Genomic DNA, 117,817 nt, shown 5'->3' with positions numbered 1-117,817 from the left:
AACAAACAAACAAACCCCCCCCCCTGAACCCAGAGGGCCTCTGTAATAATCAATAATCGTACTTTGGTTACATAACTGATGCAACGGATCTTATTCCCTTCTCTGTTCACACTCGGATTGTCTTTTAGACAGAGAACTATTGCAAATGTAAACTTAAATGTTGCTTGCATTTGTTATAGTCAGCCTTGAACAAGTGTGAAAAATCGGGTAGCTGGAAGCTGGTCCAACATTTGCAAAAAAAATTTTTTGTTACTCTTTTTATACAACTGTGACCTGTATCATGATTACAATGACGGAAATATTTCCATCAAACACTCGTAGAAAATGTTGAAACCATTGATAATTGGAATCCTCAAGCCTTAATATAACATTCGATCCAGCAGGTGAGATATATAAAGACTGGTGCAAAGGGAAATGGCGTAGCTAACCAGGTTAGAAGCCTATCAGATGTTTTGGCAGCATCCGTTTTTTTTTTTCGTCATCAGTTTTGATACATCTCCTCTGTGTCATTACAAGGTGACCATTTTCACATGGTGCATATTTTGCATCTGATTTAGAAGTCAAAAACAGATTTGACTTGATATTACAAATGCAAAATGGTTCTTTATAGAGGTATTCCCATCTTTAGAAGTTATCACCTATTCACAAGAAAGGTTACGACTTGCTGATCAGTGGGGGCCTGACCATTAGAAGCTCCCACTGGTCCTGTGAACATGGCCCTGTCTGAATGGAGAAGTGGCCGGACACGTGCACCTCCGCTCCATCCATTCTCTGTGGCCGCCAGGTAGCGGTTTACAGCTGAGTGGTGCACACACTCGAAGCATTCCAGAGCCCTGTGTTTTGGGGGGATGAGCAGTGGGTCCCAGAGGATGGACCCTTCCCTCTCCTCCCACTGATCAGCAAGTTACCGTCTGTCCAAAGGGAAGGTGAGAACTTGTAAAGATGGGAATAACCCTTTATTTTAAGTTGATTTGTCTTGAAAGCAGATGATGCCTGAATGCCAAAGGATACTGAGAAATGAAAATTCACCTCTGCTGAAATCTGTCAATAACTTGCAGTGACGCCTCTGCTACACACTGCAGATAGAAAGAAATAAAAAATGTAACTAGGTAGAAAACTAGAAGAAAAAAACTGATACCTGCGGTCTCTATTTTTTAATTAGTAACAAATTATGCTTCTGAATATTAATGAACGATTGATTTTTTTATTTTTTTTTTTATTTATGTAATAAAAAAAATTTCCCACTAAAGAATTGTCTGAAATATTTTTTTTACACCACTGTACCGAACTACTCCAAACTTGTTGACCGTCAGGTTTAGGTTTCGGTTGCCCATAAGGAGTTTTGTTACTATCGATGAGGCCAAATGTAGTAGCTGGTGTCCGGTTTGTGGTTTTGGGTGCAAAAATCAATCCACATTGCATGCAGAATTACCATTACTTAGGAAGGCTCCGCAAACACTGACCGTATGTGACCCCACGTGTGGTTCTCCCTAGCAGGAATAACATACGTCCGCTTCAGTCAGTATATGAAGAGACTGGTCTGCTTTCAATGCGTTGGCATCATTGGGCTGCCATGGCACAAAGAACAGCGGGGCACAGCCAGCACGAGCAGCACTGTAGACTCTGGTTTAGGTCACCGGACCCCAGGTACAGCGTACCCCATATACTCATGGATGGTGGAACCGTAATTAATGTTATTCAAGCCACACATCATATCATCCTGCTGCTTAGGCAAAGCTCAGACTGAAATGATAGAATACAAAGTGGGCACCCACGTAAGGAGACAAAGCCTGACTGTTCTCAGGAGGAGCTGCACGGTTTCGGCAGCTTTCTGTAGGTGTCATAACATTTTACTTAGCGGTGGAAGAAATGCCTGAAGGTCCGCACAGACACAGAGCTTAGCATACAGTATGTGTCTGGTTAATTGAGCTGGCGTGAGGCAGAGAGTGGTCTCTGAGAAGGCTCTTCAGCCGCGGTGCTTATACCTTCCGATCTGATATTTTCACCCAATGCGGCCGGCAGTGTCTGAGATACAGTCCTGATCCATCACGTTACTGAAATAGCTTTTATTAAATCTGGAGCTCATCAATCTGCTCGGCTTTTACTGAAAGACACGGCTGCAGATGGCAACGGCCGTTCTGTCTCTCGTATTGGATTATCGAAAGTTGTGGCTTTTCTTACTTTGCTGTTTTGTGGATAAATCACTAGTGACAGAGGCGCTGAGACTAACTGCAGGGAGTGCGGGCATCTCTCAGGCTTCCTCCGGTGTCCGTGCATCATTGCTACGTTAATGTGACCATGATTGTCCTGATTCTTTGACTCCAAGTCCCTCTCCTTATTTGTATGGGAATTTAGTGCCAAATTCATCAAAATGGTGCATGTGATTCACGAATTTAGTGTAAATGCAAACATGGGCTGTTTTTTTTCCCCCCCCTATCGAGAACTGTTTTTGTGACTACAAAAATTTGCACCACAATTTTGACATAGCCAAAATTGCACTGGGTGGGAGGAGACTAGCGTGAAATAGAACCAAGTTTTTCAACATTAAAAAAAAGTCACATTTGATGAATTAGGCATTCATCTAGAATCATTATCTTCCACTTGCAAAGGAAAAAAGTGAGCACAGACTTCAAAAAAGGATGCAGAAAGAATAAAGTGGGTGCAACAGAATATAAGGGCACAAAGGGAATGATGAATCGGGGACCTATGACATCTCTGCAGCAATGGTCATTGTAGAAAAATGAAAACAAAAAAACATGGACAGCCGATCTAATTCTCTTGTTAATGCTACAATTGGCACAGAAATTGCACAGTCTACTACTCTTAAGTGTTTGTCTCAGTAGGTATAGACACCCAAAATGACGCATGGCAGAACGCACTGTTACTCGGCTAATGCATACAGGCCAGAAAATGAGGCACGGCAGAGCACACTGTTGCTGTGGGCGCATACACGCCCAAATCCTGTTTTGCAGTAGGTTTGGATGTAAGCCCCAACAGGACCCATGACCTGAATGCCATGTAAATAAGGATATGGCTGCAAAAAAAATAAATTGAAACTTGGATCTAACATGATTCTGCAGTCGTTATTAAACTTTTATTGAAAAGTCAGTTAACTGTTAAAGGGAACCTGTCATCTGAATTTGGCGTGACCAGTTTTTGGTCATATGGGCAGAGTTTTCGAGTGTTTGATTCACACTTTCCTTACCCGCTGGCTGCATGCTGGCCGCAATATTGCATTGAAGTTCATTCTCTGTCCTCCGTAGTAAACGCCTGCGCAAGGCAATCTTGCCTTGCGCACGCACAGTATGCTTTGCCCAACTGTGGGCAAAGCCGAAAAGCATTAGTGCGCATGCACCGGCGCACTATGTCCTGGAACACAGCGAAATACTTCCGGGACATAGTGCGCCGGCGCATGCGCACTAATGCTTTTCGGCTTTGCCCGCAGTTGGGCAAAGCATACTGTGCGTGCGCAAGGCAAGATTGCCTTGTGCAGGCGTGTACTACGGAGGACATAGAATGAACTTCAATCCAATATTGCGGCCAGCGGGTAAGGAAAGGGTGAATCAAACACCCGAAAACTCCGCCTATATGACTGAAAACCGGTCCCACCAAATTCAGGTGACAGGTTCCATTTAACCCCCTCCCTCCTTCTTAGTTCCAGGGTGCTCTATAGATAGAAGAGGTGTCCCACAGCAAAGATCAGAATTCTCTGCCCCATTATGGAATTTTGCACCGCAACATTGCAGTTGTGGAAGACAAGATAATCAGGACAGAATACATTACTATAACATCTCAAGTAAAGTCCTCTGCCTAAATAAAAAAACAAAAAAAACAACTTTTTCTTGTATTGATACTCCAGGTTTTTCTACTATTTATAACATTGCAGTTGTGCCTGAGAGAGAAGTCATGGACAAGTTATCACCAGGCAGTAACAGGGGCATGGGGACCAGCTTGGGTCTCCGCTTTGAAGGGGACAATAATAGGTCAAAAATTTCCATGGACTTAAAGTGAATCTGAGAGCAGCATAATGTAGGAGCAGAGACCCTGATTCCAGTGGTGTCACTAGTCTGTGTTTTGCGGTTTCAATACAATCAGATTTATCAGCAGGAGATTATCATAAGAGGACAAGCTGCCTCTTTCCTCCTGGTCCAACTTGCCACCCACCAATATGCATTGTACATAGAAAGCAGCTAATCAGTGGTGTGGGCAAGGTTATACAGGGCTCCGCACTCTGAGCTCTGCTGGTACTGCAGCACAGAATACTGTGATTCTATAACTACTGCTGCACCCAGTAGTTGAAGAGAAACATGACTGTAAATAGGGTCTCTGCCCCTACACTCTGCTGACCTCGGATTACATAGAGCATCCGTGAGCAGGTTTTGCCAACGTGATTAACAATTTTTAGATTTAATTGTAAAGGCCATTTTATTTTTCCAAAAGTGACAATGGGAAATGCAGCTATATTAGTCCTTCCTCTCATTTTTAGCCAGTGTAGTTTATCTAATAGGTATGGGTTGTCAGATACAGATTTCCTGACTGGGTATAAGCGCCGTTTGCACAATGGATCTATAAATGCAAAAAATGCACCCATGATCATGAACAATTTTTTTTCATTACTACCAAATTACATAAAATTTAGTTGCTGATAAATGATCGAGGATCAGAAGAAAGACGCAAAACAGCTTTGTCTTTACATCTTTATTTACTTTGTGTTCCTTTACAGACGTGACAAATAAATAAGGAGGCGACCATACATTCTTAAGACAAAGTAAGGCACATTTCTTTCATAATAGAACAGGAGTACAGGCTAGTGATAGATTTGGCTTATATGTTCCCGTCAGGACCAGCCCTGGTTACTTGTGGCAGTGTTTCATGGCATAATGACTGCCGGAAAGTCTCCAGTCCTTACAAGATCTCACATTGATGAACCCTCAACACAACATTTATAATCCTGCGTGAAAATTCTAGAAATAAAGTGTATAAATGTGATTTACTCTTTTGTGTTTCTCATAATGCGACATTGCTGCAAAGCAGCAGAAATCAGCAGTAATAAAATTCTTACAGCGCCCCACCAGGGTAAATGGAGCATTACATAAAATCAATGAGCTGTCTATAGGATGCACGGACATTTTGGGAGGTTCTTAATTTTTTTTTTAACCAATTATTGAGGGGCCACATTCAAAGATTGAGGTTCCCTACTAGTTTAGCACTGCAGAATGGGGTACTTCAAAATGGGTTGTCCATCAAAGAACCCTTTAGAAAATGAATAAAATCACAAAAAAAACAGTAAAGCCTTGTTTAGACTTTTTTTTTTTTTTACACACAAGAAAAAAAGTTTTTTTTCATCAGCATGATGAACACAATTTTTTTTTTATTTTTTGGTCCGTGTATTTTTACCATGCGTGTGGCATCAGTTTTTCTTAAATGAAGAAATATTGAAATGTGAAAGCTTTCACTTGGTAAACAGCAAAAAGTGTACAGTACTCGGGTAATTTCCTTGTGCAGTCCATTTTTTATTTTTTTATGGACATTAAATGGGTGAGTTTGATATGTTACTATAATAAACCATGGACATATCTTTGTGGGTTTTTTAGCATCATATGTCTTGCAAATAAAAAAAAAAACCTGACGTGTACGACAGACTATATTGAATGGGTGTGCCATCCGTGGATAACAAGGACAGGAGATGGAAAACGTGATGTCTGAATGAGGACTTACTGCATATAACATTATAGCACTACCTGAGCTAATTGTGTGCTGAACATAGAAACGTCTTTATAAAGACAAACCTTTCCTTCATCGCTCAAAATTGGATTCATCAAATACAATAACCTGATCTTCTACTGACAAAGACGGAAACCAGACTAGGACATCATTTCACATGGACCCTGGTCATGCAAAATCTGATAAAAAAAAAAAAAGACATCAACACTGCAGAATGCTGCCTATAATAATACATTGGGCCATATTCTGCACCCTCGAAGTTCTATAGCGCGGGATCTAATACATAACAAGCAATATGGATCGGTAATTGTACAAATGTGCTCAAAAATAAGTTCTGTACTGAGTGCCATGTTTCGCCCAATAGTGTGCAAAGGCTTCAGCATATGCCCTTAGTTATTCCTCTACATACGGACTAGAACGCATCTATTTTTAAACAAAATCAACAAGGAAACTAAAATCATAAATTATGGGACATTTTTGAAAACAAAGGAATGATAGACTGAACATTTACAAGCCAAACTTTACTCATCAGACATCGCTGGACTAAGGGGCCTCATACACAATAGATGGATGCTGGCTGTACCATGGTTCTGCCAGCGTCTGTCTCTCCCGACTACTCCATACGCAAGAACGATCACTGCCAAGCCCTCGTGTTCTCTATGAAAGAGCCGCTGCCAGACTCTTCTGGCGCTGGCTTATATCACTGAGAACAGTCCAAAATCAGACATCATCTGTTGGAAGAGCTGGAAGGCCACCATACATATTAGACTGGCAGCCGAGCTTGCCTAAGTCGGAGGGTCTGTCTGATATTAGTAGAATAGGTATGGGAGCCATAAGTATAAATCTTCTGTACAGGTCATTTGGGAAAAATTAGGGTTCTACCATTGTTCCCCTCTGGAGGCTGATAAACAAGTGAGTGTGTGCGTATGAAGACACGGCTATGCCCCAGTGGCCGGCACTATCCCAGGAACATTATACAGATCCAAATCATGATCAACTTCAGTGAACAGATACAGAGATATAGTGGAGAACCTAAACCAATAGTGGATTACTGCAGTGATCTAGAAACATTGAAAGGACTTATGGTCGGACAGATCAAAATCTGATCTTTCAACAGGGAAAGAGGAGAATCCTGCTGACATACACCAGTATCAGGCGATGAAATTCCAAATGCCCAATAATTCTATCCCCCGGCATCGTATGTTGGAGAGGCTCATGGACACATTCATCTGGTTTGGCGGACTTTCATCTATCTGTGTATGGAGACCCAGGAGGCACCCGGTTTTCTAACCTATGTTATTATTCACACCATATACCTGGATGTACCCCAAAACGGAGTAAGCTTTGGGTCTAGAGACTAGAATTTTACCAAATAATTGCAGAAATAAAATATACAAGGAAGTCTATTATAGGTCATGTTCACATCACATTTTATGCAAACGTATCTATAGGCTACCACCTACTCAACACATGCCAAAACAGTGCCCATTTGGTAGACATTCGTGGCAATTCTTTTTTTTTTTTTAACACGTGTCATGTGGTATAAGTTTCTTTAATACATGAGCTCTTGGAAAATACTGTATATGCAACTCTATGGTCTACAGTTACAGTATATTTCAGGCTTTTATGCAGACAGTATTATTTTAATGAAAACTGATATCTAGGCTTGCTCATACTTGAGGTTTCAAGATCCCTTGATTTCTGTAAAAACACTTTTTTTTTCTTTTCCCCCTTCCTTCATCTTCATGCACATACTTTGTATTTTTGCAAAAAAAAATCAAGGGATCCTGAAACATCAAGTGCCAGCAAATACAAATATCAGTTTTCATTAACACTAACATTATATATATATATATATATATATATATATATATATATATATATATATATATATATATATATATATATATATTTTTTTTTTTTTTATTAATTTAGGAGTTTCTTTTCCATCTTCTGGGATCTATTTGTTTCATTGGAAAACAGAACTTGGAGATATATATGTGCTGGAATCCTCAGTATTACATAACCCAGCTTTATAATGCCAAGGAAATATTCATATACTTAAAAATAAATACAAAAATACTCAGACTCATATTGTTCAGTATGCCAAGCAATTAATGCCTAGCTACTTCCATACCACTCCATGATAATTCAAAAAGGAGAAACATAGGAGTTTTGGTAAAAAAAAATCTTGCAACAACCTTTATTGAAAACAAACCATCAAACATGTATCGACAGACAAAATTTAAAAGATGTGATAAAAAAGGACACCAACACTGCCTGCACTTAGTGCCATATGTAATACTAGTCCCACAGACTTAAATCAACATAATATTTCAGGGACCCCATCTACTACAATGTCCATCCACCTGCTCCCAAGCGTTAATGGAGGTAGGTCATTAATCAGTATAGCCCAGTGGCTGCTGTAAGATCATCTCTAGGGATCCCTCTCCCATACCACCACCTAAATACATATGGTCATAATATCCAATTATATTAAGTTGAATAAAGGGTCATCTTACCCAGACTGAGGCAGACCGCTGGACGCACCCCGACGCGCGTTTCGCCGCTTTACAGCCTTGCTTTCTCAAGGGGAGGTGATTTAAGTCTTTGGGACTAGTATTACATTTGTCGGTCGATACATGTTTGGTTTGTTTTCAATAAAGGTTGTTACAAGACTACTCAACAAAAATAAGTATGAAAGTATTGTGCCTCTCCTCCGATAATAAGCAAACGTTGAAATTTTACCAATTGCACAAAATTCATTTGAAGCCGTATACGAGGACAAAACTACAGAAAAAAAAAGCATCAAAGTCAAATGCACATGGCTAGGCTCATGGTAAATTATTTTTCCAATTCTCAAAATAAGCAGTTTTCTATATCAAAAGACTTTAACTTGCATAGCGTTAGTCACAAAAGCAATGCGGCAGGAGACAGGCACTAGTGGCGCTCCAGCTACTGTCGAAAATTAAGTCCCAGAATGCGCTGGATTGTGCCATTGGTCGCCTACAATAAAAATGTCTATTAAAAATGTATACACAAGTCTTCTGCAGTTCTTCGTCCATAGTTTACAAATTTCCATATGTAGGGAGTGTGAATCTTAGATCACTTTTTTCCCAAGCTTGGCCATTCTAATTCTCAATGCTGCGAGAATGGAGAAAAGAAGGAAAAAAAAAAATCAGGAATAATTACAAAGTTTTTCACATATACCTTTTTGGGAGAGAGGTGTAGAGCAGGACTGCCAACCCGCCAGTATATATTTTATGGGGAATACACCGATGCCCAACACTTTGTATGATCATCAATATTTACATGGTGTATGGTTTTTGTATTTTCAAAATGAGGAGTTATAGCATTGTTACTAGTGATGAGCGAGTGTACTAGTTGCTCGGGTGGTCTCCGAGTATTTGTTAGTGCTCAGAGATTTAGTTTTCATCACCGCAGCTGAATGATTTACAGCTACTAGCCAGGCTGAGTACATGTGGGGGTTGCCTGGTTGATAGAGAATCCCCACATGTGTTCAAGCTGTCTACAAGCTGTAAATCATTCAGCTGCCAAGATGAAAACTTAATTTCCGAGCAGTTACAAATACTCGGAGACCACCCGAGCGTGCTGGGGAAAACCCGAGCAACGAGAACACACACTGATCACTAATTGTTACCATGAGCCTGGAAATACTGCGATTATTGAATGAGCCAAATATATTCCATAATAAAAAGGAGCCGGGATTTGGATACAAAAACTCCCTTAAGAGCACATTTGGGCAATCTGTAGGAACTTAGGTTCCAGTTTACAGATTCACCATAAATTGGCTTTACTGTTAAGAATGAATGAAATTTTTTTTTTTAAATTACATTTCTGAAATTCACAAAAATTTGGACCGATTTCCACTTTAAATGAATAAATCGGAAAAAAAAAATTATATCTTAATTGACTTCCATAGTACGGACTACTAGTATGGGCAGATAATAGTTGGCAGCCATGCTAAACCGGCAAGGGAGAATGCAGAACAACATACCTCAGCATTATTTCCAGTGGCGAAAGCAGAAGTTTACAGACAATTAGAAATGAGGCAGACTGGTGAAATCAAATCCACAAATCAGAGAAATACATTTCCAAATGTTAATTACATTATTTCTGTAATTGAGAGTGATGCAACCATTACTGAGCTTTTCAGGGGGGCAGCATTTTTCATTTAGTTTTGAAGAGAAATCTCCAATTATTTAGCCAAAATCCATCATTCCACTAGTAACTCACTAAGAAAGGATGACTTCTCCAACAAGGCACCACATAGAATGAGCTGCAATGTCCAGTCTGGAGCATCCAGAAAATATGAATATGTTATGGATTGTTAGAAATTCTCCATTTTGAGCAAAGGGAGATGCCTCAGTAACCAGTCATCTATTTCCCACACATATAAAGGCTACGTCCATATCTGCAACCATTATTTGTTGGCCCGATGCATCAAATAAGCAAAAAGGTGCAACTCTGCAAATAGTTTTCAAGCGGTTATCTGTCGCAGCTCACTTTCACATGGGGAAACAAGCAGTGCCAATGACTTCAGGTCTCCTGCTGGGACAAATGCATGATTTCTGCCTATCCTGCACACTTCCTGGCAGGTATGTAATTTGGAGAGGTCATAGATGTGACCCATCTGGCATGAGGACGTCGTGCTCACCCCACCGGGCATGAGAATGTGATGCTCACCCTACTGGGCATGAGGATGTGCCGCTCACCCCACCGGGCATGAGGACATGACACTTGCCCCACCTGGTATGAGGACGTGATGCTCACCCCACTGGGCATGAGGATGTGACGCTCACCCCACCGGGCATGAGGACATCATGCTCACCCCACCGGGCATGAGGATGTGATGCTCACCCCACTGGGCATGAGGATGTGATGCTCATCCCACCGGGCATGAGGACGTGATGCTCACCCCACCGGGCATGAGGACGTGACGCTCACCCCACCGGGCATGAGGATGTGATGCTCATCCCACCGAGCATGAGGACGTGATGCTCACCCCACCGGGCATGAGGACGTGACGCTCACCCCACCGGGCATGAGGACGTGATGCTCACCCCACTGGGCATGAGGACGTGAAGCTCACCCCACCCGGCATGAGGATGTGAAGCTCACCCCACTGGGCTTGAGGACGTGACGCTCACCCCACCGGGCATGAGGACGTGACGCTCACCCCACCGGGAATGAGGATGTGATGCTCATCCCACCGGGCATGAGGACGTGACGCTCACCCCACCGGGCATGAGGACGTGACGCTCACCCCACCGGGAATGAGGATGTGATGCTCATCCCACCGGGCATGAGGACGTGACGCTCACCCCACCGGGCATGAGGACGTGACGCTCACCCCACCGGGCATGAGGATGTGATGCTCATCCCACCGGGCATGAGGATGTGACGCTCACCCCACCGGGCATGAAGATGTGACGCTCACCCCACCGGGCTTGAGGACGTGACGCTCAACCCACCGGGCATGAGGACGTGCCGTCGTCTCACCAAGCATGAGTATCTGAAGTCTTAATCACCTTTCTTTTCCAGATACAAGAGTGAGCGGTACCAGATATCCCTCTTAAAAATGTTGTGTTTACAGAGCCTCAGACAGTAAACCTGCAGTCATACTTCAATCTCGCTTCTAATTTTTGCTAACTTTATAGGAAAGCAACAAGTAGGAGAAGGTAGAAAAAGGGAACGTTGCAGGACCAGATTTTGCAAAGGGATCGTTTGTCGGTTGTCAGGACATATAGGTTTGTAAGGAACTGCAAGCACAAAATTGTAGGAATTTTTAAGTGTTGCTTGGTAGCAAAAAAAAATATTGTTAATGATCCTTAAAAAATGAACCTACTAATTTGTTTTTCAAATCAGTTTAGATTGAGCTATTTTTGACCCACTTCTACATTCATTGTGGCACAAGCTGTATTGGCACATGATTGAGTGACATGGCTGTCTGCTTCAATTCCATAGCCAAATCGGACCCCTTCTTTGTCTCTAAATCAGCCATGATGGAGAAGGGGGCTGGCTTAGCTACTGAACAAAGACAGAGAGAAAGCTCAATTTACCAAGTGCCAACATCGCCTGAACTGGAATGAATGCAGAAGTAGAGCTGCCAGGACAATCCAACCAGATTTGATAATTAAAGCGCAACCATAGTTAATTTTACTTTACCAAATCAATAGTACACATGAATATAGCTATCTCATTGCGTTCTTGTCTCGTTTTTCCTGTGTTTTTTAATTAAACAAACCTCGCAGGCAGGGTATTACTGTACCAGCAAAGTACTTTATGCAGCATTTTTTATGCCAAGAGACACATTTGTGGTGCAAGAAATATCTGCTACAAAAATTTAACCTGTTCATGTATTCTTCCTGTACTTCATAGAACTTTATGAGCACCAACTGTCATATCTCAGTATTCAATGAAGACAGATTTTACCCATGAATTGAGAATTTAAAAAAAAGGAAAGATCAGGAAGAGAAAGAAGCAGATTTCTGTAATAGTATGTGCACTATCATAAAGTTTCTTATTTTCACATGTACTATTGATTTGTGGGAAAAATTAAAATAACGGTTACTCTTTAAAGAATATTAATAAGTTAGATATTTTACAATTTGTATACAATAAACTCCTCTTTTCTCCTTAATTGAGGACTATTTGCAAATGTTGCATGCATTGGATCAGTAAAGCAAGATAGATTCTAACAGCACAGCCTTTAACCAAAAATTTACGTAAAGTAGAATGAAGGATTTTGGAAGAATCGTAACATTGGGCATCCATTAATTCCATTGATGAAACAATTGTAGAAATGCAGATTTATATGGAGATTTTTTTGGCATGAAACATGGCAGAATGGCGTTCCTGTGCATGTTTGCTATTACACTATTAAGGAAAAATTCATGTCTATGTTTCATGCCTCCTGCTGCTGTTGAAAAAGAAACTTCAAATATTAGAGGAGTCACAGAATGAGGAGCTTATTACAGCAGAAGCATTCGGCAGAGATTCATACTGGCATGCGATGATCATCTTCAAAGGGGTTCTCACCACTTACCTATGGATGCACCATACATGATCGTGTGGTGATGCAATAAACTGAAGGGTAGAAGACTTCTGACATTACAAATGAAGTCGCCCCAGCCCCCCCAGGTCATGTATAAATAGGGAATTGTAGATAAAATTGTTACAGGGAATGTATAAGAATTACAAAAACCTAAACATTTCTTAATTCAGTAGACAGTGGTGCTAAATTCACAGTAATGCAGCATGGACTGGAGCCACCATCATGGACCAGATCCACCATCATGGACCAGATCCACCATCATGGACCAGAGCTGCCATCATGGACCAAGTGTGCGTTAAAACATTACATGACAGAACAGCATTTGCACTTGCTGACAGGCTTCTCACCTGTTAGGGAAGGGTCCTCAGTACCATCATCTATGCTCTGATTGGAGGCAGGGAGATAGTTATGGGGTCCCAAAGTTGCGTCTTGTTCTCTTAAGGATATGGAGTTCTTGTATGGCTGAGGACTGTGCAATGCAATATTGTGTATCGGTACTTTTTGTACAGTATTGGTCGAGATGGAAGGATTAGAAATATGAAGCGGTTGAGTTTCAGGCACATTAGTTAGTTTGTTAACTCTTTTTTCGTCTTCCTTATTATTCTCCTCGTCATCATCAATAACAACTAATTCTGCCCTGATCACCCCTTCGTAATCGGTCAGCGGCCTGCTATCATTTTCATCAGCTTGCTTGTACCCCATAAAGATCATGGTAACTGGCTCGTTGTCATCTACATAACAGGGAGCAGCATGAACAATGTTGTAGTGGACGTTATCTTCCCATTCAACCGGTTGGTATTTAGTGATGTCATCTGGCGAGTTCCTGAAGGTTGCTTCATGGCATGCCTCCTTTACTTGGAATTCAACATTAGTTGCTTGTCCATTCTGCGTCATGACTCTTGGCCGAGAAGACATAGGATTTCCTGGAACGGGTGAGTGAACTATGGGCATCTCTTCTGTAAAAGTCGAATTATGACCATTTTGATGTTCCATCGTCACCGGGGAGCTGTGACCATTTATGCTGGGGGAGACTTGGCCCTTGTGGGTGACAGAATTGTGAAAGGGATTTGAAAATACCGGTTCGTGATACTCTGTGGGAGACTGTGTACTTCTTTCCGTAGCTTTACGCAAAAGGTCCTCCACTTCTATGGGGGCAAGACTATCTATACCATTTTTTACCATCTTGCCTTCAGAGCTTAATGCATACACAGACTTTCTGCCATCATCGTAGACTTTCACTCCTGCATCTTTTATCTCATCAGATGGCACTGGGATTGATGATATTACCGTGTTTTTTCCAGTCTTCATATCTTTCTCGACTTTAATCTCCATGGCAAATAATGCTAAATAAACAGATATATCATTACTATAATAGATTGCGTTTAACATACTTTGTATGATTAAATAAGGCTCTGTTCACATTGGGGCCGGTTCATTAATGCATTTGGGTCTTGTGTCTAGTTTTTGTTGTTTCTTGCCTGTTTTTCATTTGTGCTTTATTTTTCTAATTTGTGTCTTTAAGTCAACATCTGTTCACCTGTGTGGGTTTTTTCACTTTGTATTTTTATGTTTGTCACTGAGGGAATATGCCCTCAATTGATTCGTCAATTGTGTGTTTTTAGAGCATTTTTTTTATTTTGTGCAAATGTCATGAACCATGTGTACCATTTTGAAAAATTTGGTACTAAAAAGTCAATGAATACCATTAGCCAAAAAAGAAGATGTAGAAGATGACTTGGACCCAGTGTGTTGTTGTAGTAGATTAGCGCATCATTCAGAAAAGTACTCCAATGCTTATGACTAGAGTTGAGCGAATTTTTCAATATTTGGTTCGGATAACGATTGCCGGCGAATATGGTATTTGTAATATTAGCAAACGCAGTCTATAGGAGTAGAAATGAGTTAATACAGCTCTGGCAAAAATTAAGGGACCACCACATCAAAACCCTGTCATGGGCAGCCCAATCCCCACACCTGAACCCCATTGAAAACCTCTGGAATGGAGGGGATGATGGATAGTCACAAGCCATCAAACAAAGAACTTCTTAAATTTTTGCCAAATATCAAGGTAGGCGATCCAGCTCCTAAAACAATTTCTTTATTCTTCCAAACATTAAAACATGACAGACGGCAGAGCTGTGACAAAGATCCACACTAGGATCGAAACGCGTTGCTTGGCCGCCAGTGCCTGGTGTGCCTATCCACATGTAAAGAGGACACTGCCGTCTGTCATGTTTTAATGTTTGGAAGAATAAAGAAAATGTTTTAGGAGCTGGAACGCCTACCTTCGTATTTTGCTGATCCACGTCAGATCCTGATGGAGTTCCGTGCACCTGGGGCAGTCGGTGAGCTGGTTAGGGCGTCAAGCCCAAATGTTATTTTTTAAACAATTACAGTTTTGCGCCAGAACCAGTGTGAAAGACTGGTGGAAAGCATGCCAAGACGCATGAAAGCTGTGATTAAAAATCATGGTTATTCCCCAAAATATTGATTTTTAAACTCTTCCCGAGTTAAAGCATTACTATTGTTGTCTCTAAATGATTATTAACTTGTTTTCTTTGCATTATTTGAGGTCTGAAAGCAATGGGTTGTCTTTGGTTTTTTTTTTAAATTTTGACCATTTTTCTTTTTCAGAAAAAAATACAAAACTTGTTGCTTGGAAATTCAGAGACATGTTGTCAGAAGTTTATAGAATAAAATAACAATTTACATTTTACTCCAAAATATACCTATAAAGAGAAAAATCAGACAAACTGAACATTTTGCAGTAGTCTCTTAATTTTTGCCAGAGCTGTATGTGCGGAACCGATCATCAAACATAAATTCGGCATGAGTAGGGTACCAATATGGCACGAATATGGCAAATTCAAATTCGGCGATCGTTTCTGAACATATTCGCTCAAGTCTACTTATCACAAATGTATCCATAGAGCCACTTGACAAGTGTCTTTTTGGCATAAGGATGCACATGGCAATTTCTTTTTTCACTGGAGGAACATTTCAACAATAATGGGGCACAATTTGTAGCTTTTTTCGGAGGTATATAATGTGAAATCCGCCTTGACATATAATGTGGACGTAGAGTAAACTTATAGACTGTACTCTATAAACGGTATGGTACAATATACTATAGACACATTATATGGTATTTGTTCACCATCTCCTAATGCCTAAAGTTATTACTACTCTACTAAACATAGTAATTGGGGGGAAAAGCGATCTCTGAGCCCATAAAACACCGCTTCCCATCATATCATTCGTTGTGCAATGGTTTTGGTACCGTTCATACCTTTCCTTGCCTCCTCCCCATTCTCAGTTTGGGCACTTTCCATTCTTCTGATAAATGAGGGTTTATACGATGGCGGTAAATCAGGGATGCCTGCGTAGATATCCTTTACTGGTTCTGGATCTAGCATAAACAAACATCAAAACACCTATTGTAACTTATGAATTATATAAACCGTAAATGTAAAATAAAAAAAAAAATCTTTATAATATAGTCAATGTATTGTAATAATCTATGTGGCAAAAAAAATGTATTACAAAAACATTTAAAAAGTACATAACAGCACAAAGCTAAAGACAAGACCTATAAAAACACCATGGTAAGTGTCAAAATAACCCCTCTCATCATACCATACAACTGCATATAACATACTATGTAAAGTGCCCTAAACAAGGGCTAAAAGTTCATCAAAAACATAATGGATCCAATTCATTATTTGCAATTTTTTTTTCCTTGTGGTATTGACTTTTTTGTGTCTTTCAAAATGCTTCATGTGGTTGATGAAATTTGAAAAAAAAAAATCAAAACTGATCTAAAAAGACACAATTGATGAATCAGTCGAAAATATCTAGAAACCCCAAACTTGTCCCACAATGCTGAACATAAAAAAAAACAGTAGAACATATAAATCTATAAATATATATGATGAGAGAAGGGGTATTTTTGCCCCCAAAAATTATCCTGCTGTTTTGGTAGATTTTATCTTTAGCTTTATGCTGTTATGCACTTTTTAATACAATTTTTTGCCACATGGATTATTTGTTCCGATTCCCCTAATAAACTATATGAATTGATATTCAATGACCCGCTTTTTTTTCTTTATGTGTTGCTGTGCTGGCTTTCTTTGCTATATGCGTTTGTAGCACCTATCTTTTCCATTCTTCATGGGTGGGTGCCCGCTCCTCATGATTTTCTAGTGACACCAGGTATGTCAGTGTTATTGAAAGTTTGCACAAGACTAAAACCATTGGCTGCAACATGGACTAGGAGAAATTCAACTCAAGTTTTCAAACATTAAAAGGAAGAAAAAGTCTATGTTGCAACGTCACCATTTATTTCTGAAAGCATAACTATAGGGGGATGCAGAGATATATTACACCCAGGCCCTAAAAGGGTTCCCAAGCAAGCATTCTGATGAGCTATTGGATTACAAAGGGCCCATATATTGCTCTTGCACAGGGCCCTCTCCTGTCCGTGTCCCCCAGTGTTCCCAAGGTAGCCCCAAAATACAAAATTATTTTCCAACTTTATAAAAGTTACGGTACATTAGTTTGGTATCTAATATAAAAAGAATGCTTTCCTTTAGGATGAAGCAAACAGAGTACTTAGAATACCAATACATACCTTCTTGCACTTCAGCTTTCACAGCCTGAAAGAACAAAAAGATTAGAATTTGTATTGTTCGAAGCAAAGAGAAATATAGTAGCTGAACTATTAATTATTTCCCTAAATGTATTATCATATTTTACTTCAACCTATATGACAAGACTGTTTTTTTCTCGCAGACTTGAGAGGTGAAGTTCTGGCACGACTCTCACTTATTGGAATATTGGGGTTGTATGCCTGGTCCTATGGAGTCTAAAAGGGAATGTAAGGTTTGTCCTGGTGGAGAGCAGCAATTTGGTGTAAGGAGACTTATAGGTCATTCAATGCTTCCTATTGAAATAAAATATGATTTTACAGAGAGAAAAAGGACACCAGTGCCACCTATTGGAAATAACAATCCAAAAAGTCAATATCAGAATAAGAAGCCAACTTGGAACTCTCCACAAGAAGAATCTTTACCAGTTAAGCCTCCTGTCAGAGGCTTCTCACTCAGCCAAACCAGTTTTCCTGCTTTTGTACTGATGAGTGGTCAAACACCCTGAAATGTATGTATGCAAATGGAGTTTCTGATTTGGCTTCTGATCCTAAGTCATAGGGTAAGACCCATTAAAGAGTTATTATTGACTTTTAGGCTTCCTACTTGTAATCGGGGGCACTAGAAACCCTGCGCTCTTCTTTTGCATATTTGCCAGGCCTATTAGTCTCCCTGCACTAACTTGGAGCCCTGTTGAAGGAAAAACTTTACCCTTTGGACTTCCAGTCAGAGGCCTCTCACCCAGCCAACCAGTTCTCTTGCTTTGCACCGCGGAGAAAATCCAAGATTCCAAGGCACCAGAAAAAATGGGGATAAAACATAGCCTTTATTCCATCTTTAAAAAACACATGGTGAAATACCATTGAGGTAGAAGAGTCAAGCAATGTTTGGGCCCAAAAGGGACTTTTTAAGCCAGAAGTACAATAAAATTTACAGCCATCAAGTATTTTTGTTATTGTACTTCTTGCTTGAAAAAGGCCTTTTTTGGGCCGAAACGTTGCTTCACTCATCTACCTCGATTGTATTTCACCATGTGTTTTTACCGAGCAGAGGGAATACTAGTAAGTTACAGTGTAGTGTGCACTGTGCTCGGTGCAATTTCGGATTTGGAAATATGGAGCTCAATAAGCAGAACTGATGTCTTCAGGAGTGCCGTCCTTGAATTAGCAATTTACCTCTCAAATCTGCTATGCAGTTAATGGATTTATGTCCTAGGATAAATCTTCTATATTGAGCCCCATTGTATCGGCCTTCTCATACCTTTATTATATCTTCATTCGTTCGCTCCACGGACTTCAGCTTCTGTAGCACGCGCATTTCTTTAGCAGACAGTTGGGTTTCTTGCTTCTCTAGATCTTCGATTTCTTGTTCAAGCCTGAAATGAGAACACATTCCTGTGATTAAGAGCCGGACGTCCAATATACTTGAGTACACTCCTGTAATCTGCATAGTACGGCATTTCTGTACTGGACAAGCTTATTTCATTCATAGGTATTTTTAACTAAGTTGTTTGATATTTAATGCTCTTACATTCCTTCCATTTTGGACTTGGGCCCAAAGAAATCTGCAGTTAACGCAGCACTGAAAGAATCTGGAATACTTATCACTGAATAATCCACTCATGGACTCTTATGTGCTGTCGGAAAATGTAAGAGAAAATCCCATATATTGTGCCTGATAGCTATTTTCCAGTAACTCCATGTAATGTAGCATCCAGCAATTAGAAGCTGTTGGTATGTATATGTGGAGAAAAAAAGAATAATAACTACTTGTAAAATTCTGGGAAAAATTTATTAAATCACTTTGTCCTGCTTCTTTGGCTCAGAAAAGTTGCAAATCTTGCTGAACATCACTACTTTTCTTGCTTGTCACCCATTTTAAAAAGTGGCACAAATTGGGCAGAGTTAAACGGGAGAGTGCGTGGTCATCAATTTTCCAACAGATTTATTATTACTAAAGACAGAAAATCTGTCCAGATTTTAATAAATTGGAACACATTACTTCCAACTTTTGCTTAAAAAGAGGTTTTACCAAGATAAGTTATCCCATTTCCACAAGAAGCATGTACCAACAAGAAGCTCGTTACCAACCATGCGCAACTAAGCCTCATTCATTGTCTATGGGACTACTGGAAAAAGAAGAGTTCTGCACTTGGCTATCTCCAGCAAAGAAAATGCTTAAGCTCGCCTCCAGTGATCTTGGGGAAAGTACTCTTGAGAGGTAGGCAGGCAGCATGAATCAAAGCTTGGCTTCACCATAAGACAAGGATAAATACAATACAATATGTACCCCAACAATCAGCTTAAATTGGAGGTAAATGCAATACTGGGAAAACCAGAGGGAAACATCTGTCCCTAACAAGCGTTTCGCATTAGCCTTCTCCAGGGGGCATTTAAAGAGAGGCAGAAAAAGCGGTTTTAACTGATTACTCCAAATGAAGGGAAAAGAGGATGGCACAATCCAATGTTAATAAACGTGGGCAATTCTGTACAATAAAGCAATCCTGGATTGCCATTAAATTGTTTAACATTAACATTTCCTCTCCATCAATATTTTATTCCATATATCTACTATTACTTTACAAAGAGGAATGAATGCCTCTTATGGACTCTCATACACATTAGACAACTCTTGGTGGATATACAGGAACGCTTGGCTTGCTGAGAGCTACCTGCGTTCTTCGTGAGAGTGCTGACCGTCTGCTCTGGCACATTGTAAATCCAAAATGTCAGATCCTTCCCTCCCCTGACATCATCTGTGAGTGGAGAAAATTTTGGCCGACCTCCCCGATATGAGCAAGTTCGGCAGACATTAGTCTAATGTGTATGGATACCATTGATACAGAAGGCGGCAAAAAAATGTACTGATAGTAAATAGTTTGTAAAACAAAGTCTGATAATATCACTGTCAAGTGTTTGGGCTCAAAACAGGCATGACCCTAGAAATCAATTCCCTGAAAATAAAAAAAATGAATTTCAGGGTGGGCTCCAGATGGTGTACATTTCTGGCTAACAATCACAAACTAAGTCCTAAACATGTTATATGAGATAAGAAGATAGGATGTAATGCCAAAGTCTATGGGCAAGAGTGGTGGCGCAGTTTTTTTTTTTTTTTTTTTTTTAATACCGTGGTCGTGTTAACGACACTTCTTTATTGTCAACTCTGGTATATTATAAGCTGATACATTGGAAGGGAGCAGAACTACATGTCGTGGGAAGAAAAAATTTCTATAAATTGTCATGGTTTCAAATGCTGGGGGCATACGAGGTTCTGGGGACAAATATCCATTAAATGATGCATGTTGGCATATGCAGTGTTAGAAGCAAATGTCCAACAAGGATGGTACGATGAAGAACAAGTATGAGATTGTTATCACACGTTTTTCTAGATCATTGTTACAGAAAGACAGGAGGTCCAATGTTATTAGGAAGACCAGCATGATGTCCTCCTAACAAGACCAGACAAACCTTACATTAAAATCAAGATAATTGTTGTCACAACAAACAACTCATTACAAAACAACCACCATAATTACGTCTTGATGATATGCCCGCAACTACTGTTTGACCATGGCTTTTTCCATTCTGTATCCAACCTGCATCTCATTTCAGACAATTGTGCTCATCTTATTTTCCATTAAGGATTCTTATGAAAGGTAATGAATAACCTTCTCCTCGAGCCTCTCACATTGGCAAACAGTCTAACCACTCTCATCGATGAGTTCTCCTACCGCAGCCTCCTACGTGGCACCATCAGAGCCTGAACTACCATCATACTGACTTAGAAAGTGAGTGGTAATTCCATAATTTGGCCCCAAATTGCAGGCTATGAACAAGGCAAGTGAAAGAACTGAGATGCAATTTGGGGCTTCTTGTGTCAGTACAAAAAAAAAACAAAAAACTTGACTGTATCCATGTACAAGTATAGAATGGATGGTAATGGATTTTGAAGGAAGTCTTTCAGTTGATTTATGCCTACTATCCATCAACAGAATCAGGTACAGGAAACATGCCTGTTTGGCCATAGATAGAATTTGTATTGTAATTGAATAGAAAATCGACTTTGTATAAATGAGCCGCCCTGCTCAGAGATCCTGGCAAGTTCCCCTGATATACTCATGAAGCCCTTTTAGCATAGGCAATGGAAAAAACAAATGAGTTGATTCCGCGCTGCCATAGGATGAAGAATGACGGATGCCAATCTAAATAGTAAGTTGTTTATTTGTCAACGCGTTTCGAAGCATATAGCTTCTTCATCAGGACAACCATGATCATGGTAAACGAACATACTCAAATGCTGACCAGTCTAGTAGGCATCAAATGGATTGCAACCAGAGAGCCTCCATCCAGCACGTGACTACAGGTCCGCTTACACACTTAACAATGTTCACTGAATGATCTGTAACAGATTGTTCAATGCACATAGGCTGCCAATGTTCTCGGCAGCACAGGTCCTGTTTACACAGGATGTGCTGCCGGGAACAATTAATTTTTGCTCAGCACAAAAGATAATTTAAAGAGATTCTCCTGAAATGAGTGATCCTAGGAATCTAGCAGTATAAATGCACCTTCAAAGTAACCATCTTCAGCTCTACTTACATTGAAGTGAAGGGGGACGAAAATGTAAATGGTGTGAAAAAAATATATATAATCATTCGCATCTATTTAACAATATCACTTACATATGACTGAATTTTACATTTTCAGGATTCTTTAAAACGGTTTATGACAAGAATGTGCCCCAATGGGGACAGTGATGCTAATGTGTGCAAAGTGCTGCAGAATATGGAATGTGGAATTCTATATAAGCACAAGAAATAAATGCATTTCACACTGTAAAAGAAATAATCTTCCCTAAAAGCGTAGATAAATCACAACTTTATTACAGTATTTCCAAATCTAGAGAGCTGAACCTTCACACAATGAACCTAACACCAAACCAAATGCTTCACCTTTCAGGTAGTGTTCATTTTACAAAAGAACTATTGTCTATAAGAACACAGTCCGCCAACGCAGGGAATCATTAATAATGGAAATGTTTATTGCTCTACGCCACTTTTATACCAGTTCCAACAATAACCCTTCCTTTGATCCATCCTGCTCCATCTGTAACGGCTTTGAAGGACATGTTAGAAAATGCGATCAGGAAAAGGTAGAAATTCTAGCTTCATTAACTTTTAAAAAAAATCAATACCGTATATCTTCTTTATTAGTGGATAATATTAATCCAGTGACAAATAGTTAAAATTCCAACTTCATAAACACGACTACAGGATCCATGGAGAAGGCATAATATAGATCTATGAGTTTCAGGTGTGTAACACCCTTAGTCATGATAATAACTGGTGCATTTATATAGTGGTTAGACCCGGTCTGCACAGCGACAGCCCAATGACTCAGAAGTAGTGATGAGCGAAAGTGCTCAGATAAGATGTTATCTGAGCATGCTCGGGTGCTAACTGAGTGTCTTTGGCACGCTCGAAAATTATGTTCTAGTCCCCGTGACTGCATGTCTCGCAGATGTTTGACAGCCGCAACACATTTCCTGTTTGTTAGGCAATGCTTGCATGTGTTCCAGCTGTCGAACATTCACAAGACATACAGGAGCATGGAACAAAGTCCCAAATTCCCCAAATTTACAAAGCATCACATTAAAGAACATAAGAGATAAGGGCAAAAGCAAGAAAGTATTTCAGACTTGATCCTATGTATCCAGTTACGGCAGGTGGCATATAGGAAGATCTTCATGGTGTAGGCGCCTACTGAGTCTGGGTTTAGTGTTCATTGGCCTCTGTATAACTCACATTTCAATCAGCCCTGGTGCCATCGCAATTTCACTTCTCTATGCAAATTGTATCCACAAAGGATATTTGCATATTTGTTAGCAAAAAATTACAATAACCTGACCTTTCATACATTATAGGGATTGATCCAATGTGTCAGATAACACGTGCATCATTTCCATATTAACGATCTACTGCACATTGGAAAATCAGGCAGGCAGGGAAGACCAGCTCAGAAAGTATGTGCACCCTTAGGAAATGTTCATGTTTTGAAGGACACAGAAGTTCAGCACATTTGATTAAGGTTTTTCCAATCATAAACAGATATAAAATCTTGTAAAAAGAAAACACACAAGCGCTAATCGAATAGAAAATACCCTTAGCAGCTGGAATCAAGGCAGGTAGACGCCAACCCTGTCATAAAAAATACAAATAGGAAAAAAACTGAAACCGCGCATAAGGAGATAAAAGGTTAAAAACACGTAAAAATACCAAAACATATGATGAATATGGTTTGTGTAATGAAACCCCTAGAAGCAATATTACCACTCTCGGACGGTGAGTAGTGATACAAACAGGCCTACTTGGAGGTAATAATGCACATTAGTGCATGATGAGCAATAGTACAAAGGCCCACTCAGGGTTAATAGTGCACGTACCTGTTAGGTCATGTAGGCCACATAAAGAGACTGTCAGTATGGTGGTGGGTAGTGACATAAGAAGCCGGGGTCCAGATGCAGCGATACCAGGTATGAAGCTGTACGAAGGGTCCTGCAGTGTGGTGCCCGGCGTCTGGTGTATGAATGGGAATACGGAAATGCTGCAGCACAGTGGCGCTGCGAGGAGGCTGGGTTGAGCCAGGGAGAGCCCCGGCCGGTGGCGTCCCTGGATACCAGCAAGGGGGAAGATGGCCGACATGGAACCGAGCGTGTGACATCACAGCTACAGAGCGGTACTGGGACCAGATTGCTTACCAAAGCGTTTCAAAGGAACTGCGTCCTTCGTCAGGGTTACCAGTCCCTAGGTGCTCGAGAGAATTTACGCTAGTAACCTGTCAGTCAACCCCAAAGATGCCCGCCCATATGCCTGGTTACATGAATGGCTTGTACATACTAATAGTGGGCCCTGTAAGGGACCCTAGTGATATATATCCAGACTTATGGAACGATAGCCAATAAAAATGTATTGTCTACAAAAACAGGATTTTGTATAGAATAAGGAGGAAATATGGTAAATAACAAAAATGACAGATGGCAATATGTGCAAAAAAGGAAAAATAAAAATGACAATAATAATAACTACAAGTGCGTTATATGAATACAACACATGTTGGGTAAATAGATACGAATACGCAAATAAATAATATGTAAATTTATGTGAATCATAAAAACAACTTTTAATAATTTATTCGTTAAAAGGTAAATAAATGATAATAATAACATGACAATAAAGGTGAGAATTAAAATTAACACTATCCAGCTTTTAATCTTAATCTAAAATTAGTCTATGGACCTGCGCGGTACAGGTTAAATGTGCGCGCATGTACAGGTCGTCCACTGGCAAAACCTAAATGGACTTTCATACCTGCATGTGAGTCCAGACCTGAATCCCGTAGAACACCTGTGGAGAGATCTAAAAATGGCAGTTTGGAGAAGGCACCCTTCAAATATCAGGGACCTGGAGCAGTTTGCCAAAGAAGAATGGTCTAAAATTCCAGCACAGCATTGTAAGAAACTCATTCATGGTTACCGGAAGCGGTTGGTCGCAGTTATTTTGGCTAAAGGTTGTGCAACCAAGTATTAGGCTGAGGGTGCCAATACTTTTGTCTGGCCCATTTTGGGAGTTTTGTGTGAAATGATCAATGTTTTGCTTTTTGCTTCATTCTCTTTTGTGTTTTTTCATTTAAGACAAACTAAATGAAGATAATAATACCAAAGAATTTGTGTTTGCAATCATTTTCAGGAAGAAACTGAGTATTATCTGATAGAATTGCAGGGGTGTCAATACTTTTGGCCATGACTGTAGGTCTGTTACTGTTTTACAAATTGCATTTCTTGCATCAATGAAGTAACTCCAGATGGGTGCTTTATGTACCGGATTTAAATGCATGGAGTAATTCAGTTCCCCTGTGTTACACCCTTCCCAATTTGCTGTCCAGGAAGGAGGCGCTGATGCCTCTTGCCCACAACCTGCAGTTGCACAGACACAACAGTCAGCAACCACGTCCAGTCCAGCGTTCAGTTGTCCCTTATCAGCATATATGTCTGTTCACAAATTGTTTGTTAGATAGGGTATATATTTGTTAGCACTTTACATTGTCCGGTGCTCGACAAAGACCATTGCTGGGTTTTAGAGGCTCCTAAAGGAGACTTGTGTCTCTTTATTAAACTGTCTCTTCCTTTAAATTTTCAAAATTTTGATCGAAAAAAATGGTGATGGGGTGTTGGCCAGTTTCTGTACATTTTAAGCAGCTCTAAGAGTCTGGGTTAGCCACTAGATGGGGGCATTATAGCACACTGAGATTAGAGATAGGAACTCAGGAACAGTAACAGTTAACTTAGCAGGGGCCAACTGTGGGTAAGACAGGAGGATTTCCTGGTTTTGGGTCAGTCAGGCTAGGGAGCCCAGGCAGGTCATCTGGGCCTGAGGGCCCCCAGCTAAGCAGTGGGCCACATAACATTAAAGGGCCACTGTCACCCCCTCCAGCCGTTATAAACTAAAAGAGCCACCTTGTGCAGCAGTAATGCTGCAGTCTAACAAGGTGGCTCTTTTAGTTTTTGTTTCTGTTATTGCCACAATAAATGTATTTATAAATCTGCTGAAATACCTGTCTTTGTCCATGGAGGCGGGTCTGAAGCCTCCTCTTAGAAGCGCCCAACTGCCGTCAGTCATCTGTTGGGTTGATTTTCGCCGCCCCCTCAGTGCTATTATTGTGTGAAATCCGGCGCCTGCGCTCTGCTCTTCTGCCTTGCGCAGGCGCATAGAGCATTTGCCGTCCGAGCGCTGATGCCGGGTTCCTTTCTGCGCCTGTGCGGGCAGTGCGGCCAGCCTGTTACTGAATCCCCGCCCCGCACTGTGTTATGCAGTATGCACAGTGCGGGGCTGAGATTCCTGGGCATGCGCACTGCGCTTGTCAGACGCTCCACAGGTCCCCCGCCTTCCAGCATTGTTCTGTGCGGCTGTTCCAAACGCCGGCAAGGATACCTGTATATTCCGGCCACCTATGTGGGCCATGACTGCGGCCCTGGCTGCAGCTCACAATACAGCGCTTATTCATATCCGTGGATTGTCAGTTACTGCAGGGTATAACAGCCGTCCAGAGCCAAGAGCATGACATGTTCTCTGTAACCACACTTACCACGAGGATCACGGACAAAGGACACCCCTATATTCTTTAGTATTCTTCAAGATACCATATCAAAATGTTTTGTTTTGGGGGTTTTGTGCACTTTCTTCTTAGCTGGACAATCTCATAATTTAGACCACAAATTCTTTCCCATTGGCAGCAGACTGGTCGCTCATCTTCCATCTCACAATCAGTGAAATTACCCTCTAAGGCTATGTTTCTTCGATGAGTATTTGGTGAGATTTTGATGCTGTAGATTTCCTGCAGAATTTCATTCTTCAACTTGCCAGATTAGGTTATTTGTGTTTCTTCGTTGCCTTTTGAGTGTTTTTTTTTTTACTTGTTTTTATTGTATTTTTTTCAGTTTCACTCTTGCTTCTTTTTTAATATAATTTTTAAATTAAAATTACTTTGTTTTGTAAACTTCCTGTTTGCTGTGAGCTTTGATAATGCTTTATTGATAATGTTATGTGTGCATGTGGATTACATCCATTTTTTTTGCTGCTGAAATGTAATAAAAACCCATATGAATTTTTTATATGCAAATATTTGGACCTCATTAAAGTGTATGGGGAAATCCCGCAAATAAAACACATATAATTCCCGAGATTTCAAAAATTCAACACACCTCAGTTTTTGTAGTATTAAAAAAAAGTAAACAAGTCCAAGAACCTTAAAGGATCCCGCTTCCAGAATATATTTTAATTTAATACATTAAAAAAGTGAAAAAAATATACAAACTCTGCAAAAGGTTGAAGTAAACACTTTCTAAAATAACCAACTCGTTTCAAACATTACAACGTTCTTCATCCTGGTTCGAAATGCGTCTGTTTTTATGAAGGGTATTCAGAAAGTGAAATCTCTGTTCCCCTGTACTTTACACAGTCTCCCCTGCTCCAGGGCTGTATCTCTGGTGCCACCCATGGTATCTTATCGTCTGCAGCGCTGTCATCGATGTAACGATGAAGTCAGTAAGGATTTACAGCACTTATACATGGCGATATTTTGCATCAGTATTTGTTAACAGACTCCAGGAGAGGATCCAAAACACAGAAGAGGTAAAAGTCATTCAGTTATTATTTTTGCCAGTGTTTGCTCCTGTCTGTTTTTTTAGCTGACAAATACTGATGTAAAGTACTGGCTAAAATACTCACTGTGTGAATGAGGCGAGGAAGCTGCTTGTAATCCTGCTGTAATCTAAGTCCTTATTCCAATGATGAGTGCACACTTGCTTGTATTCTCTACTCCATGATATTCAGCAGAGCAGGAGCAACACCTGGGGCAAAACTGTGGCTGGCAGATGTCCGGCCCTATGACACAGTGACATGTGATGGACCCCGACTCCCAAACAAAATGAATCACACAAAATAAATACACGAAGCATTGTAATTAGGTATCAAACGTTCTCAATTTTATTTACATTCATATGACACCAAAAATGGCACAACCCCCGACTCACGAAGAGTCACCCTCCAGCACTCAGGAGAGGAAAAACCCCCTTTGATGGAAACCTCTAGGGAACGATGGCTGGAGGATCGCCCTTCCCTTGGGCTTAGAGAGTTAGTGCCGATATATAACAGATGTAACAAGTTTTAACATTTGTATATTTTACCAGATTTACAGAGAACGACATAACAAATATGGACTATAAATGTGATAAACCGGATGTGGGAGAGATCTGGCTGCGATATCGGTCACCACATTGGTTGTTAGACCCAATTTAGTTGCTCTGATTTCCCAGATGGATGAACCATTTCTTCCTTACAGATCCAGGTCCACCTCTCATAAATTTAGACTTTTGGTTACAGGGATTGTTCATAATAGATAACCCCTAATAGGAGAAATGCCCCCTCCCCCTTCTCCCATCCCAATTTCTCACCCATTAAAGTCATAGGTGCTTTCATGAACTCCCAAAGGAGAGCAGCTCTTTGTAGAGGGTAACAGAATGGGATCTTGTGCTGGGGACCCCCCTTCTCAGTTACTTTCCCATGCCCTAGGGGTGTCTAAAACAGACAAACCCGTTCCCTGCTAGAACCTCCAAATTTCACCAAGGTCGGCACATTACGTGGGATGGTCAAGCTCAACGTCCTCAGGTGCATCAGTAATGGCGCTGATTGTGGCAGCGCGGCCTTCTATTATGGAATCTTCTTTATCACACTTGTTTATGACCTCATAACAGTTGTCATGGTTACTGCAGGGGCTATTACTGAGGCAGGACCCAAGTATTAACCCTTTCATCACTGGTAATTCACTGCATTATGGAGGCAAATAACTGCACTTGTTACCAAGCAGGCGCCTATCATTATCGCTTTCCTTAGGCACCATAAGAAATACAGATTAAACGTGCAAGTGTTTCAGGAGTGTTTTGCACTTTTTAAATCCAGAGATTGGATTTATAGCTAGCACTTTACACAGAAAAAAATAAGGGGAAATTACTTGTAAAATAATATTATAGGGATTTACATTTCAAGCATTTTCCTAATGTACAGTTCACATAATTACACAGGTTGAAAAAAGACCTAGGACCATCATGTTCAACCTATCTTCAAAGTTATTTATTTTATATTGCTAGATTATTTATAACTCACAATGTCATGTTTTGCTAAAAAAGCATCCAGACCTTTTTAAATGTTGTTATAGTAGCTGCCATTACTAGCTCTTGTGGTCGGCATTCCAGTCTGATTGCTCTTACTGTAAAGAACCCTTTCCTATTTAGCTGCCATAATTGTCTTTCCTCCACGTGTAACAATTTGCTAGATCTGAATGTAGAACACTCGGGCTGGTTTCACACGTCAGTGGCTCCGGTACGTGAGGTGACAGTTTCCTCACGCACCGGAGACACTGACTCACGTAGACACATTAAAATCAATGTGTCTCTGCACATGTCAGCGTTTTCACGGACCGTGTGTCCGTTTGGAAAACACGGAGACATGTCAGTGTTCGTGGGAGCGCACGGATCACACGGACCCATTAAAGTCAATGGGTCCACGTAAAACACGTACCGCACATGGATGCTGTCCGTGTGCAGTCCGTGTGCCGTGCAGGAGACGGCGCTACTGTAAGCGCTGTCCCCCTAGCTAGTGGTGCTGAAGCCCCATTCATTTCTTCTCTCCAGCAGTGTTCGCTGGAAAGAATGAATGAAAAATCATTTTTTTAATTTTTTTTTTTTTTAATAAAGTTGCCGGTAATCTGCCCCCTCCCACACCCTGTGCGCCCGCCCGCTGTTATTAAAATACTTACCCAGCTCCCTCGGCGCTTCCATCCTCTCAGCGTCGCTGCTTGTCCTGTATGAGCGGTCACGTGGTGCCGCACATTACAGTGATGAATATGCGGCTCCACCTCCCATAGGGGTGGAGCCGCATATTCATTACTGTAATAAGAGGCACCACGTGACCGCTCATACAGGAAGAGCTGCGACGCTGAGAGGATGGAAGCACCGAGGGAGCTGGGTAAGTATTTTAAGGCCAGCGGGCGGGCGCACAGGGGGTGGGAGGGGGCAGATTACCGGCAACTTTATTTTAAAAAAAATTTTAAAAAATGATTTTTCATTCCTTCTTTCCAGCGAACGCTGCTGGGAAGAAGGGATGAATACCGGCTTCAGCACCGCTTGCAGGGGACAGCGGTTAACTGTAGCGCTGTCTCCTGCACGGTCCGTGTGGTCCTCAGTCGGCACACGGCTGCCGCACGTGTGCCACACTGATGTGCTACGTAAGCACACGGACACGGATGATTCCGGTACCGGAATTATCTGGATGTGTGGGACAGGCCTCAAGATGAGTGTCCATTGGTTGCCTCCTATCGATTGCACACCAGTCTGGTGATACTACCTGTGAGAGGGCTCGTTTTTTTTTGTTTTTTTTTACATGTTATATTTCTTCATGTATTTCAGGGCATTGATTTGTAATTTTAATATCCTTATGCCTCCCAGGGCACGTATGTACCACAAAAAGCTTCAGGCACATCATGCCAGTCTCGGAGTTACCGTTCTGAACCTTAGTTGCACTTTCCATCATATTTGCCATAAAATCAGTACAGCAAACAGCTATTTTTTTCTTGTAGAAAGACACAAACCAAGACAAACCCGATGGGGTCTGTTGGGTGCTCCTGGTTTCCCCTCATATAATAGATCCGACTCCCCATTATTTCCAGGAACATGAAATTGGACTCAATAACATAGGTGTGAATTCAGCCCTATAGCCTCATACTTGAAGTACAGCACCAACCCGGACCTTGAGGTGTAGTATACTCTGGTGACCAGGGCCGGCCGGCCGGACTGGCCATCTGGCAATTCTGGCAAATGCCAGAAGGGCCTCTCTGGTTGAGGGCCACCTTGTCTGCTTCATTGCTAACAGAATCTGTGTTCTCAAGACAACAATACTGTTAAGAGTTGTGATAGAGGTATCATTAGCAATATCGGTCTAGTAGTAAATATTGCTTCCCTCCATGAAGGGTAATATTAGTAATTTATCCCATCTGGTGCTTGGGATGAGAACAGCATGGGACTGTCTGATTTCAAATGCCAGGGCTGAATTTCATTCCCAGTCCGCACCTGCTGGTGACTCTTTTGTCCCATTTACAAGCTGTCCTCTTCTAGAAGATGATCATTCGTTACCAACTGCACAGCTTGTGCAATGACACTTCATATATCAACAAGGTGGAATGATAAAAATGGAAGTCAGTGTGATGGAAGCTGGAAAAGGTCACTGCACTTTACTGTCAGCTCTGTGGTAATCAGTGTGCTGAAATGAAAGGGACAGCTCCACGGTCAAAGAAAATGGGACAGTCATCTTACTTTAAAGGGCATTTCTAATTAAAAAAAAAAATCAATTTGATCTGTTACTGAAAGTTTTTAAAAGGGACTGCTCAGGAATAGATGGGAATGCCTTTCTTGTCCAAGAGCTGCATCTTAAATTGAAGCTCAGTGCCAATGTTATGGATTTACACCACTGAGTAGCTACATAGATATCTTCAACAGTCCGTTCAGCATAACATTGCTTTTGACAAGTGATAACCTCCGCTCTTCTCCTTGTGTGGGTGACATGACTAGTTGTCAGGCTTAGATCAATAGCTAGACCACCCATCTCCTCTATCATAACTGATTTACCGGTGACCTAGGAGCTGCATGAGAACTTTCACTGGAGAAAGTGGCCGAGTTTGCATCTCGGCTTTGAGAAAATGGCCGTAGCGATCTCTTCTGCGCACGCGCTGCATCCCGCGGCCATTTTCCTGAAGCCCCGTGCAGCAGAGCACTCCATCTGCGCACGCGCGGCCCCAGGAAGATGGCCGCCCCCACCGATGACAGGGGGTAATAGCGCAGATCGCGCGCTGCTTCTTCACGTGCGCACAGTGGATTCGTCACTGCGACATGCGCACACCACTACGCCACCAACGGAAAGCTGGGGAAGAAAAGAGCGATGTCACCACGCCCACCTGACGTGACCAGCCTGATTGACAGGCGAAAACGGCGACTTTGGTAATGTATTTCGCAGCATAGGTGGGGAATCAGGGTACACTACATACACTATTGTAACGCACAGCGCAGGCCCTATTTAACAGTATTTATATCTCAATCTGAAAAAACGGGGTGACAGGTTCCCTTTAATAGCTTAGGTATATCCAAGGGGGTGACAGATTGTAATACATCAAAAATTAATTAATTTTGTTTACTGGACACAGAATTTTGTTTGAACCAAAAAATCATTCTTTTTTATTGTGTATAAAATGTAAAATTTTTCCACTTGCTAATACATTTTATTGATTACATTTTTCTTGATGTTCCACAGTCAATACCTGGTCTCAGCAACTCTGCTTCCAGCTAGGCTCTGACACAGAAGACAGCTTCCTCTGCCCCTTTGTATTGGGGGGTATCATGTTTGCAGGGTCCTGGCCATCAGGCTATGCCACAGCCGCAGAGAAGGGGATTGGCTTAGCTATCAGCTGCAAGCATATCACCAACTCATAGACTTAAGGTACCTTCACACATAACGATATTGTTAACGATATCGTTGCATTTTGTGACGTAGCAACGATATCGTTAATGAAATCGTTATGTGTGACAGCGACCAACGATCAGGCCCCTGCTGGGAGATCGTTGGTCGCTGAACAAAGTCCAGAACTTTATTTCGTCGCTGGATCTCCCGTGGACATCGCTGGATCGGCGTGTGTGACACCGATCCAGCGATGTCTTCACTGGTAACCAGGGTAAACATCGGGTAACTAAGCGCAGGGCCGCGCTTAGTAACCCGATGTTTACCCTGGTTACCATCCTAAAAGTAAAAAAACAAACACTACATACTTACCTACCGCTGTCTGTCCCCCGGCACTGTGCTCTGCACTCCTCCTGCACTGGCTGTGAGCGTCGGTCAGCCGGAAAGCAGAGCGGTGACGTCACCGCTCTGCTTTCCGGCCGCTGTGCTCACACAGACAGTACAGGAGGAGTGCAGAGAAGCAGAGCGCCGGGGACAGACAGCGGTAGGTAAGTATGTACTGTTTGTTTTTTTTACTTTTAGGATGGTAACCAGGGTAAACATCGGGTTACTAAGCGCAGCTCTGCACTTAGTTACCTGACGTTTACCCTGGTTACCGGCATCGTTGGTCGCTGGAGAGCGGTCTGTGTGACAGCTCTCCAGCGACCAAACAGCGACGCTGCAGCGATCCGGATCGTTGTCGGTATCGCTGCAGCGTCGCTTAATGTGAAGGGGCCTTAAGCCTGAATTGGAAGGCGAGGGGTCTGGGCACATGTTCTGTCATATAGTCTAGAGTTCTAGTAAAAAGTTGATGTCACACGCAGACTTTTACCTGTGATATGGACATAGTCCTGGTTTATACCACAAGTCATTAAAACAACGTAGCTAAAAAAAATATCATCACCTATATAACAGTTGCACAATGCCCTAGTGATGTTACTGATACAGGGGAAGCATGACCCTACTGCACATTCTAATCAGATGAGTGGGACCTGCAGCAAATCTACTTATCACATAATTAGCAAATTAAGCTATTGTCCTAAGTAATTGCTTCTTTTTAAAGCTCAGGTGTACAAATGGACATGGGGGATATTTTGTGGTTGCACTGTGTGTGTAATTTTCTGGGTCTTTTTTCAAAATACAGCATGCTCTGGGAAAAGCATTATTTTCTCATATTTACATAAATGTTTCTATATGGAAAAAAACAACACAAAAATGTATTTAAAAATGTATGCCGAAAAATAAAAAATTGTAAAATAAAAATTAATGGCATTTTTTTTAAGAAACCAAAATAAAAAGCTGTGAAATTACTGCGTACAAAGAAAATTTAATACAGACTTTTCATAAGAAGGGAGTTAATTGTGCAATATATTGCATAAGATTGTGTAACTTTAAAAGTAGGTTCACACGATCATATAAAAAAAATAAAAATCTGAGTTTGATCCAAAAAAGCAGGACACTTTTTTTCTTACCTGTCATCCGTTTACAATCCGTTATTTATAGCAGCAGCGACTAATCATTTACAGGATCATTTACCATTTCCTAAGTTACAGAATTTCAATGTATCCGTAAAAAACAGACTCTGATCTGCGGCTCTGTGTGGCATCCGATTCTTTTCACCCACCCATAGACTTGAATGGCTGAATCTCATCCAATTTACGGAAGAAACTAGTGCACGCTGCCATTTTTGTCACATGCAGATTCAGTCGATAAATTTTTTTTTTAAATTGTTATCTGCAATGCGACATTGAATAAAATTGGCCTGAGTACTGTCCGTTATTTTTCACGGACATCACTAGGATCGAAAATATCATTGTGTGAATGAACCCTAATAAACAGTCTAGTGAGGAACAAACAGACAGAGGAGGACCCATGTGCAAAAACAATATATGGGCCATTTTCAGTCCAATAACTCATCATAATATCATAATACGCAATGTCTTCTGCTTTGGAGGTGGGTGTCAGGCCCCTTAATTTCTGTGCCCCTGCGCACGTTGCACCAATAGTACGTCCACCCTTGATTCTAGTTATAAACATGAAAAGTGACATTTACAACACAAGACATAGCTCATTATATCACCAAATCATCACCAGAGAATTATTACACCAAAAAGTAGATGAATTAAAAGGAACCTGTCACCCCCAAAATTGAAGATGAGCTAATCCCACCGGCATCAGGGGCTTATCTACAGCATTCTGTAATGCTGTACATAAGCCCCTAATGTATCCTGAAAGATGAGAAAAAGAGGTTAGATTATACTCACCCAGGGGCGGTCCTGCTGCGGTGGGCTTTGCGGTCCGGGGCCTCCCATCTTCTTACGATGACGTCCTCTTCTTGTCTTCACGCTGCGGCTCCGGCGCAGGCGTACTTTGTCTGCCCTGTTGAGGACAGAGCAAAGTATTGCAGTGCGCAGGCGCCGGGCCTCTCTGACCTTTCCCGGTGCCTGCGTGTAAGAGGGTGAACTGTAGTCCCACTGAGAGGGCACTAGGACCCTGTGGTTTTTGCCTATTGCAGAAGAGAACAGACCGTGCAAAACTCCCAGAGACAATGTGTGCTGCTGGGTGGGGTCTGGTGTCTCGGGTGTAAAGTGAAACTAGGAAGTGAGAGCTGAGAGAGAAAAAGGGCGGGAAGCAAAGGCAGAAGCTGCTGTGATATCTTAAAGAGAGACTGTGTGTGGATTTACTGCAAGTGTTTTTGGAGGAAAAGAAGCTTTTGAGAGACTTTTTGTTGCTAACGTTCCCCTGGAGAAGAACTAACCTTTTGTTTAACTCTGTGAGAGACTTGTGAGGCTAACGTTTCCTGGAGAGGAGTTAACCCTTTATTTAACAAAAGACTGAGACTTTACTAAGAACCCAGTACGTATTTGGAAGTCTGTGGATTCCCTGTGCATTGAGTGGAGAAACAAGTCTGGACAGACTGCTGATACAGAGACGGACGGATTGTCGTGGAAGCATTCCTAGGAGCTACAGAAGCAGAGACTACATCGTGAGACCACTAACTAAGTCCCCGGCGTTTGGGCTCGGCATCGGCCGACAAGACAAGAGGAGCTTGCTGTAACTTATTGGCGCTGAAGATATGAACTGGCTACAGCCTCTGCGGATTCCTGCCTGAGAGGAAATCCATCTCAGGATACGGTACCATAGTTATAGATACCCGGGTATCTCTGCTCAGAGTGTTAAATTGTTACTTTAGAGGTGTATCTTATATTAGAGTTGTGTAAGTTATACTCAATGTGCCATTCCAGGGGCTCCCTTAATAACACTACATTCAATTTACACTTGTTCCTGTTTTTAGTTGCCTGTTAGGTAAATTTCTTACTAGTCTGTTGTAGTACACAGTTCTCAGGAGACCTTTGAGTGGCACAGTGATTTCAGCTGCTGCTGAATTAGTGTATCTTTGGGGTGCATCTGCCTTAATATTCTCCATATTACCTTGATTAATTTGCCTTTGAGTAAATACCGTTGGAGATTTCTGCCTTGGTCTTGGTTTGTGACTCACTGGATCTTATTCGGACCTCTGGTCATTACATTTTTGGCGTAGTCGGCAGGATCCAGTGTTTGTCATGGACGAGGGCGAGGGTGGAAATGACCCCGCTGTATCCGCATCCTCCTCGGGGGTTGGGGTTCCCCTGGCAGCCGCGGCGACTTCGGGAGGGTATGTGCCTGTAGGAGCTTTACTTCAGCACATGCCGAAATACGATGGGCGCAATATGGCGTTGCAAGATTGGGCTGAGAGAATCCGGAGTATTCTGCGCATGTGTAATTTGACCCCCGCGTTACGCGCTGAGGTGGCATTAAATGCACTGGAGGGTGATATTAGGCGTATGGTGATGGTGCGCCCAGAATCAGAGAGGGATACATTAGAAAAGATTTTGGAACTGTTAGAGGGGAGTTTGGGGGGCCGAGCGCGCGTGGCCCAGCTTCGGTCCCTATTCTTTAATCGTCCCCAGAGAGAGTGTGAGTCCCTGATGCAGTACTCTAATATTTTGCAAGAGATGTTGAATGAGATGCAGCGACTAGACCCGGGGGCCATGGGGGCATTCCGGGGGGTAGACCGCTTGCTCCGGGACCAATTAATCACCGGTGTAGCCAATAGATTTCTCCGGGACAAACTGTTGGAAATGGCCCGGGTTGCACCAGAGTTATCTTTCTGGCAGATTTACCGAGCTGCAGTGGAAAGGGAAGAGAAATCGGCCTATGTTCCCGAGGGGTCAGTGAACAGTGCCCAGCTGGAGGAAGGTGGTTCATCAGGGTCGGGGGGAGAGGGGCTGGTAAGCGTGGTACAAGCTCTGCGTGCTGAGGTGAAGGAGTTGAAGCTGAAATTGTCTCAACTGACAGTTGATCCCGCCTCTACCCCCTCGCGGGAACCTCCTGCCTCACCCCCTGGAACGGTGACCCCGCAAATGGCCAGGTCGTCCTATCAGAATGAGTCAAGCCCTCGCCCACGAGGAACAATCACCTGCTGGAAGTGTGGCCGCCAGGGACACATCTCGCGTTACTGCCGGGCGCTTACAGCCCCAGAAACCCCGTCGCCGGCTTTAAACTTCCGGCCGCTGCCATGAGAGGGCAAGCAGCAGCGGCCCCACCCACACAAAGCCCTCGACGGAATGAACAAGATTTGTTTGCATGTAGTCCAGTGATAGAAGCAGAGTTTGAAGGGCGGAAGATGAGGTGCTTGGTTGACACGGGATCCGAATGTACTATAATGCCTCTAGAAGTATATGAGAGATACTTCAGTCGACTAGTGATTCCAGAGGATGGCCGAGTGATACGACTGACCGCCGCAAATAATGGTCAATTGTCAGTAAAAGGGATCGTGTGGATGCAACTAAAAATGTTTGGTCAAGAGCTGGGGCAGAAAGGGGTAGTACTGGTGGATCACCCCCCTAGAAGAGGGATGGAAGTGACGCTCGGAATGAACGTGCTGCGAGATTTGAATCACCAGATGTATGCCAGTGAAGGACCCCGATACTGGGCCCGTGCGACAAGACACCGACCCACACAGAGAATTCTACACCGTCTAGTGCTGAGTTGCGACTTGCTGAAAAGTGCGGTCCCAGGTGGCCGGGTGGGCCGGGTCCGAGTGACTTCGAGGGCCCCGATCCTGCTGGGACCCAGACAAGAGGAACTCTTAATGCTGCCTGTGGGAGCTGCACAGAGATTGAATGGGCTTGAAGTGCTACTTGAGCCCGCCCGAGAGGGTTCCTCATTTGCCAAGGTACATGTGGCCCGTTCTTTGGCGATTGTGAAGAATGGACGAGTACCGGTCCGATGCATCAATGTTTTAGATGAAGCTGTTGCAATTCCCGCTGGGACCATACTGGCTGAACTGTTCGTACCGGCAGAGAAGGTGCCGGAAAATGCAGGGTTCGAATTGCGACCAGACCAACAGTCATCCTGGACATTCGCGGTCGAGGTAGGCCGGACTGAACCTCCTACGGAGGAATGGAATGTTCATGTGATCATGGAGCAGATGGGAGTGGATCGGGAGAAGCTGACCCCCGTGCAGTTGGAGCAGTTGGAGAGAGTTTTGTGGGAACATCAAGAGACCTTTTCCCGACATGGAGAGGACTTCGGGTGTACCCAGATGATTGAGCATGAGATTCCAACGGGGGATACTCCACCCATTAGAGAAAGATATCGCCAAATTCCTCCGGCGCTCTATCAAGAGGTGAAGAGCATGGTGGCCAGTATGCTGGACAACCAAGTGATCCGAGAGAGCCGGAGTCCCTGGGCGGCCCCTGTAGTCTTGGTCCGCAAGAAGGATGGGACACTCCGATTTTGTGTGGACTATCGGAAATTGAATGCCCACACCGTACGGGACGCATATCCTTTACCCCGTATTGAAGAATCCCTGTCGGCCCTGGGTCGGGCCAAGTATTTCTCAACGTTGGATTTGGCAAGCGGGTACTGGCAGGTCCCAATGGCTGAAAAAGATCGGGCCAAGACGGCGTTTGTATTGCCAATGGGGCTCTTTGAGTTCAACCGGATGCCCTTTGGCCTCGATACCGCCCCGGGAACCTTCCAACGCCTGATGGAACATTGCTTGGGCGATCTAAATTTTGAATCAGTCCTGATATATTTGGACGACATTGTGGTGTTCGGAACCTCATTTGAAGATCATCTGGAGAAGCTGCGTCAAGTTCTCCGGCGGCTCAAGAGCTACGGCCTGAAAATAAAGCCAAAAAAATGTCAGCTGTTACGAAACCAGATTGAATATTTGGGGCATCTGGTGACCCCGGACGGGGTACTACCTTTAGCCAGTAAGATTAAGGCGGTACAAGAGTGGCCACCTCCTTGTGACCTGCGAGAAGTGCGGGCCTTCCTGGGCCTAGCAGGATACTATCGGCGGTTTGTGCCTAAATTCTCACAAGTGGTGAGTCCCTTGAATGAACTTTTGAGAGGGACAGCGCTGGGTCCTCGAAATCGCCCCATTCCATGGGGGCCCCTACAGAAAAAGGCATTTGATGGAGTGAAAACCGCCCTAACGAGTGCCCCATTGCTGGCCTACGCCCGGTTTGACACCCCTTTTTTGTTGTATACCGATGGTAGTCTTCATGGGTTGGGGGCAGTACTAGCACAGGTGCAGGACGGCCGAGAGCGAGTGATTTCTTATGGCAGCAGATCTTTAAGAGACTCCGAGCGAAATCCGGCTAACTACAGCTCATTCCGGCTGGAATTGCTGGCCCTGGTGTGGGCAATGACAGAACGCTTCGCCGAGTATCTAACAGGAGCTGAGGTGCTAGTCATGACAGATAACAACCCGCTAGCTCATTTAGAGAATGCAAAACTGGGGGCGTTGGAGCAGCGGTGGGTCGCCAGACTGGCCAAGTTCAATTACCGCATTAAATTTCGCTCTGGTCGAGAGAACGGCAATGCAGATGCATTGTCAAGAGTGCCCCTTGGGTCATCCGGGGAAGATGTTGATGAACAACTTGAGGATACTGAAACTCCAGCTTTGGGGCAAATACCTATCTTCCAAAGTGTGGTACACTCAAGGGGGGTGGCCACCGGGATGCCCTGTGTCCTGGGTAAAACACCCTCAGATTGGACAAGAGTCCAGGATGAGTGTCCGGACGTTGCACTTGTGCGCCGTTGGGTACAAAACAAGGCCTGGCCCAGTGCAGAGGACAAGGCTCAGTTGTCCATGGAAGGAATGAAACTCCTTCGACAATGGGATAAATTGTGTGTGGAACAAGGTCTTTTGTATCGTAAGGTGTACCTGCCATCGGAGCTGCAGCATCGGTACCAACTGATAATTCCTGTGGGGATGGGGCCGGTGGTCGCTCGTGAGGCGCATGAGAAGGGGGCCCATTTTGGAAGTGAAAAGACACTTCAGTGGTTGCAGCGAGTCCTCTACTGCCCTGAGTTGGGAGGGATGGTGGCCGACGCGTGTCGGCAGTGCCGAATTTGTGGGCTCAACAAAAGCCCTGAGCAGCGGGCTCCCACACAGTCTATTAAGACTTCAGCTCCACTGGAACTACTCATGATTGACTACGTGTTGATAGGGTACTCTACATCAGGGTACTCCTACTGCCTGGTGATGACAGATCACTTTACCAAGTATGCTGTAGCGGTGCCGACAAGAGATCAGACGGCCAAGTCGGCGGCTGAGGCAGTGTGCCGACATTTCTTCCAAGTGTTCGGGTGTCCGCAGAGAATACATTCAGATCAAGGGGCCTGCTTTCAGGGAACGCTGATGAAAGAGTTGCACCAGCTCTATGGTATCGAGCAGTCGAGAACAACGCCTTACCACCCTCAGGGTAACGGGGCGTGTGAGCGTTTTAATCGGACCCTGTTGCAAATGTTGAGGTCCTTAGAGAGTCAGCAACAGACATGCTGGCCTGAGTATCTCCCCGAATTGATGTGGGCTTACAATAACAGGGTGCACAGTACTACTGGTTACTCACCACACATGTTGATGTTTGGTAGACCTGGCCGAGACATTGAGGATTTGAGCATGCCAGATCCCTCCTCCGCCCCCCTTCGGACTGCATCCGAGTGGGTACGAGAGCATCGGCGGCGGTTGAGGGTGGTGCATCAGGTGGTGGGTGACCGCCTTCGCCAGGTGGTCCATAAGGACACGCGACCTGTACAAACAGAGCTGTTCTCTCCGGGAGACAGAGTGTTGGTGAGGACAAAACGACGGTCAGGAAAGCTGAGTGACCGATGGGAGGCGATACCGTATCTGATAAAAAAACAGGTGAACCCTGAGATTCCAGTGTACGAGGTCGAACCGGTGGGGACAGGGGGGCCAACCCGTAATTTGCATCGTAACATGTTACAGCGGTGCTGGTTTGAAGATTCGGCGCCTACCCCCCTAGAGCCAGAGGCCATGTTTCAAGGGGCGGAAGCTCTGAATGATCTTGAGTTTGATGGTGTGCTTACTCCTGCGCCTGCTTATTTGCCCCCTGTGACCGATCTGGCCTCGGGTGATGAGAATGTTGGGGATATGGAGGATGTTGTTGAGGAGAGTGCATCAGGTCAACTGCTTGGTCCTGACGCTGTATCACAGGACATCGAGCCGCAGGAGGAGACAACTCCACTTACGCCCACTAACACGACCATGGAAGAGACTCTAGCTCCCTCTAAGGTCGCACCTGTTGATGTAGGACTCAGGAGAACTACACGATCTACGGCAGGAATACCGCCTCAGCGATATGCTCAAGATGAATTTGAGTGGGAAGGTATGTCGAGGACGCCAACCTCTAGTGGGGTGGCATGTAAGAGGGTGAACTGTAGTCCCACTGAGAGGGCACTAGGACCCTGTGGTTTTTGCCTATTGCAGAAGAGAACAGACCGTGCAAAACTCCCAGAGACAGTGTGTGCTGCTGGGTGGGGTCTGGTGTCTCGGGTGTAAAGTGAAACTAGGAAGTGAGAGCTGAGAGAGAAAAAGGGCGGGAAGCAAAGGCAGAAGCTGCTGTGATATCTTAAAGAGAGACTGTGTGTGGATTTACTGCAAGTGTTTTTGGAGGAAAAGAAGCTTTTGAGAGACTTTTTGTTGCTAACGTTCCCCTGGAGAAGAACTAACCTTTTGTTTAACTCTGTGAGAGACTTGTGAGGCTAACGTTTCCTGGAGAGGAGTTAACCCTTTATTTAACAAAAGACTGAGACTTTACTAAGAACCCAGTACGTATTTGGAAGTCTGTGGATTCCCTGTGCATTGAGTGGAGAACCAAGTCTGGACAGACTGCTGATACAGAGACGGACGGATTGTCGTGGAAGCATTCCTAGGAGCTACAGAAGCAGAGACAACATCGTGAGACCACTAACTAAGTCCCCGGCGTTTGGGCTCGGCATCGGCCGACAAGACAAGAGGAGTTTGCTGTAACTTATTGGCGCTGAAGATATGAAATGGCTGCAGCCTGTGCGGATTCCTGCCTGAGAGGAAATCCATCTCAGGATACGGTACCATAGTTATAGATACCCGGGTATCTCTGCTCAGAGTGTTAGATTGTTACTTTAGAGGTGTATCTTATATTAGAGTTGTGTAAGTTATACTCAATGTGCCATTCCAGGGGCTCCCTTAATAACACTACATTCAATTTACACTTGTTCCTGTTTTTAGTTGCCTGTTAGGTAAATTTCTTACTAGTCTGTTGTAGTACACAGTTCTCAGGAGACCTTTGAGTGGCACAGTGATTTCAGCTGCTGCTGAATTAGTGTATCTTTGGGGTGCATCTGCCTTAATATTCTCCATATTACCTTGATTAATTTGCCTTTGAGTAAATACCGTTGGAGATTTCTGCCTTGGTCTTGGTTTGTGACTCACTGGATCTTATTCGGACCTCTGGTCATTACATGCGCACTGCAGTACTTTACTATTCCCTCAACAGGGCAGACAAAGTACGCCTGCGCCGGAGCCATAGCGTGAAGACCTGAAGAGGACGTCATCGTAAGAAGATGGGAGGCTCCGGACCGCAACGCCCACCGCAGCGGGACCGCTGTAGATAAGCCCCTGATGCCGGAGGGCTTAGCTCATCTTCGATTTTGGGGGTGACAGGTTCCCTTTAACAAAAAACATCACTAACCTTCCAATGTTATGTTCCAGAAGTTTGATGCATTTTTGGTCTTCTTGGTTTTGTTTGATCATCTCTTCCTGTTCCGTGTGTGTCATAGAATTTAGTCCATCTAACAACCATTTTTCGCGCAAGGCTTTTTTCTAGAATTTGTAAAAAAAATATTTTTTAGCACAGATTAGATAGATAGATAGATAGATAGATAGATAGATAGATAGATAGATAATCCGTATACTGGATTTCATTTCTAGGGTACAAAAAGAACCCAGTGGTACAGCCTTTCTCAAGACTCGGCCAGATGCCTTGAACTTATACCCTTTTTATATTGCGCGTTAATACAGGGCTAGCAACCAGCTATTAAGAGGTCTCCAGTTAGATAATTTTGTGAGAAGCTTCAACAGAATAGCAGATCTGGATGTGCATATACTTGCATGGGGGTAAAAGGAGAAAAATAAATATTGTAAGTCGGAGATATGATGATACGGTTAGTCACACGGGGGCTTGGATGCAATTGTGTGGCAAGTGTGCCTGATACGGATATACCAAATAGGGTTAAAGTGGATGCAAGTACACCACCTATATAGGAGAGGGGCAGATGGTCTCAGGGTCCTATGGATATAATCCTGCTGGCAATCATGGGTTCTGACTGTCACTAATGGAGGAAGGAAGGCACTGGATGTGGCTCGCGATCATCTCCCAGAATTGAATGTTGCTCTCAAGGTAAGAAATGTTGGGGATCGCTGCTTTAAAGGGTTTACATCATGAAAAAAAACACTTTTAGACCGGGGTCACACTTAAGTGTTCATTGCGAGTATCTCGCACGAGTCTCTCACATCAATATCCCGCAGTGGCATCGGCACTCGGGACCGAAGCGTTCAGCTGCACAAAAATATATGCAGCCGCACACTCCAGTCTCGAGTTCCGGCGGCAGTGCCGGGTATTGATGTGAGAGACTCGCGCGAGTTTCTTGCATTGTACACGTAAGTGTGACCCCGGCCTTATGCAGAGTTCACACGAGTGTGTAAATCTCAGTCCCGTTTTGTTTGCAATTGTAAACCTGACTATGTACAGCTCCAGCTTCATAATACAATGTCACTTGTGCATTTCCTTTGATCTGAGCTCTGACATTCTGTAACCTCTACGGTAAATATCATCATTTCACTTTAAGATAAGCATGCTGTCCACATACTTGTGAGCTCTTTACAAATATAGATTACAGGTCTTTCCCGAGGATTAGATTACTGTACATACAGAAGACATATTGGATTTATTCTGTTCAGTAGAACATTGTGAACAGAGGAGTGAATGCCATGTCCCCGACTGTGACCATAAATATCCCACTAGAGCAGAAAGGCATTCTTTCTGTTAAAAATATATTCTCTCTGAAGAGCGTGCACAAGGTAAATAAAGTGAGATGAAACTTCATTCCAGAGAACAAAGCCTCATTCCTGAGCAACGCACATTGCCAGCATGAGTAGTTTTGGCCAAGCTCGTACCTTAGGTCGGTTTCACACTGCAATGTTCGGGGTTGAGTGTGCACCCACCGCGATGTTATGTCAGCCAGGCTACGCCTTGCGCAAGCGTGTACTACGGAGGACAGAGAATGAACTTCAATCCAATATTTCGGCCAGCATGCAGCCAGCGGGTAAGGAAAGGGTGAATCAAACACCCAAAAACTCTGCCCATATGACCCAAAACTGGTCTCGCCAAATTCAGGTGACAGGTTCCCTTTAAAATGCAATTCTTTGGCCATAATGATCAAGGGTATGTGTGGAGAAAAAAGGGCACAGAATTTCAGGAAAATAACATCTTGCCTACCATTAAGCATGGGGGTGGATCAATCATGCTTTCAGGCAGTGTTGCAGCCAATGGCATGGGGAATATTTCACAGGTAGAGGGAAAAATGGATTCAATTAAATATCATCAAATTCTTTATGCAAATATAACACCATCTGTTAAAAAGCTGAAGGTGAAGAGGATAGCTTCTACAAATGGGTAATGCTCCTGAACACACATCAAAATCCACAATAGACGACCTCAAAAGGCACAAGCTGAAGGTTTTACAATGACCCTCACAGTCCCCTGATCTGACTATCATCGAAAATCGGTGGCTAGACCTCAAAGTAACAGAGGATGCAAGACGACCCAGGAATCTCACAGAACTGGAAGAATTTTTCTCACAGAACTGGAAGAATTTTTCAAGGAAGAATGCATGAAAATCTTTCAAACAAGGGTTGAAAGACTCTTGTCTGGCTACAAAAAGCATTTACAAGCTATGATACTTTCAAAAGGGGGTGCTACTAGGTACTAACCATGAAGATTGCCCAAACTTTTGCATCTGCCCATTTTCCTTTTTGTAATTTTTTAAAATGTAAGAGATGAAAATATATATATATATTTTTGCATAAAATACAAAGGAAATGTGTTATCTTAACTTTAGGCCTTTTAGAGAACATTTCATCTTCAACTTGATTAACTGTTCACAAAAACAAAACAGTAATGTTGACCACGGGTGCCCCCATTTTTATATGCCACTGTATATTGCAGTCATATTATATGGCACTGTGTATTTACAATTGCTCATTGGTTAATGAATTAGGTTCCAAAAGGTATGTAGGTATCAAACTTTTCTAGGTTTTTTTTTTGTACCTGTAAGTGATGTAGCTTTAATTTTTCCTCCTCAATTTTAAGGCGTCTTTGAGCAATTTCCTCTTGTAGCTTCCGCTTATCCTGGGGAAAAAATGAAAACCATTAATTTAACCTAAAAATAAAAGTATACTGTGCCTGGCATACAGCTTAAAGGGTTGTTTGGCAAAACTGGCAATACACATCATATATACGCAGAAGCACTCACTCGGCAGACAGCTCCAATGTTCTCTATGAGAAAGCTGCCGCCCGGAGGGGGCATGGCCTGGACATGGCACTGGAAGGACACTCGCACACAGAGCTCTCTATTCAGACCGTGTTCCTGGGGGAATTATAAGCCTCCAACATGCTGTCCATTATGGGAAAGACAGATGATATTAGAGTTCAATCCCCCACCTCGGTCAGCACATCTCATATGCAGTATTGATCAGAAAGATCCTCTTCCCGCACAGCAGCCAGCGCCATTACTGCTTCACCTCAGCGTGGAACTGCTTCACCTCAGCGTGGAACAAGAAGCAGTCTTAACCCTCATGATGCCAGAGAGCTCAAGTCTGTAAGTCCTGCACCAACTTCTCCTCTGTTAGAGCTCATTCTCACATGCGAGAAACTCAGATGAGTCTCGCACGTCAATACCTGGCACTGCACCCGGCACTCTTATCGGAGCGTGTGGTCGCGTAATAATACATGCAGCCGCACGCTCTGCTCCTGAGTGCCGGGTACTGACATGCGAGACTCATCCGAGTTTCTCGTATGTGAGTATGAGCCCTTAAAGTTGTCCTTCACTGAAGCCCACATACTCAGCAGCGTTTGCTTTACAGAGGAATTTAACCCCTCAACCACAAGGGATTCTGATATGGGGAATGCCATCATTGATTTGAAACATCATATTGCATCTATCCCTACGAAACCTGAAATGGAGCAATTTATGCAAAGGCTGGGGAGCATGTACAAAACTGAAATACATTCCCTCATTTCTAGCTTGTCACAGCTTCCTGACTAGGGACAGAGATTAGAGGACAATGTCATACAAGTTGTGGCCATCATAATGCTCATAAACAAACACTGGATCTACACAGCCAGCAAATAAATATTTTAATATGGTTGATGACTATGGCAATCGCCGCAACAGTATCCTGATAAGAGGTATACCTGAAAAAATCAATGTACAAGTGATTATGCCAACACTGTGGACATCATTCAAGAATATCCTTAGTGAAGATCTACAGGGCGAACCGGACACTAGGCCCTCATAGCCCAGATCTTGAGCGTCCAAGGGCATTATCCGTCACATACATTTTTTTTTTCAAGGTAAAAGAGGCCATTATGATGAAATCAAGGGAGTTGAGCTGTGTTGATGTTAATGGAAAATGCCTACAATTGCTCACAAATTTATCCCAAATGACACTTGCTAAAAGAAGGATATTGAAACGACTTGAAGCAATCCAACATAGAGAAAAAAGCAGCAGAACTCCGTTTATCGTGTCATAGAAACACAAGTCCTTTATTTAAGAAAGTTTTTCATGGACAAGGTTTTTGAGGGCAAGACGAATGCAGTGTTAAACGCAAAACGGCCGTAGTCCTGTTCTTTTGCCTGCTTATCTGTATGCGTCTTGCCCTCAAAAACCTTGTCCATGAAAAACTTTCTTAAATAAAGGACTTAGGTTTCAATGACACGATAAACTGAGTGCTGCTGCTTTTTTCTCTATGTTGGATTGCTTCACGTGTGTTCTTCCCAAGCAAGCACCTTCATCACCGTGATTTCACCTAGAATTGTGTCGCTCACTCAGAATCAACCCACTCTACCAGTAAGTAAACTGTTTCTTAGTGCCATTCTATTTTTTTCTTTTGTTGGTTTGCGTATTGAAACGACTACTTGATGCCTTCCGGAAAAATGGTCTGGTGTACTCCGGGAGGAGGGTGTACCCATTCAAGCTGCATGTCCGGAAAAAGGGACCATTGCATACTTTGAAAGATCCAAGCGACATGAGACCATTCTGTGATGCCCTGGACATCTCCAAAATCCATATATCTGACTGGCCACCTGCTCTACCATTACCAGAGTTCCAGCATGTCGCAGAAGGTATTCAATGATTCAGGTAGACTGTGATGCATCTAGATGGAAAGGAACCTGTCAATCATATGCAAAAGTTTTCAATAATATCTCAGACGACTCCCTCTTTGCCCCCCAATCACTTAAGGCTCACATAACTTATCAAAGCTCAAAAAGGAACCAAATGTCTGCCCTAATTGTCATCCAATATTATTAATGTAGATGTCAAAATATTCTCTAAAATAATTGCAACACAGCTCTTCCAGTATGTACCCTCTTTAAAGGGTAGAAAAGCTTGTGACAATACAAATAAAACATTGTTAATTTCACATGCAAAAAAAACAGGGGATTCCAACGTGCTTGTTTCTGTAGACACTGAAAAATCTTTCCACACTATGACAAATTGGGTTGGGACCTTTCTTGCTATATAGAATTTTAAACCTTATACACTGACCCTAAAGTGAGATTTAGGGTAAATGGCCTTGTATCTGACACCTTTTCTATTAAAAATGGGACGTGGCAAGGGTGTCCCTTATCACGTCTCTTATGTACATTGGTGATGGAACATTTAGAGGTAGCATTAAGTAAAAATCCACATATTAGTGGAGTTACTATAGGCTCACATCACTATAAACTAGCTCTATATGTAGAGGACTTGTTGCTCTATGCTACAATGCCAATTATCTAATTTCCCTCTACAATAATGGAATTCAAAGAATTTGGGCATATAAGCAATTTTTCAGTCAACTACTCTAAAGCAGAAGCTATGAACAGAACTTTTAACGCTGAACTGACACAAGCACTAATTTCTCACTTTCCCTTTTAGTGGCAGACACACACCTGACAAGTACCTGAGTGCACAAATTCCAGGGAACTTGGTTGATCTGCATCATTTAAATTATATCCCGATCCTTGAACAAAATCTAATGAATAACTTGAAACCCTTGTCCTGGTTTAGTTGTATTAATGTGATCAAAATGAACATTTTGCCAAAACCTCTATATATATTCCAGACCGTTCCGATTTGTGTTCCTCACACCTTTTTCTCCCATCTCAACAAGGCTATTAGTGAGTTTGCATGGGGAACGTCGAGGCCTAGGATATGTTTTAAAATAAATGAAGGAAAGAGGGGGAAGGAGATTTTCAGCTCCAGGGCCGGCGTTTGGGGCAGGCAGATCAGGCAGCTGCCTAGGGTCTCTGCACCGCCAAGGGCCCCCAACCAGCTGCGTACTGCCAGGTGCATCGCTAGGAACTTTGATTTGATGCCAAGGCCTGGATCAAAGTGCAGTGAGTGGCTCGTATTTCCGCTCCAGTGTCCATACGTGCACACGTCCCTGCCTGCTTAGCTCCTCCTCCAGGCCAGGATAGCTTCCTGCTCTGTGCTCCTGCTTCTGAATCTCAGATGGAAGTCAGCGCACGCTGTGGCCTGAGTTCCACCATCCGTCAGGCTCCTGCAGCTTCTCACTGACTCCGCACTCCATAGAGCAGGTGAGCCCCTTCAAGAAATAGTTTTATGTCCCAGAGCAGCACTAATAGGTCAGAAATCAGTGATTTACTTATTGTGGTCCCGGAGCTCCGTGCAGATCGCTGCAGGATCAAGATTCACAGCCACATACAGCAGCGATCAGCATCGGCTCTGACCACAGTCACTACATCACTGCAGGGCGACTGCCTGTCACTACTGTCTGGATGGCACAAGACAGGAAATTTTGTTTGCTGAATCAGTGTATTCATTTTATAGAAATACCGTAAATGAATTCCCATGTGAAATAATAAGGGTGAACCATACACATATAGAACAGGTGAGCATAGTAAAAACACCGCTTTCAAAACACCCATTTTTTAGGCTATGTGCAGGCGATGCGGAAATGGCAGCACTTTGGACACAGTGGACATGTGCTGCGTCCAAAGTGTTGCCATCTATTGATCACAGGTGATTCCACATGTGTTCACTGAACCGTGAGGAATCACCGTGCCCAATACATTGCATGGTGATACTTATCTTGTGGCGACTGAGCGTCTCCGCAAGATAAATAGACATGCTGCGGTCTGGAAAGACGCACCACATGTCCGTCTCCACGGGTGAGCCGCGGGTGTCAGTGTACACATAGTGGGCATGAGATTTCTAGAAATCTGGCCGCTGCAGGTCGGACGCTACACAAGTACGCAGCATCCAGAGTTTACTGACTGTGGACGCATACCCTTAGAGCTTTTGCTGTTTTCCTCACCCCCACTCCCCCCACAGTATTCATATTGTCTACAGTACATGTTTAAAAAGCGGAAAAAGCAGCAAAAAAAAACTATGTTGCAACATTTGCAGCTTTTTTTTTTTTTCTTTTTAAACTTTTTGGGTATGTGCACACCATGCGGATTTTGCTGCGGATCCGCAGCGTTTCTGCAGCTGCGGATCCGCAGCAGTTTCCCATGAGTTTACAGTTCAATGTAAGCCTATGGGAAACCAAAAACGCTGTGCACATGCTGCGGACAAAAAACACGTGAAAACGCAGCAGTTTACATTCCGCAGCATGTCACTTCTTTCTGCAGATTCCACAGCAGTTTTACAACTGCCCCTATGGAAAACCACAGTTGTAAAACCGCAGTGAAAACCGCAGAAAAAACGCGGCAAATCCGCGATAAATCCGCAGCGGTTTTCCACTGCTGATTTATCAAATCCGCTGAAATCCGCTGCAGAAAAATCCACAGTGGACCTAGAATACGTGTGCACATAGCCTTTCATTGCTTTCTATGGGTGAAAAAAATGCTGAAAGAAGTGACCTGCTTTTCAAGTTTTTGCTTGTGCAAATGCAACTTCTTATTTGCAGAAGAAAAAGCTGCAAAAATTCTGCATCTGAACACAGCCAAAAGCTGCTTTTCAAAGCACCAGTAAAACATATGAGATTTCCGAAATCTCCTGCACGCGCTTGATTTTTTTCCAACTGAATTTCAGAACTGTAGCACTTTTTAAACCTGCAGCGTGTTTCACCCATAGAAAGCAATGAAAGAATTAAAGAAAAGCTGCAGATATCGCAACGGCATTTTAGCTGCATTTTTTGTAAGTGGTTTTGGTGAATTAAACTATTAGGTCTCGCTCACACATGTTCGTTATTTCTCATCAGTAATTTACCTCAGTATTTGTAAGCCAAAATCAGGAGTGGAACAATCAGAGGAAAAGCATAATAGAAACATATGCACCACTTCTGTATTTATCACCCACTCCTGGTTTTGGCTTACAGATAGTGAGGTAAAAAAACTCAACAAATACTGAGTGTGTGAATGTGGCCTTTAACATCCGCACTTAAAAAAAAAAAAAACTGAAAAAAGTGTAAAGGACACCAGAAAACAAGCTGAAAAACAGGTGTTTTGAATGCAAAATTTTTACTGCCAAAAGAATAGGTTTTGGCTAATAAAAAAAACGTTGCATGTGAACATAATCTTACTCTGAAACGCTATGGCTATCTGTGGTGTTACATAGGACTGCAGGTGACATCTACATTATCTGTACTCAGAGAGGTATCACTGTGTTATCTGCAGTGTTAAAAAAAATTAGGAGAGGGTTGGGGCGCAACTTTTTGTCTTGGGCCCCCAATCTTTTCTGACCCTAGCAACGCCCCTGCATACTGCTAATAGTGGCAGACCAACTGTATCAGAATCCTGCTCATGTAATGTAACTAGTGATGAGCGAATATACTCGTTACTCGAGATTTCTTTAGCACGCTCGAGGGTCCTCCGAGTATTTTTTAGTGATCGGAGATTTACCGTATTTTTTCTGCATGATTTACATCTGTTAGCCAGCATAAGTACATGTGGGGGTTGCCTGGTTGCTAGGGAATCCCCACATGTACTTATGCTGGCTAACAGATGTAAATCATACAGCTGCGGCGATGAAAACTAAATCTCCGAGCACTAAAAAATACTCGGAGGACCCCCGAGCGTGCTCGAGAAATCTCGAGTAACGAGTATATTCACTCATCACTAAATGTAACCTAAATGTTTGTGTGATTTTGCAATGTCAGAATTTGGGGCCCAACTTTAAACTTTTGCCTAGGGCCCCACTTTGTCTAAAACCGGCCCTGGTCAGCTCACTCGTAATGAATGCACCTTGCTCAGCAGGCCGCTCGCACAGAGTGGTTTCAGTTTGGGACGTCAATCATGAATGGAAAAAAAAAAGGGAATCCTTCGGCGATGAAACCAGTAGAAACAGATATAAAAATGGAGATGCTTTATTGAACTATACAAGGACATAAAAACTGGATATCACCCCACAACTGGATGGACAAACCGACGCGTTTCAGTAAACAGCTTTAATCATGGTAACAAGGATTGATTAAGCCCTATTTATTAGAAATACTAATAGATGGGTAATTCCCAAATGGAGTGTGACTTACAGTGAGAAAAAAAGGATCCTTGGCACCTGGATGGCGTCCTCCCCAACGCACGTTTCGTTTCGCATGTTGGGGAGGATGCCATCCAGGTGCCAGGGGTCCTTTTTTGTCACTGTAAGTCACCCTCCATTTGGGAATTACCCATTATTAGTATTTTTGTATACATGAACACAATCTTTACCCTTTGCTACATTTGTTACTTTGTTCACACACAATTCTTGTCACAGTTAGTGCTTTGATATTTATTTGTACACCTCTTTACATTTACCATGTACCCACATTTATTTTCACTCCAGGTTCTCATTGCACAAGCACTTTACTTATTTTATTATTTATACTCTGTAGTGTTGTTTATTCTTTTTTACTGTTTGCGCCGTGCATATCACCCTGGCACTTTTACCCTGTTCCACTGGTTTTTACACTCCTGAGTGTGCGTCCCTGTTCGTATGTAACTTTACCCTATTATAATCATTGACATTTTTTTTTCTGTTATTGTACCCGTTTTCTATAATAAATTGTATATTTTCATCATCAGACTTTATGGTCGGCTTTCTTTTGCAGCTTTTTGTTTCACCTGAATTAAACAGTTGCAATCACAGTCAGCTTCTATCATAGCAGTTTAACATTTAGATCTTGCTGGCAATCATTACCGTGGCACTGAAGAGGTTGGAACTGAGGGAAAGTATCCCTGCTGACTCCCATCTTTTGCCCCGCAGCAGGATTAAAGGTTGGCCTTGTCTGTACTTCATAGGAAAATGGTCATTTTAAAATACACTGCAATATTACAATAGTGCAACGTTTTGTACGAGTGATCAAAAGATCAAGTTCCCTAGATAAATCAGTAAAAAAGAAAAATATTCTTAAAAGAATAAGTAAATTATATACAAACACACATAGTGGGTGAAATAAGTATTGAACACGTCACCAATGTTGTAAGTAAACATTTCTAAAGGTGCTATTGACAAGAAATTCTCACCAGATGTCGCATACCCATGAAGCCTGCCAGTGCAATATGCTGAAAAACAGCCCCACACTATGATGTTCCCACCTCCAAACTTCACTGCTGTATGGCGTTTTAACATGGTGTGTATTATGGCATCCAAAGAGTTTAATTTAGGCCTCATCTGACCAGACTATATTCTCCCAGAATTTCACAGGCTTGTCTAAATGTTGTTGAGCAAACTTTAAACGTGCTTTTACATGCTTTTTTTCTCAACAATGGAGTCTTGTGTCAGTTGACTGCATTACTTGCTGTTTTTTTTTTTAAACTTTGAAACAATCGTACCTGCTGATTTCAGGTCTTTCTGTAGCTCTTCACAGGTGATCCTTGTCTCATGGAGAAATCTTCAGAGAGAGGAAGAGTGAAAAGAATCAGAAATCTTGCGAGAAGCACCAAGTCGTGGCCAGTTTATGGTGAAATTATATTCTTTACACTTATGGCCTCAATAGTGCTCACTGGAACCTTCAGTAGTTCAGTAGAAATTCTTCTGTCAATGCCATCAGTATGTTTTGCACCAATAAGGTGGTGAAGGTCTTGAGACAGCTCACTGGTTTTTCCCATGAGATCTTTCTTGTGTGGCACATTGGTAATGAGATCCCTTTTTATAGACCATCAGTTGTACCAGCTGATATTATTTTTCACTAAGTGGCAGGATTGCTTTCTAATTACTGACAAATTTCAGCCGGTGTTGGGACTTTCCATGGCTTTTTGCACATCTCGTTCTTCATGTGTTCACTACTTTTTCCCCGTGTAATTTCTCATTATTACATATAACTTAATTTATGGACATCTATGGTTTGAGTTTTTGCTTGTGTGGATCGGATGAGTTGTTACTGACATCTTGGGAGAATTTCATGTCAATAGCCCCTATCTATATATATAATTGTCTAAGGGTTTTTCCGTCTGTATGTCTGTCTGTCTGTCCAGGAAATCCCGCGTCTCTGATTGGTCGAGGCCTGTCGGCCTCGACCAATCAGCGATGGGCACAGTATCGACGTAGAAATCCCACGTCACTGACGGCACAGCGACCGGCACAGCGACGATGATGTCATAAAGGACGTAGACATCCCACGTCTCTGATTCAGCGACGGGCACAGTATCGACGTAGATGTCATAATGGTTGCCATGGCGACAATGATGTCCTAAAGGTTGCCTCGACCAATCAGCGACGGGCACAGTCTGCCGCGAATTCTGGAATCATCATTGTCCATATGTTACGGGGACATGCTTATTCTAGAATACCCGATACGTTAGAATCGGGCCACAATCTAGTAGAAATATATTTACTTAGAAAATCGGTGACGTGTTCAATACTTATTTCACACACTGTATGCATGTACATGCATACACAAAATTCGTCTAAGAATATATATTTTTTGGCATATTCAACATTTTTAATATTCTCAAAAAAATGTACGGTATATTCTATAATATATTAATTTTACTTAATTTTTCGCTCCTTTAAATTTTTATTGAATTCTTTAGCAGTCTTGAATCTGAAATAGATAGTGTATATAATATATATACTGTATTTATCTATCTAAGGATCAAGCTCGCTAGAGAGATCAGTAAAAATGTAAAGGAGAAGATTACAAAAAAAAAGTAAAATGAATATAATATACACTAGATTGTGGCCCGATTCTAACGCATCGGGTATTCTAGAATATGCATGTCCCCGTAGTATATGGACAATGATGATTCCAGAATTCACGGCAGACTGCCCGTCGCTGATTGGTCGAGGCAACCTTTATGACATCATCGTCGCCATGGCAACCATTATGACATCATCATCGCCATGGCAACCATTATGACATCTTTGTCGCTGTGCCCGTCACTGATTGGTCGAGGCAACCATTATGACATCATCGTCGCCATGGCAACCATTATGCCATCATCGTCGCCATGCCCATTGCTGATTGGTCGAGGCCTGGGAGCCTCGACCAATCAGTGACATGGGATTTCTACGTCGATACCGTGCCCATCGCTGATTGGTCGAGGCCGCCAGGCCTCGACCAATCAGAGACGCGGGATTTCCAGGACAGACAGACAGACAGACGGAAAAACCCTTAGACAATTATATATATAGATTCTTATTTTATTTAAAAGAATATTAATGTTAAATATGTAAAGAATAAAAAGATTAGAATTTTTTATATATATTTTCACAAAATCTATTGATAAAAATGTTCTTGTTTACATTTCTATTGATTTCTCTAAGGGACTTGAACTTCCGATGAGTTGATCCATTGACCCCCCTTTCCTTGGAATATAAATAAAACACAAACAAAACAAACATTTCCCATTGGTGGTCCAAACTAATAAAATAATATTAATCCATTAAGGTGAATGCTGAAGAAAAAACAAACAAACATGAAATTGCAGAATTGCAATTTCTTACTCCCCAAAAGAAAACAAAGATCTGAGGGTCATATGGACCCAAAAATGGTAATAATAACAACTATAGCTCGGACTGCAAATAACAAGCCTTGATACAACTCTTATCATTTGGAAAATGAAAAAATAGACAGTGGGACTTTTGCCCAAGGGTCCACATAAACCTGGAGGCGGTGAATGAGCCCCACCACTTCTCTTACTACATTTCACATCATAGTTATGAAAGTTGTAGACATCAGTAACAAAGAGTCTCCAGTTCGTGAAAGTTATTCCATCCCTCCCCCCCCAACAAAGACAAATGTGAAGCTCAGCTGTCAAATGTGGTCATCGCAAACCTGACATTTGGGTCAGGAAAAGGGTTAAATATAGATGAAGAAACCATCTGACTCAACAGTGGGTATCTAGGAAGAAGTAACTGGTAATTCTAGTTTCTGCTGGTAACGCAGCTGCTGTGCACGGTGCCAAAGCCAACAGGACGATTTTCCAGAGTCTCACCCACAAGAACGAGTGATGTAACAGCCGCGTTATACACACACGGGTGCAGTGTGCTCGAAACAACCACATGACAAATCCATGGTAACCCCGTCTGTGTGTGCGTGTTTGGGCGGGATATTGAGACATGCATACTTTACCCTTACAATAACATCTCAGTGTCCCAGCTTCACATGAGCGCAGGTGTTATAGTCCAGCACTTTTTTATTTTTACCGATTCGGATTTTTTTTTTAAGATTTATTTTCATATTTACTAAATTCCAAATAACACACCAAAAGAACTACCTTCACACAAGGCCAGTAAAATATAAATAAACTTTATTATCAACAGAAAAAGTAATAAATATTAATGGGTATACACCTAAGCACAGGAAAAGATGGTGGGCAACCCAGGTTAGGGCTCCATAAGTAGTGGTATCATAATACAGCCTAAGAAATGCATATAACCATTGTGCAAATGACCATGTGCAAATATGCAAATATTAATGAAAAAATAAATAATACCAGTGTATAAATATAACAATATAATGATATAGTTACCAAATGGAGCACTCCTGGGGACCCACCACACCCGACCTGCTTTTCGCATCCCCAGACGAAGCATTTCGGTGCGAAACGCGCGTCGGGTGTGGTGGGTCCCCAGGAGCGCTCCATTTGGTGACAATGATGTCACATGCAGGTATAATACACCGGTGATGTCATAGTGATGTGAAAGCAGTGCGCCTTAGATCTGAATGATATTGGCCCCCTTAGAGCTGCCCTTAGAGCTGCCACGTGTGATACCCTGATAGTTAATCCCAGGCCTTGATGACTTACATGATAGAGTTTCACAATAAATTGCAAGTTGGAAAACTTATTGCTGACAATTAAATGGATGATTCCAGGAGATGGTGTCTGGTTGTGTTGGCACCGTAGACACAATTCTCATCACTGTCACATGTATGCGGAACCTTTGCTTTTCTTTTTTTTTCTTTGCCTAGAATTACCGTATATAGTCACATCTCCCAGTTCGGATGAGAAGGTCTTTTCTAAACTTATGGACCATTGTTATACTGGTGTCAGGTCTGCAACATTATCTCAGCTGCAGCCCTATAACCTGACACCGCCGGCCAATCACAGGGTATCTACAGGCTCCGAGCGTCTAGTTTACAGTCGTACAATGTGACGAACATCATGTGGGTGCTAACGTCTTCTGGCCTAGAATGAAAGCGCTGATAAATAATGAAGACCTGAGCACCGTGTACTCAGTAACTGATCCATACAAGCGCCACCTGCTCACAGACAAGGTAAAGTCTGGGGACAAGTGATTTATCCTGGACACATCAGTGCTCAGTTTCCCATAAGAATCTCCCCTTCTGCTCTATTCACAAGCGTATGTGTCACCAGTCAGTGTCGAAAAAATGAGTATGAGCTGTGCTATTTTTTTTTATAAAATAACAAACAACATAAAAGAAAAGCAACCATCCTCACTGAAGTCAACAACGTCCATCAGCCGTCGATGGTGTCCCATTTGCTACAAGAATTAATGTCTATAGCCAAACAGCTACTTTAAAGGGAATAAGTCACCAAGTTTTTGCTACCTCACCTGAGAGCAGCATGATGAACGGGCAGAGATCCTGAAACCAACAATGTATCACTTAGTTTACTGGGTGCAGTAGTTGGGACACAATCAGTTTTTAGATGTCACATGTAGCAGAGCTGAGAAAGCTAGACCCACCCTCACCAGGCTCACTATGTACGTAGTCTATAGACAATGAGCTGCTTATCACAGGACGGGGGCGGAGTTATACTAGCAGTTGTATGCACAACATACCTGACGATAATAATCTCCTAGCGATAAAACCTTTATTATAAGTAAACAATAGCATGCAGCTTGATAAGTGACACATCATTGAATTCAGTGTTTTAATCCCTAGCGCATGATATCCTCATATTACATGGCAAAAACCCGTTGACAGATTTCCTTTAAAGAATGACTATAATTTCACAATTAATTATAGAGACTGTAAAATTCAGACAATTGCACTAGAAAATGCGACCGAGGATGCACATTAAGGTAAAATGTATTGTGGCACAGAGACATGCTGGGTCCGTTAACTGTAATACACTCCTCCAGCCACTCAGAAGCTAGCAGCAGACATAGCAGGAACATCATGCACTGCCCATACCAGCAGGATCATCATGCACTGCCCATACCAGCAGGAACATCATGCACTGCCCATACCAGCAGGATCATCAAGCACTGCCCATACCAGCAGGATCATCATGCACTGCCCATACCAGCAGGAACATCATGCACTGCCCATACCAGCAGGATCATCATGCACTGCCCATACCAGCAGGATCATCAAGCACTGCCCATACCAGCAGGAACACCAAGCACTGCTCATACCAGCAGGAACACCATGCACTGCCCATACCAGCAGGAACATCATGCACTGCCCATACCAGCAGGATCATCATGCACTGTCCATACCAGCAGGAACACCATGCACTGCCCATACCAGCAGGAACATCATGCACTGCCCATACCAGCAGGAACATCATGCACTGCCCATACCAGCAGGATCATCATGCACTGTCCATACCAGCAGGATCATCAAGCACTGCCCATACCAGCAGGAACATCATGCACTGCCCATACCAGCAGGATCATCAAGCACTGCCCATACCAGCAGGAACACCAAGCACTGCCCATACCAGCAGGAACACCAAGCACTGCTCATACCAGCAGGAACACCATGCACTGCCCATACCAGCAGGAACACCATGCACTGCCCATACCAGCAGGAACATCATGCACTGCCCATACCAGCAGGAACATCAAGCACTGCCCATACCAGCAGGAACATCATGCACTGCCCATACCAGCAGGATCATCATGCACTGCCCATACCAGCAGGAACATCATGCACTGCCCATCCAGCAGGAACATCATGCACTGCCCATACCAGCAGGATCATCATGCACTGCCCATACCAGCAGGATCATCATGCACTGCCCATACCAGCAGGAACATCATGCACTGCCCATACCAGCAGGAACATCAAGCACTGCCCATACCAGCAGGAACATCATGCACTGCCCATACCAGCAGGATCATCATGCACTGCCCATACCAGCAGGAACATCATGCACTGCCCATCCAGCAGGAACATCATGCACTGCCCATACCAGCAGGATCATCATGCACTGCCCATACCAGCAGGATCATCATGCACTGCCCATACCAGCAGGAACATCATGCACTGCCCATACCAGCAGGAACATCATGCACTGCCCATACCAGCAGGAACATCATGCACTGCCCATACCAGCAGGAACATCATGCACTGCCCATACCAGCAGGATCATCATGCACTGCCCATACCAGCAGGAACATCAAGCACTGCCCATACCAGCAGGATCATCATGCACTGCCCATACCAGCAGGATCATCATGCACTGCCCATACCAGCAGGATCATCATGCACTGCCCATACCAGCAGGATCATCATGCACTGCCCATACCAGCACACTGAACTCAGCAGCCGGTTGCTGCACTGGCTATAGAAAAGGACACGCACTGGAGAAGAATGGAAAAACCTGAGGATGGGGGCATTATACCAGGATGGGGTCATTATTCCAGAAAACGGACAAAACCTCAGAACTCAAGTTAAATTGCTATAAATAAGTGGGGTTGAGGTTGCAGTTTGGACACTCGGTCTCAAAAAGGTTCACCATCACTGTTCTAGAGAAATCAATGCAGGTCCCGGACCCCTACTAATTGGCAACATTTTGCAGTTATTAAATATATTATACATTATTATTTTTTTATTATAAATGTGAAACGCTAGTTATCTTTTAAGCTACAGTCTGCCTTCAAGTAAACTCCCACATCATCACTTCCAGGACTCCTTGCTCTTACTTACATTGACGATGGCTCTTAATGACATTTGCTTTATGTTTGAGGTTGTTGTCCTGCTGCAGAATATGTTTAGGCCGATTCGGACGCCTCCCTGATGGTATTGCGTGATGCATCTGCCTTTATTTCTCAGCATTAAGGGCACCATTAATACAAATCCCCAACTTAATTTGCCAAATTGCAGCCCCAAACTTGCAAGGACCCTCCACGCTGTATCATTGTTGCCTGAAGACGCTCATTATTGAACAAACTGCCTTCCATTACACCCAAATATTTCACATTTGGACTTAGTCGAGAGCACCTGCTCACATTATTTTGTGCCATAGTTCCTAGTTGTGTCGCTTGGTCTTATTTCCACGAGGAAAGTTTGATTTTTGGCAGCAATTCTTCCATGAAAACCGCTTCTGGTCAGACTTCTCCAGACAGAAGTTGGGTGTAACAGGGTCCTACTGGTTTCTGCCAGTTCTGAGCTGGTGGCACTGCTGGACACCTTGTGATTTTGAAAGGAAGTAACATGATGTGTCTCATCTGCTGCGCTGTGATTCTTTAGCCGACAACTCCATCTATGGTCCTCACCATTGCCCGTTTCGTTGTGCCTTCAATGCTGAGAAAATGCGGCAGGTACTCATCCATCATGCATTATCTTCGGGAACGTGTCCAATGGGCTCCAAATTTATTCTCCAGCAGGACAACGAACCCAAACATACATCCAATGTCACTGAGAAAGATCTTCAGTGTAAAGAACAAAGAGTCCTGGAAGTGATATGGCCTCACAGAACCATGATCTCATCATCAATGAGTCTGCCTAAGATTATATGAAAAGATAGAAGGACTTGTGCTATCCTACATCCACAGAAGATCTGTGGTTAGTTCTCTAAGATGTTTGGAACAACCTCCCTGCCGAATTCCTACAAAAACTGTATACAAGTATACCGAGAAGAAGTGATGCAGTTTTGAAGGCAAAGGGCGACTACACCAAATATTGATGTGATTTAGGTTTCTCGCTTGTTTATTCGCTTTTTTTTTTTTTTTAAAGCATTTTTATTTTTCAGCATTTTTTTAAAGCTTGCCTAAAATTTCTGCACAGTGCTGTACAATTAGCACAAAAAGCTGATTTAAACAATAGGTCATTTTCGTTTAAAATCTATAAAATATCCTCCCATCTCCAGACTCCCACAACCACCGCTCCAAACTGTGCACAATCTAAGTCTTCTGCATACTATAAGTAAGGGAAAAATCAGGCGATAATGAACAGATATGGGGCATTCAATCTTTTACCATGTACAATATAATTTTGGCCTCGAATAATGATTATACCCTAGTGGTCAGACTGCTAGTGGGTATTTCTTTGGTGTCTGGAGTTTTTTTTTTTTTTACGGATTTTTGAAATTCTTTGATATATTGTAGCAGAAGAGGAAACAACATACCGTATATAGAGAGTATCTGCAGTGACAGCCCGTCCTACACAGTCATCCTCATCCTGCTGAGTTTTAGGACGCACTGTTCGAGCTGTATATTATGTCACTACTTGCGGATAAGTTAATATGTCTAAGGGCTCATTTCCACTTGCGAGTAAAACGGACGAGTGCAATCCGATAAAAAAAATCGGATTGCACTCGGACCAATGTTATTCAATAGGTGTCTTTTCATTTGCGATTTTTTTTCTCCGCCGAAATAGGACTGAGAAAAAAAAATCGCAGCATGCTGCGATTTGCTGCGTGTCTCGGATGAGACTCGCCAATGCAAGTCAATGGGTGCGATAAAAAAAGCGCATGGCATACGGAACATCCGTATTCCATCCGTTTTTTACGGATACCTTACCATTCTGTGTCATAGAACACTGTAAATAGTCCTGTAAATAACTGTATAAAAATAGTTGCAGAGAAAAAAAAACGGATTGCATACGGATGTAAAACGGATGATGCGATAAAAAAAAAATCGCATTGAACTCGCATCACAAACGCATGACAAACGCATACTTTTCATCCCTTTTTTCGGTCCAGATTACGGACCGATTTGTCTATCACAAGTAGAAATGAGCCCTAAGGCCTCTTTTCCACTTGCAAGAAAAACGAACGAGTGCAATCCGATAAAAAAAAAAAAAAAATCGGGTTGCACTCGGACCAATGTTATTCAATAGGTGACATTCCATTTGCGATTTTTTTTCTCAGCTGAAATTGGACTGAGAAAAAAAAAAAATCGCAGCATGCTGCGATTTGCTGCGAGTCTCGGACAAGACTCGCCAATGCAAGTCAATGGGTGCGAGAAAAAAAATGCATGGAATACGTACCATCCGTATTCCATCCATTTTTTACGGATACCTTACTATTCTGTGGCATAGAACACTGTAAATAGTCCTCTAAGTGACTGTATAAAAATAGTTGCAGAGAAAAAAAAACGGATTGCATACGGATGTCATACGGCTGTAAAAAAAAAAAAAAAAAAAAAAAAAAAAAAAAAATCGCATTGAACTCGCATGATAAATGCATACTTTTCATCCCTTTTTTCGGTCCAGATTACGGACCGTTTTTTTTCTCTCAAGTGGAAAAGAGGCCTAAGAGTCCACCTTTAGGCTATGTGCACACGTTCAGGAATTCATACAGAAAATTCCTGTGGAAATCCGGACATTTCTGCCAGATTTCCGCATGAAATCCGCATGCGTTTTTTTGCGCGGTTTTGATGTGGTTTTTGCGCGTTTTTGGCACGTTTTTGGCGCGTTTTTGGCTTGAGCCGAGTGTCATGTTAATGTGATCCGATTCTCTTGTATGAGAGAATTGAAGCACAGGTGTGTAGAAGACCAAACTGAGTTTCTCCATATTCTCCATTGTCTATGTGAATCTGAGTGCAGTTCGCCGTTTTACACTCACCCATAGACTTATATGGACTTGCATGGTCTGATTATCGGATGCACTCGCAGCTTACTGCAATTTTTGTTTCTAATGCCTAATTGTAGACGTGAGCTTGTTGATGTGGAATTCATGCACAATGGGTTCTAAACCAGCAATCCTCACCCAGTGGCTCAGGACCACATGTGGCTTGTGGCAGTGCCCCTTAGTTTGCCGTCAGTCAGTGCGGGGGTGCGTTTACAGCCGCCGCGCTCTATACACAGAGCAGTGACTGAACTCGTGTCAGCGCTGCCCCGCCATGACCTAAACCGTAACGCTGCTGGGGGGAATAATATTAATTTCCTCCTGGCAGCGGGGGTTTAAGTGCCGGCTCCAGGCAGGTTCACAATGCTATTAACCTGCAGACTAAGCCCATTGCTGCAGGTTGATAGTGTTTTATCAGGTGACAGATTCCCTTTAAGTAACAAGCTAAAATATTTGTTTGAAATTTCCAGATTTTGTGTTTGCTCCCGTTTAAGATGATTTGCTTGAATGTGGCTCACAACCATCGCTGAGTTTTGCGTGCTCAGTGTGTGATTTGACTCAAAGCAGAAATATGGCGGCAATCATTTTTAAATGGGATTATGCTTCCACTAAATATTATATTGATTGTACAGACTATAAATAAAATGTATTCCTATCTCATAAAGAAATGACATGTTGCAAATATATGACATTACTTTGAGACCCCAACCGATACCAAATATCGGACTCAAGGCTGATTCAGTGCTGCAGCCCTAGATATAGACATTGCAGCCCCTTGATTCTCAGGTTTATAAGGGTCCCCAAGATCAGACACCCACATCAAAAAACCATGGCATATCCTATCAATATTATCAACACGTTACGGTCAAGGGGCTTTTATACACTTTTATTCACAGATGCCTCTGTATGGAGTAACGTAATCTGCAGCACTTTTCCATACAGCGAAATAAGTTGGGGTTAGCCTTGAATTGGTCTAAAACTTTTTGGGTAACTGCCTGGTAACTGACATAGGGTAAAAGCGTATGTACACTGAACTCAGTGTGAACAGTGTCTTACATCTCTCGGTGGCAGCATATTTTCGACATTGTAAAGCAACATCCACCCATTGAGCTAAGTGCGGCTCATCATTCTACCTACTGTGATAAAGTCACTGGTAAAGTGCTGGAGGGCAAATATGTTTGACTACGCTTAATGGCGTCAGTGATATAAAACTCAGAGTTTTTCCTCCAGAACACTAACTGCAATTAGGGGTTACAGCTAAGTTGTATAATGTGCCGAGTTTTATGCGGACATCCATGGAGCGGAAGGGAGGATGTCCACCTTATCTCCACCCCATAGAGTGGTCTGGGGATTAAATAGCTGGCCTCTAGATGAAGTAGCGGTTCAGTGTCTGGAGAGGAACACTCCAGAGAAGTGTTTTTGGTTTGCTGATACCTGAACCGTGGGTCTTGCTAACCCTGAGCGGGCTGATCCCTACTACTACAAGGATTGTGCCTATCGCTACCGTTTTGTTTTGCTGTTTTTGCCAGAGGACCATGTTTACTTTGTGCCTCACCTTGGTTTGCGCCACATCTAATAATCCAAGGACATTCATAAAGCTACAGTGTTCTCGTGTCTACCTCCCTGTACAGCCGAGAGAATCGACCTACCATAGTACAAACAGTGGGATCCTGTTCGCACTGCACCTGAAGGAAACGGCTTTCTCCCCTACTGGTCAGGGAAGGATTGTAGACTCTGCAGTAGCATGGCATTATGACAAGTCTCCTTCTGCAGAAGTAGTAAGAAAGGAGTGTATTGCTATCAGAAAAAAAGGGGACTGTCCACAGCAAAAGTAACGCGGATCAAAAATGGACATGCTATTAATGCGAACTCTCGCTAAGGTCAGTCAGAACGCAACACTGTCTCTAATAACACGTCACACTACATATTATACATTACCACAATACACGTGTCTTCTATGTGGAACATGGGCGTTACAGTAACATCACAGAATTACTGATTTGAATGCTTCATTATGGGAAAAACAAAAAATGCAAGCCACTAAAATGATTCATTTTATTACTGAGCAACTACAGTGCAGTGGGTCGATCCAAAAAAGTTAATAAAACTGAAAATTCAAGAAAGTAGAAGTGAGGTTTTTCTTTCTTTCTTAGGAGAATATGTGTGCAGAATTATTAGGGTTGTTATAGGTGTTTTGTTTGTGCCAATCTGTCTAAGCACGAACCACTAATACAGCCTGGAGTGCGACAGTTCCCTGTATTTCTATGAAGCTGACACGCTCGGGTTGAGAGAGCTGTGGCCAGTCTGTGCATTGCGTATCAGACCAAAATACACAGAGCTAAGCATGAGCCCTTAGTGTCCTGAATTATTATGCAACTAAATTAAAAACTTAAATTTTCTCATCTCAATTGTTTATTTTTATATCTTAAAATTTGAATATATTCAAACAACTCAAAATGTACAAAATTACATTTCTGATGCACTGACAAAATATGAGCAACCAAATTAGCCGTCCTTCTTTTCAATAACCCTCAAAAACTCTTACTGTGACCCATTCATTCTCGTCTGGATAACTGCAACTCTGTTCTGATCGGTCTCCCTCTAACCAAACATTCTCCTCTCCAATCCGTCCTGAATGCTGCAGACAGGGTCCATATCTGTCCAGCCAGCAGCTTCATCGACACCTCCACTTTGGGCCAGTCACTACGCTGGTTACCCATTTGCAACGGAAACTTATCTCTTACCAGCAAAGCTCTCCACAGTCCTGCACCACCCTATATCACATCCGTCATCTCTGTGTCACCCTACCTATGCCCTCCGTTCTTCAACTGATCCAAGACTAACATCTTCCATAATTCCATAACCTCGCACCTCCGTCTCCAAGACTTCTCTGGTGCTGCCCCAGTTTTCTGGAATGCACTTCCCCAAACGATTCAACTAATATCTAATACCCATGTTTTTAAGTATGCTTTAAAAACACACTTTTTTATACAAGCCTAACTCTCCCCTGTTCCCTTCTACTAAAATGTTAATCATAATCTGCTCCCTCCTACTTATTATTCTCCACATCCTCCATGCACCCAACAGCACACAGCAACTGCAATCTGACCGATCCTGGCTGATGGCCGGATCATGCAGCTTTTTATGAAAACCCTTTTATTATAATGATGGCCGGACCATATCTAACAAGCACATTCTACCTATTGTGCCCCCACTGTTTCCTTATAGATTGTACGCTTACGAGCAAGACCCTCACTTCTATTGTAACTTTTAACCTATGTGTTACTTTGTATTATCTGTATATGTCCCCGCTTAATTGTAAAGTGCTGCAGAATATATTGGCGCTATATAAATATAATAATTTTATTATTAAAGAGACAATGGAAAACTCAATTTTACCAACTCTCGTGGATATAATTGAAATCATTTACGTCCCTTTCCTTTATTACTGTTACGACAGTTACCGCAATTATAAGTGGCTGATAATATAACAAAACGTAGATATGACACTTGTATAGATGTGGATGTGAATAGTATTCCGCCAACTGAGATATTTAAGTGGTATCTCTACCGTAACAAGGTCAGCGGTAATCCATACCAACAAGAAAAGGATTCGACAGTCCAAACTGAAGCTGTTAAAAGATGATCAAAAGCCTGAACTTATGAACAGCAAATCATTTTTACATAGAAATGCAAACGGTATTCCTTTGTGCATTTTCTGAGTGCTTATTTAGGCAGGTTTCGGGGCTGACATGTGCACATACACATGGAATAATTTTTACTCTAATAAAAAAAAAAAAAAAAAAAAAAAAAGGGAGCAAAGACAATGATAAATTGGGGGTCTTAAGATTATTTTGAAGCAGATCCATTCCAAAATCCTCCTCAAGCGCCATTTTGGATTATGTGCACACTGCGTCATTTTGATGCAAGCGCAGTTGCCAAGTTTTCCCACTTTTGGAAAATGCAAGCAGTCATTTTCCTGAGGTGGCTTCACAATCAGCTAATTTCACTGTATACTGTGAAGTATAGAAAGTGGGAGGTTTATAAGCGAAAGCCGCCCGAAGAACAAGCATGTTACCTCTCTTCACTGGTTCAGGGTTTCGACACCCTGAAGCATTTAGAAGTACTGACATAAGATGGAACGTGTGCCCAGCAAAGTTTGTTTGATCATTGCTGTCCACTATGTTCATATTATGGAGCACTTTTGCGATGCTTTTTCAGATGGTTTCTAACTAAAATCCATGCCAAAGGGTATGTACAGGTTGAGTGTTTTTGCAGAGATTTTGAAGCAGAAATTGAGTGGAAGCTTCATTTTTTTAAGAAGATTTGAAAAGTTTATGCTCAATTTCAGATCCAAAATCTTCTTGAAAAATGGTGTGTGTGTGCACATAGCCTTAATCTTTGAATGACCTTTCTATTTGATTAAATTGAAAATAAACTTTGCTCATTCAAGTTTTTAGATTTTTTTGCTTTTTTTACCTGACAAAGTATTGAAAACCTCATAGTGTAGAAAGAATCCTTGCGGAACCTGCTCCGAACTTGACATTGTCAGATCAAAACATCAAGACCGGTGATTTCTGTGACAGTCTTGATCATCACTGTGCTGGGGTGAGATGTGCCAAATTCAAGATGGGGGCTGGAACTAAGCGTAGCTGGGTGAAGGCCCCCCATGACTGCTTTGAGCCGGGCGGTCTTTTTGAATAATGCTGTGGCTAGGGATAGGAGGATGGCAAGGGGGGGAGGAGTTAGGAAAGGGGGAGGTAGGAAGGAAAGTGCGGGAAAACCGCCATTCACTACCTTATTCCAGTATGAGGAAGACGCGCAGGATGGCGTCGGCAGAGTCCATGCTGTCTCAGCTCCGAGAGATGGCCAGATCCAGAAGAGGGGGCTGGCTCGAGGCCCAGCTGGCCTCAATCATTGGTGCCGCAGGAGGATCCGGGCAGAGCTCACGGGGCAGGAGGACCAGGCCCCCAGAGAGACTATCTCCGGATCTCCCGGCGCATGGCAGGCGCAGGCTCCGGAGCCCCTCAAGGGACCCTGCGGGCGGTGAGTCCAGCGGCGCTGCCTCCCCCGGCCGCCCCCGCCCCGGCAGGAATCCAAGCACCCGGCCTGCACGCGCCGGGCGTCAGACCCAGCACACCGCCGCTGCTGCCGGGAGCGCCGGACCGGAAGTGCGGCCTGCGCGATCCAGGCAGAGCGCAGCCGCAGCTTCCCCCGCTCCTGGCAGGTCCCCAGCTCACAGCGGGCGTGCGGCCGCCGCTCCACCAGCTCCTTCCGGTGTACCGGTGTCCAGGGGCAGAGCGGCCGCCGCTGCCCCTGCTTCTCCTGCCTCCATCAGATCCACAGCGCCCAGGGGGCGCGCAGCGGCAGGGAGAGGGAGAGCAACGCTGCCAAGAAGAGCAGCCCAGCCAGGCAGAGGGACACAGCCAGGAGGAGCAGCAAGAGGAGCAGCACGGCCAGGACGAGCAGCGGCAGCAACAGCCAGGAATCCGGCCCCTTTACTTGCGGCAGGCACGCACAGCCCATCACCTCCCAGGGTGCCTGCTGGGATGACCACAAGGAGTACACAGGCGGCGGACGGTCAGCGGTCAGGAGATCTTCTACGTCCCGCCTGTACGGAACGACGCAGCGGAGGGAGGGATGCAGGCAGCAGTGTCGAGCTGCCTGCTCAGGAGAGAAGATTGTTACACGACCGGGCGGGCTCGCCCGGGTCGGAACGCGGGGATCGGTCGCGGTCGCCCAGGAGGTCTCCGGAACACAGAGCAGCGTTTACCCGTTACCCATCGGACGGTGAGGTGGCGGGGGATACTGACCGCAGACGGAGGAGTGCATCGGTACAGCAGCTACAACACGCTCGGGTCCCCCCTGGTGACGAGGAGGCCAGGGGCGCGGGCCTGGGGCAGAGAGGGTTAGCGGCACAGCAGTCTCAACACGCTCGGGTCCCCCCTGGTGACGAGGAGGCCAGGGGCGCGGGCCTAGGGCATCGACGCGGAGAGGAGGTGTCGGAGTCCAGCGGTGATCATCAAGGGAGGTCGGAGCGACAGGGATCCGGAGGTCCGGCTGGCGGGGACACAGCACCCGCGCAGCGTTATGAGTATGAGTCTATGTCTGGTTTGTCGCCCGCAGGGGCCGAGTTGCAGGAAGCTAGGAGGGGTCGGGTGGTGGTGTGTGAGGAACGGCAGAGGAGTGGGCCGATTGTGGCAGAGGTGCCAGGTATGCAGGATTTATTGCAGGGTATGTCGCAAATTTTGCGTAGATTGGAGGGAGGGTCGGCAACTGGGGTTGCCGCATCGCCGGTGGAGGCGTGGTTGTCAGGGCGGGGGGTGGAACCCCCGCCGGGGAGTGGATTGGTAAGCCCTAGTCGGGTATTGGAGGTTGCATCCTCGGGCGTATCGGTTTCGGTTCAGACAGAGAAGGAAAAAGGCGACACGGTCAAATTAGATGACAGAGCGAAAGGGGAAGTTTATGTGTGCTTTGAAGGGCCGTTGGGAGCGCATTTAAAAAAAGGAGGTGAGGGAAAAGATTTGGAGAGACGAGTACGTGGAAATTTTTTCCCTGCTCCCGTTGGAGAAGTTTAACTTGGATAAAGGGAAAAAAGACGATAGCAAAAAGGAGGAGGAAGAAAAGCGGGAGGTGGCGGCTAATTCCGCAGACATTTGTGAATTGGTTGCAGGCATTTGCGATATTGGCAAGTGTAGTGGGGGAGAAGGCGCCCGAGAATTGCTCGGGTTTATTTTGCTATTTAGATTCAATTGGGGAGGCGCATCGTATTTATGGCGGTCAGACGTGGCTGCGGTATGATGAGCAGTTCAGGCAGCGAAAGGCGGTAAGGCCGGAAATTAGGTGGGACCAGAAGGATATAGGTCTTTGGCTGAAGGTTATGGCCCCGGCTAGACACGGGCAGTCCTTTCATGGGTCCGGGGGCGGGGGCAGCCAGCAGAAGGGACACGGAAGCAGTAGTCAGGGTGCACAGGGAGCGAAGGAGAAGTCTGGAACCTGCTGGCAGTTTAATGACGGTCAGTGTAAATACGGTAGCACCTGTAAATTTAAGCATGTGTGTTCCCACTGTAATGGAAGTTCACACGGGGCTTCAAAGTGTTTCAGGAAAGGAAAAGGAAAACCAGCTTTGGGTGCCGGTCAAGGGGGAGAGCCCGGTGAGGCTTCACGAGATGGCCCCCTTTCTAAATAGGTACCCCGATCAGGTGAAGGCAGGTATTATTCTTAATGGTTTTGCGGATGGTTTTAGGATTCCTCCCCCGAGTCACGAGGTTCCTTTTTCGGTTAAGAATTTGCGGTCGGCAATGTTGCATGCCGAGGTGGTTGATGTTAAACTCAAGAAAGAAGTAGAGTTGGGAAGGATGTCGGGGCCATTTTTGCATCCGCCGACGGAAGGTATGGTGGTTTCTCCTTTGGGGGTGGTGCCTAAAAAAGAGCCGAATAAATTTCGGTTGATTCAACATTTATCGTATCCAAAGGGTCGGTCGGTAAATGACGGCATCGCCCAAGAGCTGTGCTCGGTTGAGTATACATCATTCGATGCAGCGGTGCAGTGGGTGAGGAGGCATGGCCCGGGGGCGTTGTTGGCAAAAACGGATATTGAATCGGCCTTCCGTTTGCTTCCGGTGCATCCGGACAGCGTTCCGCTGTTAGGTTGTTTTTGGAATGGTGGTTACTATTTGGATAGATGTTTGCCAATGGGCTGCGCCATTTCTTGTTCGTTGTTTGAGACGTTTAGTACTTTCCTGGAGTGGGTGGTGAGGGACGTTTCGGGAGTTCAGTCGGTTATCCATTATTTGGATGATTTTTTGTTTATCGGGCCGCCTGATTCCGCAGTTTGCCGTAATACGTTAACGGCTATGTTTTGGGTCGCAGAGCTTTTTGGAGTTCCATTAGCGGCGGATAAGACAGAAGGTCCCAGCACGGCGTTGAGTTTTTTGGGAATTTTAATTGACTCTGAAAAAATGGAGTGTCGGTTGCTGGAGGACAAGTTGGCCCTGCTGCAGCAGGAGGTTGAAAGAGCTAGAAGGAAGCGGAAGCTGACTTTGAAAGAGTTGCAGTCTCTTTTGGGTAGATTGAATTTTGCATGTCGGATCATACCCATGGGCAGGATATTTTGTCGCAGGTTGTCGGTCGCGACGGCAGGCGTGAAGGAGCCGCACCATTTTATTCGCCTGCGCAAAGAACACAAAGATGACTTGCTAGTGTGGCAACGTTTCCTGTGCAATTACAACGGGCGGTCGTTGATTCAGCAGGAGGTTTTGACAAACTTTGATTGCGAGATATTCACGGATGCAGCCGGTTCGGCTGGTTACGGGGCCTATTGCGGTGGTCGTTGGTGTGCCGGATGGTGGCCAAGCCAGTGGAGAGAGTTGGGCCTTACAAAAAACCTGGTCTTGTTGGAATTGTTCCCTATCGTGGTAGCGGTTTCCATTTTGGGGGTAAATGTTTGCTAACAGAAGGATTCGTTTTCATTGCGATAACATGAGCGTTGTGTCAGTGATGAACAGTTTGTCGGCCTCATCTCCCCCGGTGATTAAGTTGGTGAGGGAGTTGGTTTTTCGTTGTTTGGAACTGAACGCTTGTATTTCGGCGGTGCATGTGCCAGGTGTGCAGAACTCAATAGCAGATGCATTGTCTCGTTTCCAGTGGGACCGTTTTCGGGAATTGGCGCCGGACGCGGAGATCTCGGGAGAGGAATGCCCTTTGCATCTTTGGAGCGTGATTATGGACGAGCGGGCCGGTTGATTCAGGAGTCTGTTACGAGCCAAACATGGGCATCATATGAAGCATCTTGGCGGGTATGGCAAAGTTGGGTGTCGGTGTGGGGCCAGTTGGTGTCTGAAGAAGATAGGATGTTGGCAGTGTTATTCTTGATCGGGAAGGCGGCTGAAGAAGGTTGGTCGGTTTCGAAGGTTAATAAATTTGTTGCTGGATTAGCTTTTGCTTTTAAGTTGCAGGGGTTGGTGGACGCGACAAAACATTTTTTGGTCAGACAGGCACTTAGGGGTTTTAGGAGAGGTAATCAGACGATTGACCGTCGCCGCCCCATTTCGTTTAGCCTTTTAGAACGGTTGGGTGGAGTCTTGGAGATTATTTGTGGTTCGAGTTTTGAGTTGGCGTTGTTCCGCCTTGCTTTTTCATTAGCATTTTTTGGGGCCATGCGCGTTGGGGAACTGGTGTCTGCGTCCAAAGTTAGAGCTGGGGGTTTGTTGGCGGAGGATGTGGAATTTTGGACGGGGGGTATCGTTTTTTGGATTCGGCGTTCAAAGACTGATCAAATTGGGAGAGGAAAACGTGTGGTGCTGGGGAGAGTTAGCGGGTCTCTGATGTGCCCTGGTGGTTGTCTGGAAGCATACTGGCAGTTATGGTCAGGCAGATCCGGCCCTTTGTTGTGTCACGCAGAGGGGTCCTTTTTGTCACGCTTTCAGTTCATTGCGGTGTTAAGAAGGGGCTTGCGGGAGTTGGGCCTTTCTCCGGAGTTGTTTGGGTCGCATTCATTTCGTATCGGGGCGGCATCAGAAGCTGATAGTTTGGGTCTGGGCGCGGAGGACATTTGTAGAATTGGCAGGTGGACTTCGAATCGTTACCTAAGTTACGTCCGTCATTAATTTAGTAGTGTGGTTATGATTTTGTATTTGACCCCAGTGTTTTTTCTTCATGCATCTTGTTGCAGGTGTGTCCCCTTACTTAGCCTGGATCTTCGGACATTCGTTCGTTCACTGGGGGGCGCTGCGGGCCGAGGTCAGGCCGGACGGTAGGCAACTGGGGTTTAGTAGGCGTCAGGTTGTCATTCGGTGGTTGGGATATAGGGGGATGGTGTGGAGCAGGGCCCTTCCTGAATTTTCCAAGGCAGTTCGTTTAGACAGACAACCTGACATTTTAATTGTGCATTTGGGGGGGAATGACTTGGGTGCCCGGCCTGTCAGGGAGTTGATTAGGGACATACGGTTCGATTTGTTGAGGTTGCAAGTATCATTCCCTGGGGTGTTGATTGAGTGGTCAGATATTGTGCCTAGAAAACGGTGGAGGGGGGCTAGATCTTTAAAAGGTATTAATAAGGCTAGAGTCAAGTTGAATAGGGCAGTTGCGGGTTTTGTTTCCAGAAATGGGGGGATTAGCGTTAGACATTTTGAATTGGAGTCAGGGCTTGGTAACTACTGGATGGACGACGGAGTTCATTTAAACGCGATTGGGATTGATTTGTGGACTTTGTCATTGCAAGAAGGAGTTGAGCGGGCGTTGGTGGCGTTGGGGCACTCAAGAGCCTGAGGTGGTCAGGGCTGTTCGTGTGTGGTGGGGGGGTGGGGGTTCTTGGAGTTGACGCTGATTGGTTGGGGGAAGGAATTGGAGCATAATTATAGGCAATTTAAAAATGTGGTGGGGTTGGATCTGGCATTTTGGTATGGGCTCTGGACGGGGTTTTTACCCTGGGAGCTGTTGGTGGTTTTTCTCTTCCCAGAACGGGATGTACGGTGCCCTCGAGCTGGTTTTCACGGCTGAGGGTAATATGGTGGTCGATCTTCTTTTGGGGGTTTGCCAGATCTTTTAGCTCCAAGAACCCTCCCCTCAAAAGTTTATACTGTTGTATTTATGTTTATGTTATTTTTTGTTAATAAAAGTTGGCCGCTGTGGCCAAAATATCCAAAAAGAATAATTAGTCTTGTTTTTATTCAGGGGTTAGGGTTGGGTCGGTGGGCAGGTGTTGCGGTTGGGTTATATATGTAGGAAAGGACCGCACTCGGCATACGCGGTCATGAAGTGCCACAAGCCTCCTAATGAACATGGCACATCTTTCAACTGCCATGTGCCACGCAAGAAATGTTACTAGAGTAAGAGCCTGACATACATTTCTGTTTTAACTTATGCCACTTTTGAGGTTTAGTTTATGAGGAGCTTGTCGAGTTCGCTGGGCCATGCCACGTCCCACCTGAGCTCTGCCAACTTTCCAAAATGTTGTTGGAACTCACTGGGACTGGTGTAAAAACCATAAATGTGATCACATTTTGCTATGTTTCATGCAGAAAACTGGAGAACTGCTTCATGAATCAGGGTTTTAGTTTGGAGAAAAACACTTCAAAACCTCTTAAAAAAAAAAAAAAAAAAAAATGGAGAGACTCCTGAAGTAGACATCTTGTAAAAACTCTAGACGAATGTAACCTAAGAAGTAATACATTTAAATGGTTCCCTAAAAGCAATGGCTAACACTGGGTAAATAGTACCAGGACATACTGATGTACCTAAAGTCTTATGTACATGGTGAAGACGTGTGCACAGAGAGAGTCACTTGTAGGGCCTGAAACAGAGTCCCTACATACCAAGGAGTGAAAAGCATTCCGTGTCCCGCCATATGTTGTTTTCATATAGCACTGCTATAATACGTAACGATTCTCAAGGAGAATACCTCCGTAATATGGCGGCCTAAAGAGAACAGGTTGATAATCCATACCAGCAGTACAGTAAAGATTGCTTTTGAGCATGTGGCCTAATTCACTCTGCAGCAAATTACAGCGTGATTCAAGCTACCGTCCCCTCCTTATAACATTATAAAACACATCTTAAGAAGGATTAGGAAATTACATCTAAGGCATATGTCATATTTCCATTAGAGCAGGCCCAAACTTGAATAAATAGCCCAGCTTCAAACTGTCCCAGAATTCACCAGAATCTCCAGGAGCTCGTGTAAAGCCTCCCGGCATTCAACAACTGAAGCTGCAGAATGTCTAATTCCTGCACTCAAAATGGTTACTATAATCATTGGCCACTAGTCAGTAAATGTTACATATAGCATAGAGGGACCTTTTTTTTATATATTTTATTGATATCTTTGCAAAGCTTAACAAACCTGGCAGATGATCCATGCTGCCGAATCCGTGGGAGGCATGTACGAGGCACTGGCTGTATGAACTCAGCTAGGTAGTTGGACAGGTGGGTCTTCTGCACCCCAGCACCCTGGATGGACAGGTGACTCCCTGCGTGCACGTACGGGCAGAGATCTCTCAATCCAGTGTATGGGGAGAAGCTGCCGGGGACTCGCCTGGTCGACAGGTCCACAGCACGGTTAGATCAGGGGCAATCAAAATCAACTATACAAGTCTATGGGTCCATGGAAGTCACGGACAGCAAACGTATGCAATCAGTGTGCTGTCCATTTTTTAACATTGGTAGGCCATGCTTACACGCTCACTATTTAGTCAGTTTTTTACATCAGTATTTGTAAGCCAAAACCAGGACAGGTGATAAATCCAGAAGTGGTGACATGTTTCTAATATACTTTTCCTCTGATTTCATGTACAATATCTGAATGAGGCCTAATAATACTTATTGCTTGTATGAAGGGTTGCATAAGGTTATAATGTGCCAGTAATGCAATCACAGTCCATTTACAGGTACCATAACGTGGTAAATACAGATACTCAAGGTGTATTCTGAGGCTTTGGGGCCCTAATGACAAACCTTTGATAAGAACCTCATACACCCATGCCATGAATAATACTGGTGGTTTCCTATGTGGTAGAGGTACTTCTACCTCTGCATCCCCTATAGCTATGTACCTAGAGAAACTCAAAGGGAACCTGTCATATCCACAAATGCTATTAGCCTGCAGACATGGGGTTGACTTGCAGGTTATTAGCGTTCTGAAGCTGCCCAGCCGCCACACTGAAAGAAAGCGCAACTACTAGGAGGAAATCAACTTTATTTGTACCAGCAGCCTGCAGCTTTCAGTTATAAAGGCACCATTCAGAACCGTGAGTGGCGGCTGTAACCACACCCCAGCACTGACTGACAGCCAGATCTGTACTGAGGCACTGTAGAACCGGCTGTCAGTCAGTGCTGGGATGTGGTTACAGCTGGTGCTCACTATGTCCTGAGCGGTGAAGGAAGTCACGCCTCTATGACTGAAAGCTGGAGACTGCTGGGAGGAATAAAATTAATTTCCTCTCGGCAGTTAGTTTTCAGTGTGTCGGCTGTGTGGCTTCAGAATGCTATTAACCTGTGGATTAACCTCTTACCTGCAGCTTAATAACATTTGAGTATGTGAGTGAGATATACAATAGTGCTAGAAACAACATTGTACGAGGGAGTCTTCTAAGGGGATGCCAAGCTACACTAGATGGGGGGAGTTTTTTAAAGTCTGCACTGTGTGCATATGACTGTAGTTTTTAGGTTTAAAGGGACCCTGTCATCCAATTCATACTGCCAAAACTACATGCGGCATGTATTAGACACTAGCTGCACGATTGCAGCCAGGTATATTTTGCGTTGAAATGCACTGGAATAGACAAAACTAGTCTCTGGGTTCTCCCAGCTGGCTTTACCTCGCACCGCTCTATAGTTGATTGGCAGCCCTCTTCCACATGATGGTGACACCGGTCAGTCATAAAGAGCAGCTCCTCAAACTATATTTTCTCCGTAATGTCAGAGTGTTTCTATAAATCCCATCTACTTTGCTGGAACTAGAAAACGCTGCATTTTTGACACAGAAAAAATAAGCAGCATCAAAAACGCACCAAAAGCTCAACTTGGGAATGTAGCCTAATAGTGACAATATTTGTTTGACATACCAAGGGGGAGGGGGGGAAACAGCATTTCGGAAAATATAAAAAGTGACAAGTTCACTGACAATTATATGAAGAGTTGATGGATGCAAACGTTACCATATTATACCGGCATAAGAAGAGACAAAAAAATACCATAATTCCAATCATTACAGTAATAACCTGAAAAGGTATGCACATCAAAAGATTAATTAGTCAAAGCTTCTACCTCTTCCCAACCGCACCCAACGAGAGTGTAATACTTCATGATACATAAAGACATTGCAGCATCGGAATAGTTCCAGAGGAAAAAGAAAGAATCTCAGTCATATTTTAATTTCATTTATGTTATGCCTTCTGCCCCTTTAATTTATGGCTCAATCACACGGATATGTCTGTCATGACAGATCAATGTGAACAGAAACTTAATTTGGAACCTTGTGTAATGCTAGATTGTAGATTACGGATCGGTTGATATTATACCATTGTTGCCAGATTATAGCTGTTGGTATGTATATATATATATATATATATATATATATATATATATATATATACATACATACACACACATGGCTTATTGTTGCAGACGTGCATTTTTGTAAAGAAAAAAAAAAAAGTACACGTGTAGTTTTTTTAAACTTGCACCATGTGCATGAATGTTGGTGACCTGTGGCACCGTATTCACATTTCCATATACAACAATACATGTTCTAGCATTAACTTTATAAAGCGGCCAATGTATAAGTTTTTACACAAAGGACACAAGGTCCGTACCCAAGTGTCCTAATGAAATTATTTACATAGGTGGAGATCTGTCCACATACTTGATCAGTAGTTTGACCCAGTGCCATTGGTATTAATAATGCCCAATGAGGAGTAATGCCATCCATCTGACAATCTAGTTGTACATCACTGCTCAGACATCAACATTGCCACAAGCAATCCGGCTGATAATAGAAAGGATATGCCACACACTGCCAGCCTGTAATAAGACACATCTGCCATAAATGGGACTTACAGTTATGGCCAGGAGCCTTTCCTTCAGCAGCTCAGCTTCTTCCATCCTGTAGAGTTACACAGAAGACATTCAGGTCTGAGAAGGCTGAGGAGAATCTGCAGCACAGCTGAAGACAGAGCAGCTGTGAGATTAGTGCAGCCCTATGTGGTGCTGGGAAGACTTTCCTAATGGCCCAGTGTAGGATCAGCCCAGACAGGCTCCTGTAGGAGGGTGTGCTCTGCAGGCGGGCGGGCAGGCACTCACATGGCCAGTGCCATGACTGACAGCCAGCACAAGTTTCTATCTTTTAACAAGCTGTCAGCTCTTTCTTGCTAAGTACACATTTATTTCCCCAGCTCTTACGTCACTGAATCCGATATATAACATTGTTCGCTGTTTCCTGTTTGTTTAGCCCTTTGGAGCTGTAGTCCGAGCACGTCACCATGATGTGGAATTTATTGCTACAATAATGCATAACACACATGTAAGTGCACTGACGTGGGGTCTTTGTCGCACAGCTGCATGAAGCCGTCTTCAGACACAAATATTTCATATGCGATAGACAGTGTAATAAAGTATTTATTATATATAATTCATGTAGACTGAACAGGAACCCGACAGCACATTTTTACATACAGAAGTAGTGGAATGGCTGTATAGGGGCTTGTCCCACTATAAAAATGACACTTGGTCTGAGGAAAAAAAAATCAGACGTGCACAGCCCCATAGAATATCATAAGTACGAGAGCTATGGGTGAAGAACATGGATAACAGTCGTCCAAGAAAATCGGTCATGTGCAATGGCAATTCTTTATCTTGTGCCGTTACTCTGTTATTCCTACAAGAAATGTATAAATAAACTGACAACGGGGCATGTCCCTACACACCCTGGCACTGGCCAATCAGAGAGGACTGAGTCAGACAATGGTAACACCCACTTGTTTGTCTATTCCTATATTTCCCTGAACAATAACAGAGGAACGACACAATGCAGAGTTCTAAGAAAAGATGCTCCAAAAGTGATATTTCATAGGGATTAAAAGTGGGACATACTCATGTCGACATTTCAGAAGATCCTGTTTAAATCTGAATTCATGTGTAATGTTGAGTTTATGGGACGAAAATGACCACATTTTTGTCCAATCACAATTGTTGCATGACTAGATGAAAACCGTTTTGTACTTTTTAAAAAAAAAATGTTGGAATATCCAATACCGGACAATGTAAAGGGGATATTTAATGTTTTTTCTTTACTATGGGCCTAAGAAATTATAGGCAGGTAGTACTAGATACCTGCCTGTTGTGCCAGTCAGCTCCTGCTAGCGATTCAGCGGCTTTCACTGACAACATGTCGACAGATTAGCGGCTGTTCTTCCGCTCTGCTCTGTTGACGGGTCATGACAGCCAATGTCATGCTAATTGACAGACTGATCCCTGCTGCCTAACTGTTAGGAACCGCTGTCAGTCAGCATGACATCAGCAGTCACATCCTGTCAACAGAGCAGCCCTGAAGAGGAAGAGCTGCTCTCTTGATGTGGAGCAGCTAAATCGCCGGCAGGAGCGGTCACTGAGTCGGCACCGGGCAGAACATACAGGTAATTAGCAACTCACTGCCTGTTACTTTGTAGTCCCATAGTAAAAAAAAAATCAAGTAGTCGTGGATAAGCCCATTACCTCTATTGTATTGCAACTAGAGATGAGCAAGAAGATTTGCAGACCCCTGGTCCAGAGTCCACCTCGGTATTCTGTGGTAGCCAGACCAGGGTCCTGTCAACTTCATTGACCGACACTTGTGGTGCTTATGAGGCCTTCACAACACCACAACACCGTGTGAAGCCTAGTGACCAGGCCTCATGAGTAGTCCTGACAATGCAGGGGCCTTGTAAACATCATACCTCTTCCTGGTGTGGAGGCTAAGATCTTCCATTAATGACCCCGTTCATAAAACAATTTTCTTTCATTCCTAGTTCTAAATGGAAGCCACTGTACAGATTACGCGCTAATAAAGAAAATTAGATCCGAAAATATTCTTACCCCACTCATTGTACACGTATCCTCTAAAGGCACAATGGGTCGTCACGGACTGTCATACAATCAAAGAGTCATGTAGTCTTTAGTTTTATTAACCAGTCTTGAATTGAAGCGCGGTAATGAAACATAGAACAGATAATTAGCGGTGGTGACCCAGCACATTTACATGACTCATATTGATTATACTGTATGCTGTCATATACAAAGACTGAATCTTGTTGCTATGGTAACGATTCGGGAGTTTATTTCTGGTGGTACACTGTGCATAACACTTATTGTCTTGCATAAGGACAAAGAACAATATACGGAGGAATGTGTTGACAAATTAAATGCTGTTTTCATCTCAGAAAGAGAAAAAAAAATAAGTTTATGCTGTGGCGGTGTGTAATGTGGCATTTCTTTATTTGTGGAAAATTACTTAAAGTAATACTCCAGAATAGAGATCAGCGGACTTCCTCAGATGGTTCTGAGAATGGTCAGGAATCAGCCCAGAACTACACGGGAGGACCTGGTCAATGACCTGAAGCGAGGTGGGACCACAGTCTCAAATATTACCGTCAGGGCTTATACCCATCACCATTAAAAAAAAAAAAAAAAAAAGGTACGAAGTTGTTACTCAAAAGTCGGGGGAGTGTCATGCAAGTGGCATGTGATTTTCATGCAATTACAATGCGATTTTTATCACCTAGCAACCGGATGACATGCGATTGCAATCCGTATGCAACGTGATTTTAAAAGGGCCACTGTCACCCCCCTCCAGCCGTTATAAACTAAAAGAGCCACCTTGTGCAGCAGTAATGCTTCATTCTAACAAGGTGTCTCTTAGTTTTTGGTGCATTTATTCCCAAAATAAAGCGTTTTATAACTTCTCCAAAATACCTTTCTTTAGACAGGGAGGCAGGTCCTCACCCCCCTGCTTGAAACGCCACACTGCCATCACTCAAATATTCATAGGCTCCGGGCGCCGCCCCCTCTGCGCTGTTTTCACATGAAATTCGGCGCCTGCGCTGTGTAGTACTGTCTGGTGCAGGCGCAGTGAGCTCTGGCCGTCTGACGTCACAGCCAGGCTTGCAGACTGCGCCTGTGCGGCCGCCCTGCCTAGGAATCCCAGCCCCGCACTGTGCATAATGCATAACACAGTGCGGGGCAGGGATTCCGAAGGTGGGTGGCCGCACTGGCCGCACAGGCGCAGTCTGCAAGCCTGGCTGTGACGTCAGATGGCCAGGGCTCACTATGCCTGCACCAGACAGTACTACACAGCGCAGGCGCTGGATTTCATGCGAAAACAGCGTGGAGGTGGCGGTGCCCGGCGCCCCTGAAGATTTGAGTGTCGGCAGTGTGGGGTTTCAAGCAGGGGGGAGAGGACCTGCCTCCCTGGCGAAAGACAGGTATTTTGGAGAAGTTATAAAACGCTTTATTTTGGGAATAAATGCACCAAAAACTAAAAGAGCCACCTTGTTAGAATGCAGCATTACTGCTGCACAAGGTGGCTCTTTTAGTTTATAACGGCTGGAGGGGGTGACAGTGGCCCTTTAACAGTAGCTTTTACATATAGTAATTATCTATGTCATTTTAAGATAGTTTTCAAACAAAATATTCTTCAATACATATATAGATCGATAGAAATATGTGAGTAAGATATATAATCAGTGATTTGTGTGAGTAGCTTACTGTACATATCCTTTAGTAATAAATACATTTCTGAAAAAAATGACGTGCGATCTTTCGAAATTTTATTAACCAGCAGAGGGAAAGTGGACAGCTGGGTGCTGATGTTTATAGCCTGGGAAGGGGGTAATACACTTGGAGCTTCCCAAGCTATTAATATTTTATAATTTTATTTATTTATTTATTTTTTAACAGGGGACATGAGCTTCAGGGGATTAGGTGTCAAGTTGAGTATAACTTTACTTTTTATTTTAAATTAAAAAAAAGTTGGCAGTGTCTTTATTTAAAATAAATGACTTTATTGAATTTTTTTGTATTTACAATATGACTATGGGGTCATCTAATCGAGACGCTTCTCTATTACTACTACTACAAATGTATTTATTTGTTGATTAAATTCATGTACAGTAGTTTCTTCCTTGTCAAGATTGTGCTCCGCGTTGGTTCGCGTCTGGCAACGCTATGTATGGTTTCCACTGGATTTCAGTAACTTTATAATTGTATTACTGATGGCCTAAAATGTTCTGTTCCCACTTTTTTCTTCCTATAACTTGATGTTTTATTGGACATTATGCTTGTATTCTATGATATATTGATGCTGATATTGTCCTAGCCTATTCTTTTCTTTTTGTTGTAGTTTTGTGATTGAAAATTATTTAACCTTTCAATAAAAATAGAATTTAGAAAATTCATGTACAGTAAGCTACACACGCATTGGACTAATTATATATCTCACTGACATCTTTATATCTGTCTATCCTATGTACATATATCTATTCTATCCTATTCTGACTTGTCACGCTGTGATTTTACTGTACGTGGCTGATGAAATGTCGGGTTTTCAAGAAGATGGATGCATAAAATTCACATGGTACGCGCATGGTCCGTGTGCTGTGTGATTTTTTTTTTCTCGCACCCATTGCCTTGCATTGGCAACTCTCGTCCAATATACAAGGACAATCACAGTATGCTGCGATTTTTTTCTCAGTGCGATTTGAGCTGAGAAAAAAAAAATCGAAGATGAGCAGGGACTCATAGAATAATATTAGTCTGATTGCAATCCAATTTTTTATCGGATTGCACTAGTCCATTTTTCTTGAAAATGAGTATGAGCCCTTAGTAACACACTATACCGTCATGGATTAACATCCTACAAGGCACTCAAGGACCCCCTGCTCACATCTAGGCCCATTTGAAGTTCTCCAATGACCATCTGGATGATCCATACTAGAGAAGGTCATATGGTCAGATGAGACCAAAATAGAACTTTTTTGTATCAAATTCACTTGCCGTGTTTGGCGGAAGAAGGAGGATGAGTACAACCCCAAGAACACCATCCCAACCATCAAGAATGGTGGTGGAAACATCATACTTTCAGAGTTCTTGTCTGAAAAGGAGACAGGGTGACTGCACCATATTGAAGACTGTATGGATGGGGTCATATATAGCGAGATTTTGGTCTACAACCTCCTTCCCTCACTAAGAGCACTGAAGATGGGTCGTGGCTGGGTCTTCCAGCATGACAATGGCCTGAAACACACAGCCAGTGCAACTAAGGAGTGTCTCCATAAGAAGCATTTCAAGGTCCTGGAGCCTAGCCAGTCTCCAGAACCAAACCCAAAATCTCAATGTTGCCCAACGACAGACCTGAAACCTGAAAGATCTGGAGAAGATCTGTATGGAGGAGTGGGCCAAAATCCCTGCATCAGTATGTGCAAACTTGGTCAAAAACTATAGGAAACATCTGATCTCTGTAATTGCAAACAAAGATTTCTGTACCAAATATTAAGTTCTGTTTTTCTATTGTATCAAATACTTATTTCATGCAATAAAATGCAAATTAATTATGTAAAAATCATACAATGTGATTTTCTGGATTTTTTTTTTAGATTCTGTACCTCCCAGATGAAGAACCTACAATAAAATTACAGACCTCTCCATTCTTTGTAGGTGGGAAAACTTGCAAAATTGGTAGTGAATCAAATACTTATTTTCCCTACTGTATGACACATTGGGAACCACCATGAAGTTCAAGTATGTTCTCCACCTTAACCAATTTTGTAACCAGTTTCAAGTGGCAATAAGGTCATTAAAACCCTGCATTTATACAGAAGGTCTAGGACGGTGCTGGGGGGTTCTGTCTAAATCTCTGAAAAATGGGATTAAGACAAAAGCCCCCCAGACAGAATCATAGAATGCAATTTCACAAATGTAGTAGAAATTGACTTGATTCCTGCTTTTTTTGGCATTGGCTACATTTTTGTGTCTGAAAAGATAGACAATTAGTCTACTATGCTCTTCGGCAGTGTGATTTGGGCGTTAAGAGAGTCTGTATACTGCCACAACAATTAGGCTAGGTTCAGATTGCGTTAGTGCAATCCGTTTAGCGCCTAGCCACAAAACACCGGCACATCGCTAGCGCGTGCCGAAAATGGCACGCGCTAGTGATGCGCATCCCCATTGCTGTTAATGGGCGCGCGATTTTACACCTGCAGATTCCTATTGAGGAGCAGGTGTAAACCGCTGCAGAATCCGCACAAAGAATTGACATGCTGCGGGAAAAAACAATGCTGCGTTTCCGCACGTTTTTTTCCGCAGCATGAGCAGTGCGGATTTTGTTTACCATAGGTTTACATGGACCTGTAAACTCATGGAAAACTACTGCGAATCCGCAGCGTCCAATCCACTGCGGATCCGCAGCAAAGTCCGCAGCGTGTGCACATAGCCTTAAAGTCAGACATTTATGATGCCGCTACGTTTTAGGCTTTATATACAGTACAGACCAAAAGTTTGGACACACCTTCTCATTTTCTGTATTTTCATGACTATAAAATTGTAAATTCACACTGAAGGCAAAAAACTGCCTTTCTCTTGCCATAATACAAATTCTAACAGTCCATTCAGTAGGACTATCGGCTGTGTATCCACCAGACTCAACACAACTGATGGTCCCAACCCCACGTATAAGGCAATAAATCCCACTTATTAAACCTGACAGGGCACACCTGTGAAGTGAAAACCATTCCCGGTGACTACCTCTTGAAGCTCATCAAGAGAATGCCAAGAGTGTGTAAAGCAGTCATCAAAGCAAAAGGTGGCTACTTTGAAGAACCTAGAATATAAGACATATTTTCAGATGTTTCACGCTTTTTTGTTAAGTATACAATTCCACATGTGATAATTAATAGTTTTGATGCCATCAGTGTGAATGTACAATTTTCATATTCATGAAAATACAGAAAAATCTTTAAATGAGAAGGTGTGTCCAAACTTTTGGTCTGTACTGTATTATGGCTGCAACACCTGATCCCCTGTGGTTCACCCTATGGATGATCCAAGTTTAGAGCTCTAATTTTGAAAACTCTTCCTTTAAGCTCTCATTGACGCTGGCCTCCTTGTGTTTGTACCAGTGATTGTTCGGGGCCCTCAGAGATAACTAATGACAGCTCTGATTTTACAATAGTTTTATATTATTTCACATAAAAATCTCTTTGTACAATAAAGCTTTTCATGTGACCTAAAAAAAGTTGATTATCTCCCTTATTTGAACGAAATGCAAAACTAATTTAATCTTGAAAGTGTTTATTGAACGCCCAGGTTTGCAACAAATTATGGGCACCATCTAATGGGCGCAGCTAGATGGGCAGTACCGCACCGAATGCCAAGGTTGAAGAAAACACCAGTTAAGCCCTCCAAATATAACTCTACCCTTGTAAAACATGCCACGATGAAGTGTTAAACACTGAGACTGAATACAAGATTTAGGTGTTGGAAAAACCCCATTCTTTCCATCATCAAAAGCACTTGATACCAGCAAGAAATAGCAGGCATTCTTTCCAGTGAAGGTTTAACTGCATATACTGCTTATGGTGATCGTCACAGGGGTCTTGACAATCGTCTTTCATTCCAGTTATGCTATATTGGGTAATGCATTGGCTGCTTAAAGTGAATCTGTCACTAGTTTTTTGTCACCTAATCTGAGACCAGCAACATGTAGTGACAGAGACCCCGATTCTTGCAATGTGTCGCTTATTGGGTTTCTTAGTGTAGTTTTGATAAAAATCATTGTTTTATCATCAATAGATTATCATTAGATGACTTGTAATTCTGCTGCAAGGTAGTGCTCCTTATTCCTGAGCTCTGTACAACCCCGCCCCCGCCACTGATTGGCACAGTGTACACAGAAAGCTGCCAATCAGTGATGTGGGCGGAGTTAAACAGAGCTCAGCATTCAGAGATCTGCAGCAAATAAAACAATGATTTGGTCAAAATGACAGTAAACAGTGCAGTAAGTGACACATCGCTGGAATCAGTGCCTCTGTCCCTACATCATGCTGCTCTCAGATGGGTAGCACAAACGTAGTGACAGATTCCCTTTAAAGGAAGTACTTACACTACATATTATGTAACATGCTCTTTCTTCCGTGACATAAATTCAGTTTATTGTATATACTTGTGAGGACCGTTGACATTTGTCTCAAAGTTCAATGAACCCTATGTGCAGTTTTAGTTGAGTTTTACACATCAGACTGACAGTAGGTCAAGAGAAGTTATCACAGGCAGTAGTATAATAAAAGATGCAACGTAAGAGAAAATGGCATTATGTTTTTGACGGTAGATGGCACATGCCAAGTAATCAGCAAGGAATGGCTCCAGTGGTTACTTGGCATGTGCCATCCACCCTCATTATTCCCAAGCAATGGCACTCAGCAATTACAGAGCTCAACCTTTAAAGAGTAGGTTCACCTTTAACATAATGGCGTACGTAATACATCTTATCTATTTATTGTTATTGCCTTGTGTTGGAGTTCACAAGAAAAAAAAATCCTTACATAACTGACTTTGCTATTTCTTATGTAGTCATAAAGCATCTATTATAAATGAGCGCTGTTCTACAGTTAACCCCTTAACGACCAGAGGTATTTTTGTTTTTGCATTTTCCCTTTTTCCCAGAGCCATAACTTTTTTTTTATTTTTTGGTCAAAATGGCCATATGAGGGCTTGCTCATTGCGGGACGAGTTGTACTTTTGAACGAACATATCGTGTACTGGAAAACGGGAAAAAAATTCCAAGTGCGATGAAATTACAAAAAAAGTGCAATCCCACAGTTATTGTTTTTTTTTTACCATGTTCACTAAATGCTATAACTGACCTGTATTTATGATTCTCCAGGTGATTATGATTGTTTGTTTAAAAAAAACCAAACAATTGCGCCATTTTCCGATACCTGTAGCATCTCCATTCTTCGTGATCTCGGGTTGGGTGAGGGCTTATTTCTTGTGTACCAAGCTGACGTTTTTACTGATGCCATTTTGGTTCAAATATGATCTTTTGATCGCCCGTTATTGCATTTTAATGCAACGTAGTGAAGACCAAAAAGACGTAATTCTGGTGTTTTGACTTTTTTTCGCTACTCTGTTTTGCGACCGAGTTAATTCTTTTTTTATAATGATAGATCAGGTGATTCTGATCGCAGTGATACCAAATATGTGTTTGTTTCTTTTTTTTATTATTGTATTATTTTGAATGGGGCGAAATGGAGGTTATTTGAACTTTTATTTTTAATTTATTTAATATTTTTAAAAACATTTTTTTTTACACTTTGCATACTTTAATAGTCCATGGGAGACTAGAAGCTGCAGGTGCACAATCGACTCTGCTATATACAGGCGATGATCAGATCGCCTGTATGTAGCAGAAATGCTCACTTGCTATGAGCGCTGACCAGCGGGTGGCGCTCATAGCAATCCGGCTTTAACAAACATAGAGGTCTGCTGGAGACCTCTAGTTGTCATGGCAACCAATCAGTGACCTGCAATCAAGTGACTGGGTCACCGATGGATGGGATTTCAGGCTTCCCGGAAGCGTGAGTTAATTGCCGGTGTCAGAGATTGACAGCATAATTTAACTAGTTAACAGCCTCGGATGGATTGACTTCCACCCGCGGCTGTTGTGGGCACATGTCAGCTGTATATATCAACTGACATGTGCCTGGAAAGGTGCGGGCGCAGCACCAGAGCCTGCACCAAAGAGGGGGAGTCCAACATTAGCGTACTATTACACCCGATGTTGGAAAGAGATTAAAGGGGTTGTCCACATTTTGGAATTATTTTTTTTTCTTACATGTATAGTCAAGTTTTCTTCACCCATGTTTGAGATGCGTGTAAATAGAGCAAAAAAATCATTTTTGCAATTGGGATTCATCATAAATGTTGCACAGTTTGTCTTCTATAGCCGCCATATGGCGCTGTCTATTGCTAGCTGCAGAATGAAATAACCGAGAATTTGTCAGTCCGCTCCACTGTGACAGTCTGGCGGGAGAGTTTGAAAGGCTATGTGCACACGTTGCGGATTGGACGCTGCGGATCTGCAGCTGTTTTCTATGCATTGTACAGTACCATGTAAACGTATGGAAAACAAAATCCGCAGTGCCCATTTTGTGGAAAAAAACACGTGGAAACGCAGCAGTGTTTTTTCCGCAGCTTGTCAATTCTTTGTGCGGATTCCACAACGGTTTACATCTGCTCAATAATAGGAATTCACAGGTGTAAAACCGCAGGCGGAATCCGCACAAAAACTGAGGTAAATTCAAGGATAAATCCACTGGTAATCCGCAGTGCGGTTTACCTGCGGATTTTGCAAAAACAGTGCGGAAAAATCCATACACCAATCCGCAACGTGTGCACATAGCCTCACTCCTAACTATCTCTTTATGAGCTCGTCTCAGTGGATTCATGGCCGCAGACCACATCAAAGTTGAATGCGCAGGAAAACATAGATCCTGTAAAATCTTAACGATGTAAACATTTTCATGAAACCAAATTGCAAAAATGAAAAAATGATATTTTGCCCCAAATACACATAAGAAAAAAAAAAATTGCTCCCAAAGGTGGATGGCCTTTACGATGCATTTACACTGAAAGATTATGGTGAACAAGCATTTCAGGAACAAAACAAGACTCTTTTAAGTGACGGTCCTTTGTTTATAGGGTAGTTGCCTCTAATTGGTGTCATAAGACATCCTACACCAGCTGACAAACTTCACAATGAGAAAGAGGCACATTGCACTCATAAGAAATGCTAGCTACAAAGTCCTCATCAGTGCCAGCCACAGACATCACGCAACTGCCCCCGACTTGCAGAATTAACACAATCCCTTAACGTTGTTTTCCCAAAAACAAAAGTACAGTTTATTCACTAGATCTTGGAATAATAATCATTTCCACATTTGGATGTGTTTAAATAAAATGTTCCTGTGCTGAGATAATCTTATAAATGTGCCCCTGCTGTGTACTGTGTAATGGCTGCGTCTGACCGTACGGAACATGGTCTGATCATACCACATCTACTGGGCAGGGAAGGAAGCAAGAGACAGTATACAGACAGGACAGCCTTCGATCACAGCCGGTTCTCTCTTTGAGGTAAAACATTTTTAAAAAACAGACAGGGAAATGTTTTATCTCACAGAACAAATCATCTGTGATCCCCTGCTGTAATGTCTGTACGGGGCACATTTATAAGATTATCTCAGCACAGGAACATGTTATTTAAACTCATCCAATTTTGGAAGTTATTATTATTCCAAGATGTATTAAATAAAATGAATCTTTATTCGTGGGATAACTGTGGCACCCCAGGAGTCCGATTGCCACAATGGCATTGCCTCCCTCACAGAGGGTGATGCCATGCTTGGAAGCAAGAAGGAATCCCCTTAGCAGGTAACACTGCATACAACACCTTTCCTGACTCCAGACCAGAAGGGGGAGCTCTAAACACGGTTTCAGGGTAGCTTTCCTATAAGTTCTGGCCTGGAGGCGGAGTTAATCAGTTAGAGTTCAGTGTGGGACAGTGAAGGGAGAGGAAGCGAGTGAGAGAGACTGAGCTCACCCCAGGATTGAGCGCAGCAGAGCGGACACTGGAGTCCGTGGTTGTGTGGGAACTGCATGCCCAGCAACTGAATCAGGAGAACAGGAGATTGCCGGTCTCCTGGCCCTAGCTGACACCCGAAGGCACAGCCGCATACAAGAGCCCAGAGTCACCACGAGGGAGTGACACCTGGAAAAGGCTTGAGCTGCTTGCCATGCTGGTAGTGTTCCACCTGAGGGACAGACAGAGAGGGACTTGAGGAGAACTACAAGTACCAAGCACCAAAGAACAGCGCAGTAAGGAGGCCTCCAACCCCACCTGGCTAGGGGAATTCTCAACTGCTTCCAGGCTGCCCGGATCTCCAATACCACCTGTTACCTGTGCTCCGGATAATACCTACAATTACAGGTAAAGAAACTACAGTCCCTGTGTCTTCCAATTATTCCTGCACTCCAAAATCCACAACCCCTCATAGACTGTCTTGGTAGCCCTGGGGCCCTGTGGTAAGCAAAACTATCTAAGCTGCATCAGCTTCGGCCCCAGCAGATCCCTTTAAGCAGCATCAGCCATCCCTGGCCGAGCACCACAGATGACGTCAAGAACAATCCCCTATAAACATTTCCCTTATCCCTTTTATTGCATGCCCAGGGCCACGGACCGGGTCAGTTGCTGCCGTGACCACCCCTTTAAGAACCATCCAACTCGGTTTCGAGTCCCCCACGACCCTAGCGGGTGTTGTATAACCCCTTTAAATGCCAGTAACCAGAATACAAGAAGAAAAGAACAGATCAGATCTACTTAAAGGGTTATTCCCATCCTCATTGATGCGCTATGTTGGATAGTACTAACAGTAGCACTTTTTTTTTATAATTTGCTATATGTTTTATTAACTTCTACTAATATTGTGAATTATATTTTTTATTGTTTACAGCTTGATTCCAAGAAAGAGCCGGCAACCGCTGGTGTCTAGCCGCATTGGCCAAACATGTGCAATGCTTACAAGCGCTTTCCAATAGCGTAAGTCAAAAGTGTAGTCCTATATTGTAAGCACTGCTTCGAAGATGGCTGGAGCGCACTGTTGGCTCCTGATCCCGGTCAACTTGTGTATCACCGCGATTCCAATGCTGCTTCATATAGCAGTATCAGGAATGCACATTAAGCTTGTGATGCAACTATGCAGCTACTCTGAAGCGCCTTCCCCCCGGCAATCAGGAGGTCGGCTGGCTGGAGAACGGTGCGCTCCTCAGTTGCATACATGGGAATAACTCTTTAAAATGACATAGATGTGCATCTCTCTATATGATCTGCAGTAGTTCTGCTGGTGCATCACTAGTAGTAAAGTGGGATAATTGTATTATATCTCAGCGAAAGGAAGCTGCGTCCAGAGTGACTGCCTATTTGGTCTTCTACTTGCTTTTGGAAAATGTTGCAAAAATGTTGTTTTAACTGCAATAAAGTGTATAAATAGGGAGGACATGTTTATGATGTTCTACATAAGCATTCAGGTTCATCCATGTTTGATTACATCTATAATATAAGGCTGGGAGCGTCACTCTGTCCGAAGCCTTTATAGACCGCGCAAGCGCAAGCGCTAGCGCAGTCTGGACCCAACAGAGTGACGCTCCCAGGAGATCGTGGTATGCGTAAGCACTGAACGCACACCGCGATCTCCAACGGAGAGACAGGGACGTGGCAGGAGGGTGAGTATAAGTTATATTCACCTGTCTGTCCCGTTCCAGCGCTGCGTGCCGCTCTCTTCCGGGTCCTCTGCCTGTGACGTTCACAGTTCAGAGGACGCAATGACGCGCTTAATGTGTGCCGCCCTCTGACTGAACAGTCACAGCCAGAGGACCCGGAACACGGAGCGGCACGCAGCGCTGGAACGGGACAGGTGAATATAGCAAGTGTCGGGGGCCTGAGCTAGCGGCGATACCGGCACCTGACCCCCACAGCGCACCGGTGTCCCCACCTGCTCAGGCCCCCCAGCACTCAGCGCCCAGCGACGATAGGTGAGTATGTTATTTTTTTATATATATATATTGCAGCAGCATACGGGGCATATAATACAATGGAGCATCTTATGGGGCCATCAACATCTATGGAGCAGTATGCGGGGCATATAGTATGGAGCATCTTATGGGGCCATCAACATTTATGGAGCAGTATACGGGGCATATAGTATGGAGCATCTTATGGGGGCCATCAACATTTATGGAGCAGTGTACGGGGCATATAGTATGGAGCATCTTATGGGGGCCATAAACCTTTATGGAGCAGCATACGGGGCATATAGTATGGAGCATCTTATGGGGGCCATTGTTATGATAAGGTAATTCAGTACCACAATGGACATAGAAGTCAGAGCACATACAGTGACCTGAATTTAACCCAAAAACATAGAACGAGCTCTGAGACGTGGGAACTCTGCTGACCGCAATCCCTAATCCTCTCCAACCACACTAGAGGCAGCCGTGGATTGCGCCTAACGCTCCCTATGCAACTCGGCACAGCCTGAGAAACTAGCTAGCCTGAAGATAGAAAATAAGCCTACCTTGCCTCAGAGAAATACCCCAAAGGAAAAGGCAGCCCCCACATATAATGACTGTGAGTTAAGATGAAAAGACAAACGTAGAGTTGAAATAGATTTAGCAAAGTGAGGCCCGACTTTCTGAACAGAGCGAGGATAGGAAAGGTAATTTTGCGGTCAACACAAAACCCTACAAAAAACCACGCAAAGGGGGCAAAAAGACCCTCCGTACCGAACTAACGGCACGGAGGTACACCCTCTGCGTCCCAGAGCTTCCAGCAAGCAAGAAAAAACAAATAAGCAAGCTGGACAGAAAAAACAGCAAACAAAATAGCAAAAGCGGAACTTAGCTATGCAGAGCAGCAGGCCACAGGAACGATCCAGGAGGAAACAGGTCCAATACTAGAACATTGACTGGAGGCCAGGATCAAAGCACTAGGTGGAGTTAAATAGAGCAGCACCTAACGACTTCACCACATCACCTGAGGAAGGAAACTCAGAAGCCGCAGTACCACTCTCCTCCACCAACGGAAGCTCACAGAGAGAATCAGCCGAAGTACCACTTGTGACCACAGGAGGGAGCTCTGCCACAGAATTCACAACAGTACCCCCCCCTTGAGGAGGGGTCACCGAACCCTCACCAGAGCCCCCAGGACGACCAGGATGAGCCATATGAAAGGCACGAACAAGATCGGGAGCATGGACATCAGAGGCAAAGACCCAGGAATTATCTTCCTGAGCATAACCCTTCCACTTAACCAGATACTGGAGTTTCCGTCTTGAAACACGAGAATCCAAAATCTTCTCCACAATATACTCCAACTCCCCCTCCACCAAAACCGGGGCAGGAGGATCAACAGATGGAACCATAGGTGCCACGTATCTCCGCAACAACGACCTATGGAATACGTTATGTATGGAAAAAGAATCTGGAAGGGTCAGACGAAAAGACACAGGATTAAGAACCTCAGAAATCCTATACGGACCAATGAAACGAGGTTTAAACTTAGGAGAGGAAACCTTCATAGGAATATGACGAGAAGATAACCAAACCAAATCCCCAACACGAAGTCGGGGACCCACACAGCGTCTGCGATTAGCGAAACGTTGAGCCTTCTCCTGGGACAAGGTCAAATTGTCCACTACATGAGTCCAAATCTGCTGCAACCTGTCCACCACAGTATCCACACCAGGACAGTCCGAAGACTCAACCTGCCCTGAAGAGAAACGAGGATGGAACCCAGAGTTGCAGAAAAACGGCGAAACCAAGGTAGCCGAGCCGGCCCGATTATTAAGGGCGAACTCAGCCAAAGGCAAAAAGGACACCCAGTCATCCTGATCAGCAGAAACAAAGCATCTCAGATATGTTTCCAAGGTCTGATTGGTTCGTTCGGTCTGGCCATTAGTCTGAGGATGGAAAGCCGAGAAAAAAGACAAGTCAATGCCCATCCTAGCACAAAAGGCTCGCCAAAACCTCGAAACAAACTGGGAACCTCTGTCAGAAACGATATTCTCTGGAATGCCATGTAAACGAACCACATGCTGGAAGAACAATGGCACCAAATCAGAGGAGGAAGGTAATTTAGACAAGGGTACCAAATGGACCATCTTAGAGAAGCGATCACAGACCACCCAAATGACTGACATCTTTTGAGAGACGGGAAGATCTGAAATAAAATCCATAGAGATATGTCTCCAAGGCCTCTTCGGGACCGGCAAGGGCAAAAGCAACCCACTGGCACGAGAACAGCAGGGCTTAGCCCGAGCACAAATCCCACAGGACTGCACAAAAGAACGCACATCCCGTGACAGAGATGGCCACCAAAAGGATCTAGCCACTAACTCTCTGGTACCAAAGATTCCAGGATGACCAGCCAACACCGAACAATGAACCTCAGAGATAACTTTATTCGTCCACCTATCAGGGACAAACAGTTTCTCCGCTGGGCAACGATCAGGTTTATTAGCCTGAAATTTTTGCAGCACCCGCCGCAAATCAGGGGAGATGGCAGACACAATTACTCCCTCTTTGAGAATACCCGCCGGCTCAGATAAACCCGGAGAGTTGGGCACAAAACTCCTAGACAGAGCGTCCGCCTTCCCATTTTTAGAGCCCGGAAGGTACGAAATCACAAAGTCAAAACGGGCAAAAAACAGCGACCAACGAGCCTGTCTAGGATTCAACCGCTTGGCAGACTCGAGATAAGTCAAGTTCTTATGATCAGTCAAGACCACCACGCGATGCTTAGCTCCTTCAAGCCAATGACGCCATTCCTCGAATGCCCACTTCATGGCCAGCAACTCTCGATTGCCAACATCATAATTTCGCTCAGCAGGCGAAAACTTCCTGGAAAAGAAGGCGCATGGTTTCGTCACCGAGCAATCAGAACTTCTCTGCGACAAAACAGCCCCTGCTCCAATCTCAGAAGCATCAACCTCGACCTGGAATGGAAGCGAAACATCTGGTTGACACAACACAGGGGCAGAAGAAAAACGACGCTTCAACTCTTGAAAAGCTTCCACAGCAGCAGAAGACCAATTGACCACATCAGCACCCTTCTTGGTCAAATCGGTCAATGGTTTAGCAATACTAGAAAAATTGCAGATGAAGCGACGATAAAAATTAGCAAAGCCCAGGAACTTTTGCAGACTTTTCAGAGATGTCGGCTGAGTCCAAACATGGATGGCTTGGACCTTAACAGGGTCCATCTCGATAGTAGAAGGGGAAAAGATGAACCCCAAAAATGAAACCTTCTGAACACCAAAGAGACACTTTGATCCCTTCACAAACAAAGAATTAGCACGCAGGACCTGAAACACCGTTCTGACCTGCTTCACATGAGACTCCCAATCATCCGAGAAGATCAAAATGTCATCCAAGTACACAATCAGGAATTTATCCAGGTACTCTCGGAAGATGTCATGCATAAAGGACTGAAACACTGATGGAGCATTGGCAAGTCCGAATGGCATTACTAGATACTCAAAATGGCCCTCGGGCGTATTAAATGCAGTTTTCCATTCATCGCCTAGCTTAATACGCACAAGATTATACGCACCACGAAGATCTATCTTGGTGAACCAACTAGCCCCCTTAATCCGAGCAAACAAATCAGATAACAACGGCAATGGGTACTGAAATTTAACCGTGATCTTATTTAGAAGGCGGTAATCTATACAAGGTCTCAGCGAACCATCCTTCTTGGCCACAAAAAAGAACCCTGCTCCTAATGGCGACGATGACGGGCGAATATGCCCCTTCTCCAAGGACTCCTTCACATAACTCCGCATAGCGGCGTGCTCAGGCACAGATAAATTAAACAGTCGACCTTTTGGGAATTTACTACCAGGAATCAAATTGATAGCACAATCACAATCCCTATGCGGAGGTAGGGTATCGGACTTGGGCTCATCAAATACATCCCGGTAATCAGACAAGAACTCTGGAACCTCAGAAGGGGTGGATGACGAAATAGACAGAAATGGGACATCACCATGTACCCCCTGACAACCCCAGCTGGACACAGACATGGATTTCCAATCTAATACTGGATTATGGACTTGTAGCCATGGCAACCCCAACACGACCACATCATGCAGATTATGCAACACCAGAAAGCGAATAACCTCCTGATGTGCAGGAGCCATGCACATGGTCAGCTGGGTCCAGTACTGAGGCTTATTCTTGGCCAAAGGCGTAGCATCAGTGGCGTAGGAAGGAGGGTGCGGGGGGGCGGTCCGCCCCGGGCGGCACAATGCTGGACACACTGGGGCAATACTGGAGACCATGGGGCAGATTGCTGGACACACTGGGGCAATACTGGAGACCATGGGGCAGAATGCTGGACACACTGGGGCAATACTGGAGACCCTGGGGCAGAATGCTGGACACACTGGGGCAATACTGGAGACCATGGGGCAGAATGCTGGACACACTGGGGCAATACAGGAGACCATGGGGCAGAATGCTGGACACACTGGCACAATACTGGAGACCATGGGGCAGATTGCTGGACACACTGGGGCAATACTGGAGACCATGGGGCAGAATGCTGGACACACTGGGGCAATACTGGAGACCATGGGGCAGATTGCTGGACACACTGGGGCAATACTGGAGACCCTGGGGCAGAATGCTGGACACACTGGGGCAATACTGGAGACCATGGGGCAGAATGCTGGACACACTGGGGCAATACAGGAGACCATGGGGCAGAATGCTGGACACACTGGGGCAATACTGGAGACCATGGGGCAGAATGCTGGACACACTGGGGCAATACTGGAGACCATGGGGCAGAATGCTGGACACACTGGGGCAATACTGGAGACAATGGGGCAGATTGCGGGACACACTGGGGCAATACTGGAGACCATGGGGCAGAATGCTGGACACACTGGGGCAATACAGGAGACCATGGGGCAGAATGCTGGACACACTGGGGCAATACAGGAGACCATGGGGCAGATTGCTGGACACACTGGGGCAATACTGGAGACCATGGGGCAGAATGCTGGACACACTGGGGCAATACTGGAGACCATGGGGCAGAATGCTGGACACACTGGGGCAATACAGGAGACCATGGGGCAGAATGCTGGACACACTGGGGCAATACAGGAGACCATGGGGCAGATTGCTGGACACACTGGGGCAATACAGGAGACCATGGGGCAGATTGCTGGACACACTGGGGCAATACTGGAGACCATGGGGCAGAATGCTGGACACACTGGGGCAATACTGGAGACCATGGGGCAGAATGCTGGACACACTGGGGCAATACAGGAGACCATGGGGCAGATTGCTGGACACACTGGGGCAATACAGGAGACTATGGGGCAGATTGCTGGACATACTGGGGCAATACTGGAGACCATGGGGCAGAATGCTGGACACACTGGGGCAATACTGGAGACCATGGGGCAGAATGCTGGACACACTGAATACTGGAGACCATGGGGCAGATTTCAGGACACATTGAGGCAATGCTGGAGACCCTGGGGCAGACTTCTGGACATACTGGGGCAATACTGGAGACCATGGGGCAGATTGCTGGACACACTGGGGCAATACTGGAGACCATGGGGCAGAATGCTGGACACACTGGGGCAATACTGGAGACCATGGGGCAGAATGCTGGACACACTGGGGCAATACAGGAGACTATGGGGCAGATTGCTGGACACACTGAATACTGGAGACCATGGGGCAGATTTCAGGACACATTGAGGCAATGCTGGAGACCCTGGGGCAGACTTCTGGACATACTGGGGCAATACAGGAGACCATGGGGCAGATTGCTGGACACACCGGGGCAATACTGGAGACCATGGGGCAGAATGCTGGACACACTGGGGCAATACAGGAGACCATGGGGCAGATTGCTGGACACACTGGGGCAATACTGGAGACCCTGGGGCAGATTTCTGGACACATTGAGGCAATGCTGGAGACCCTGGGGCAGACTTCTGGACACACTGGGGCAATGCTGGACACTGGGGCAGATTGCTGGACACACTGGGGGTAATATGCTGGACATACTGGGGCAATGCTGGACACTGGGGGTAATATGCTGGACACACTGGGGCAGACTGCTGGACACACTGGGGAAAGGCTGGACACTGGGGCAGATTGCTGGACACACTGGGGGCAGTGCTGGACATACTGGGGCAGATTGCTGGACACACTGGGGGTAATATGCTGGACACACTGGGGCAGATTGCTGGACAACATGGGGGTAATATGCTGGACACACTGGGGCAGATTGCTGGACAACAAGGGGGTAATATGCTGGACACACTGGGGGCAGGACTTGAGGCATGGGCAGAATGTAGATACGGGGCATGATTGGAGACACGGGGAAGGATTGGATCATGGGGCAGGATGGATACGATGGAGGCTGGTGGGGCAGGATGGGGAGAGCATATGGGGTAGAATGGATACTCATGAGGGCAGGATGCGAGAACATATGGCTGGAGCCAGGAATGAGATAAACGGGGCCAGGGTGGGGAATAGTGTTACCATAGGGGATAATTAAGGGATATTATTACTGCAGTGATGTATTTATTTTATTTTTTGAGTATACTGTTTTAAATGGGGGGGCGGTCCTGTTACTGTGCAGAGTGACACTATATCACCTTTTTTTCTTCATGTGATGTAATGTAGAAGTTGTGAAAAATTAAGTAATGTGTTCTGCAAGCGGAGCTCGAGATAACTGTGTTATTTCCTGCAGAAACGAGTCCTGGCTGGAAGGAATGATGGCGGTCTGTGCTGGATGAAAGATGAAGGACTTCACCTAGAGACGTCACTGGTGAGTCAGTGTTACCTATACACTGACACTATACACTGTATACTATATAGAGGTCCTGTGTATAATGTCACCAGTGATCTCTGTATTACCTCTACACAGACACTGCATACTAAGTACAGATCTCCTGTGAATACTGGCACTTATGGTGATAGTATTGTGTTTTGTTTTTTTTTATTACTGATCAGTATTGTAGTATTCAGTCACTATGTGGTGGTAATATGTGGTCTGGAAATGGTGTTGTGGTATTTGTCCCTTGTATGTAGTATTATTCGGTCACTATGTGGCCTGGTCATGGTGTGGTGGTATTAAGTCACAGGTGTGGCATGTGGGGGTGACACCATTAGGCCCAGTTTAAGTTCTACAAAACAGGAAAACCATTTTTGGTAACCTTTGTGTGTATTGAGCCGGAGGGGGGGGGGCGCCAAACTTGGGAACAGCCCCGGGCGGCAAAAGCTCTAGCTACGCCTCTGCGTAGCATCAATTCCTCTCAATGGAATAGGACACTGCAAGGGCTCCAAGAAAAACCCACACAACGCCTAGCATACTCCAAGTCCATCAAATTCAGGGCAGCGCCTGAATCCACAAATGCCATGACAGAATAAGATGACAAAGAACAGATCAAGGTAACGGACAAAAGAAATTTTGACTGTACCGTACCAATGGTGGCAGACCTAGCGAACCGCTTAGTGCGCTTAGGACAATCAGAGATAGCATGAGTGGAATCACCACAGTAGAAACACAGCCCATTCAGACGTCTGTGTTCTTGCCGTTCAACTCTGGTCAAAGTCCTATCGCACTGCATAGGCTCAGGTTTATGCTCAGATAATACCGCCAAATGGTGCACAGATTTACGCTCACGCAAGCGTCGACCGATCTGAATGGCCAAAGACATAGACTCATTCAGACCAGCAGGCATAGGAAATCCCACCATGACATCCTTAAGGGCTTCAGAGAGACCCTTTCTGAAAATAGCTGCAAGCGCACCTTCATTCCATTGAGTGAGTACGGACCACTTTCTAAATTTCTGACAATATACCTCTATCTCATCCTGACCCTGACACAGAGCCAGCAAATTTTTCTCTGCCTGATCCACTGAATTAGGTTCATCGTACAGCAATCCGAGCGCCAGGAAAAACGCATCGATATTACTTAATGCAGGATCTCCTGACGCAAGAGAAAATGCCCAGTCCTGAGGGTCGCCACGTAAAAAAGAAATAATGATCCTAACTTGTTGAACTGGGTCACCAGAGGAGCGAGGTTTCAAAGCCAGAAATAGTTTACAATTATTTTTGAAACTCAGAAATTTAGTTCTATCTCCAAAAAACAAATCAGGAATAGGAATTCTTGGTTCTAACATAGAATTCTGAACCACAAAGTCTTGAATATTTTGTACTCTTGCCGTGAGCTGATCCACACATGAAGACAGACCTTTAATGTCCATCGCTACACCTGTGTCCTGAACCACCCAAATGTCTAGGGGAAAAAAAAAGGCAAAACACAGTGCAGAGAAAAAAAATGGTCTCAGAACTTCTTTTTTCCCTCTATTGAGAATCATTAGTACTTTCGGCCTCCAGTACTGTTATGATAAGGTAATTCAGTACCACAATGGACATAGAAGTCAGAGCACATACAGTGACCTGACATTAACCCAAAAACATAGAACGAGCTCTGAGACGTGGGAACTCTGCTGACTGCAATCCCTAATCCTCTCCAACCACACTAGAGGCAGCCGTGGATTGCGCCTAACGCTCCCTATGCAACTCGGCACAGCCTGAGAAACTAGCTAGCCTGAAGATAGAAAATAAGCCTACCTTGCCTCAGAGAAATACCCCAAAGGAAAAGGCAGCCCCCACATATAATGACTGTGAGTTAAGATGAAAAGACAAACGTAGAGATGAAATAGATTTAGCAAAGTGAGGCCCGACTTTCTGAACAGAGCGAGCATAGGAAAGGTAACTTTGCTGTCAACACAGAACCCTACAAAAAACCACGCAAAGGGGGCAAAAAGACCCTCCGTACCGAACTAACGGCACGGAGGTACACCCTCTGCGTCCCAGAGCTTCCAGCAAGCAAGAAAAAACAAATAAGCAAGCTGGACAGAAAAAACAGCAAACAAAATAGCAAAAGCGGAACTTAGCTATGCAGAGCAGCAGGCCACAGGAACGATCCAGGAGGAAACAGGTCCAATACTAGAACATTGACTGGAGGCCAGGATCAAAGCACTAGGTGGAGTTAAATAGAGCAGCACCTAACGACTTCACCACACACCTGAGGAAGGAAACTCAGAAGCTGCAGTACCACTCTCCTCCACCAACGGAAGCTCACAGAGAGAATCATCCGAAGTACCACTTGTGACCACTGGAGGGAGCTCTGCCACAGAATTCACAACAGGCCATAAACCTTTATGGAGCAGTGTACGGGGCATATACTATGGAGTATCTTATGGGGGCCATAAACCTTTATGGAGCAGTGTACGGGGCATATACTATGGAGCATCTTATGGGGGCCATAAACCTTTATGGAGCAGTGTACGTGGCATATACTATGGAGCATCTTATGGGGGCCATAAACCTTTATTGAGCAGTGTACGGGGCATATACTATGGAGCATCTTATGGGGGCCATAAACCTTTATGGAGCACCATACAGGGCATATACTATGGAGCATCTTATGGGGGCCATAAACCTTTATGGAGCAGTGTACGGGCATATACTATGGAGCATCTTATGGGGGCCATAAACCTTTATGGAGCAGTGTACGGGGCATATACTATGGAGCATCTTATGGGGGCCATAAACCTTTATGGAGCAGCGTACGGGGCATATACTATGGAGCATCTTATGGGGGCCATCAACCATAATGCAGCAGCATACGGGGCATATACTATGGAGCATCTTATGGGGGCCATCAACCATAATGGAGCAGCATAAGAGGCATATACTATGGAGCATTTTATGGGGCCATCAACCTTTATGGAGCAGCGTATGGGGCATATGGATGGGAGCAGCACATGACAGAATGGGGGCGCAGGATGGGTGCTGCACATGACAGGATGGGGGCGCAGGATGGAGCAGCACATGACAGGATGGGGACGCAGGATGGAGCAGCACATGACAGGATGGGGACGCAGGATGGAGCAGCACATACCAGGATGGAGACCATATACCAATATAAATGCTCGCCACCCGGGCGTAGAACGGGTTCAATAGCTAGTATGATATACTGTTCATGATCTGTAAGGACTGTTTCCATGTTGGTGTTTGGTTATTCTACCCTATTAATCACATTGATAGAGTTTCCTGAAATAGTTGAAGTCTCCATATAAACATAGATGTCCACAACTGATATATAAAACACACCAAACCAAACAGAGTTAGGACAATTAGCACTGTGACTTTCACAACGTACGAATATCCCCCACCTTCTGTTGTCCATGTTGTTTCTGGACTTGGTACACATGCAAATCTGAATTATTATGATAGCTGCAATAGTTCTTTAGAAGAGTTTGATCTTGCTGCCGCACGGCTTGGCACACCCTTGTAATGGTCTGATTATTCCCAGATTATTACTGCTGTAATTATCTCCAAGTTTCCTGCAGTTGTCTGAAAACAGGAGCTGCCCAACCCAGTTCTTCAGAGCTACCTATATCCATCAGCTGTGGAAATGTCTAAAGAAAGGTGTAGACCATAGAAGAAAGTTGGGGGATCATCTGCCAACCTCTAAGACTTGGATGGAAAAATAACTGGAATGACAAATAGCGCAATAGGGTCTTGTCCGTTTAAAAACGTGAAGAGGTAAAAGGGGAATATGCTCTCCTGGTAGGGTTGTGACAGTCATGACCCTCTTTGAAAAAGGCTGATGCAGATCCACCAAAAAGGTAGGATGAAAGCTAAGAGATAAGGTGGATGTGAATCCGTGCTGCCAGTGGTCCAAAATACGATGTGAGACCAGATAAAGTATGAATGTGATTTTTAATCATCCATGCGTTTCGTGGTAATCATATCTCTTCATCAGGACAAACCACGTTAATCCTATGGTGTATTATTATGGTTGGTCCCGATGAAGAGGTATGATTACCTCGAAACGCGTTGATGAATAAAAACCACATTCATGCTTTATCTTGTCTATCATCGTATATTGGACCTCTGGTAGCGCGAATTCACATCCACCTTATCTCCTAGTTTTCAACTTTTACTATTTGGCAGGGTATGAAGTGGCCTTTGCGATGGACACTACACCACACCGCGAGATGGGAGTTTTCGATCATTTTTGTTTTGAGTCTGCAAAAAGTTTTGAAAAAAAAAGTTGTACAACAATGAATTTATGGCAGCAGGGATTACTTTTTGCGTTCGCACAATCTCATAGAACAGATTTAAGTTCATTTTAATCCACATTTAATTAATAAAAGGCTTTTCCAAAACAAAAGTTTCTACTCAACTTCTAATTCTTTGAAACCTAAAAAAAAAGTTTTTCTAAAACATGAAGAATTCACATACCGCAGCCCAAAACTACCTTATTGTGGACTTTAATTCTTGTCTTCTGTTCTCTACTCACAGTTCCCATAGCTACGTTTTTCCTCCTACCTCCATAAAGAGAACAATGGGAAACAGTAAAAGCATACATAATCTCTAGAGACAAATTATGCCAATAAGTTATTTCCATTACAAAAAGTTTCTCATATTTGAGTCATACCAAGAAGACGTATTACAGATAAAAGCATCAGCTCTATCGACCTAATGGATTGCGGTAGATATAAATCTTTGTGTTTTTTTATAAAGCTTTTCTGTATCAGTAAGCTACTGTACCATAATTCTATGGGCCATGGTATAAATAATATAGTATCTCCTCCGCGAGCAGATGGTTTATATTATTGCTGCATATGTATGTGGTGCGGTAATGAGTCCTAGGGCAGAATTCATGGTATGATCCACCATGGATGTGCTGAAGATATGTTAATCCCTTTATGAACTGGATTTACGTAATGAAGAAAGAGATGGGCCAGCTGTCACCTACGCTGTCCTTAATTCCATCCAAGCCATGACCAGGCAGGACCCAAGATCACATGGCAGCACAAGCTCAGATATCACTGTCTAGGCGGCAGCTGCTCCTGTGTCTGGGGCCAAGACGGTCTACACAATCCGCAGACAGTCTCAGCACAAGCCTCTTACAGCCTTGTAATCACATTCAGAAATAAACTCCTATCTAAAAATAAGTCACTGCTTTATAATGGGGGATACCTTTCCATGAAACCATCTTAACAGTAGACATTGTGATAAAATTAAAAAAAAAAAAAAAAAATCCAATAAGCATCGATTTAATCACTTGCAACTCCAGCGCCGACATTTCGACAGTCAACATAGTTTTGTTGTTTACTTTTCTACATTGATATCATTTTGTGCATCCACATGACCGCTGCAGTCAATCATTGGCCTCTATGAAGCATGTACAGCATGACATCAATGAGCCCGGTGATTGGCTGTGGTGATCACATGGATGTGCCTGATATCATCGCTAGAGGACATGTGAATCATGGTTATTTTTTTATAATTTTTTTTAATCATATTTATATAGGTTAAAAATATTACAGGAAATTACAGCTTTAGGGTATGTGCACACGATGCAGATTTAGTGCAGAAAAATCTGCTGCAGTTCTGCACTAAATCTGCATCTCCTGGCAGAATCTGCAGGTGCGTTTTTTATGCGTTTTTTGAGCACAAATCTGCACAAAAAACGCATGAAAAACGCATGAAAAACGCACGAAAAACGCATGAAAAACGCACCTGCAGATTTCTATTATGGAGGGGTGCAGAAACGCTGCAGAACTGCACAAAAGAAGTGACAGGCACTTCTTTGAAAACTGCAGCGTTTCTGCGCAGATTTTTCTGCACCATGTGCACAGCTTTTTTTTTTTCCCATTGATTTACATTGTACTGTGATCACAGTGCAGTTCTGCAGCGTTTCTGCTGCAGAAAAATCTGCAGCAGTTCTGCACTAAATCTGCATCGTGTGCACATACCCTTAGAGGTCAGAATATCGGGATTATTCTGCCAAGTATTTCTAGGGCCACCTGAGAGGATAATTAAGGTTATCTGCCAAGTTGTCAATGAACTAAGCCAAGCAAATCCTTCCAATGATTAATATTCTACGCCCAATGGTAAAAGAGGGATCCTCAAAGTAAAAACCAAACTGGGCCCCCCATAATGGTGCTGACGGGTTCTGCCAACTACAACGGAAGGGCCCAGTGTTTGTTTTACCATTCACACCCTTGGGCCAATACCTTATACCGTCTTTGCTAACAATGCAATTTTCTTGATATGAAAGTTCTATGACCAACCAGGATTTTGTTTCTTCTCTTCACAGGTCTTGTACCAATTGCAAACGTTGTCTCCTTGGCATGCACACACACTTAGGCCGGCTTCACACTCAGCGTATGAAAATACGGTCCGTATATTACGGCCGTAATACGCTGAAATGTCCCGAAAATAGTGGTCCGTAGCTCCTCCGTAGGCAGGGTGTGTCAGCGTTTTTTGCGCATGGCATCCTCCGTATGTAATCCGTATGGCATCCGTACTGCGTGGTTTTCTCGCAGGCTTGCAAAACCAACATACCGCTATAGAAATGATCCATGTGTCCCAAAAAGAAAAAAATATATATATATACTGTCATATATATATATATATATATATATATATATATGTCATTAGACACATATATGCATATATATTAATATTTATTCCAGCGCTATACAGCTTGAAAGCCGGTAATTCAATTACCGGCTTTTTCTTTCTCCTTCCTAAAACCCGACATGATTTGAGACATGGTTTACATACAGTAAACCATGTCTTCTCTCCATTTTTTTTGCAGATTCCACACTACTAATGTCAGTAGTGTGTATCTGCAAAATTTGGCCGTTCTAGCTCTTAAAATAAAGGGTTAAATGGCGGAAAAAATTGGCGTGGGCTCCCGCGCAATTTTCTCCGCCAGAGTAGTAAAGCCAGTGACTGAGGGCAGATATTAATAGCCTGGAGAGGGTCCACGGTTATTGGCCCCCCCCCTGGCTAAAAATATCTGCCCCCAGCCACCCCAGAACAGGCACATCTGGAAGATGCGCCTATTCTGGCACTTGGCCACTCTCTTCCCATTCCCGTGTAGCGGTGGGATATGGGGTAATGAAGGGTTAATGCCACCTTGCTATTGTAAGGTGACATTAAGCCTAATTAATAATGGAGAGGCGTCAATTATGACACCTATCCATTATTAATCCAATTGAATGAAAGGGTTAAATAAAACACAAACACATTATTTAAAATTATTTTAATGAAATAAAAACAATGGTTGTTGGAGTATTTTATTCTACGCCCAATCCAGTCACTGAAGACCCTCGTTCTGTGAAAGAAAAAACATAATAAACCAACAATATACTTACCCTCCGCAGATCTGTAACGTCCAACGATGTAAATCCTTCTGAAGGGGTTAAAACATTTTGCAGCAAGGAGCTTTGCTAATGCAGGCTGCTCCTCGCTGCAAAACCCCGGGGAATAAGAAAAAACACCAGAAAAAGATATGCACAAACTGGGATCAACCATATATACTAAATTTTATTTTAACAAGTCTTTACAACAAAAGGCAATAAGCAAAACACACAATTAAAAGCATTTAAAACCAGAACAGACCAACCCTCCTCCTCCAGGATTAAGGTAATGTAGATAAGTATACAGATGTTACATAGGGCATGAGATCAAAAAAACAGATACATATAATCCAAAATTTGGTCACATAAGAGATCAACAATGCCCCATAAGAGAGTCCATCCAGACCCCTACTTATAGCAATTATTTAGATAAACTCTCTAGCCCCTAATAAAGCAGCAGTAATGCGAAAACAGAGCACCAAATATACACCCAACCAATATGGTGCTGCACCCTATACCCGCACACCTCCTACACACCCAAACCTGGACAGCCAATCTCATACATCACCTAGTCTGGAAAAGATCCAGATCAATGCAGGAATAGTCCCTAGGTGGCCAAGGTACTGGACAAACAAGGAAAGGGTAATCAGAAACCCCGGTACGCGGAATAAATGTGTCCCTAAGAAGGGCTGAATGTAGCGAGGGGGTAGCTGACAGGGAGAGAAAGTCCAGGAGGAGGATGACGGCCCCACGCGTTCCGACGCTACTAAGGCGTCTTCGTCAGGGGAAGGTGGTAAAGAATATGTCCCACATACGCCTTTTAAATGTACAACATTGTAAAAGATAGGTTTCACCTGTGAGGCTGCGGCGGCGTGTATCCTCAAATGCCGGCGTGTAAAGGGCGAACACTTCCGGTCATGCGTACATAGTCCCAGAGTTTTAGCATTGCTAAGCGGTCCGAAGAACTACGCAGGCGCTACGGTCTCCAAGGAGACACTCAACAACAGGGAGGGATAGATGCGCAGGCGCCGAAATAGTAGAACACAAAGGCAACTCAGACACGCGCACTGCCCGTTCCGCTTTCCATTCCTTAATAAGAATAAATCACAATTAAGTGAGACCCCGTACGGGTCTTGTACAGATCTGGGAACAAGCCAGATATTAGGCGGCGCAGACTATCTAAGTGCTATCCAATGAGGTACACATTGGTTTAAATAATTAGCCAATTACCTCCCCATACACATAGTACTGTTGGACAGATGGACATGACAGAGTCCACGATGTAAGATATAGTTGCCAGCGCAGGCATATTTAAATACCAAGGAGATAATAACCACACAGTGTGCACACTGTATCAGTCGGTCAAGTGCCAAAATCTGGACAAAGCCATGTCCAAACACCGGCACATAACCTCCTGAACATTAAAGTGACGCTACGCGCCATTCCTGAGGGATACACTATTATGAAATATCAGTCATGTAGCACCCCACATACACATGAAGACTGAAAATTTACAGAATCCATGTTATAATGCAGCAAACCCTGCGCAAATGTTGTTATGTCAGAAAAGGATGAAATTTAGGCACTGCACAATAGATGTTGGAATTATCCATGGTGATACCGATAATATCGAGGCAAAAAATAGAACACATCCGTAGTGAATGAAAAAACGCATGACTAAACAGGATAACAAAAAAAAAAAAATAAATAAAAAAAAAAAAAAAAAAATATATGTGTCCGAGCACCACAGTATTTGTGCTACAATGCAGAGTTTATACGTCTGCGTGTACAAGCCAGATATGGTGACACATACATTATTAAGCGACACATTAATCACTATTAGTGAAATACAGGCCGGTGTAGAGTTTAACCCTTATAGCACCCCACGTACACTCTATTAATCCAAATGGCAAAACAATCGTCCAGGATCCACGATCTGAGGTAAAAAAGGTTAATACGCTCACACCATGATAATATATATAAAAAAAAAAAAAAAAAAAAAAAAGCTAAAGAAAGGTAATTACCTAAATCTGCTTATAGAAGCCAGTAAATAACAGTTCCTCATTCATCCCCCCTGGGGCCCGACTATTCAAGTTATAAATCCACTTGGACTCCCTCCTCAGGAGGTCTAATGTAATGTTGCCACCTCTTACATCAGGCCTAACTCCTTCCAAGCCCATAACCCTAAGGCTACTTGCGGATCCACCATGTTCCTGTAAAAAGTGGCCTGCTACTGACGATAGTTTTTTCCCCTTTCCTAGATCTTTCTTGGCCGTATTGATGTTAGAGAGGTGCTGTTGCACCCGACGCCTCAGCTCCTGTGTAGTGTAACCCACATACAATTTGGGACAACCACATACCAAGGCATACACCAAATATCTGGTGCGACAATTAAAATATGCTGAAGGCTCAATTCTCTTGGGAATATGTGGTAGGGTTATGCCCGTATCAGAGATCATCAGACCACAGATGCTACACCCTCCACATGGGTAGGACCCAAATATCTGGCCACATGTACCACTCTTAATAGTGGCCCGTTTAAAATGACTCGATACTAAATCATCCTTTAGATTACGTGACCTCCTGGCCACCATCCTCGGAGTGGGGGCAAGCCAGGGGTGAAGTTTGGGTTCTGTCAATAAAATGTTCCAGTTTTTCTTCAAGAGCTCATGAACATCCCTCCACTGATTGTGGTATACTGTAATCAAGTTGATAGTCTGTACAGTCTTTTTCTCCCTCGGTTTAAGGATGTCCTCACGTACACAGCGTTGGGAATGCTGGAATGCCTGTGCAACCACTCTGTGTGGGTACCCCCTGTCCCGAAATCTTTCTGTGAGTTTTCTGGATTCTGCCAAAAAGTCCTCCTTGGCAGAGCAATTCCTCTTAACCCTTAGGAATTGCCCCTTGGGTATGCTGTTCCGAAGGTGGACCGGATGCGCACTCTTATAATGAAGTAGGCTATTAGTCGCCGTTTCCTTCCTATGGAGACTCGTGACAATATGGTTGTCTCTCAAGATTATATTGAGATCCAGGAAATCAACCCTCGTGGAAGAGACTTTTGATGTCAGTCTAATATTCCAGGGATTCCTGTTGAGAGAATCAATGAAGTTGTTACACTCATCCAAGGTTCCTGTCCACAACAATAGAACATCATCGATAAACCTATGCCACTCCAGCACACATCTTTGGAACATATGTAACTGATATACATGGGTCTCCTCCCACCACCCCATGTACAAGTTAGCATACGAGGGTGCGCATCTGGCACCCATAGCAGTGCCAGATGCCTGTCTATAGAAAGTGCGATCAAATATGAAATAATTCTTTTCTAGAACCATTTTTAACAAATCAAGGATAAAGCAATCATGGTCCCTATCCCTACTTGATTTTTTGTCCAAAAAGTAGGTGATTGCATCAAGTCCCAATTTGTGGTCAATACTCGTGTAGAGAGACTCCACATCGAGTGTAATAATCAAGGTATCCCTTGGCACCTCAAGTTTGCCAATTCTCTCAATCAGGTGCATAGAGTCCCGTATATAGGACCCTAAAGAGAATACCAGGGGCTGTAAAAAATAGTCCAGATACACACACGGCCTCTCAAATAATCCCCCAATCCCCGATATTATTGGCCTACCTGGGGGGTTATCCAAGCTCTTATGCACCTTTGGTAGCATATAAAACGTAGGGATCCTAGGTGTTTCAATGGTCAAGAAGTCTCTTTCCCTTTTGTTAATAATCCCCAGGCCAAGGGCAGTCCGGATCAATCCATCAAGGTGTTTCTTATAGACATCCGTAGGGTCCGAAGGCAAAACCTGGTAATGAGAGGTATTGAGCAGCTGTCTCTTAGCTTCAACCACATATAGATCCTTAGGCCAGAGGACGATGTTGCCCCCTTTGTCGGCCTCTTTGATCACAAAAGAGTCCTGTTTTTTGAGATGCTTCAAACAGCGGGCCTCCTCCCTGGTCAGGTTACCCAAACCCTTACTGTTAATTTTTAAATTGGCAATGTCTCTACTCACGGTCTCAAAAAATATCTGTACGACCGGAAAGAGTGAAAAAGATGGAGAGGCTTGGGACGGAATACGTCCTGTAAATCTACCCGACTTACCGCTATTTCCTTCGTTCTCATCTAGGAGCTCTAAAAGATCCCGGAACACCCGTCTGTCCTCCTCTGGCATGGTATCAATTACAGATGGTTTATGGTACAATAATTTAAACGTGAGCTGCCTACAAAAAAGGTACAGATCTTTAGTCAATTCAAATTTGTTGAGCTGATTGGTAGGGGAAAAAGACAGCCCTTTGGAGAGCAAAGAAACCTCACCCGCCGACAGGGAGTATGATGATAAGTTCACAATCTGTAACTTACCAGGTCCATCCCCCCCTGGGTCATTATGCGTTAGATTTTCCTGTGGTTCCTCCTCGTGGTCCTCTTGCGACCCAACGTCCAGTCCTGGAGGGGTCCGCCCCTGGATCTTAGATTGATGGCGTTTGCGCCTCCCCCTCCTGCACCGCCTTCTTGGTCGCTCGTATCCGTTGATAAAAAATCACTGGAGACAGGTTCAATTTGTTCAACTTGTGTTTTATCTCCTTGTGACGTTGGCATGCTTCTCCTACCGTTACCACGGTGTGACCATCTATAGGCCCTTAAGCTGTCAAAGTCCAGTTTGTCCCGCTGGAACTTATGTTTCTTGCCCCTAATGACCTCTTTTTCAAAGGTATCAATAGATGTCTTTAGTCGCTGTCTGAAGGGAGTAACCTGTCCCTGTAGATCAAAAGCTTGAAGTTTCCCTTCCTTTGATTTGATATCCTCTTTAAGTTTGGACAAAAGAGCATAATCATGTTCCAGCAGCATATCAATCAAAATTGTTGAACACCTGGACAGGCCATTCTCCCAAGTAGCCTTAAATGTAGGGTCAACTTCCCAAGCTGGGAAAATTTGTACCCGCAGCCCCCTGGGAATAAGTCCCAGCCTCTTATATTCTTCCAAACTCTTAGTATTCCACCAAACTTTTGTCAATGATTTATGCAGGTACATAATGTCACTGCATAATTTGGAAAAGCCTTCATCACGTTCCACCGCGGCAACCACAGTGTCACCCCCAACACCAAACACCCCCGAGACCTGATCTTGCCACGCAGCCTCACGGGCCTCCAAATCCATAATAGTAATAGATGGCGTGCCACCGCCAAGAAAACCTGGTACAACCAGTGCACCAGGAAAACAACAATCTATATAAGCAACAGGGGTAGGCGGGCACCGCACAAAATATAACGGCGATCAGCCACGTGCATATGGACAATGTACAAGAAAAAACACCAGAAAAAGATATGCACAAACTGGGATCAACCATATATACTAAATTTTATTTTAACAAGTCTTTACAACAAAAGGCAATAAGCAAAACACACAATTAAAAGCATTTAAAACCAGAACAGACCAACCCTCCTCCTCCAGGATTAAGGTAATGTAGATAAGTATACAGATGTTACATAGGGCATGAGATCAAAAAAACAGATACATATAATCCAAAATTTGGTCACATAAGAGATCAACAATGCCCCATAAGAGAGTCCATCCAGACCCCTACTTATAGCAATTATTTAGATAAACTCTCTAGCCCCTAATAAAGCAGCAGTAATGCGAAAACAGAGCACCAAATATACACCCAACCAATATGGTGCTGCACCCTATACCCGCACACCTGCTACACACCCAAACCTGGACAGCCAATCTCATATAGATATTTTTAGCCAGGGGGGGGCCAATAACCATGGACCCTCTCCAGGCTATTAATATCTGCCCTCAGTCACTGGCTTTACTACTCTGGCGGAGAAAATTGCGCGGGAGCCCACGCCAATTTTTTCCGCCATTTAACCCTTTATTTTAAGAGCTAGAACGGCCAAATTTTGCAGATACACACTACTGACATTAGTAGTGTGGAATCTGCAAAAAAAATGGAGAGAAGACATGGTTTACTGTATGTAAACCATGCCTCAAATCATGTCGGGTTTTAGGAAGGAGAAAGAAAAAGCCGGTAATTGAATTACCGGCTTTCAAGCTGTATAGCGCTGGAAAAAATATTAATATATATACATATATGTGTCTCACTGACATATATATATATATATATATATACCTATTCTATGTGTACACATTTATTCTACCTATTCTACTGTAAGCTGTCAGTGTGATTTTACTGTACACCGCACTGAATTACCGGCTTTTCTCTCTAACAGCGCTGCGTATTTCTCGCAAGTCACACTGCTTGTCCGTGTGAAATCCGTATTCTTCACGCTTCCATAGACTTTCATTGGCGTATTTCTTGCGCAGTACGGTGACAAACGCAGCATGCTGCGATTTTGTACGGCCGTAGAAAGCCGTATAATACTGATCAGTAAAATACGGCAGATAGGAGCAGGGGCATAGAGAATAATTGTGCCGTATTTTTTGCGAGTTTTACGGACGTAGTTTCTGCGCTCTTACGTCCGTAAAACTCGCAAGTGTGAAGCCGGCCTTACACCACTGTGTTTGAGAATACAGCACCTGCTACACTATTCTTTAAGAATGGCTTATTACTCCTTGGTGTGACAGTCTTAAATTTTTGCTGTGTAATCTGAGAGTAATATGAAGTTGGAGCAGAGACCCTGATGCCAGCAATGTATCACTTACTGGACAGCTTGATGTAGTCTTGATACAATCCCTGTTTTCTCTCCTGCAGATCTAGCAGTTCTCTGAATACTGAGCTCTGGATAACCCTACCAACTCCACTAATAGGCTGCATCATATGTACACTGTGCATAGGCAGAAAGCTGTTCATTAGTGTGGGGGGCATTGTTACACAGAATAGGAGGACAAAATGGCAAAACAACTGGTGCTCCACTTGTTTATCTGATGATAAAACTCTGATTTTATTGAAACTACAACAAGCTGCCAAGTAAGTAAGCTGGAATTAGGGTCTCTGACTGTACATCATGCTTATAGTAAAATGGTAAAAACACAGCGGCAGATTCCGTTAATAAATATGCCTGATTTTTTCTCCTACTAGTTTCTTGTCTGGGAAAAACAAGTTGTGGGTCTATTCAAGGCAAATACAAAATAAACATCACAACTTTTTGATATCATTGTGAGTATTTAATCCAAACCTCCATAAAAGAGATCAAAATCCGTTACCTCTGGTGGTGATGGCAATTATTGCAAGGCAACCACCCAAACTTAGGCTTTTTGGCAGTGCCTAGCATGTGGAGTTCTTGCAAAAGTTATTCAATATGGAGACCTTAAAGTCATAATCTCTGGATTTTATTAGTTACCGTACATTTATACAAGGATTATTAACTTTTGCAAGGCCGATGAGTATACAAGTAGGTTTCAGATCTCAGACTAGCTACTAATTTCGGATATCTGCTGCAGAAGCTCATACATAGTAAAGAGACGTTTTCTGAAACTGGTACAGACACAGGTCATTACCAGTAATAAGCATGTCTTGCTTTAAATTGCTGAGTAGCTAAAAGAACACTATTCAGTATAAATACCTAAAATTAATTGTAATTTAAGTTAAATGATAAGAATTACCGGTTACTGAGCATGAGAAAAAACACATGTTGTACAACCCATATGGAACATAGCTAAAGCTAATTGTATAATTGTTTTGAATCGGTTGTTGAATTTTGAAATATCTGCTTAAGATTACTTCTCACTTGCTCAGAAATTGAGCTTAATGCTTTGTAAAAATCCCTGAGGTCTCCTGATTCTGCCGCTTTTTTCCATTTTGCGCTGCATCACTCCTTTGCACAGATATTCACATTTCTTGCTTTTGGAGTGCAGTATGTGAAATCTCTGATTGTAGTCCAACTGGACGTTTCCTCAGAGTGTTTTCCGGGGAGATGTACCTTAACCTATCCTGTCTAGACACTGACTATCACAGATTGGTGGTGTGTAAGACTGCTAGATCACCTACTGAGCTGTTATTGACACCCTATGGGAGCAAGGGGTGAAAGTGCACGACCCCAGAGAAGACTGAAGAAACAACCAGTTGCACCGCAAGCAGAGATTTGAGATACTGCGCTCACTGAAGCTCAATGATTTGTATAACTAACTCAATTTCTTTAAGCAAGTGACAGACTTTCTTAATGGATTCTGCAGACACTTGTAAAGTTAAAACCTAAAATAAAAACAAAATGAGCAAATACGCATGGTAAATCAATATATAGCAATAGTGCATGAAAAAAACATAAAGCAATTGATGAACATTATTTTTATCAAAAAAACTTAAATGCCATCCCACAGCGTCAAGGCGACCCTACTTTGGACAGTCCTACGCTTTAGTATTGAAACCTTACCATGTGTCAAATGACGTAAGGGCTGAACAGGACTGAGACCAAAACTAATGGACGCCCAGGGATGGGGAGCTATATAACGTAATGGATTTGGCAGACACTTGTAGAGGTGTTGTATGCTGTTCTTATACCGTAGGCTGTGATGTGCATGGTTACTCTCAGAATTGCGGGGATTTTCTCAGAGAAAAATGTACAAAGAGAGAAGAGGGGCTAAAATAATGTAAGATGCAAACGCACCTTGATAATCTTTTCTTACTGTGCTGCAGAGATTCAGTTCCCAACTACCTACAAAGGCAAAGAGCAAAGGCTGGCCAATAAAGTATTAGAAGCTAAAGATGCACTCAAAAGGCCCTTTTCAGGACTCTGAATTAAATAAAAAATAATAAATCTTAAAAAGTTAAATTTAAGTCTGTGTGAACTTGCATTGGAAGTTAATGAACTTAGAAACCTGTTCACCATTCTACACACTGTACTGGTGTAGGTATGGTTATGGTGTAAAAAAATTATCAAAAATGCGCATACCATAACAATTTATACACTTGGGACATTCAAAAATGAGTATGGCATACAATGAGGAATTACAAAAACATATCTGTTCCACCAGTTTCACTGTAGAGATGCAGAAGTATGAAACATATAGTTTTCTTCACACCTATGCAGGACTTTTGAACACCATTATACATGACCACTGCAGCCAATCACTGGCCACAGCACTGCAGCTGGACCACGAGGGTCAGTGCTCAGTCAGAAGGCATGTACTACAAATATCAAAAAGCTGCCGACATTTTCAAACAGAAAAAGACAAGTGTGAACAGGTGCAAGCTAAGAGAGCCACTCGATATAACAAAAGCTGCACTCTGAACCGCTATAATATGTAAACATTGAATATATGAAACTGGAACTGCATTACTGCTATAGAAAACAGGTTAAAAAATAAAAGTACTTAGCGCGCTCCATGCATCAGCCTAAGGTGTTTTTAAATAGAGCTTGAGCCTACCTACCCATATTATTGTAGGCTTTTAGTCCGGGAAAGGCATCATGGTTGGTTTAGGGTCCCAATAAAGGCGCCTTGTCGCTGACTGTGGGGCTCACATGAATTGGCCAATTTGTGGGCTAAGTACTGGTGATGAGCGAGTGTGCCCGTTACCCGAGTTTTCCGAGCATTCTCGGGTGTTCTCCAAGTATCTTGGGTGTGCTCAAAGATTATGTTTGTGTCCCCCCAGCTGCATGATTTGCAGCTGTTAGACAACCTGAACACATGCAGGGATTGTCTGTTTGTTAGGGAATTCCCACATGTATTCAGGCTGTCTAGCAGCCACAAATCATGCAGCTGCGGTGACACAAACATAATCTGCGAGCACGCCCAAGATACTCGGAGAACATTCGAGCATGCTCGGAAAACTAAAGTAACCAGCACACTCGCTCATCACTACTAAGTACATTTTTTTAAACATGTTTTCTACATCAGTAATGTGGTTCAAATTTCACATATTCAACGTTCACAAATTCCAGCGTTTCAGAGTGCAGCCTTAATTTGTTAGCATAGATATTATCCCTGTGTCATTCAAGTCCTTTCCATTTTTACTATCTAATGACTAGGAAAAGCTTAGATTTTTTATTTTGCACATAAGAACAACATATGCCACACTGATAGGAAAAATAAAGCATATGGACAAAAAATGGATGAAAATTGGATCAAGTATATTGATGAAAAATGGTCTGTATGTACACATGTGCCAAAAAAACCCTGAAGTCTGAATTAGGCCAAAGTGGTAGTAGACGAATTGCTTACATCACCTAGTTGGAAATGGATAAGAATTGCAGTTCTTAAAGCAATATATTAGGATGATAAATGGCAAACACCTGACATTAAAATCAATGGCCAAGAATGATCTGTCAGATATGAGTACAGTAATTGACCCATTGTGCTAATGACCTTATCGCTGTAATTAAGCAATAGGTGAAACATTTCTAAAAACTGTATTAGTGTTAGTTCAGCTGCCATGTATAAATCCGGAGAGCGATACTTAGAAAATTATGAACAATTCAACCATAACGATAACAGACTACATTTTTTTTAGATATGTTACACTTTAAAATAAAATGTGTACACCAACAAAGTGGGCTTGTACAAAGCGAAGGACGCTCGGGCGATCATGCTGTACACGTACAGGCACCGATTCATCATGACTGATGCTTTCTATGCCAGGCTTGATGAACAGTCTGCTGGAGTAAGATGCTCCAAATTCATTAATCGGCGTGTAATTCTTATTGAACCTAACTTGTCTCTGCAGTGAGGAAGAGGACTAGAACTCTAGTGCCACCTATTAGAAGAGGCAATCCTAAAAGTCAATATGGACCCTCTAACGAACCTTGTCACATGACTTAAGATAAAAACCAAAAACAAAATCTCAATCTGCAGACACTGTTTCTGGGTACTGCCCCTCATCAGTGCAAAGTGTGAGACCTGGTTTGGCTGGGTGAGAGGTGTCTGATCGGGTTCCAAGGGGTTACGTTTCTACTTGCGAAGAGGGACATCTCAAGCCTGACAAGCTCTGGGAAATTAAATATGCAAATTGTCTCTTCAGAGAGTCATAGGACTAGAACTCGAGTGCCACCTATGGGAAGTAGCAATCCTAAAACTCAATATTGGGCCTATTTCCCAGGGGAGCACTGCAAGGCTTAAAAGTCTCCTCATCTTGGCATGTCAGGCTTGACATGTCCATCTCTGCAAGGAGAAACAATACCCCTTGGATATTGAATTTAATGCATTTTTCTCAGCTGTCATGCGCCATCACTAAATATGTACACAGGTCAGGGGCTGCCGTACATTTTTGTAGCATTTTATGCCACTTTGGTTGAATACATTTTGATGAATTTTTCAGATGCCCAGACTTTTCAAAAAGTTGTCAGAGCTGGCCAGGTTGTCTACAGGTTGTACAAAACCTGTAACATTTTGCAACGTTAAAGACAGTTTCACACCAGAAATGCTGCAAACACTGCTTGATCATTTGGGCCATAATGTTAGCCAATGTTATAACCATTGCACAGTATTGTTCGTGTAGACTTTTGGAACAATCGTCGGCTAACTTTTATCTTGTGCATGGCCAACGTGGCTATGGCTTGTGCATGGACATTGTTAGAGCTACCTTTTTTTTTTTTACTAAATTAGTTGCTTCTACACTAAGTTCAAGGACTTCTTCTTGATTTAACATTGATGGTCTATTCTTTAGGTCAGCATTCAAGCCCTTGAAGCCCTCTCAGTCATAATGAATAGAGCTATGTTTTTCTCATCTTTGCAGGTCAGTGGGACCATAACACACTGTAAGACTCATGTCGGTGTGGTAGTTGGAGGCAGGTACATCTCGCCCAGGTGTTTGTCCTATGTGAATTAGGCCACTCAGTATCTTCAGGGTGCTAATGGGTTAATGATTGCAGGAATAAAAGATGACCAGCTGGGCGTTTCCAGTGTCTGCCTGGGGCACACAGATTGCCTGCCTGTGTGAGACAAACGTGAGTGAAGAGCTCTGCTCAAGATCTGTGTGATGTTAGCTGGGTGGGAGTAGCCCCCCCAGTTGTTGAGATAGCAACGTATTTGTTTAGTTAGTGCCGGACAAGCTAGGATTTATTTTTATGTTTTGTTTTGTTCATGTTGCTTTCACGTTAATAAATCTGACCTGAGGTCAGCCTGCTCAGAAACCTGCTGTACGCCTCAGATTCAATGCACAAACCACGTGACCTTTGACCCCAGCAAAGGCGATCCCGGAGTGTTTTGTCACATTGTGGTGGAGAACGCGGGCATACCGTGGCACAGGCGACAGCATGGAAGACGTGGTGAAAGCCTTAGTACAGTCCACTGCCGTACAGCAACAGGCCACTGCCGCACAGCACGAAGCTAATCGCTTGATGGCCGCACAGCTGAAGGAGTTAGTGGACATGACGGTTGCAGACCGCCAACTTCTCCAACAGGTGGCGCAGCGCCTGGTGAGCATGCCTGACGCTGACCCGGAAGCAGAGTCCAGAAGGATCCATGTGAGTCGATACTGGCAAAAGCTGACTGCAGAAGATGACGTCGAGGCATATCTGACAACGTTTGAGCGGACGGCGTTGAGAGAGAAGTGGCCGAAGGCACGATGGGCCGATTTGATTGCCCCGTTTCTCTCCGGCGAGGCCCAAAAAGCTTACCATGATTTGGACCCGGAGGTCGCTCAGGACTTTGAGAAACTGAAAGCTGAGATCCTGGCCCGGCTGGGTGTGACGACGGCTGTCCGGGCACAGAGGATACATCAGTGGACATACCAGCAAGATAAACCGGCGCGGTATCAGATGTTCGACCTGATCTACTAAACAAAGAAATGGCTGCAACCCGAGGTACTGACAATACCCGAAATAATCCAGCGGGTTGTCCTGGACAAGTACCTGAGAGTACTAACCCCAGCGCTGAAAAGGTGGGTAAGCCAAGGAAATCCCACGACAGCGGATCAACTTGTGGAGTTGGTCGAGCGTTATTCCGTGGCAGAAGGACTTCCCGACGACACCGCCAACCCCCGGTCTGTGCCTCCTCCTCGTGGAACCGGTAAGACTGTTCCAGGGACCACGGGTGAAGGAAAATCGCTTAAAACTGTGGGGGAGGAGTCCGGGACTGCTCGCACTCCGAGACCAAGAGTATTGGACGGTGGTCTCAGTAGGGGACCTGTTAGGTGTTTCCGCTGCCATGAGAAGGGTCATGTTTCTGCGAACTGTCCTGTTACCGCTGAACCCATGCAGTGCGACGTTATAGACTCTAGAAAACGCATGTCTTTGGTTACACAGCTAGTGAGTGTGAATGCGG

General features: G+C 43.7%; 1 protein-coding gene across 1 annotated transcript; it reads right to left on the bottom strand.

Annotated features, from left to right (window-relative positions):
* Positions 1–7,649: 7,649 nt before the first annotated feature.
* On the bottom strand, positions 7,650–77,026 carry PALMD (palmdelphin). The gene is made up of 8 exons (XM_069737695.1): positions 76,856–77,026; positions 45,211–45,291; positions 42,574–42,704; positions 18,709–18,823; positions 17,433–17,457; positions 16,092–16,211; positions 13,150–14,145; positions 7,650–8,868 (listed from the first exon to the last, which is right to left on the bottom strand). Exons 1-8 carry the CDS (start codon positions 76,898–76,900, stop codon positions 8,825–8,827), a joined length of 1,557 nt encoding a protein of 518 aa, XP_069593796.1. The 5' UTR covers positions 76,901–77,026; the 3' UTR covers positions 7,650–8,824.
* Between the last annotated feature and the right edge of the window lie 40,791 nt (positions 77,027–117,817).

This window comes from Ranitomeya imitator, chromosome 8, assembly GCF_032444005.1.
Source record: "Ranitomeya imitator isolate aRanImi1 chromosome 8, aRanImi1.pri, whole genome shotgun sequence".
NCBI lineage: Eukaryota > Metazoa > Chordata > Amphibia > Anura > Dendrobatidae > Ranitomeya > Ranitomeya imitator.
This window is presented reverse-complemented; position numbering and strand designations above follow the sequence as displayed.

Coding starts and splice junctions, on each gene's coding strand:
- PALMD (XM_069737695.1), bottom strand. CDS start 76,900: ATGGAAGAAGCTGAGCTGCTGAAGGAAAGGCTCCTGGCCATAACT. Junction 16,212..17,432: donor GAAAGCTGAAGTGCAAGAAG/GTATGTATTGGT, acceptor TGTTTATGCTAG/ATCCAGAACCAGTAAAGGAT. Junction 14,146..16,091: donor TGGGGAGGAGGCAAGGAAAG/GTATGAACGGTA, acceptor CTGTTTATTTAG/CATTATTTGCCATGGAGATT.